General features: G+C 40.8%; 4 protein-coding genes across 9 annotated transcripts; 2 read left to right on the top strand and 2 right to left on the bottom strand.

The window, feature by feature from the left end:
- LOC109711682 lies at nucleotides 28,959-48,816 on the bottom strand. Its single transcript, XM_020234834.1, has 8 exons — nucleotides 48,787-48,816; nucleotides 48,135-48,325; nucleotides 47,825-48,006; nucleotides 47,560-47,734; nucleotides 46,973-47,175; nucleotides 41,922-42,047; nucleotides 41,728-41,831; nucleotides 28,959-29,403 (listed from the first exon to the last, which is right to left on the bottom strand). The coding sequence occupies exons 1-8, from the start codon at nucleotides 48,814-48,816 to the stop codon at nucleotides 29,272-29,274; spliced, it is 1,143 nt and encodes a 380-aa protein (XP_020090423.1). The 3' UTR covers nucleotides 28,959-29,271.
- LOC109711520 (molybdate-anion transporter) lies at nucleotides 54,192-89,918 on the top strand. Of its 6 annotated transcripts, none has more exons than XR_002216630.1 (9): nucleotides 54,192-54,494; nucleotides 54,993-55,167; nucleotides 68,294-68,462; nucleotides 70,858-71,113; nucleotides 72,318-72,406; nucleotides 87,791-87,973; nucleotides 88,096-88,126; nucleotides 88,863-88,947; nucleotides 89,045-89,060. XR_002216630.1 is itself a non-coding variant. In XM_020234617.1 (9 exons), exons 1-9 carry the CDS (start codon nucleotides 54,281-54,283, stop codon nucleotides 89,177-89,179), a joined length of 1,386 nt encoding a protein of 461 aa, XP_020090206.1. In that variant the 5' UTR covers nucleotides 54,198-54,280; the 3' UTR covers nucleotides 89,180-89,918. The 6 variants fall into 6 exon arrangements, 3 of the variants coding, with proteins under 3 accessions (XP_020090206.1, XP_020090205.1, XP_020090207.1); XR_002216629.1 differs by having other exon boundaries at nucleotides 54,193-54,494; nucleotides 88,096-88,132; nucleotides 89,045-89,099; XM_020234617.1 differs by having other exon boundaries at nucleotides 54,198-54,494; nucleotides 88,047-88,126; nucleotides 89,045-89,918.
- Nucleotides 110,989-112,380, top strand: LOC109711675. The gene is made up of 4 exons (XM_020234825.1): nucleotides 110,989-111,241; nucleotides 111,620-111,672; nucleotides 111,829-111,981; nucleotides 112,054-112,380. The coding sequence occupies exons 1-4, from the start codon at nucleotides 110,989-110,991 to the stop codon at nucleotides 112,378-112,380; spliced, it is 786 nt and encodes a 261-aa protein (XP_020090414.1).
- LOC109711674 lies at nucleotides 124,601-125,149 on the bottom strand. Its single transcript, XM_020234824.1, has one exon. The coding sequence runs from the start codon at nucleotides 125,147-125,149 to the stop codon at nucleotides 124,601-124,603; it is 549 nt and encodes a 182-aa protein (XP_020090413.1).

Genomic DNA, 126,871 nt, shown 5'->3' with positions numbered 1-126,871 from the left:
AGGTGAATGGCCCTACATCACTTGGCCCGGAACTAGCAGCTCTTTCCCCGTCTCTATTACTTCCTTTCTCTACAACACCTAGCTTCGTTTCCCTTCTCTGGACGTCAGCTCTGGTCACCAGTCGTCAGGAAATCCTCTGGGGGTTTCATAGGCTCCCCTGTCAGTCCTGTCAGCTCCCCAGCTCCAAGAAGCCGCGGGGCACCTCGTGGACTCGCAGCAGCTGGTGGCGCAACATAATAGACACCACCCGGAGTGCATGGCGGTGTCACAGGTGTCGCACCCCCGTCCACAAAAGAAACGCCGGTCCTCCCGGTGAAAACAAGTCTCACGGGCTCTCCAAGAAACGGACGTGGGAGACAATCTTTTAACGCATACCATTTTTGTGTCGCCTTTTTCTTTAGTTTGTTTTAACTAAAAACTTTTGAGAGCTCTAGGTTAAAGTTTTTGGTGCGTTAATCCTAGGGAGTACAAGAAATTCTAATTTCCTCTTTTCATTCTAGCTTAGAAATGGAAAAAGCAACTATCTAGAAGTTGAGTTAAACTACTAGCATCTTAGCCCAAGAGAACTTCGGCGTGTGCGCAGGCTGGAGATATCCATAGGTGTGCTCCAAGGACTAAACTAGCTACAGGAGTGGCCCCACGATCGAGGGAACGTTTTTCTTGCAGAAAGAACGATCTTATACCTTCTCTCTTCTCTATACTGCCGATCCCAAAAGATTTTTGAGGGTATATAATATATATCCTTATATTAGGATAAGGATTCTTATATTACTGTTAATTTCTATTCATATTTACATCTAAATTTAAATAGGAAAGGAATTGAGGTTTGACGCCTGGACCAATCTGAAAATCGCAGGCCGCAAACCTACCTTAAAGATACGAGCCTTGTCCTCATCATCTCGAACTACAAAAGGAACGCAGTGCAGTAATCGGGAGAACTCTCGCTCGTACTCTGCCACTGTCCTGTCCCCCTGCCTCAGGTTTCTCAGATCCCTTTCCATCTGTCTCTTTACACTCTGAGGAAAGTAAGTAGTCAATAACAATTCCTTGAATCTGTCCCACGTGGTAGCAGACAAATCAGCACGGGGATCCTCACGAATGTCCACCCACCACCTGTAAGCCTCACCATCAAGGTGGTGTGTCGCAAACCAAACTCGATACCGCTCCTCAACAAAGGTGTCATAGAATAACTTCTCCATGTGCATTAACCATTTCTCGACCACCCAATGATCTGCTTTCTCCCCGTCAAAGACACGAGGATTGCAGTGACGGAATTCATTCAGTCGTTCCATCATCCGCTCTCGCTCCTCAATCCCCACCATCTCGGGTAACACTGTCCCTGATGCTGCCATATGCATTGGTGGTGGTACCACTGTCTCCTGTCGGGTCTCTACCCTCGGGGCTACTGGGGGTATATCGGGTACCGGTGACGGTGCTCTCGCAGTCGTACCCCTCTCTGGTGCTATAGGTACAAAATCTGGAAGTACAGAATCTGGAATCTCTCTGTCAGTCGTCTGCCGCAGTAACAGATCCTCTAACCTCTTCATCCTGTCCTCCTGTCGACGCACAGCGTCCACCTGCTGTCGTGCTGCTGCAGCCTGCTGAGTAACCAAATCCGTCAACATCGCAAGCTGATCCTGTAACTCATGGATCCCACTAGATCCTGAAGTAACAGAAGTGCCTTCTTCCTCTGCATCCGCCGCCTCAGCTGCCCCGGCGGCTTGCGAACGAGTCAACGGCATCTTAAGCTGCAGCACAAAAACAAACATAGGTCAATAAACCCTATACAACTAAACCCTCATTGAGGATATAAACTAGCTAATTAAGCGAAAGTAATGAGATGTAACGCATACTAACTTCCGATGTCATGTTGTCGGCCGCCAACGTGACCCTCTGCAAAGTTAGTAATTGCATATCCCAATCAAACTCCTACTATTCGGAGTTTATAAGTACCCAATCAAAGTACTTTCGCTAACAACTACCTCGACTAGACATCGTCTCTCACGAGCCTATCCTTATAGTCCAACCAGCCTAAGGTTTGCTAGGTCTACTAAGACTCAACCCTAGGCTCTGATACCACTATAATCTGTCACGCCCGGGTACCAGCGAAAGCATATCCGGTACGTGCACAGACCCGCCATACACCTACAGTATATAAGGCGTCTACAAAGAAAGCAAGTCGATAGGAAGTAAAACAAAGAGAGTCCTATCCTGATATCAGAGCAATGTACAAGTCGATATACTATCAGTAAAAGAACAAAGAAAAATACAATCCAAAATCTCGACAGAAGAGAAGTATCACAACTGCAGTTCACGGTCCAAGTAGTACATATACATCACGAGTATACAAACATAGGATAGGTACAATGGTGGTTTCTCTATACAACGGGACATCACCCTCGGTCGTAGCCCGAGTAGCAAGGTGATCGACTAGCATGCTCCTAGCAATGTCTAGCTAGACGCGACTCCCTTGCCACGATCCCTAGCCTCTCCTGTAGATGGCTCTGTAAAAACAACCACCAAAAGGGCGTGAGAACTATTAACAATAGTTCCCAGTGGGTAAGCCGCCAGCCTCGGCGAATTACACCACTAGGCTCATGATGTACTGAAAGTAAGTAGAAGCGATAAATGCATGATATAGAAATATGCAGTGCTAACCGGTAACAGGCATGTATTCAACATGTAAACATGATTTCTGCAGTAATGAATCAACTGAATAATAGAAGTATCGCAACTACTATAAACATGAACATAAACATAATCATAGAAGTGTAAGTACTACTGTACACTACAACTGATACTCATTCATTACTATCATTATCATATTCCAACACTTTCATGTTTCATTCACTAGGACCTACGTCAAGGTAGTCCAGCTTGCGCCGCGCCTAATGCCCCGTTATAAACACTCCACGGCAATCACTTCCAACCCAATCCGCACAGGCGAGCAACTGTCGGCGTAGCCAACTCCGCAGAGTGACCGACTTGTAGGGACTAACCCTCACAAGCGTTGCGAATGACACGAATGGCAAAGCAACAAAGTACATTACCACATTCTCAATTTACATATTTTCATTGCAAAGTCAACACCCATCGATACTCCTCGAATCCTATCGAATGTCAAACACAAATAGTAACAAAAGCTATATCCACTAGATTGTAACATGTAGGGGTAAAGCCTAAATCAGCATAGCATTATAATCTTTCCAACTAGTATGCACTATCAACATAAGCTTCACTGAGCATGTCATAGTTTTACGTTAAGAGTCAGGAGAATGTCATTGTTCTCTACTTATAAATGCATCCTTACACTTGTTCTAAGCCCATTCAACTGATGAATAGAAAAAAATGACTTTCATTTATATGTATCTCTATATCATAGAAACATAATAAACTGATCTCCTGTTTTCTACTGAACTAAACAAGAATACTCTTAATTGGCTAAATAAGTACTTTTACATAACGCTCATTTCACATATGATAAACGTCATGATGACGAATTCCGAGCTTAACAATCACCATAGCATATAATTAAACCACGTCTTTAAATACATATAGAACATAGGGGACTTCACTTGCTCTGTAGGTCAAACCCACCTAGTCTACTATGCCTCCCAATCAGTCAAGGAGTCCTCAAGGTATCAGCTCCACTACGTCGCAATCCTGCTGGAACATGAAGCATAAATATTCGTATCAAAATTACGATCCGAAATGTCCGATTTTGCGCAATTGCACTTATACATCGTAATAGCTGAAATCCCTGTTTTGGCTCAATAAATACCTCAAGTTAAGCTTCCAAAAGCTCTCACTACAATGACTGAAAGTGATCCAAAGTCGATTGCACCGGAGCTGCCCACAACTCACTTAAACGACGTCAACGCGCATGTATACTAGTGAATTTAGCCGAATTCTTGCGAAATCAGTTTTAGAATGGAAATTCCTGCTTACCTCAGGTTAGAACACCCTCTAAATCAATCCCCAAGGTCACCAAATTAGCTCTAGATGGTTCGAAAACCTGCTGCGAAGGAATCATACGAAACTGCGTCAATAATCCGCGTATAGTTCCGATTAAGCTTCATAAATGGCTAATTCTCTCAATTAATCTTCAAAGAAGCTCATCCCTAGTCTAAGGAGCTTAATTCACAGCTGAATAATTCATTAATAATAGCTGAATTCTCAGTTTACATCGGTTAGAAGCAAAAACTCAAACTCAATACTCAAATCGACGAATAGAATGCCGATAACGGAAAAACATCGCGTCGTTACCTTCTCAAGCTTCCAACCAGCAACCCACTGGTTCAGAGTTGCAAAGAACCTTCCAAAATACTCTCTCACACGTCCACATAGGCTCTGCAACGCTTGCCACCCGCGAAGAACGCACGCGACGACGAAAACGAGCGAAATCGGCGAATTTAACGTAGAGAGAGAAAAACCCTAGAGAGAGAGAAAGAGAAAGATGGGAGAACACTTCTCTGGACTCCAGCAGGCTCCACTGAGTATCCCAGGTCGTGCTGGGTTCAAATAGATAGGATCAAAACGTGAAATGACCAAATTAGCCTTGCTGCCAGATTTCTGCCAGTCTGTACCGGTACAAGGTGATGGCTGTACCGGTACAACAAGCAGAAAAAGGCTGATTTCGCCTGTTTGATGCAATTTCTCACTTTTAACCCTCCAATCACTCTCTAACTTGTTCAAAAACTTGTCCAAGTCATTTAGAACATGTAGAATAGTTCCACACTTCTTTCCACACACTCGAACTCTACAATTTGCGAAAGTCCAGTGTATTACAGTTCTAAAAGTCCAGCTCTCGGGGTCCGGTCCCTGGAGGAGAGACCGGTCCCTGTGCGCGTAGCCAGCCAAAAATGTGAAAATTTGGCTAAGTCCTTAGAGTGGTGCTCTCGGGGACCGGTCCCTGCGGGGAGAGATCGGTCCCCGTATGCGAATTTTGCCCAGTTTGGGCTGATGTGAAAGATGGAAAGTCGGGGGGCTTATGGGCAATTATGGCATGAGTTGGGTGTATAGGTGAGAGGGATAGGTGTTAGGGCTCATTTCTCTCACACACCAACATAAGGCCTTTCCCTCTCTCTCCCTAAAACCTTCTCTTCTCTTTTCCTCTCTCTCTAGAACTAGGATCAAGGAAGGGATTTGGAGGAGCAAAGCTTGGAGAAGAAGCTCTCCAAGGTGAAGGCTAGATTGTGAAGAGCTTTTGAAGGAAAAGCTTGGACTCCAAGGTGAGTTTCCATGATTTTGAGTTACGGTTTTGGTATTTGCTTCTAGTATTTGCATCTAGGAGCTCTTATGGTGATTTTTCCCATGTTTCTTCATGTTAAGGACCAATATTGGGGAAGATGACATTATTGAGGGACCTATACTTAGGGTTTTTGGATTTTGAGGTTGAAGCTTGGGATTGATCTCATTCTAACCTAATTGATAGGTCAACGAACGCGTTGGTGCGCTAAGTTCGGCGGCACGACGAGCGTACGCGGATATATTAAGGAAATAGGCTAAATTGGTACAGATCGTCGCAGCTTGCGGCGTAGAGGTCTAAAAATCACGAAAACAGGACCACGGCATCCTGGCATACCCACAGGTGGTTATTTGGAATGTGTAAGAGTTGCGCGTGTCGAGTAATAACATGTGTGTTTCGTTTCAGGAGCTAATATCCCCGAGATGTTACACGCGTCGATCCGCTCCGGCATTGCCTGATGAAGTGCCCGAGCAAGTTGGATCTGATGAAGTCCGAAAGTTGCGGGCCCAAGTAGCGGCTTTGGCCGGGGCTATGCGACAGCAAGGGGAGCAGATAGGACGGCTTCATGAGTTGGTGGCCCGACAGGCGGCGGCGGCTGCACCTGTACCTCAGGACCCGCCTGCGCCTGTGGTACCTCCTCCTGCGATTGCGGCGGCACCGATGACGGCTATTCCTCCGACGGCTTCAGGTTCTTCAGCTCCTATCCCGGAGGTACTTGAGGCCGAGTAGGAGCGGTCGTTGGTGATGTTGATGGCCTTTAAGCGGTTCAACCCTCCGACGTTCCAGGGTGATGTGAAGGACCCTTGGTTAATGGAGGCGTGGCTTTCAGCGATGGAGGCATTGTTCGAGGATATCTACACCCTTGAGAAGGATAAAGTACGCCTGGCGGCTCATTGTTTAGAGGGGTCGGCTCGAGCATGGTAGACGCGAGTAAAGAATGGTCGGTCTTTGGATCCGGCTACTATGTCTTGGGAGACGTTCCGGGAGATCCTGTTAATGGAGTATTTTCCAGAAAGCGAGTCCCTGCGGGGAGAGACCGATCCCCGTATGCGAATTTTGCCCAGTTTGGGCTGATGTGAAAGATGGAAAGTCGGGGGCTTATGGGCAATTGTGGCATGAGTTGGGTATATAGGTGAGAGGGATGGGTGTTAGGGCTCATTTCTCTCACACACCAACATAAGACCTTTCCCTCTCTCGCTCTCTAAAACCTTCTCTTCTCTCTTCCTCTCTCTCTAGAACTAGGATCAAGGAAGGGATTTGGAGGAGCAAAGCTTGGAGAAGAAGCTCTCCAAGGTGAAGGCTAGATTGTGAAGAGCTTTTGAAGGAAAAGCTTGGACTCCAAGGTGAGTTTCCATGATTTTGAGTTAGGGTTTTGGTATTTGCTTCTAGTATTTGCATCTAGGCGCTCTTATGGTGATTTTCCCCATGTTTCTTCATGTTAAGGACAAATATTGGGAAAGATGACATTATTGAGGAACCTATATTTAGGGTTTTTGGATTTTGAGGTTGAAGCTTGGGATTGATCTCATTCTACCCTAATTGATAGGTTAACGAACGCGTTGGTGTGCTCGGTTTGGCGATACGACGAGCGTACGCGGATATATTAAGGAAATAGGCTAAATTGGTACAGATCGTCGCAGCTTGCGGCGTAGAGGTCTAAAAATTACGAAAACAGGACCACGGCATCCTAGCATACCCACAAGTGGGGGGTGCTGTCCGTAAACACCGGATTTCTCTCTATGTCTATGTTACCTTTGTTGAGCATATTGGCATTAGCATTCATGCATGTAGGGTAGTGTGATATGCGTTCTTGGTTGTAATGCATTTAGATACTTAAAGAATATGTGAATTGATAAAGAACCATGTGAACCATGTTTGAAAGAACCCTATGTGTATGTGAATGCGAGAACAGACCATGACAATAGTAAATAAGGGTGACATTGACTATAGTGACTTGATTGGTATTGGAAAATAAAGCGGCTAAATAAGGTTTAACCATTGTGGCATCAGGACTATTGTGACTCAGATATAGAGGTATACATGAGATGGTAGCAACCTATCATTGGCATTGATGTATTGTGGCATTGAGACAGGTATGGCAATTACTTCCTCAAATTGAGGATTGGATCGTACTCACAATAGCTTTAGCTTGAGGGAGATAGCTCCTCCTCAAGCGGTGTACTCCGGAGTGTAGACACCATGGGGAGAGACCCCGTCATCGTTCCCTCGGTTGGCAGTGCTAGTAGCCTCCCCCGGTAGACGAAAATTGTGGTTTGTGAGTTTGGGGTGAACTAGGAGTACCCCGGGATGATTGGGTAAAGGCCAAAGAGAATGAGACATGAACATGCATGCATAATTATCATGTATTGGATTATCTATCTATCTGCTGACAGCTTTTTTGCAGGCATTGTATTAGTAGTGCATTAGTTGGTTCGTTATCTACTTTCTTGAAATACATATGCCTGAATAGACCTAGTGGGCGAGTCGGTGCGGTCGGCGGCCAAACCCATTGGGAACTTCGTTTAGTTCTCACACCACCACTAACCCTGCAGATCCATGCGCGAGCGGGGCGGCGGAGGATCGAGGCAAGGGGCTAGCGCCATAGATAGCGGCCTCGAAGTTTATAGGCATACCCTATATGTACATTCAACTTTTGTATATTGAACTAGTAATGTAAAAAGATGTAAATCATGTATATTGGGTTAAAGGACAATGTGATGTAAATGAATGGAAAAGAATGAATGTAAATGATGGTTGCTTGTGTTTGATTCAAATGTAATCAAATGACATATATGTGGATAAATGCTTAGTTAGTTTCGATGCTTTCACATGTGAGTTGGTTGTTGTTTGCCCTCGTGCAAACCTAGTATAACTGTTTGTATTATACTTGTTGATTAGAGCCTTGGGCGGACAGGGGAGGTGTTGTCCGTTCGGCGTTTGTCGGCGAGCCCGAACCGACCAAATTAGCGGCCTCGGGGCGTGACAGCTTGAAAGGCGAGGGTAAGAAACTTAAACCTATTCGTTATGGACCTTTCAAGATCCTAAGCAGAATTGGTGAGAATGCTTATCAATTGGAGTTGCTCGCATACATGAAAATGTATTCGGTTGTCACTGTCGAAAACCTAAAGTCCTTTGAGCCATCAATGCTAGACGATGAGCTCGGAGAAGTACTACCATCCGTGGAAGATCTCGTGATAAAACGCGAATACTATCCTAGAACGCAAGGTCACGACGACACGCAAAGGTGAACGTAAATCCTTCCGTATTGGACAGAAAGGTCAAAAGCCAAGTGCCGCTAAGTGGTTCACAAGGGGAACTGGGAAAACTCAGTTTCCTCACTTGCAGTTCTAGATCCAGCAGGTGCTAGTTTCTCTCAAAAATTGGAAAGCCATGATCCGGGACGATCAAACCATTCGGATAAGTTTCAACCGTTACGGATAAGGCGGAGGTCGTTCCAACTCTTCAATTAGGTTAAGGATCGAGGTGGTTCCAAATATTTCGGTTAGGATAAGGATCCAGGTGGTTCCAACTACTTCGGTTAAAATAAAGATAAAGTTGTTATTTTCAAAATACTTTGTTTTTATCTTCTTGTAAGCCTGAAGGCTATAAATAGAGGCACTATTGGTTCTTGTAAAGTCACTCCAGTTTAGAGAGAATTAATATACAGACTCTTCCACATAAAAATATTGTGTTCTTTTCTTCTCTTTAATCTGATTTCATATATCCATCGGGGAGGCACTGCAATATTACTTCCTCCACCGACGGATCATGTCGGGGCGGTAGTTCAAGCTGAGACCCGGGAACGTGGAACGCCACGTGTAAAATTGTGTGACCGATAGTACACTGAGGGTGTAGTTATGACCCAACTCGAGGACTTGTAGCGGTTTGGGGACTTGGTTGCTCCTAGTTGGAGCGTGTGTGCGAAGCCCCAAGTGAGGACTTTGCCCAGTGATGATTGGGTTTACGCTTGCGAGTGAGAGATGTTGCACATTATCGAGACAGGTTTAGGTAGTAGGCCTACGTCGGAATTCTGGTCTGTGGACCATCTATGATAAACCAAGGTAAGCGATTTAGCCGATGGCTCTGATAATGTGCGAGTATTGATTGTGTATAGGAGAACTGAGAATAGTGACTATAGGAGCGGAGGCTCGGTCATACCACTCGCCTAATTGGATTCACGAACGAATTGTTCGTGTGAACTCATCGCGAGAACAACATGATAGTGACCGTGGCAGATGAAAGTAAAGTGAAGTGCTCTTTATGAGACAACGAGCTAGTGGAAAGCCACGTGAGGATTGAGGACTATGCTCTCAAGTGAACTGGAATTTGAGGGTGTCCCGAAGTGTGCCATCTCGCTACAGAGCTAAAAGTCCACGTGTGATTGGAGCACTCATGATCGAGCGATGCATTCGTGATATTGCTTCTAAGCAATGTCGGTGATCGAATCAGAGTGAGTTCCATAGTGAAAGGGTAAGTGTAAAGAAGAGTCGTACATGGTGACGTAGACTCTTGAATGGCCAGGATAGTATAGTGCTACTCTATGGACTCTTGTGTGAATCGAGGAGGTCTACCCGTATGCGATGCATGGGGGTGGTGGTGGATTATTTGACTAGTTGGTACATTCTTGTCCTGTAACGCACTGGACTTTTCCAAATTGCGAGGTTCGAGTGTTTGATCTGTATTTTGAGTTTTTTCAGATATTCTGGAGGGTCGTTGACAGTGTTCCGACCTATGACTCACATCCAAGAAGTGAGGGTTAAAACTTAGCACTAAAGTCTCCAAATTGCAGAATTTGGATTGCTCTCGGGTTTGCCTCTGCAGGGCAGAGTATTGGTACTGCATTGATTCCGTACCGGTACTGGAGCTGGTACCGGTACTGCATCGCGATGGTATCGGTACCCAGTGTATTTTCTCGCCAACCCGAGGCTTGGGTTTGCACGTGCTGTTGCCTGGTACCGGTACTCTTTCCCATGTCACCGGTACGCAGTGCAGTGCAGACTGCACGTTGTTGGAGGGCCTTTTTGAGATTGTTACATCTCTATTTAACCCCCCACAGCCCCTTGGATGGCCCTTTTGAGCCCTAATCCATGGAAAACTCATGTGAGGGCCTTCTCCCTTGGTTTTCTCCTATTTCTCATGGTTTTAGCTTGTTTTGATCTCTCTTTTCCTCTCCTCTTTGCTTCATGTTGGGTTTCCACCATTGGAGAAGCATTGGAGCTTTGTGTGGAGCTTGTTGGAGGGAAAAACTTCAACTCTAGCACCTTCCTAGCTAGGTTTGGAACATCAAGAGAGGTTAATAGCTATGATCTCTCTTTTGGATCATATTTTGGTAGAGTTTTTGTGTAGAAACCCTATAAATGAGAAATCTAGGATTTAATTGGGGATTTTTGATTTGTAGCTTTTGGAGCTCATTTGATTGGTTTAGAACCTTCCTCTAGATTGGTTTAGAAGTGCTCTAGCTTCCATTTGGGATTTGAGAGGGTTTTTCCAACATTTAGGTAAGCTTTGCCCTTTTCTTGGGTTGGTTAAAAATGAACTCGTGTAGTGTTCATTCATTTCGTTTAACCCTCTTAGAATTTTCTTTAGGGAGCTAGGAGACTTGTGGACACCTTCCTTCGCGCAAACGAAAGGGTTGTAAGGAGTTCTTGGTGGGTTTGACCTCACCGAAATGGGTGAACTCCCCCTATGTTATTTTTCTTGTTATAAAATAAAAATTCATACATATTCATGCTAGATAGAGCATATGTGAATTTTAGAATGCTTAAAATACATGTGTTATGTTTCATAAAAAATATCACCTCTATTTAGCAGAGAGATATGTGTTTTATAATCATGCATGTGAATAGCATTCTTTTATGTGGCTTTGAATCATGTTTCATGTAATGAAAATGATAAGAATAACATGCTCTTGGACATAGAACTCATGTTTGACATAGTGGACAAAAATGCCATAAAGAGGCATTCAACCTAGTAAATGGTTAAACTCCTACATGATGACATAGTGAAAGGTCATTGGGTCACTAGCTTTTATACCATGTTTTAGACATGATGAGATTGGACTTGAGACGGATGATTACGCTTGCTTGCCATTGTGTTCATTCGCACATGCTTGTGGGGGTCACTCCCTACAAGCCGGTACTCCGGAAATAGCCATCGCGACATAAGCTCGCCCGTGCGGGATTGGGCGCCGAAATGGGATGCCGTGGGAGAGGCTCATTCCTAGGGTGGGAATGTTGACTACCACGGGCCATTAGGCACGTCGCAAGCCGGACTACCTTATATAGGTCCTACATGATTGGAATAAACTTGAACTAAAATGCAAAGTGGTCATTGGACAATTTAGTAAATAATGACATTTTACTAGTTGTACTTGTGGATATCATGTTATTTATACATACGCATATTCATGTTAGAATGGCATTTATATTTGTGGAAATTCATGCTAAGTAGAGGCATAGTAGTTTAGCAAGTTTTATTCATGCTCAATATACATGTTGTTCATTCCATTTAAATGTTAGAACTTACTACTTATCCTCCATAGCCTAGTGGTGTATTTCGCTGAGGTCGGCGGCTTACCCACTGGGAACTATTGATTAATAGTTCTCACGATCTCTATTTGCTGTTTTTATTACAGAGCCATCCGCACCGGAAAAGGCTCGGGATCGCGGAAAGGGGATCGCATATAGCTAGATAGCGAGGAGTTTTTACGCTAGGTGGTCATCTCTCTATTTTTGTATTTATGGTATAGAGTGAGAGTTTTTTTTGTACCTATGTGTAGAGACCACCATTTTGTATTTCTAGCACTTGTATTTGAGATCTTATGATATTTCTACTTGTGGATTATGATAGTTGTTTAGCTCTTTTATATTCTACTTGTCATTAGAATTTAGTTGTAATCATCTCTGATATCTCTAGATGCCTATTATTATTGCTTTAATTATCGCTTTGTTGTAGACGCCTTATATGTTGTAGGCATATGGCGGGTCTGGACACGCACCGGGCGGGCTTCCACTGGGTCCCGGGGCGTGACAGATTATTTTGATATCAGAGCCTAGGGTTGAGTCTTAGTGGACTTAGCAAACCTTAGGCCGGTTGGACTATAGGAAATAGGCTCGTGAGAGACGGGGTCTATTTGACTTGTAAGCGAAAGTATCACGATTGGGTATTATATAAACTCTAAAATGTTGGAGTTGAATCGAAGTGTACAACTTCTAACTTCGCGGCGGGTTACGTTTGCGGCCGACAACATAACATCGGGAGTTAAAGGTGAAGGACACTCCCTTACTTTTGCATGATTTGGGGTATTATTTCCTTTGAGTTGGGTTACGATAGCGTGGGCTTTACTAACTTGCACTTTTATGTTGTTGTAGTGATCATGCTAACTACTCGCTCTAAATCTGTTGGGGCAGAGAATGCGGCAAACCTTGAGGAGGTGGAGACCTCCGCTACTTCCGGATCTAGCGAAGTCCGTGACTTGAGGACCCAGCTTGCGGTCCTCACTGATTTAGTGGCTCAGCAGGCGGCGACGGCTCAACGGCAGGCCGATGTGGCGCACCGACAGGAGACGCGGATGAAGCGATTGGAGGATTTGCTACTTCAGCAAGCGGCTGCTAGGGAGGCACAGGTTCCCACGCCACCCGCGCCAGCGGAGGATGTTGCATCGAGGGCACCGTCTCTCGCACCCGGCTCTTCGCGTGCGGCGCCCATGGTCGCGCCTTAGAAGGAGGTGGTCGCGGCACCACCTATGCAGGTGCCTCCGGCGGGGGCAGTTTTTCCCGTGATGGTTGAGGGAGCGGAGCGAGACCAACTTATGGATCGCCTCAATGAGTTCAGATGGTGCAATCCCCAGATCTTTGATGGAGAGAAGGCCGACCACTGGATCGTGGAGAAGTGGTTGATGCACATGGAAAAGCTTTTCTATGATACCTTCGTGGAGAAGAGGGACAGTGTTTGGCTCGCCACACATCACTTGGACGGCGAGGCCTATTGTTGGTGGTTGGACATCCGAGACAACCCCAACATTGATCTATCAGCTATTTCTTGGAAGAAGTTCAAAGAGCTTTTGTTGGAGTACTACTTCCTCAACAGTGTCAAGAGGCAAATGGAGGACTTGCGCGGCTTGCGCCAGGGCGACCGGACGATAGACGAGTACGAGAGGGAGTTCTCTCGGCTTCTACATTGCGTGCCTTTTGTCGTGCGGGATGATGAGGACATGGCCCGCATTTTTTAGAGTGGATTTCGACCGTCGATCTTCCGGTTTATGCAATCGTCAAATCTGTAGACTTACCGAGAAGTGGTGAACTGCGCTCTCATTGTGGAGATGGGCGAGGCGGGCATGCAAGAGCGGAGAGAGGGCTTGGACAAGGGTAAGGGCAAAAGGCCCACGGCAGAGGGTGCGAGTCAGGCGCACTCTAAGAGGCCGCCAAGTCCCCCTAGGAGCCAGTCGAGAGAATGTGGCTCATCTACGCAGTGCGGAGGATCTGATCGTCGCAGACCTCCCCAGTGCGTGATCTGCGGTGGTCCCCACATTCCACCGCAGTGCCCACAGCGGGGAAGCAGGTACTTCCTTTGTGGCCAGGAGGGCCACTTCCGGACTGAGTGCCTGAGGGGTTCATTGCCGGCACCGTCATCTGCATCAGCACCGGCATTACCAACTACTAGTCAGGGGACTCCATCGGCACACTACCAACCTGGGCGGCCACCCGTCCAGTGTCAGACTGAGGGGTCACGACAGGCCCCTAGCGGGTGCATGTATGCGGCCCAGACTGAGGAGGCGACAGCAGCCGAGGATGTGGTGGCAGGTATCATTTTATTAAATGGCATTAGAGTTCGAGCTTTATTTGATACCGGTGCATCGCATTCATTCCTAGATCAGCTGTTTGCCGAGTTGCATGGCATTCCACTAGTTTTCTTGTTGCATCCGAGACGTGCTGTTGTTCCCGACCACTCTTTGGACATTGGGGGAGTTTTGCTCCAGTTGCCCTGTTTAGGTAGGAGCTTGGATCATGCCCATGGATCTACTAGCATTACCTAAACTTGGAGAGTTTGATGTGGTTTTGGGCATCAATTGGTTGACAAAGTACTTCGTTACTATTTATTACAAGAATCGAACGGTCACCTTTAGAGAACCGGGGCAGAAGGAAGTGGTGTTCAAGGGATGTCGGAGTTTGTTGTTTGCGATGACGATCAGCTCGTCTTGAGCTAGACAGTTGATCAGCAGGGATTGTATAGCCTATTTGGCTAATGTGGTGCTGAGGGGTGATGATGATACCCCTAGGATTGAGGATATTCTAGTGGTACGGGAGTTTTGTGTTGTGTTTCCAGCAGAGCTACCAGGTATGCCACCTGATAGGGAGATTGAGTTTGTGGTAAATCTCGTCCCTGGGACTATCCCAATCTCAAAGGCACCCTATAGGATGGCACCGGCTGAATTGAAAGAGCTGAGGGCACAACTGCAGGATTTATTAGACAAAGGTTTCATTCGGCTAAGTGTTTCGCCTTGGGGAGCACCGATTTTATTTGTCAAGAAAAAGGACGGATCACTTCGCTTGTGGGTGGATTATCGTGAACTTAATAAAGTCACAATTAAGAACAAGTATCCGTTGCCGAGGATTGATGACTTGTTTGATCAGCTTCAAGGATCAAGTGTGTATTCTAAGATAAACTTGCAGTCAGGATACCACCACCTTAAGATCAAGCCTGAGGATGTATCAAAGACGGCTTTTACAACACGGTATGGACATTACGAGTTTACTGTTATGCCATTTGGGCTTACTAATGCCCCGGCAGCTTTTATAGAATTAATGAACTGTGTTTTCAAGCCTTATTTAGACAGGTTCGTCGTGGTGTTCATCGACGACATTTTGGTTTATTCCCGAAGTGATAAAGATCACAAGGAGCATTTAAGACTTGTACTTCAAATGCTTCGGGAAAAGAAACTCTTTGCCAAGTTGAAAAAGTGTGAATTTTGGCTTAGAAAGGTGGCATTTTTGGGACACTTGATTTCGGGTTCGGATATAGCCGTGGATCCTAAAAAGATTAAGGCAATCAAGGATTGGCCTAGACCGACAAGTGTCACGAAGATTCAGAGTTTCCTTGGTTTGGCCAGCTACTACGGGAGATTCGTTGAGGGATTTGCTAAGTTATCTACTCCCCTCACGAGGCTCACGCACAAAGGCACTAAGTTCGTTTGGAATGATGCGTGCGAGAAAAGCTTTCAAGAGTTGAAGAATCGGTTGACGACCGCCCCGATCTTGACCTTGCCAGTTACTGGAGCAGGATATGTGATTTATAGTGATGCATCTTTTAATGGATTGGGCTGCGTTTTGATACAGGATGAAAAGGTGATCGCGTATGCCTCTCGCCAATTGAAGGAATATGAAAGGAACTATCATACACATGATTTGGAGTTGACGGCCGTAATCTTTGCATTAAAGCTATGGCGTCACTATCTTTATGGCGAGCGGTGTGAAGTGTATATGGATCACAAGAGCTTAAAATATTTATTCACTCAGAAGGAGTTGAACTTGAGACAGCGCAAATGGGTAGAGCTCAAAGATTATGATCTGACGATTCTCTACCACCCGGACAAGGCTAACGTTGTGGCGGATGCACTAAGTAGAAAATCGACGAAAAACTTAGTGATACTTGTAGTCACTCAACCGCCGTTGATTGAGCAGATGAAGCGGTTAGAGTTGGAGGTGGTGGCTCCTGATACACCTTTGAGACTGATGGCATTGGTGGTGCAACCTACGTTATTAGAAAGGATTAAGGAAAGTAAGTTCACGATGTGGAGTTGCAAAAGATTCGAGCTAAAATGGTTGATAGTTACACCGGTGATTTTCTTGTAGATGATCGAGGGTTGTTGCGTTTCTGCGAGCGGATTTGCGTACCGGCGGAATCGACAATTAAAGAGGATATTCTCCAAGAAGCTCACCGACCCTATGCTCTGCATCCGGGAGGCACCAAGATGTACAAGGACTTGAAGTTACTTTATTAGTGGCCCGGAATGAAAAAAGATGTGGGCGAGTTTGTAGCTCGATGTTTAACTTGCCAACAAGTGAAAACTGAGCACCGACTACCGACGGAAAAACTTCAGAGTTTACTGATTCCCGTTTGGAAGTGGGAAAAGATCACCATAGATTTTGTTATGGGATTGCCTCGCTCTCAGGCCGGACATCATGCTATTTAGGTGATCGTGGATAGGTTGACGAAATTGGCGCATTTTATACCTATTCATACTACTTGGACAGGCGAGAAGCTCACACAGGTATACTTGGATGAGATTGTGCGACTTCACGGGGTACCTACTTCGATAGTCTCTGATCGAGACCCTCGATTTGTATCTCACTTTTGGAGGAGTCTACAGGATGCCTTGGGCACGCGTTTGGATTTTAGTACAGCTTTCTACCCTCAGAGTGATGGGCAATCTGAGCGCACTATACAGACTCTAGAGGATATGTTTTGAGCGTGTGTTATAAACATCAAGGGAGGATGGTCACAGCAGTTACCGATGGCGGAGTTTGCTTATAACAATAGTTATCAAGCAAGCATCAAGATGGCACCCTTCGAAGCACTCTATGGACGGAAATGTAGATCGCCACTTCATTGGAGTGAAGTTGGCGAGAGATTGGCTTTAGGCCCTGATGTGCTCCAGGAAGCAGAGGATAAAGTTTGCATTGCTTGTTGACGGCTCAGAGTAAATAGAGGAGCTATGCCGATAGGCATCGACGAGACTTGGAGTTCCAGATTTGAGATCATGTCTTCTTGAAAGTCTTGCCAACCAAAGGGATTAAAAGATTTGGCATCAGGGGTAAGTTGAGCCCCCGATTCATTAGACCTTANGTTAGCTTTCGGATTTTATTTCTCACTCTACGGGTGTCAGAAAAATATGAAACCTTAAATTTAGCCTCATAAAAATATTTCTGACATCTCTGCAAATTTTCATAATTTTCTGAGACTGTGCATTTTCTGCTAATTTATCTGTCCCGTTTCCAACAGAAAATTCTAAATCTTCTATTTTAATTCCGATTTCAGCACAGGTCATTCCCAACTTATATTTCACCTCTCTAAATTCAATAAAAATAGTATCTCATACTATTTTTATTTATTTCTATTTTTTATATTTAAATTCGGTATATTACATTACACCGCAACCTTACCGGAACCATTCAAATGGCTCTCCAACCAAATGGACACCGTAACCTCATGATTTTAGAAGTCCGGTACCTTACAGCTATACCATTAGAGCTGAAGGATGACTAAGCTTTGAAGAGCAACCGGTGAGGATTTTGGCTCGCGAGATGAAAAAGCTTCGGAATCGTGATATATCTTATGTGAAGGTTCTTTGGAGCAACCACGATTAACACGAGGCCACGTGGGAGTTGGAAAGCGCACTGCAGGAGCGCTATCCCCATTTTTTTCAGATAGAGTCTTGAGGTAACTTGCTTTTTAGTTTTGCGGACGAAACTCCTAGGGTGAATGTAACACACTGGACTTTTGCAAATTGCGATGTTCGAGTTTTGATCTGTGTTTTGAGTTTTTCAGATATTCTGGAGAGTCGTTGACAGTGTTCCGACCTATGACTCGCATCCTGAGAAGTGAGGATTAAAACTTAGCACTAAAGTCTCCAAATTGCAGAGTTTGGATTGCTCTCGGGTTTGCCTATGCAGGGCAGAGTATCGGTACTGCATTGATCCCGTACCGGTACTGCATCGCGATGGTACCGGTACCCAGTGTATTTTCTCGCCAACCCGAGGCTTGGGTTTGCGCGTGCTGTTGCCTGGTACCGGTACTCTTTCCCGTGTCACCGGTACGCAGTGCAGTGCAGACTGCACGTTGTTGGAGAGCCTTTTTGAGATTGTTACATCTCTATTTAACCCCCCACAGCCCCTTGGATGGCCCTTTTGAGCCCTAATCCATGGAGAACTCAGGTGAGGGCCTTCTCCCTTGGTTTTCTCCCATTTCTCATGGTTTTAGTTTGTTTTGATCTCTCTTTTCCTCTCCTCTTTGCTTCATGTTGGGTTTCCACTATTGGAGAAGCATTGGAGCTTTGTGTGGAGCTTGTTGGAGGGAAGAACTTCAACTCTAGCACCTTCNAAAGGCTACCCCGCACTTTGCCCGACTCACATCTCGACCTACTAGGTACAGGGCTACTCCACTCAAATCTCATAGGTGAACAACAACAACAACTATGGAAGCAAGTTATCATGAACAACAATAATGAATATGACTCAATAGGTACTCAAATCTCATAGGTGAAGGAATAGTATATCATGAAGGCATGAGCAATAAGTAAGCTACTATGAACACTAGTAAGCTACTATGAACAACAACAACAACTATGGAAGCAAGCTATCATGAACAACAATAATGAGTATGACTCAATAGGTAACCAAATCTCGTGGTGAACACAAGGTTCACAAGCAAGGCTCACATATCAATCTCCGAGGGATGCCTAGCTGGACTATCCCCGAGTACGCCTGCGGATAACAAGCGGCTATCCGAGCAGCAAGCAGGGCTGCCTCTCTAGTGACCAAACTCCGGAGCGCACAACTTGAGGGGAGCGACCCCACCAAGCGCAGACAGGCAATGTGAGCGTGATCATCTCACGAGCAACAGCAACCTACCCTCTAAGGGTAATCTCATCATGGAATCAAGGTGTTCTTGTACCCAATCTCATAGTGTTTCAACTACACTAAGGTTCTCATGTCAAGGTTATCAACAATCATATGCCACTCATCATAGTTTTCTAAACTAGATGCCACTCGACATTTAGACTCATTTCAACACTAGTTACATCATACTAGTTCTTTAGCAACATAAGCATTAATCACCTCACATAGGGTCTAGGTCTTTATCATAAAGTTTTCATCATATAATCATCATGCATACTAGATCATGGATCAATCATCAAGATGTATAGCTACTAGCATGCAAATATGAGCAATGACCACAATCATTTAGCATCTAAATGCAATAAATACAATATGCAACTTAATCGATTAATGCACTCAACAAAGTTTAATCCACATTAATCATGCCCTTATAGGGTTTCACCGCACTAAGTCCCAATCTCATGCATACTAGGTACAAGTATTAATCAAGTAACACTACACTCCCACTAGCATGCCATGACATGTAACAATTGCCAACTAGTACCCTATAATGCAATATCCCAATATGCAACTTGATCAATGTTAACTAGAGTTTCTAGTACAACAACCAATCCATTACTAGCTCAAGTCATATGTGTTTTTAGCACAATAAGTTCAATGCCACTTGTAAACTATGTCTTTAAACACAACACTAGGTTCTTCTCTCATTTAGCATCATAGGTTTACCAATGTCATCTCATAATCCTTATGTCCATTACATCATATATCCATATCATAATACTATATTGATCATAAACATCATATAAGGATTAGGAATGCATGTATTGTCATCCTATAATGCAAGGTATCGATATACAATATGCTACATGTTAATGGATAAGCACTAAGACATAGGAAGAAGCCCGATTGCTTCGGGATGGCACTCCCCCACCTTTTATCGCGTTCCGATTGCTTGTCGTCACTTGCAATCGGCCTCCCGCGGCGCACGCCGCTCGGCTTGACCCAATCCGCGCGCGACCACCAAACGACCTCCGATCCGCAATCCGAAAATTAAAGGTCTTCGGTTTCTTGGTACGATGCTTCAAATCCGTTTTCAGGATTTTACGACGTCGCCTCGGCCCTCCAGGCGGAAACGAAGCCTGAACGTCCGTTTCTTTAATAACTTTGCACCGGCTCGACGAATCGCTGAACCGTCTTCGCCAACGCGTTTCATTACCTAGCAATTAGGTTTACGAAGGGTCAAATGAGATCAAACCCTCATATTTTGAAAGTTAGCATTTTGAGCCCTAGGTTTACAACTATGCAAGAAATCATTAAATTGCTCTATGATTCAAACATTAACCATCTATTAGGCATCAATGGGTTCCACTAAAACCATTTCCAAAGCATTTAGACCTATCTTTAGAGATCTACCATTAAAGCCCTCATTTTGGAGCTCTATGTTGCAATAGGTAAAAACCCACCATTAGAACTTAGGATCTAAGCATATAAACTTACCAAGGCCATTCCAACGCCACATTACATTATATGGCCTAAGTTTATATTTTTATCTTTATTTATTTTTATCATACTCTATGATAAAAATAACTTAAATCTTTTCACTTTATATTCAACCCTTACTGGACACGACTTTAGCCTTAATTTTGTCTTCTAAATCTTAAAAGACAACCTTTGCCCCGTCTATTTAATCGTCTTTTACGTGTCAGAGTCTTTTAATACTTTTAACCGTCTCTACAGTCTTTATAAAAATACTCCGAGCTAAATTCCAAAGTATAAAAAGACTGTGGGCATCTCACTCTTTATTTTAGGCTTTCGATAGACTATTTCTAACGTCAAGCTATGTCAAAAGTCACTGGTTTGTCCCAGCTTTGACTTGGTCACTAGCAGTCGAACAATTCAATTCATTTTGGCTTGTACTGACAGTTCAAACTCGAGTTTGCCTATAAGTCCCTCGAGGCCGCTTTCAATAGTCTAAAATTCAACGGACCTACTTATCACAAACTCCCCATAATACTTCTTCGACCACGAAGAAGAAGAGGAAGCCGGCGTGTGGTGTGTGCTTGTGCGGTGTGTGTGTGTGTGCGTACCTTTCTCCCTCTTTCTCTTCGGAAGGTAAAAGAGAGAGATTTAGAGAGGGTTTTACCTACCTAAACCACCTCTTCATTCGAACCTTCAACTAGAAGTAGTTGAAGTAGAAAAAGGAGAGGTAACCTCGTACGAAACTTCCATTCGAAATTCTCGAAATTACCGTAAAGAGATAACGAACCCAAAATTCGAGATCTTTGCTTAATCATCGAAAGGATCTACGATTCATCTACTAANTCATTCCCAACTTATATTTCACCTCTCTAAATTCAATAAAAATAGTATCTCATACTATTTTTATTTATTTCTATTTTTTATATTTAAATTCGGTATATTACATTACACCGCAACCTTACCGGAACCATTCAAATGGCTCTCCAACCAAATGGACACCGTAACCTCATGATTTTAGAAGTCCGGTACCTTACAGCTATACCATTAGAGCTGAAGGATGACTAAGCTTTGAAGAGCAACCGGTGAGGATTTTGGCTCGCGAGATGAAAAAGCTTCGGAATCGTGATATATCTTATGTGAAGGTTCTTTGGAGCAACCACGATTAACACGAGGCCACGTGGGAGTTGGAAAGCGCACTGCAGGAGCGCTATCCCCATTTTTTTCAGATAGAGTCTTGAGGTAACTTGCTTTTTAGTTTTGCGGACGAAACTCCTAGGGTGAATGTAACACACTGGACTTTTGCAAATTGCGATGTTCGAGTTTTGATCTGTGTTTTGAGTTTTTCAGATATTCTGGAGAGTCGTTGACAGTGTTCCGACCTATGACTCGCATCCTGAGAAGTGAGGATTAAAACTTAGCACTAAAGTCTCCAAATTGCAGAGTTTGGATTGCTCTCGGGTTTGCCTATGCAGGGCAGAGTATCGGTACTGCATTGATCCCGTACCGGTACTGCATCGCGATGGTACCGGTACCCAGTGTATTTTCTCGCCAACCCGAGGCTTGGGTTTGCGCGTGCTGTTGCCTGGTACCGGTACTCTTTCCCGTGTCACCGGTACGCAGTGCAGTGCAGACTGCACGTTGTTGGAGAGCCTTTTTGAGATTGTTACATCTCTATTTAACCCCCCACAGCCCCTTGGATGGCCCTTTTGAGCCCTAATCCATGGAGAACTCAGGTGAGGGCCTTCTCCCTTGGTTTTCTCCCATTTCTCATGGTTTTAGTTTGTTTTGATCTCTCTTTTCCTCTCCTCTTTGCTTCATGTTGGGTTTCCACTATTGGAGAAGCATTGGAGCTTTGTGTGGAGCTTGTTGGAGGGAAGAACTTCAACTCTAGCACCTTCCTAGCTAGGTTTGGAACATCAAGAGAGGTTAATAGCTATGATCTCTCATTTGGATCATGTTTTGGTAGAATTTTTGTGTAGTAACCCTAGAAATGAGAAATCTAGGGTTTAATTGGGAATTTTTTATTTGTAGCTTTTGGAGCTCATTTGATTGGTTTAGAACCTTCCTCTAGGTTGGTTTAGAAGGGCTCTAGCTTTCATTTGGGATTTGAGAGGGTTTTTCTAACATATAGGTGAGCTTTGCCCTTTTCTTGGGTTGGTTAAAGATGAACTCGTGTAGTGTTCATTCATTTCGTTTAACCCTCTTAAAATTTTCTTTAGGAAGTTAGGAGACTTGTGGGCACATTCGTTCACGCAAATGAAAGGGTTGCAAGAAGTTCTTGGTGGATTTGACCTCACCGAAATGGGTGAACTCCCCCTATGTTATTTTTCTTGTTATAAAATAAAAATCCATGCATATTCATGCTAGATAGAGCATATGTGAATTTTAGAATGCTTAAAATACATGTATTTTGTTTCATAAAAAAAATCACCTCTATGTAGTAGAGAGATATGTGTTTTATAATCATGCATGTGAACAGCATTCTTTTATGTGGCTTGGAATCATGTTTCATATAATGAAAATGACAAGAATAACATGCTCTTGGACATAGAACTCATGTTTGACATAGTAGACAAAAATGCCATAAAGAGGCATTCAACCTAGTAAATGGCTAAACTCCTATATGATGACATAGTGATAGGCCATTGGGTCACTAGCTTTTATACCATGTTTTAGACATGATGACATTAGACTTGAGACGAATGATTACGCTTGCTTGCCATTGTGCTCATTCGCACATGCTTGTGAGGGTCGCTCCCCACAAGCCGGCACTCCGGAGATAGCCATCGCGATATAAGCTCGCCCGTGCGGCATTGGGCGCCGAAATGGGATGCCGTGGGGGAGGCTTATTCCTAGGGTGGGAATGTTGACTACCACGGGGCCATTAGGCACGGCGCAAGCCGGACTACCTTGTGTAGGTCCTACATGATTGGAATAAACTTGAACTAAAATGCAAAGTGGTCATTGGACAATTTAGTAAATAATAATATTTTACTAGTTGTACTTGTGGATATCATGTTATTTATACATACGCATATTCATGTTAGAATAGCATTTACACTTGTGGAAATTCATGCTAAGTAGAGGCATAGTAGTTTAGCAAGTTTTATTCATGCTCAATATACATGTTGTTCATTCTATTTAAATGTTAGAACTTACTACTTATGCCTCCATAGCCTAGTAGTGTATTTCGCTGAGGTCGACGGCTTACCCACTGGGAACTATTGATTAATAGTTCTCACGCCCTCTATTTGTTGTTTTTATTACAAAGCCATACGCACCAGGAGAGGCTCGGGATCGCGGAAAGGGAATCGCATCTAGCTAGATAGCGAGAAGTTTTTACGCTAGGTGGTCATCTCTCTATTTTTGTATTTATGGTAGAGAGTGAGAGTTTTTTTTGTACCTATGTGTAGAGACCACCATTTTGTATTTCTAGCACTTGTATTTGAGATCTTATGATGTTTCTACTTGTGGATTATGATAGTTGTTTAGCTCTTTTATATTCTACTTGTCATTAGAATTTAGTTGTAATCATGCTCTGATATCTCTAGATGCCTATTATTATTGCTTTAATTATTGCTTTGTTGTAGACGCCTTATATGTTGTAGGCATATGACTGGTCTGGACACGCACCGAGCGGGCTTCAGCTGGGTCCCGGGGCATGACATGTCCAATCCACACCACGAGGATGAATGCAAGCCTTAATCCACAAGCACCATTTGGCAAGGAAATTCATAGCACCAAAATCGAAAGAAGGTAGTCCCGATCTCGAAGAAAATAGTATCCAGTGGCACTAATGAGATTTGTCGTCTATTGATGACGGTTGGTGACAACACGGGCCCGATAAGCAAAGTATGTGGGCAATCGTTGGTTAGATAGGAATGTGTGCAGTAAGTGATTGCCATTCCTGAGAAATGCCACCCGAGATAGGGGTAAATGAATCGGCATACAAGGCAAGATAAGTGCTTCGTATGCCGGGCTATGAGTGGTGTTGGAGCGTGTAGAGTCGTTGAATATCGACTCGCGCTACCACCAAGACTTACGGGAATTCATAAAGTGTTTCATGTATCACGTACCACGAGCAAGTTTGTGCTTGGACCCACGTCCCTTTTTATGAGCCACTTGAGCAATCACAAAAAACGTGAAGCCGCTCAGGAGTGGGAGAATGTGTTGGTACTCTCATTTATACGACAAGTCGAATTGAGATGTAATTTGAGTTTTGCAGATGAAACTCTTTATAAAGGGTGGAGAATGTAATATACCAAATTTCTACAATTATGAAGTTTTGGTGATAACTAGCTTAAAAAGCTATTAAATAAGTTTTGACGAAGTTTGGAGAGCATTCGAGTATTTTCGGTGCAAACCGGGCGCGAAAACGGGCTCCAAAAGCTGAAACCTGCCTAAGTTGCAGATTTTGTATTAAGTACCGGTACTGGAATCTGAGTACCGGTACATAATACAAAATGAGAAATTCGAGCTCTTGAATTTTGAGGAATCAAACTTGAATACCAGAATCAAACTTGAATACCGGTACTGGATTTGTATTGGGTACCAGTACTGAAAATTGAGTATCAGTACGCAGTAGAAAATTGGAAATCCAACATTCGGGTATTGAGGTACTGGAAACTGGGTACTGGTACTGGATGCCCGAGTACCGGTACGCCAACCCGAGTACTGGTACGCAGTATTGTAGAATGCGATTTTTGAAGGGTATTTTGGTAAATTCATAGTAGGGCTTATACAAGGGGACCCTTTACCCCTTTCCCCTGTTAGCCCCACCCACACACGCACACATGAGGGAAAGAGAAAGAGAAAGGAGCTTTCATCCCTCTTCTTCGACATCTTCTTCTAGCCATGGGAGCTTGTGGAAATCAAGCTTGGAGATGGATTTTGGAGGTGAAGCAAGTCTCTTGGTGCTAGGTTGAGCTAGTGGAGCTCGGATTTGAGGTAAGCTCATGGGATTTGAGTTAGGGTTTGGGTTAAATCCCTACAATTGAGGTATTTGAGATCTTTGTATAATTCTAAACTAGATTGGTCTAGGATTTAACATGTATTTAGGGTGTTCTTGATAATACGAAAACCCTAGGATGAGAATTGGGGATTTTGTGGTTTTAGGGTTTTGAGTTAAATTGACCTTATAAATCTCTAATTGAAGGATAAATTGACGTATGGGGCAACTCAATTGAAGTTCCTACGAGGCTATGGCGTCCTATTGAGGAAAACGACCGATTTTCCTTCGTTAGCCTTGGGTCGAGCCAAAACGGCAACGGTAAATTGCGGGACTTGGTTTCTCGCTTCTTGACATCAATACAAGGTGGGTGGTGCTCTCCAGAATGGTTGGATTTCTCCCTATGTCTAATTCTCTTTGTTGAGCATATATATATGTATATTGATTATATGTGATAGGGTTCAAGTATTTTCTTGTTATAGAAACTTGCATGCCTCCTACGATGTATATATGAATAATTGTGGTGATAACTTGGAACTTAGTGACATATGAACCCTAGTGACATGTTGAACTAGTAGAGGAAAACTAGCGGATTGGACATAGAAAATATTGTGGACATTGAAATAAATGATACATTAGTTGTCATTGTAATATTGATTGTGAACCTTATGATGGAACTATGGATTGGGCATAATGTGTTGTGTTTGAGAGGGATATGGCATGAATTGAGAAAGCCTCAAGTATGAATAAGAAATTGGGTCATTACATCGTGGCATGATGTTGAGTTACCATATAATTATGAAGCATTGCATAGTTTCTTGTGTCCACATAGTGTGGTGTTTGTATAGCCTATCGATGCACGCTACACGAGTTGAGTAAACTCTCGAGTATATGTGGAAAAGATTGGGTCGGTGCATTTGTAGCGTTGCATCTAGTGTTACGATGTTATTGAGCATGCAAGGGATTGAAATAGATCCTCTGAACCACGTTAGGGATTAGTACATCCGAGTGTTATGGCATTCGTTGGCATGATATCCTCAAGGTTAGAGGATTGGATCATACTCACATATAGTCTGATTAGCTTGAGGGTGGTCGCTCCACCTCAAGCAGTGAACTTCGGAGTTGTCACATTTGGGCGGTAGCGGAACTCTCCGTAGCAGACGGTCCCAGCGGGTTGTAGCAGAATTCTCCCCGACTAAGGGATTTGGATTGGTGAGTTTGGCTTGACTTCGCGTGAACCGTTATGATTGGGTCAAAAAAAAAAAGAGATAGGTTGATTGACCATATTGTATCCTATACTATTTGCATTGTTGCATCTTATGTAGAGAGTGAGCATAGTGAGATCATATGCTATGTATGGGTCGATCATGATATTCTTGTGAGTTGGGCTTGGTCTTGTGAGAAGCCTCGATTGAGTCAAGAATGAATCGGGCCAAGTGTGTGTGAGGGACACTATTGATCATAATGGACCATGACATTCATTCCTTATTGTAAGGCATAGTAATAGTTATTATTGCATGTTGTATGTTTAGTAGTGGTAGACTACACATTTAGCTGCTTATATATCGTATTGCTATCTCCTTTTGTATTACTACGCCTTATTGGACCTAGTGGGAAAGTCGGCGAGGTCGGCGGCTGAACCCACTGGAAACTCCTTTTAGTTCTCACCCCCTATTGTTGCAGAGCCACCATTTGCGGAGCAGCACCGGGCCGAGGCGTGAGCGTTGCGCCCTAGTTAGCTGGGTCACTAAGTGTAGGTCACCCTATGCCCAAGCAAAAGAATGTAAGGGCATGTTTGGTTCACCTATTTTAGACTATGGAATCGGAATGGAATTCATTGATTCCGGTAGTTACCGTTTTACAGGAATCGGATTCCGATTCCCATTCCACTCCGGAATGGGAATGGCCAAATCCATTTATGATCCAATCCTGCTTTGAATCTCGGATTGGCTCATTCCAAAGTATACTATTCAAAATCCTATTTTATCAATACCTACCTCCTCTCCCTTCATCACTTTCCTCTCTCTTAATCAAAACCCTCTCTCAAAAATTTTAAATTTTCATTCCGATTTCCATTCCAATAATGAACCAAACATTTTTGAATGATTCGTCATTCTATTTTCCATTCCAATGCAATCAAATTCCATTTCCCATTCCTATTCCAATCATGAACGAAACATGCCCTAAATGTAAATCCTTTAGGCGATTGATTTGGATGAGAGGGAAAAAAAAGAGCATCAGGATGCAAGAATATATCACAATCTGAGCCTACACATTATTTCCAATAAATTTGCTACTTGGCAACATTGCCTTCATTGTTGTGTGTGGGCTCCAACTCGAACAGGTGGAAGTCCTCTACATGTTTTCCTCTTTCTTTGCTTCATTGTTCCTTATCAATATTGAAGGTGTAGATGGCAAGGCAGCATGTCACGATCTGAAACTTTGTTACTAAGGCAACATCACACAAAATTACTGCCAAGTGGAGTGTGCACTTTTCGGCACAACTGCTCATCATGTTTCAATCTTTCTCTTCCTCTGCTATTTTTTCCATCATCGTTTTCTCTTCCTTCGTCGTTATTTTCACTACTGGAATTGAAAGCATTTTCCAAATGAAATGGAAGGCATGATGGATCCTTCCCCTCATTACCCCTTCTTCCAAAGCATTTTTCGCTTCCTTCGTCGTTGTTTTCGATTCTGCATTAATCCACCATGGGCGAAGCGTTTTGCAGCGCCACTTCCTATACTCTCACGACTTTCCATTCAACTATATTATAACACCTCTAACATCCATTTTCACTGCATCTAATAATCCGATCCTTTTGCTATTTTGTTTGTACGATTGTTTAATAGGCGATAATGATCAATAACCCATAATTGTTTCTTATCAATATTAAAGGTTTATATGGCAGGACAGTTTGGTTGGCCACATAGGCAACGCAACCACTGCGGCTATCATCCCTTTAAGGTATTGATTTGGCTGAGGAAAAATGAGCCTCATGATACAAGAATATATGAGGATTCGAGCCTTTGTTTTACAATTTCATTCACATTAATCGTTTTAAATCTTTGTTTTCTATATAAATTCTCAAAAAGGGCATTTTATTTAAGTAAAAAAATAAGTTGCTAATATTTGTATTAATTTAATAGGCGATCATGATCAATAACCAATAATTGTTCATTATAAATATTTAAAGTTTATAACGTAGGCCAGCTTGGATGACCACATAGGCAACCGTTACAGTCATCAGCCCCTTAAGAATATATCAGGATCTGAACCTTTGTTTTATAATTTCATTCAAGTTCATTTTAGTTATAGTAACTTTGTACAAGTTGAATTGTAGTGTAAGTATGAACCCACGATTACTTTTAAATCTTATGTGAGCACATTATTTTAATACTTGATAGTTTAGGGGCATTCCACTTTCAAGTACTCTAATTTTTTTTTTTATTGCTTCTTCCCACTTTTGCCTGTAGCATGTGAGTTGATTTAGTACAGCTTCTCTATTTAGGCAATATATGCAATATTTGATTGTGCCACTTTTTTTTATCATAATATCTGCCCGTGGCATTACACGGCTAACTAAACTAGTTATCATTAGTTATAACGGACAAAGCATATGTTTATTTATATACATTGCTAGTCCTTCAAACTGCTGCTTTTATGATGTACTAGGATACACAATACGGAGGACTTTGATTGATAATTGACGACACCATCTAGGAGATTAACACATCAACAGTGCACAGGAGGTTCTTTATGGGGCACTCGATGCCTGTTCTTTATTTACATGAAAGACAAAAGATTGAACCCCAAAAATAAATAAGAAAGAAAAAAACTAACATGATTTAAGATTATTTACAACGATGAAAGTTCTAAGCCAGAATTCCAAACAAATTACTTCAGTCTAGAAAGTCTTGCGCACATCAGAATGTATTCATTGCCGGAACCTATCTCAATCCTTATAGTAGATGGGATGCACTCACCAGTTCACAATCATATCTAAGCAGCGCAGTAAAACGATCATAACACAAATACAAATGCCAACATCAAGGACTCCATCAAGGCCCAGATATCTGTATATAGTCTTTATAGAGATCTCCGATCCCCAGTACTGATAAAAAAGAAAAAAGAAAAAAGAAATGCATTAGAGTCTGTTGCGAATAGAAAATTTGCATGAAAGGACAAAGAATCACTCAAATACTAAAGGCAATCACCTAACGGCATCTAGTGATGCAGGAGAGAATGCAAAGCATTGCCTTGTAAAATCATCTCAACAGTTACTAGAATGTGGTCATACAAAATCACATATTCAAGAAAAGCACACCACTAGTACTAAACATGAGAAACTTTCCGATTTCCATTAACTGTGACTAGAAAATGATAATTACATTTCAAGAGAGGACTCTTTTAACCAAGCATGTTCATTCATTTGTTTGAAGATCGAAACTAACACATGTAATCAACTCTACATTACAAATACTGTATCATGCCAAAGTTCTTGGAGTTTCAAGTGCTTTCCGATCCCACAAATGGTTTATTAAATAAATAAATAAATAAATAAAAACTTAAAATTAGTTACCTGTATTCAGCCTTTACATGGAAATATCTACATTGTAGATCATTCTGATGCAAATTGACGATTACAGTGAGATAGTTGCGCAAGTAAAAAGTCAAACTATTTCAGTACATCAATTAGGACCTTAAATTGGCAATTATAAGTGAAGTTAACATTAGGTCTAGTGCACTTGGGTCAGCAGCTAATATAAGAATCGATGAAAGTAAAATATGATATAGAGAATAGCGATAGAAGAATTAGCAAATTTCGTGATTCTTGAACAAAAAGAAAAGGCCAATTCGTATATCAATAACTGCACAGAGAAGTTCTACAGAGAACAGAGTTGTTGCTTCCAAACGTCTGGCTACACTTATAGTATTCACCGGTAAAAGGAAACCGCTTGAACGTGCTTTATGCCCAATAGAGGAAAAATACCAGATCTTTTAATGACGCATTAAAAGTCTAGAGCTCAGATTGTTGTGCACTGATCATTAAAAGGAACCTGCATCACTGCTCTAGGTTGACTGTTCAGCAGGAAGACAGAGTCAACCTAATGGGATAACTAAATCATCGAGCACCAACCAGTTGACAGTCAACCAACATTCAGACTGCTAGTCCAGTTATCATTTTTTAATGTCAATTAGCTGTTAATTGTATGATAATCTACAGCCTTAGGTAAGGTGTTATAACCCTTAATATGACTTGGTTGAAGCTATAGGCTGTGATATAGTTAATCAGATATGTAAGTCATGTCCCATGAAAATATATGGGGAGTGCTTACTCACAGATCTTATCATTTTTTTATGTGCCTGGATATCCACATTATATCTAGAATCACTAGATTGGTTTATTGTGTACCATGCGAACTATAGATTGCATCAGCAATGGTCGTATTTCACAATTTCAACATACCAATTCACCTTTTTGGGTAGCAAAAGTTGTCCTCCGTTAAGAATTAACTTTGCTGATGGGACACAAATCTTCTAATTGTTTGGCATTTCAGTCTTTATTCTCAGCACTATTTATAAGCTGAAGTTATTACGGACAATCTTAGTACCAAAGAATCTCCAGATTTTGAACCTTCTAACCTTCGGAGGCTGATCAACTTCCCTACTGATCTACTAACCGGTGCAAGGCTCATGGGCAATGTCCCGTACTGCATCACGATGGAATTGGAGTTGAAGGATCACCTACAAGACAATTTGATTAAGGTTCTGCGATGTTCTTTCCAGAAAAGGATGGGTGCTTAAGACTTTGCCTCAATCATCAAGATTTGAACAAGGCCATGATGACTAACGAAAGTCTGTTATCCATGTTGTTGACCTGTTTGACCAACTTTAGGGCTCCGAGGGCATTTAAAATCTGGTTACCACCAGCTCAAGATCCAGGCCAACAATTGTGACACCCCAGTAATCCCACATCAAATAACATGAAGAGTATGAGAGCCTTATAGCACATTAAAATTGATAATTTGGACTAAAGAATTTTGGACTGATGGTTTAGGCCTAACAGTTTACTAGTACTAGTAGGTTTGAGTCGTTACAATTTGGTATCAAAGCAAGATTGGCAACCAAAAGTGTAGGTAGGTCTCACATCACTCGGTGATCTTGAATTGTGTGTGTGATTTGGCCTAACAAGAACATCGGAGCCTAAATGGGAAGAATTTGTTACACTTCAATAGTCCCATATTGGATAATATGGGAGAGTGAGAAAACCTTATTTTGAAAAGGAACAAAAATGGACCAAGCTACAAATGGATGTAACCACAATTAACATCACTATGGTTGGGCTATAGAACACGGGGGCAGAAGTGACTTACGAGTCCTACCAATTTATGAATTGAGGTGTCTAACAGATTAGTATTAATAATTTGGGCTTAAACATTCTAGGTCAGTAGTTTGGGCCTAACAAGTTGCTAGAACTAGTGGGCTAGATCGTTACAAGGGCACTCCTAAGACGGACCTTCGGACTCATTATAGGGCATATCCAATTCTTAGTGATGTTGTTCGGAGTGCTAGAATACTATTACCGTTGTTATGTACCTTATAAAATAGCCTTCAAACCTTGAATCAGTTCTGGTGGTTTTATTGATTAGGGTTTGGCGAGTCACTTGTTCCATACATGTGAGACCTCATTAGGGATGTCAACGGGTCGGGTTTGGGTCGGGTTTTTAAAAACCCGAACCCGAACCCGAATACCAAGTTCATACCCGAACCCGAACCCGAACCCGACGGATTTAAAAAATCCATACCCATATCCGACCCCGACCAAATACCCGAAAACCGAACCCGAACCCGAAAACCCGAACCCAGACATACGCACATCCAAACAAAGATTTAGGAAAAGATAAACAATCATCATAATCGAGAAAGAAGAAGCAAAAAAAATAAATAAATAAAAATAAAAGAAAACTAGAAAGGAAGGAAGAGGAAAAAGAGATCGAGGAGGAAGAGGAGAGGGAAGGGAGTCGTGAGATTCAGAGTACCGAGTACGAGAAATCGTAGAATAGTTCGACTTCGATCGGATCGAGACTGAGGACGGGCCGTGGGCTAGGCATCTGGGGAAGGGCCGCGGGCGTTGTCGGATTAGGACGGGCGGCGGGGCGGGGGAGACTGCGGACGGCAGATCGAAGGGGCGGCGAAATGGCGGATGGCCTTTGCCGAGTTAGGGCGAAATGGCGAATGGGGCGAACCGGCGAAGTAAGGAACCTATTAGGGTTTAGTGGTTTACTCTGGAGTCTGGCCGCTCATCGCCTCATCCCGACTCCCGAGGACCACATTGAAAGTAAGGGAAAATAGGAAATCAAAGATATGCCATTGGATTAGGATCTAATGTATAAATAAATATTATATATATATATATATATATAGAGTAAGTCTCCTATACTTTCGAAAGCACGGAGACCTCCGTGCTTGTAAGTTATTTTCGATGATAGGAAATCCGATTCGACGATCGGCGCCGTTAAATATAATCTATCCTATTGGAACTATTTAGAAACCAAATTTTATAATTTTTTTACATCATTTACCAAGCGATCAAAAGGTCTCAAAAATGACTATTTTAACGGCCGATGTGGCACGTTTTTAAGTTCAACGGTGTAGAAATATCCAAATTAGATGAAAATTTAATAGAAAATTCTACTTAACATCAATAACAAGACCAATACTTCCGATTTGAAATTTGAGTCATTTATCACTATTTTTTATGAGATTTTTATTTTCAGCCGTTCATTTTGAGGCCACTCGTTTACTAGACAAACGAAGTCAAAAGTTTATGAAATTTGGTTTCTAGGTAGTTCTAATAACGTAGATCATGTCTAACGAAACCGATCGCCGAATCGGATGTCCCATCATCGAAAACAATTTACAAGCACGGAGGCCTCCGTACTTTCGAAAGTATAGGAGCCTAGCTCTATATATATATATATATATATATATATAATATTCGGGTTCGGGTTCGGGTATATACAAAATCCATACCCGTACTCATATCCGTCGGATTTTTATTTGTTATACCCATATCCAAATCCATATCCGTTTAACTCGGGTAAACCCGCCCCGTTCGGGTTCGGGTATGGATAATATTTCGGATATCCATACCCATTGACATCCCTAGACCTCATGAAGATCCATCCCAAGTTCGCAAACCCTTCCCCCGACATTCCGGTGAAAATTTACTATATGATCAAGTTCTAAAGAATTGACAATCTTCCTCCTATAAGAGCAACATAGATATTCAATTGATATCAATAGTTCAAGATGGAGGCTTTGGACTTCATCACCACTTAGGTCTAAAGATCAAGTAACACAACACTGATTTAGTCCAAGAACGGAAGATGCAATAAAATAAATTTCATCTAGTAGTTATTTTAATTCATATGAATGGGAGATAAAATAAAATAAATTTATCTAATATTTATTTTAATTTCTATTAAGGAAGGTGTAACTCCTCTCTTTGGTGGGATGTGTTTCTTAAGTTTGAATAATGGTTTTTTCAGGAATAACAAAGTTCTAGTCAAGTTAAACTTTGATCCTCGAACTTCTAAGTTCAACATTTGATACCTTAACTTTTAAAATTAAATTGTTACACTTAAGCCCTTCCCTTAAGGGGAAAAAATCACAGCCTACACCTAGTTCATTTGCATGCCGATATCTTATGAATCCATCTTATAATTCTAACTCAATAGTTTGATTTGCAAAAATAAAGATGGTTGCAACTGAATGGGTGGGAAGATTGAAATATGAGATGGGAGATCGAAAATATATAGACACGTGCTTTGTGAATATAGAGATGTGTTGATAGTAATTAATTTTTAATAGGACATAAGTATAAGGACTAAAGTGAAACACTTTTAAGACTTTGGGATCTCGAATATCAAACTTTAAAAGTTCAAAGGACCAAAATTAAACCTGGCTAAAAGGCTCAAGGACCAGTGCTGCAATTTACCTGTTGTTAAGGATAAGATAGAATCTGTTCGAATAAGAGAATTATTTGCTTCCCTCGAGTGTGCTGAGAATCCCTGATAGATTTACTTACATTTCAATTTATAGTTGAATAATGATAATATATGGCTATTAAAATATTCCTCTTGTTTAAGGATAAGACAAAATCTCTTCTAGTAAGAGATTTGTTTAGTAATGGTTGTTTAGGGACAATATAGCACTATTTATGTTAAATAAGCTTATTAGGGCTACTGTAAATTGTTTCAAATGCAAAAACTCTTGGAGATTAGGCTTTACCTCATTACCTCCTCCCCCATTCCCGTCTTTGGCCTATATTGGTCGAGATCCTCTCTTTCCATCTCCTCTCTCTCTTAGGCTTGACTTTCTAAGCTTCCTATCTTCTCCCTTCATTCGTCTTCACTTTCATTTTATAGTTTGGAAGAAGCTTAAATACCTTTTGAACTTTGAGCTACCACAAATATCGTCCTGTTGATCTTGATGATCTTGCGGACAATATCCAACACAGTAAGAATAAATGATGGTTGTACGGATTAGCTTTTAAGTTTGACTACGCAACCTATAGTGGGTGGCAAGCAACTAACAAATTTATATCTAGAGTAATACCAATAGTATAAAATTTAAAAAATAAAAAAGTGCGCAACTAACTCTCGTGCCCCAATTTTGATGGGATAAGGTGCAATTGTTATAACAGCTATTGGTCCACCTGCTATTGGTCCGTCTTTGCTACAACAGTTAAATGTAATAGATGTGATAATTGCGGCGGTACTTGTAGGTTAGTCTAGCTAGCTCTTGAGTCTCCTAAAGTACAGCTCAAGCCTTTCAAGCCCCTTTAGTCTCATCTCAAACAAGCTTTGGTATTTTTTCATCAATATTGACTAGTCTAGTGCGTCCCATTGCATTATTGCATTTCTAATGCGACTTTGTTATAGAGATCAGCAACAGTTCTTTGGTCATGAACAGTTAGCACTTTTTTGGTCATCACATTAATTCTGGTAACCGGTCAATCTTGAACTCCAGAATTGTCGGAGCCTTTCAACCTTTTTCGATCATTTAATTCATTGCAAGTGTATAACATTTTGAACTATGTTGCACAGATACGGATACGAGGATACGGATACGACACAATATGGATACGGTGATACGGCACTTCCTAAAGCTTCTAGGACAGGATACGGGGGATATACTTGAATAAAATTATTATTTTATATATATTAAAATATATGTTGATTGTATGTTCTACATTTGTTCATAAAAAAGATAATCAAACGTATGAAATAATAGTTCAAAACGTATCAACCAATTATCATCCAACTTGATCAAATGATAACAATAAATATTTAGTCACACAAACTAGACACAGCCATTCAACATATATGTCTGTTTTATTAGGATCTATTATTAAAACAGTAGTAAAAGAAAATATGGTGCAATGTAATAGAAGAAGAAAAAACTTTCTCTATAGCCTTTGTTACTTAGTGCAAGGTTGACAAATTAGATGAAAGAGTAAAAGAGAAGCGGTAAAGTTCTGAACCATGGCTTAATACTGTGTGGAGATAGTACGAGAGGCAGCGCCTTCAACCATTCACGAGCAAAAAAATAGAAGAAATGACCAATTGAATAGAGATTGGCATTTTTCTCTCTTTTCCTTATTTCCAATAAGTTTGGATGTGGGCTTTTCGAAAAATTTTAAGTTATCATTTTAGACCAAAATAGAACCTGGTCGTATCCCGTCAGTATCCTGCAATATACCTCCCATATCCGAGCCGTATCCAATATTTTTTTATTTTTAAAAATGTCGGATACTTCATTCCTATATCAGACACGTATTGGGCGCGTATCGGATGTATATCAGTATCTGATACGTGTCCAATACAGGTACAGAATGAAATTTGAAGTATCCATGATTCATATCTTTTGAGCTCTTGCTTCAAGTTAAGGCTTTACAATCCCACAAAACATAGGAAACCAAAATAAGAATAGCCCTATTCCATTTAAGGCCATCTGAGGCCTCGGTCCTCTCACTACAATAAAGTAGACATTTAATGGCAATTTAATAGTGGCAATTATCGAATGGCCGTATTATTTATTATCAACTTAAATTTTAGTGGCAATTATTTTAAACTATATTTTTTGTCGTTTGAGTCTGTTGTAGTTTAGTTGGTCAATAAGGACTCCGTTTTAGGTCCAATTAAGTTTGTTAGTTATTTTATTTTATGTGCTTACCAGTTATAACTATGAGTATTTGAATCGGGATGGAGTTTAGGCCTTATTTGAGTTAGCGTTATGTTTTCTTAGAATCAATTTGATGCTAGTAGCTCTTTGAGTTTGGATTTGTTAGGAAATTTTGCGGCAGAAGTATTGAAATAGTAGAGGTAGGAAAAATTAGAAAAAAATGCAAAAAATATTTATAAGGATTTGTTAAGAGAAATGTTACACCAACCTTCTCTTCTAACACCAGAGTAGCTTAAACCCCAAGCTCTCTTTTTTAAATCTTTCTCGCTTTCTCCTCTCTCTCTACTACCTCTCTACTTGTGCGGTTCTCACTCCTCACTTGTGCACACACTAATTATTACACTTCGAATTAGTGCACACCTCTGCTAACTAAATACCACATAGAGCCTAATTAAGTATAAAATTTTACACGTGTATCCCAAAGAGAAGACAAAATCTAGTTCTCTTCTCCTCTCTATTCACTCCACCAGGGCCCACAATAATTAATTTGCTACTAATAAGTCAAAACTTCTATAATATATGTCTTCTCCACCAGGGTTTTAAGTGCCGCCCTGTACCGTACGGCAAGGGGCGGCACCTACCGTGCCCCCAAGGCAGAGGCATGGTACAAGGGGGATCTCGCAGGACCCCCCGGTGCCACAATACCCAGCAAGTACCACGCTAGACCCATGCCGCGATACCCCGCGGGTATCGCGCGAGACAGTGCAATACCCGCTAGGGTATCGCGGCACGTATCGTGCCGAGTTTTTTTTTTTCGAGGCACATCTAACAAAAGATTCTATTTTTGAACTTAGAAGATTAAAAATACTAATAAAATTAAAAGCTGAATTAAATCAATTGATACTTAAATTTATATAATTTATTTGTCATATTATTTATTTCTAAATTCTTATGGATATATCTAACAATTCTCCTTAAAAATATTAATACCAAAATAATTTTCTTCAAATGTTTAATAAGTATGTGGATCTTGCAAAGTTTTGAGGAAAAAAATATAAATTTCTATAATTTTATATTTTATAATTTTTTAAGTTCTAAAAAAATGATAAAACTAAAAAATTTTCAAAGTTGATAGATATGATTTTCTCATCATGATGTTCTTTTTCCTATTTTTTTGAATGAATTTTATGATAGTTGTCTTTATGTAAAAAAATTGTGTAGATCATGATGTCACCTAAGAGAACAAAAGATTTTGGTTGGTAGCACAGACAAATGGTTGGTGAGAATAGATTTCATCGGAAGTATAATTATTGTAATATAGTTGGAATGGGCAGAGGTGTCACCCGCCTAAAGAAACATATCGCTGAGATTTTTTCTTAAGTAGCGAAATGCCCTAAAGTTCCTTGGGAAATAAGACGCAATGAAAATTGAGTTAGAATCTACAAAGATAGCAAAAAGAAAGAGACAGACGACCGAGATAAACTAGATAAACGAGCGACTGAGTATCCCCCTGTTGACCCTATACGAAAGTACAGGTGATGAATTGATGCTGATACTAGAGCTGCCATGGAAGCATCTCTACAAGAAAGATGACAGCAAGATAAAGACCAACGACATAAAGCACTATTTGGGCCCTCTCAGTTTAATGCTGGTAGTGGGTATGGCTCTGGCTCTAGCTTTGCACTATCAGGTTTAGCTCGAAGTGGTTCTATTTGCCACATGTTCGACAGATTAAAAAAGGGCCAAAAGGAAAAGTGGAAAAGCTCCAAATATTATAGATATGGACCCAATGGCATTTCCTGGCCCAGATGCTCAACAACAATGCATAAATACAATGCTAAAAAAAGATTAAAAGGCATAATTGGTCGAACAATAGCGAAGTTTTTTCACTTCAGTCATATTCCTTCCCATGCAGCAAGTAATCAATATTATAGATCAATGATTACTGTCATACAAAAGGAGGGTCCAGGAGCTAAACCCCCAATGCCATATGAGATCGCTGGCAAATACCTTGATGCGGAGGTTAATGATATCCATGCATAGGTAAAAAACTTCAAACAATAGTGGGAGATGTATGAGGTTACCTTGATGTGTGATAGTTGGACTGGACAGACAAAAATAAGCATCATAATTCTTTTTAATTTATTGCAATGGTAAGGTGGTCTTCCACAAGTCAGTCATGCAACCGGTCGATTTGAAGATGCCGATTACATATATGCATTATTAGAGCAAGTTCTAGGTGAGGTTGGTGAGAAATATATGGTACAGATAGTATCGGACAATGGTGCAAACTTCAAGAAAGCTCGCAAACTACTGATGCAAAGGCATCCGCACTTTTTTTGGACTACTTGTGCTGCGCATTGCATCAAACTAATGATGTCTGACTTTGGTGAGATAAATCGGGTAAAAAAAATTGTAGATACTACACGTATCAAAGTATTGTATAATCATCTCTTGGTCTAGTTTTAATGGAGAAATTCATTGGATGAGAGCTCATACGTCCCAGTATCCTTCAAACAAAAAAAGGGTTTAAAGTCCTTGTTTGCATCAAATGAATGGCGAACATCCCGTTATGCCTCCACGGCTGATGCAAAATTCGATTGAGCAAATAATTCTTTTCACCAAATTTTGGGATTATGTAAAAGAGATAGTTGATATAGTAGAGCTGCTATACGTGGCCCTTCGATTAGTGGATAAGAAAAAAAATACCTCAAATGGGACATCTATTGTAATTTGAGGATGGCTAAAGACAATATCAAGAAAACCAATCCATTGCGGAGTCAATCTTATCTAAAAATTATCGACAAACTTTGGGATGTTCAGATGGGTCGGAATTTGTACCTAGCAGGTAAGTTGTAAATTATAACAAAATTGTTTGTTAGTGATTGTTCAATTGTATTCTTGCATTGCTGATGGAGTAATTTCTTTCTAAATGATAGGTTATTATCTTAATCTGTCGTACCACCATCGTTATAATCTTGGCCTTGTAGGAGCCGTTGAGATTGTGTATACTTGATAGGTCTGCTACCGATCCTTGCACATTTGCATATGACTATAGCTTGCAGCACAGTAATACTAAGACAGATGCTTTGGGTAGCACCTTTAGAGTCCTCTCCGAAGTAGGTAATTGTTATGCGGCGACCATAGCAATTGCATGCTTACGTGGTAATGAGCCATGGTGCCAAGCCCGGCCTTGTACGTAACGAAGTAATCGTTGCTGGAGTTTCCAACAATGCATTGTTGGCAAGCTTTGATCGGCTTCCCATGACCGACCAGTGGTTAGATTAGATACCGTTGAGCAGTTGGAGTACTTAGAGGCATTGATGCATGAGCATATTTTATTATTGTCATTATACCATTAGATGAGTTTTCTTTACTTATGGTTACTGTAGTATCATAGTGCAGTTGAATCCTTACAGTTTTCACTCATACTTTCCTATCTACTTTCAATATCTATCTATTTATGTTTTTGAGTGAACCGGTGGGTATAGTTCGTCCCTTGCGGCCTGTTGTCCCCACCAGGAAACTTGTTCAAAGGTCACATGTAGATATTACCCAGTTCGGGCTATAGATTCTACACATTTTGGAGTTACTGATGTAATAGCAACATTTTGGGAATTGTGCATGACAAAACATATGTGAATGACAAGTTTTTATAATAGGATAGTATAAGGTTTTGTTTATGTAATAGATGTTTCCGACTTGTCATTTGATGCTAGAATTGGAAAAAAAATTATAGTATTATCTAGGATGTTATGTTCTCTCTTGGCAGGTGCTCTATATTGACACTATACAGACAGGGGTTGCGGCCTTGGTGTCTATGGCGGACCTGGTCGAGTACCCAGTAAAAGCTTCCGCTATGACTCGGGCATGACATTGCACAAAACTAAAATGATAGTTGACTAGAAACATGATTAATAAGGTCGAATGGCCATCCTATAATCACAGATTTATCTTGCATTCAACTACTAAAGAACACCATACATTACCTTTAACTTTCCAAGTTTGTCAGTTATACAACACTCTTAAGGGCATGTTTGGTTCATGATTGGAATTGGAATGAGAAAACGAATTGGATTGCATTGGAATGAAAAATGGAATGACGAATCATGCAAAAAATGGTTCATTATTGGAATGGAAATTGGAATGGATATCTAGGATTTTGAGATAGGTTTTTGGTTAAGAGAGAGGAAAGTGATGAAGGGAGATGTGTCTGTGAGAGAGGGCTTGGAGTGGTTTACTTTGGAATGGGCCAATCCGAGATTCAAAGCTGGATATAAATGAATTGGACCATTTCTATTCTAGAGTGGAAGGGAGGAATCAAAATCAGATTCCTGTAAAACAAACAATAACTATCAAAAGTAATAAATCTCATTCCGATTCCATAGTCTAAAATAGGTAAGCCAAACAAGCTCTAAATGGTGACAATAAACCCCAATTGCTGCAATTATTTCCTAACTGTATAATCTGTCAGCACCCTAGTTTCATGCAAGAAAGGACAACAAAGTGAGAAGAATTTCCGCAATCGATTTTAGTTCCTTCAAAGACGCCATTCAATTGAAGACATCCTCAATTCCTTAAATAGGTATATTTACAAATTTAATCCTACTGTTCATATTAAGAATCTCTATTTCATTGGAAAATGCCAATAGCAATATTGAGGGATGTAAAATACAGCAGGCCTAAGTTCACTATTGAGCCTCGAAAAGAGAAATCCCCTTATGCAAAAGAAGAGATAGATTAGCCTATGATTTAGGGGCATAACCCTACAGTTGAATGACCTAGGACCTTAAAGCTCTTTGCATTCTACACCAATCCTCTTCATTCTTGCAAAATGCAATTTCTCAATTCACTAACTAATATGAAAAGGTCATATAAGAGTATAAGACACCGTTAATTTGAGCAAAATCAGCTATTACGAAATATATATATATATATATATATATATATATATATATATATATATATATATATATATATATGGAGTAAACTATATCCATGAAGGCACGACTTCGCAATATATCATCATTCATGCCACTGCCATGACAATAAAACAATAAATAGAACTCTAGCAAAGATAACAATGTTGCAAGATCACAATTCCTAAGATAATCAAGTAGGTAGTTAGCCATCTAAAAGAGAATTTATAAATAAAATAAAGGTGCTAATTTCATATAAAACTAACAACTGAGATACACTAAAGAGTATAAGTTACAACATACATTGAGGAAGAGAGAAAACTAACCTCTTTTAGAAAATTTTGTTTTGAAGGAAGATTCCTGTCAGCATGTTCGGCACAATAACGCAGCATGTCCAATATGGTTAACTCGGTGTCATAATCATTAACACCTGAAAAAGTAATTTGGTTTGTTCCAACTTCCAATTTAGATAAAACTTTCTCTGATGCCCAACAATATCACAAATTTTCTGAAATATCACCTGGGATGTCAAAAATCTGTGAAGTAGGAGGAATGCCGAGTACCTCTCCTAACTGAACGCGAACACGAGCACGTTCAAAGGTTGAGAGTCTATCCCCATGGGTGACCACAACAACAGGCTTGCTATCTGCAAACATATGGCCAGGAACAAATAGCTACAGTGGCTACTGATAGATGCCATTGCTGACCAATAACAAAGAACAAGGCAAAAGAAGCAACAACAAATGACAAAATACCTGGTAAAACAACCAGAACTGTACAATAGAGAAAATATATGCAGAAAAGAAGTGAATAGCGTTTAATGAATATGCTATTTATCAGATGGAACTTTAAAAACACATTAGCACCTAGTAGTCTGTAAGAATTGAAAGAATATACAAAATGAAGATGGCCAAAATTATCCCAACAAAACACTACTTTTACAAAAAAGTTAGCACAAAAAGTTGGTCATATAAAGGTAGGCTCATTTATTTAGCTACAGAACATATATATGAAGCAGACATAAGAAAGAAAGAACAAACTACATCAGAATGTTAGAATAAAAGATAAAAGAAAGGATGGATGCAACAGTGTGCTAAAAGGTGGAGAAAGACCCGGCTGCGATTCTTCCTACAATGAAAACAATTGTATAACAAAACAAGTGCAATCTGAGAAAAAATTAATCACTTAAAATTTAATGGTACAAAAAGTTGGTCATATAAAGGTAGGCTCATTTATTTAGTTAAAGAACATGTATATGAAGCAGACAAAATGTTTTTAAACACAACATAAAATGTTTCTGGATATACATAAGCTGAAAAACCAGAAATGTTCAAATATATGGTGGAATCCATGGCAAACTCGTCGAAGTTCCCAAATAAGGAACTTTAGACCTCTATGACAGAAAATGACGTTTCACGTTTATGTTTTACTTAAACTAGATAAAAGAGCCTCTTTATATGAATCTTAGGGCAAGAAATGATATAAGCAAAGCTATTCGAACATAGCTCACCCATAAGACAGGTGAATATACTTGGGAGGATTATACTGGACTCCACACACGGAATAGAAGGAAAACTTAAGACCAGCTAATTTGGGCCTCCGAACATGTGACCTTTTGTAGTAATCAAAGAGGGGTATGCTTTCTCTACACAGGAAACTTTATGTTGCACAAATAGGCGTACAAAATACAAATAAGATACAGAAACGATGACACAACACATGGCAAAAATTTTAGGCCATGATGTGCAGAGCATATAACATATATTATTAAATATTTATTAATATTAGTCAGATGATTAAAAAACATGAAGTAAAAAACCAAGTTACTTGAGTAAAAATATAAAAATGAAGGTAAGCTTTGTTCATCAATACTAAAAATTAATCAGACCAACATTAATCTTGACTTTCAACAACCATGAATTATCCATGATACACATTTAATCCAGATGCATTAGTGAGGTAACATAAATATACAAGGGCAAATGATTAAAAAGGAAAATCGGAATTGGAATAGCAATTTGTATGGAGTGGAATAGAAAAGGAATGGGAAATCCTTTAATGAGATCAGTTCAAACTAGAAATTGGAATTGGAATCATTGATTCCCACTATTATGTTTTTCGGCAAAGTGATTGACTGCATACAAGTTGTTGACATGAAAATTTTACTTTACAAAATTAAATTTAGAATTCAACAGTTTGATTTTAAATTTAAATTTTACAAAAGTTTGATTAAAATTTGAATTAAGTTTGAACTTGCATTAGAATTTAAATTCAAATAGACATTTGAATTCATAGTTCAAACTGAAATGTTAAATTGATTTCATAATTCTAATTCACATTCAAGTTTAAATTCAAACCTGAGATAAATTCAAAAATCAAGCTTACAGATGAATTAAAAATTGAACTAAAAAAAAAAAGATTAATTAAAAATTGGATTCACAATCTCATAGCTTCAATTAAAATTAGAATTTCAAACTGAACTTATATTTGAACTTAAAATTGGAATTTGAATCTAAATTTACAATTTGAACTCAAACATTTAAATGAACTCACAGTTTGTATTCAAGTTTGAGTTGAAGTTTAAAATTTAAATTAAGGTTAGAAATTAAACTTATACTTGAATTCAACATTGAATCAACAATTTCTAACTTATAATTTGATTTGAAATTTAAATTCAAATATGGTTTTACAAATTGAACTTAAAATTCAAATTCCAATTTAAAAATGCAATTTGAATTAGATTATTGTTGTTGATGATTGTCAAAGGTGTTCCTCCCTCACTTGCGCCACCCAAAATTAAGTTGATTCTTACCTCCATGTGTGACACCCCACTTCTCAAGGGATCACCCATCCTAAACTACTCTAGTTTTAGCACGTTTAACCCTTTTAACCTCTTAGGCGTAGCTACTACCCAACATGCTATAGCCGAGTTAAGAGGTTTAGCCCTATTATATCTCATATATAGGACTATTCCAAATCCTAGAGTGTCACATTCTCCCCCCCTTTAAACCTTGACGTCTTCGTTATGCTCAAGCACACTCACAAGTACCATGCGATGTGAGGCTCGTCTTGTTAGCCTTAGCCGACCTTATGGAGAGCCGTGCTCCACCTACAACGGTAGTCAGCCGAGGCACCCACTGTATGACGCTAGCTCAACTGAGACTCATCTCATACTTCCGACCGATGAATGGCACTGATACCAACAGCGACGGCCCACTTCCCAGGAGATCACCTATCCTAGAACTACTCTAGTTCTAGTACGCTTAACCCTCTTAACCTCTTGGGTCTAACCACCGCCCAACATACTATAGCCGGGTTAAAAGGTTTAGCCCTATTATATATCATCTATAGAATTATTCCAAATCCTGGGGTGTCACACCATGGTACAAATTATTTTGTAGATACTCAATTCCCAAAGCATAAAAAGAATCTTCAAATAAACAACAACAATGGGAGTCACTCATTTTGATTCATATTTAGGTCCTAAATACCTCAAACAAGCTCGAGTTATTTGGATATGGGCCAAGAATGATTCCAAACATGAAATGACAAATCAGACCAAAAAGAGATCATCGTATATCCCCCACTCTCGTATGTCCCTCACGTATCTAGCAAGTATGCCCTAAGTAGGCTTCTGTTTAAGCATAAGTTTTCTAATAGTTTCCTGTCATGTCTACTATGCGTGTCAAAACAGGTTTCTTGTCATGTCTACTACGCATGTCAAAATGACAAAAGATTCCTAAGAATTTCTGAGAATAATCTGCTATTTTATGAGAATGGAGTGAAAAACCTCAAACTAGGAGAACATTGCATAAATCCTAATAAGCCATTTATATTTGTTATTATTGCATTAGGGAGGTGATTTTTGATGTTCCTATAACATCTGTAAAAGATGATGATGAGAAACTATTAGCATAGTAATACATTTTCAAATAAGTTGGTCGTCATTATATATAGGGGAAGTTTCTATATATATTGACTTTAAAACAAGTTTAAAAAAGCCCTAACTTTCATCTTCCAATAAAATTTAGGAATATTCTGCTCAGTCTTTTCTTTTATCCTTCTAGTACAATTTTTTATCCTTTGAATTTGATATGCATACGAAATATATAAAGGGTTGTTTGGTTGCACGCTGTTACAACTGTATTGCAATTGTAACTATATGCAAATCCAAATCTAGTGTTTAATTTGATGCATTTGAATCCACCTGCTGCAATTGGAACTACATGAACAAGCCTAACTGCATCAGTTAGAGCGAGTAACTTAAAACAAAATGTAAGTTTACCTCCCTAATCACATTTTAAATAGAAAATATTTCTCTTTTCTACATCAAAGGTGATCTCACCACCAGATATAAAAAAATTATAAAATTTAAAAAATGTACTTCATAATTGTATATAACCAAACAAATTATTTATAGTTGCAGCGTTTTCTACGACATCCAACCAAACTAGATGCATGTCGTCATAACTACTGCATTTCCAACTGCAGGAATCTCCAACTATATTATATTTCTAATTGCATCCAACCAAAAGGCCTCTTAGCTAGCATTTGGTTCAGGGTTAAAGGGGGGGATAAGGGGGTTATCCCCCCCTCTTTAACCCCAAACACTATTTTTGGCGGGTGGGGTTAGCTATCCCCACCCCCTCTGGAATAGAGGTGGGATTATTTTTAAATTTAAATTTAATATTTAAATTTTAAATTTTATAATTTATAATTTGTTATCTTAAAATTAATATTTATATTTTTAAATTTTAAATTTTAAATTATTTTTAATTATTTAAATTTAAATTTGACATTTTATATTTGTAATTTTATATTTGTTAGATTTGATTTAAAATTTAAAATTTAAAATTTATAACTTTAAATTTTTAAATTTGAGATTTTAAAATATAGATTTTAATTTGGAATTTTTTAATTATATAAGTTATCTATTTAAATTTTAAATTTTAAATTTTAAATATAAAGTAAAAAAATTTAAATTTAAACATAATAATTGGGGCAAAATCATTATTTTCTATTTATAACTACTCACTATTCTTCTTATTTCATCTTATCTATCCAAACACTATTTTTCTTAATCCCGGGAACAACTCAATTATCATCCAAACGCAAAATTGGTCTATTTCAGGCTTAACCCTGAACTTAATCCTATCCCTAGAATAACTAGTTCTTACTTAACCCCGAACAAAACGAAGCCTAAGGGTATATTTATTTAGTGAGAGGTAAAATTACACTAAAGAATTGTGATATGTTGTTTAAAGGGTAAAATTGTGAAAAAGGCAACTAAAGTTAAAAGTGCTAACAGTATGTTATTAGATTCTCCAAAAGATACTTAATAGGGACCTCTAAATTCAGAAAATTGTATAAAAAGATGAAATTTTTGGGAAGGACATCAAAGGGAGCAGATTCAAATTTGAGCTTAAGTATCTGTAAACAAATGTGTGAAAGACAAGGACTGGCACTACAATCCACAAATAAAAATACACATGTTAACATGCAGAAATGAGCAATCATGAAAGAATATGTAACAATTACAATTTCAAAATAAAGAGAAATGAGCATGCACACCTTTAAATGACAAGAATGGATACTTAAAATTTTCGACGACCAAGTTGATGTACTGTGTATCCTCGCTATCAATTGAGTTGAGTATAGAGACTCCGTCAACAACAAAGATGACAAAATTCACAGTTCTCTTTTGGCAATGAAGAAATCCACCATGTCGTGCCATAATTTTAATGTTTTGCTTTGTAGCTACATCATCAGAATCCCTGTAATGAAAGAAAACACAACTCTCCCTGTAAGCAAACTATGTCTTATTATGTCGGACATTTTTTTTTTTGAGTCAATTTATACTTGACAGATTAATGTCCCACGAGAAAATTCCTGATTAACAGTGAAGGCAAATGCAGAAAAATAATAACCAGGAATTCTTGAAAGGCTTTACCTACTGACTACTAGGAACGTTTTCGTTCAAATGGATTATTCGTAACTTCACTAAAAGATCACTTAAATCAAGAATACTATAGTAGGAATAAGCACTGCTATGGGAAAAAAAAAAAAAAAAAGATTCAGGTTCTAGAGATTATCAACTCATAATGACAATTTCAAACTAGCCACACTGAAAATGCATCAAACGTCATAAATACTCATACCAAAAATCCATCGCCCCATGCCTCACTCCACGGGTCATCCACTGCTGCAGCAGCTTTAAGTTCTCAGATGGAATCGTCGACAAACCCCGAGTGTCGTAGACGCATAGAGACTTCGAATTCCTTGGGATCATGTACTCTTGCAAGAAGCAGGTCCCGGGGACCGCGGAAGCATTATCTACAGCAACAGTAGTACAGAACAGTGCATCCACCATTTCTACACGCCTAAATATCAAATTTCAAAACCTTCGGCGGGAAGAAAACTTACGGCAAACCTGAGCCCTAACCGGCGCAGACAGGTCGTCGTCAAAAACTCGAGTGATCCGATTCACGAGCGTGCTCTTGCCGGACCCTCTCGGGCCGATCAGAAGAAGCGTGGTGGTCTCCGGGATTTCGTAGTCGCTGGCTTTGGTGCCGCCGACCTCCTCAATCCAATCGCCGGGTCTATACCTACCGAAAATGCTCACGATTCGCTAAGCAGGGTTCAAACATAAATAAACCACAAAAAGTATATATATATATATATATATATATATATATATATATATATATATATATGCCTACTGCTGTTCGCTCACCTTCGGATCAAATCTTTGGCGTCTTGAATCGAACGGCCCCGCGCCGCGGCGGCAGAGGCGGCGTAGGTGTCGAGAACGGCGGCGTACGTCTCGGATTGCCGCAGCGAGGCCGAGGAGGCCGAGGATCGGTTTTGGACGAATTGGGAGTGGGAGTCGTCGCCGCTCGNTCGCGGGAAGGGAGTTGCTTCGAGCTAGCTTCCTTCGAGAACGAGTTGCTAGGTGGTCTACCTCTCGATATATATTTTATTTTTGCGAGAGGTTCAGGGTTTTACCAGTGTACTAGAGACCACCATTTTTGTACTTTTGAGACTGATAGTGTACTACTTATGGTTTCTTTTTTTGTCTAGCTTTATTTCTTTACTTTGGTATAGATGATAGAACTTTACTCGCTCTGATATCATTAGTTGCTAGTTATTTTACTTCTTTTTATTTGTTCTATCTCTTGCTTTACTTCCGCTTTTTATTGTAGACGCCTTATATGTGTAGACATATGGCGGGTCTGGGCACGCTACCGGGAGGGCCTCCGCCGGTCCCGGGGCGTGACACACATCTATTAAAAGTTTAAGCAATGCGCCGACTGACTCATTTGACCATCCAAAACGACACTTTATATTATAAAGATGCAATATAAAGGACAACTTAGAAAATTTACGACATCCTGGATATAATTCTTCGTCGGCATCTTTAGTAGCTCTTTAAACTTCTCCCATTCTGAAGAAAACTACTCTGCCGGTTGTTCTATACCAAAATCATCTATATTTGGCTCTGCAGAGTCCCCACAATCTATGTCTATATCTGCTGCTAGATTGTGTACTCCAAAAGCATCATGTAACATTCCTACCATGTCATCACTCTTATAGTTCTTTTGCTCTAAATGAACTCCATGTGAAGGACTTAACAATGATGTTGTTTCTCCGTGATAAAACCACGAATCATATCCTGGCATAATTCCATTGACCACAAAATGATCGAATGCGTCAGCCCGAATTTGGTGGTAGTAAAGCACACATTTTTGACAAGGGCACGGAATTTTTACATCGACGGAACTGTTTTCAAATGCAAAATTAAGAAAGGCCTCTACTCCATCCAAATATTCTTTACTTACTCTGCTATAGTCTACCCATCTCTTTGCCTTGTTACTATCCATATGAAAACACTGAAAAAGAGTATCAAAATAGCTAAATTAAACGCACACTATAAAAACATCCTACCAGAATATATACAGTTGCTCATAAACTGATGCTAAATTACAAATCACAGAAAGCCGGAAACTCTTAACCAGATATTCCAGATTTGTATGGGATTTCATTTGAAACAAATAACATAATTTTATTAGAGCATTATTCATTAGTATTAGCTGGAAATGTTATCCATAAACTGATGCAAGCAACCATATTAAGTTTATCCAGAAATAAAAAAACACATTTTAATGAAGTAAATCAGTTTACTAATTTATATAAACATATGTTTACTAATCAGTTTCTTAACAATGGATACAGTTTACTAAACTGATTCAGCTTAGTAAACTGAATCAGTTCATCTTATTTTCTTTTCGTCAGCTCCTCCGTTAAGTTTACTAAGCATGTGTTAATATAAATTAGTGTTTGGAGTAAGCTGAAACTGTTTCCATTTAAGAAATTGATTTGTTAACAACAATGGAAACAGCCCCAAATCCGTCAAATTGGACATAAACGCTAAAATACAAGCCCCAGATGTCAAATTGAAAATAAACACTAAAATACAAGCCCCAGATGTCAAATTGAAAATAAACACTAAAATACAAGCCTGCATTATAACTTCAAATTGCCATCTGAGATACTTACGAGTCTCTTAATTAACACATGTTTACTAAACTGTGTTAATGGCAATTTAGCTCCCTAAAATTTCATATGGCAATTTGAAGTTAATGGCAATTCATCATATGATAATATATAACAAAAACATAATAATAATGCGCAGAAAAAAGCCGTTGAGTAAAAAATATTTAGTCCCTGAAATTTCATCCAAGAGTTTCAGTTGTAGCAATTTAGCTCTTGATCTATGATTGGATTCTAATTTCATTCTCAGAGTTTCAAATTTGTAATCAAGCCAATAGCATAAAGAGAATATCATTGATTTGCTAATTCATTCACTAATTCCTCCTAATTAGTAACCACTATATATATACATGCACCACCTCTCATTCTATAGAATTAGGTCTCCTTTAACATTAATATATATGTATATATATATCCACCTCACCTCTTCTCCCAGCCCATTTGCTACAAATATATCTTAAGTGAGTGATTTGGAAAACTTGTTGGTGTGAGAGCTTGAAGCTGCCAGTATGATTTGGTTGAAGGCTAGCTAGCTACAAGATATGTTTGCAGATATATATATATATATAAAAGATTTTATGATCACTTGGTACTTGTTTGGGAGTATAAGGAATTAGTTCATATATGGTTGTTGTTTTAGATCCCACTATCTCTCAATTAACTAACTAAAAAAAATTAGGTTTGAAAAATAGAATGATTTAAATAAGCTTATCAAATCAACTTGAGAATATATAAAATTTGAAAAATAGATGGAATGATAAATAAGTCAATGTCTCTAATAATTATTTATATTCAAATTATGGATTCAAAATTAACTTCAAATTTTGAGTTTTATTCATAAATTTAAATCTGAATTCATTAATTTAAAATTTAGAATTACTTCAAATTTTTAAAATTTAGATACACAGTAAAAAAATTAAAGTTAGAAAAAAAATTAATTGATAAATAGATTTATACCACCAATAATTATTTAAATTTAAAATATAAATATAATTTNGGTGGAAGAGGATGAATTGTCGGTGGCGTCGACGACGGCTGTGCCCGACGGCAGGAGATGATGGGGAGGACGTCGGCCGCCTCCCATCGCTTCAGCAGTCGTCCCGCTGAGTTCTCTTGGAACCGCTTTTCTTGAGCGCTGCCGATCGCTGCGGTGAATATATAGGCCTCAATTGTCAACGAACTTAAAAAGCAGAGGAAGTACGACGATACGCAACCGTGCATACGCAAAGCAGTTTCTGGAAGTACGGGGATAACATATATCCCCCTTATTTCGCAAACGGAAATATTTTTTTTCGTTGGGATAAAATATTTCGAAAAAATTTAGTTATTTTTTATTATTTTAAAATAACTAGTTGAGCATATGTGAAAATTTACGCGTAATAATTATTTTAATAGTTATCTTAAATTAACATAAATTTTTATGGTCATATTTATTCAAAAATTTATAATTAACAAAAAAAAATTTTAAAATTTTAAAAAATATATTTATTTGCTATATTTTAATAAAAAATAACTGTTATATTCTAACTAAAATTTAAAAAATAGTTATTGCCAACACTAATTATAACTATACGAAATTTAAAATTTTTTTTCTACTAACGAATTAAGTATTTGTCAATTTTTTTTACCTAAATTTACCCTCTTATCAAATTTCACTCTTTAAATATGTACCCTATCTCCTAATAACCGCCCGCCACCTACATAATATCCCATCACGTAATATCTTCCGTATATATAATATTTAATCATATTTTTTTAAAGTAAATATATAAAAATTATCTCAATTTTATCTACTAATATTTAAAATATGAGATATTTTTTAATAAAATATAACATATGAATTTACAATTTAAAAATGTAAACTTTGTGATTCGCAAATTTATATTAATTTTAGATAATTATTAAAATAGTTGTTGAATATTTGCTGTAGCCCCATAAAAGAATATTCCATACTCATCAAAAATATAAAAATCTCTACGTAACACACATTGAAAATATTTAGTATACACTACCTCTCAATTAACTTACTAAAAAGAAATTAAGTTTGGAAAATAAAATAATTTAAATAAGCTTATCAAATCAACTTTAAATTTTAAATTTAGTTCATAATTTCAAATGTGAATTAATATTTTAATTCAAAATTTGAAATTAATTAAAATTTTAATATTTGGGTGTGTAAGCAGTATTTCAAATTGAAAATAATTTATTAACTTGAAAATATATAAAATTTGAAAAATAGATGGAATGATAAATAATCTCTAATAATTATTTATATTCAAATTATGGATTCAAAATTAACTTCAAATTTTGAGTTTTGTTCATAAATTTAAATCTAAATTCATTAATTTAAAATTTAGAATTACTTCCAAATTTTAAACTTTGGATACACAGTAAAAAAATTAAAGTTACAAAAAAATTAATTGATAAATAGATTTATACCACCAATAATTATTTAAATTTAAAATATAAATATAATTTTAATTTAATTAAATGTGACGTGCATCGCACATGCACTATAACTAGTACCTATAAAACTTGAATGAATGATATGGTTAATATATGATTGGAATTATATTAATAGAAAGTGGCATTTTGAAAAAGAAAAAAGTTTTAAAATCTCCTCTTTTATAAGTAGTATAGATCTTAGTTAGTTAATTCACGAATAATTCGTGAATTGTTTGTGAATTATTGAATAATCGAATAAAACGGTCTGTTTATATTTTTTTTTTCAAATATTTACAATAATACGTGAATTTGTGAGTTTATATGGCTATTATTCGTGAATAATTCACGATTGCTAAATTGTTTGACGAAAAAAAAGAGGTGTACACCCGTCTTGCACGTCCTGAAGGAAGGAAAAAAAATGCTAAGGTCGAAAAACTCTCACCTGTAAAAAAAAATCCCCCCGCTCAATAAACATGCCCTAGACTTTTCATCCGTGTCACTCTTGCCTCCTCCCCTACCCCCCGCCGCACGCCGCTCGTTGTTGAAACTCCCCACGAGGCCACGCGCCGCTCGCCATCAAAATTTCAGAACCCCCAATCATAATATGCAGATATTTTCACTAGTATAGGTATAGATTATTGATTATAGAAGATTGTAAATTACAGATTTGCATGAACTTGGCTTTAGAATGGATAGGAGGATAATCTGGGTTTGAACCCGACCTACAATCGAATCTGATCCACCTTCCCTCCCTTCTCCTTCTTCCTTTCTCACCCTTTCAGTACTTTAGCCCACCCCAAGCTAGGGCTGGCAATCCAGCTCGTCGTTCACGAGCCAGNAACGAAATCCCGCGAGCGAAAAAACGCCGACTTATGTAAGATTTAATGTCGTCCATTTTTTCCCCTCAAATATTTATCATCTCTTATTTCTTATTTTTTATGTCAGCATAAATTAAACTAAAAATCTTTACTTTTCTTTCCAGTCTTGATGATGCTCCCTCTACAGATGAAGACAAGATGTGAAGGATTACATTTAATATTGCATTTTACTCTTGCATTATGCTGAAAGACTATTTTTAATATTGTAGTACTCCTCCATTATATTATGTGTACTGAAGTTGTATTAGAACTTTCTACTATCAATTTATTAATGTTATAATTAACATAAATTTTGTCTTACTATTAGTTTATTTAAACTATTTACCGCAATATACCTATAAACACCGCAGCGAAGCGCGGGTCTACACTAGTTACACACATTACACACACACGCCCGCCTCTCTCTTTCTCTCTCTCTCTCTACGCCCGAAGACCCCTCGGCAGCGCTCTTCCGTCTTCACCGTTCGCACACTCCCGGCAGCGCATTCTTTGCCGTTCGCATATCTCGATGGAACTCCGGTAGCGGCGCTTTCAGCAGGTTCGTTTTTCGTCTTCCAAGATCTTCATCTTTCCTTTTTCTCTTTTTCTTATGGTTTTTTTTAGCAGAATATAAGGAATTTTTTTTCTTGAGCTTCTAATTAGAGTTTGATATGAATTTTCTTACAGAAATTTAGGTAGATCGTATCCTGCTCAACTTCCTACCCGTCGAGCAAAATATTTTTGTAAGGTAGCAATAATCGAGCCAACGGGCCAAAAACGAGCTAGTGCAAATAACTTGCGAGCCGATCACGAGCTGGACATTTGACGCTCATCACGAGCTCGAGCCGAAGACGAGCCGACCTTGAGCACTTTCGAGCCGATCTCGAGCTGGCTCTGGCTCGCTTGAGTTCGGCTCGTTGACAGCCGGCCCAAGCCCAACAAGTCGGGCAGTTCGGCACCACCACCCACCACGCACCAAGCGACGGCCGCAGGAGACGATGGGATAGGGCTAGGAGCCCGATTTGCAATGACAGTGGTGATTGAGAGGGAGGAGTGGGAGCTGAACCCCCTCGCCTACGTTTTCCTTTTCGTCTCCTGCTTTGCGTCCATCTTCCTCTGCCCATACTTTTCGAAGGGCTCAGCGAAAGGTGCCGCGTCCGCATATCCTTTCGATCTCGGCCCTTCTGCGCCATTCCTGCGGTTCCAACGAAGCTTCTTGCTAATCTACTCCATAGCTTCAGGTTTTCGCATCTGGGAACACCCCACCTGTCTTCACTTTAACATTTACGCCTTTTTGTTTTTTTTCCCTTTTCCGCTTGGTTGTGATTGTGGCCATGTTTGGATGCATAAATATCTTGTTCGACATATTTTTTTTTCTTGATTTACACAAAACGCCGTAGTATTTGGTGGGCGAGCAGCGAGATCAAATGTTATGAAATTGAATACCATATTCGGCCCTCAAATTTTATTCTTGGAATAAAATAAATTATCTCGAAGAGAAAATATGCTATCCTATCAAATCATGACCGTCAAGAACTTTCCATGAGCAAAAACTAAATCCTCAGCCTCCAATCACAAAAGTAAAATTCCATACTGAACAAGTTATATAACTTACTCCTAAATCCAAACAGGGCCTTTATGCTCTCGAATAAGACTTAGGTGCTGTATTGTGCTTTCCTTTGATACCCTTCTTGTAATTTTGACCGCCGCCTTTCCTCACTTCTTACATTGAAGTTTAGTTTTATTTGGAGCTTCCTCATATTTTCCAGTGATTGAAGTACTTCAAACAATATCGGGGGAGTACGAATACATGCAGTATGGGCTAGGTAGGGAGCAGATGGCATTGGTTCTTGCAGCTGGAGCTGCTGGTGGTCTGTTTCTTGGTACATTCTCTGGAATTCTTTTCGACATGATGTAAGTCAAGAGTTGTTTTTTACATCTGCATCCTTAATATGTTCTCATTTGTTCCTATTTCTTGATTAGAGTAATGCTTTTAAGGGTGTTACTTATTTGAGGTAGTGATGAGGTAACTTGTTATTTGCCCTTGTGGATAAACCCAATGTTGATTTCTAAAGATGAGTTGAAGAGAGAAACCATTATCTTTATCTGGATGTTGTTAAAGATGATGCATTTGTCATTAAATGTAAAGCATGCTCTTTCATATTAATTGTTGATGCTACACACCATGTGGAAGTTTGTGACATTGGGAAAATTTATAACCTCTTTACATTAATTTTCTCAGACAAGAAACATAGCTGTAAGCATTATTTACTTCAAACAAGTCATTTCATTAGACCTGTTGATACTACTTGAACTTCTATTTTCATTTCCTCCTGCAGTTAGTTCATATCAAAGCAATATTTTGTCATTGCAACTTTGCTTTGAAATGTTTAAATTTAGGGCAAAGTCCCAAGTTATGCTATCATTGCCTTTCTTCAAGGACGAAAGGCTTGATATTTCCGATCCAACATATGCTTCTTGTCTTAACATGTTAATCCAAATTACCAGTTAAGTTTTTCACATGTAATTATGTCGTGCCCCAGGGCCCTTTGGGAAAGTATTTTTTTTTGGAAATCCTTCCGTTTTAAAGATAAGAGTTTGCGAAAAAACGTATAATTTTTTTTTTTAAAATCTTGCGCGAGACGCACATAGACCCGCCACGTGCCAGAGTTTTCTCTATCCACACGGACAGAGTCTCCTCTATACATGCACGACATAGAAGTACAGACAATACAACCACAATTATAACAAACAACCTAAACAGGGAGGAATCATTATAACAACTATAACAATTAATTGATCCACAAATCTCAAACAAGAAATCGAAAATCTCAAGAATAGGTAAACCCAACAACAAATCTAAATTCAAGACTATGAGGCTAAGGTATATAATCTTAACATGATAAAGATAATAATAACAGGAAAGTAAATCAGGATCTAGTAATGCGAGTCCAAGGCACGAGCTATTTAGACGCTAACTAACCACGTCCTTACGCAACGCTCCGACCCACACTGTTGGCAGCACTTTTAAAAACAGTAGGGTGAGAAATATATAAATATGTTTCCTAATGGGGGAAACCAGCCACTGAAGGCAAGCTGTAGTCACTAGTCGACAAAGAGTACGACAAAAAGATAACTGCAAGGATAAGAAGATAATTGATATAATCAATTGAGATATAAGCGTACTCAACTACATTAGCACGAGCATAAGGAAGAATCACAAAATGAAATACAATCTACCGCCGCTACTGTAAAAGAGAGTCAATTATATAAATGCGATAGAGATGCCAACTACAGTAGCAAGATAGTATATAATCAAATGTGATGAATAAACTATTTGAAAGATGCTGCTTTGTAATTGCAACAACCAACAGAAAATCATGTATAACTCAAACAGAGATACTATGCACCGACCAGACATATAGATCGTTCAAAATCAATCCTATCATGATGGCTTGCCATAAAGACAACTTAGAACAAACTTGCCTACTATGCACCGAACAGACTTGCCTACTAGGTCGCGAGGACCAATAACCAAGTTCTATTTCGGAGGGACACAACATGCGGCACCCAAGGTCGCGAACCCTGTCTAAAAGTGGTGTACATCAAATCTAAGAGTGAAGTACTCCGGATGACGAACTTTGTCTAAGAGCTACACCTCCCAGTGGGCTGGCAAACTAAAAGCATTCAAGGTCGTGAACCCTATCTAACAGCAATAGCGCCATCTCAAGTTATAGTCACATACGTATGCTCAAGCCTCCAACAACTCAGACTCAACAGTCTAATCTATGCTTGAGGCAACAATAAAGAACCAACATATACTCTCCAAAGGTGTCATTAAAATCAACTAGGTCCATGATCACAAACTCACAAATCTCAAGATCAACTAGCATGCTATAACTGACCGTCCCTAGTGCAAGTGGCAAAGGGCTTGGTGGTTGGTACCCGTGGTCCCAAGTTCGAATCCTAGTTGATTCACATTTCTAGCTAAGTTTATTTCTAAATAAAATAAACGAAGCGGGTAGCATGCTACCTATCTCTCAAAAAAATAAAATAAAACTAGCATGCTATACTACGCAAGTATCAAAGGGGATGATGTCAAATGCAAGGGGTCAAGATGAAGCATGTTGTAATCTCAATCATGAACAAGATACGTCAACCGACCTCTAGGGTCAATATCATAAAGGAAGTACCGACCTACTAGGTCAAATCTAATGAAATAAATCTACCAACCTCAAGGTCAAATCACATATAAGAGAATAGTCAACCGATGAGGTCTAATCACATGGGAGTGAATCAGCTGACCAACAGGGTTAAAACTCAACAAACTGAGTAACACTGACCTACCAGGTCATATCATAGTTAGATGGCTATGCAACTAGAACGAATCCTACTCTACATGTAATACATCATCAGTAGATGGAACACAATCATAGTAATCATAAGCAGTATGTAACCAATACGATAAAGCAACAAACATGTAGAGTACCAACTCATGATAAGTTGTAGTACTTGACAACTGTAATGGAATAGAAGGATCATAGAGGAAAACCAAGTAAGATACAACTTTATCGACTTTGAATTGAAACACCCGCCTCACTAAGTATCTGAGTTCTCGACTCGATCGTTGTTTCTAGGTGTCACTCGAACCTAAACAACGCAACCAAGTGCCATCATTAGCTCCTACAACTTATACGTCTAAACCACACCACCATGCACTACGACACAAAAAGAACATCAGTTCCACAAACCTACTTCTAAAACTAGGCCAACAAGTAACCGCCTCAACAGAGAGTTACAACAACACGTTCGCTATCCCGAGACGCACCACTTCTGGTGTTGGGACAACTGCATGCCAAGTGCTCGACAAAATGAACAGTGATTGCGGAACTAGGCCACGAGGGAATCAAAGGCACTGATTCGATATTCCGGACATTACTTCAGTGTCGGATTACACACACAATAAGTGTTCAGCTCTAAGATGTTCTCAATACCACATCATTACTAAATTGTGACAAAGTCACCCACAACTCATAATCGCTTGATCGGAACATTGGACCTACTTACCGATTTTCAGAATCCGCCGATTTTCGCATAAACTCACCGGGATGCTACTTCTGCCCACGAAGTATCTCGAGTAATGCTATAGGCCTACAAATCTCATCCGCTGTCCCAAGCTCCACTTTGGGTGTTAGGATGGTTAGACACAAAGTGCGCAAAAACGGGAGCCACGACTCCTAAAGGAAGTCAATCGGGTATCCAAAATACTTGTTTTGGTATCAAGACCAACCCATGGCGCACTCCGCGAGGGACTCAAATAGCAAGGCTAGGCCAGCCAACAGGGCTCGACAATTATTCCAGACAGCAATTGAAAAAAAGGCAAAAGAGCATAGCCCTCTAGGGTTTTATTGATGATAATAAATAGTATACAAATCAACCTATTATAGTAATATTACAACCAAAGATACCATATAGTCCTACACTATAAAAGGCAATGGATAATACAATATTAAATATATCCTAGCATACTAAAATATATTGTAACATTCCCCCACAAGCTAACCATCCACTGGTCGGATGCGAAGATTGGTTCGCAGCATGGAGAACTGAGAAGGGGACAAGGGTTTGGTGAATATGTCAGCAAGTTGCTTATCAAAAGATATATGAACTAAGTCCAAATCACTGGATTGGACTTAGTCCCGCAAGAACTGATGATCAAGCTCAATATACTTCGTACAAGCGCGAAGAATAGGATTGGTAGCAAGATTTGTGGTGCTAAGGTTATTATAGCAGATGCAAATAGAACGCCATTATAGCAGATGCAAATAGAACGCCATAAGGAAACACCAAGATCACGAAGTAGACAACTGATCCAAATTGTCTCAGCAAGCGTGTAAGCCACAGCGTGATACCTCGCCTCAGAACTAGAACGAGAAATAGTAGGTTGTTTCTTAACAGACCACGAAATAAGATTAGGCCCAATAAATATGCAATATACGGAAGTAGACAGGCGTGTATCCGGACAATCGGCCCAATCTGCATCTTGAAAGGCGACAAGTGAAGGATTGACACAGCGAGGATAGAAATGTCATATGACAGTGTGCCCTGAATATAATGGAGAAGACGTTTAATTGCTTGCATGTGAGGCTCACCAGGCGCATAAAGATATTGAGCAACCGAATTGACAGCGTACAAAATATCTAGTCGTCAGGTCGTGTAAAGGTAAGGTATTGTAAAACACCAACCATCGGACGATAGGTGTAGGGATCTTCAAGAAGACGCCCTTCATGAGCCAAAAGACGAGTGGTTGGAGACAGGAGTGGAGACAAGTTTATTGTCAAGAAACCCACGATGCACAAGCAGTTGATGTGCATAATTTTGTTGAGCCAGATGAAGACCAGAAGTAGAGCAGGTAACTTAAATACCCAAAAAATAATATATTGGACCTAAGTCTTTCATGGCAAATTCCCGTTGCAAGGTGCTTGTAAGAGACTCCAAGTGCGAAGATGAGCTTCCGGTGACAATAATATCACCAACATATAAAAGAAGAACAAGAGGAGGAGTGACAAATAAACATCGAGGGATCAATGGTGTTGCCAATAAAACCTAGTTCAGAGAGAAAGAAAGTAAAACGCTAAAACCAAGCCCGAGGCGCCTGCTAAAGTCCATAGATCGCTTTATGTAATCGGCAAACATGATTAAGAAAAAGGCGTTCTTCACATCAAGTTGCTGCAGTGGCTACCCAGACGAGATTGCAGTAGAAAGAACTGTACAAAATAGTAGTTGGCTTGACAACCGGGGAAAAAGTCTCATCAAAATCAATACCGTGTTGTTGTTTGTAGCCCTGAGCCACAAGACGAGTTTTGAGATGCTCAAGAAAACTATTCGCCCTCTGCTTGACTTTGTACACCCATTTGCAGCTGATAAGGTTGATAGATGAGAGAGGAGGAACAAGGTCCCAAGTAGAGTTAGCCAATAAAGCATCAAACTCAGCCATAGCGGCACACCAACCTACATCTTGAGAAGCCTTAGCAAAAGAGTTAGGCTCGCTAGGAAGACTAGAGCTCTTAGAAGCCAAGAAGGTGGTAGACTAAGACAAACTCTTTGCCATGGATTGGGTGGATCATAGAGTGGGTACGGGAAGGGAACAAAGAGACAATAGGTAAAGTAGCAGAGGGCACAATAGCTAGGGCAGCGTCAGGTGGGGGGAAAGGTAGAGGTTCAGAATGTGAGGGTGCCATATCAGTAGGAGAAGTGGGTTCACATATTCCGTCTGGTATAGACCAGGAGTCTAGGTTGATCAGCAACAGAAGTGTCATTCTCAAGGTGAACCTGTATGGCAGTATCAGTTAAAGCGGTAGGAAAGTGAGATAATAACTCAGACGGTGAAACAGACTGAGAAATAATATTGGTAGATGGAGTACTAAGACCATTAACAGTTGAGAAGTGAATGAAATAGATCCCAGAGATGGCATGAATAGTAGACGGACTAGCACCCAATAAATGAGGATTAGAAATTTCTTTTTGAAACATATGAAAATTTGAAATAATAGAATGCGGTGCTGAAGAGGTGGAAAATTTTGAAAGACAGGAATAAGGAAACACTATTTCAACAAAGGTAACATGTTGGGAAATGCAGTGCTCGGATAAAGGCAACGAAAGCCTTTATGCTGAGCGCAGAGTCCCAAGAAAACTCAAGGATGCGATCGCGGGGAGAGTTTGTGAGCAACAATGTCCTGTAGATCAGGATAACACAAACATCTAGACACTCGAACAAGTTGCAAGTCGGAAGGCACGCAACCATGCAAAACAGTGTATGGCGTGAAATAACTGTTGTACTCTAAAAGCTTAAGTTGTTAGAGTATGGTGTTTATATATTTTTATATTTAACAACAACAATACTGCTTCCGTGAAAATGAAACCGAAACACACGATAACGATCCTATTTTGCCTTAACTAGTGTCATTTTGCACCAAATCAATTATGAAAGGTTTTCAGACCTCGAACAACTAGTCCAAATGTCAAACAATGTTAACTGACACCGCTCAGCACCTCCCATGACGTGAAAAGTATTGAAAAGCCGAATTCGCACCATAATCATATAAAGCATTTACTATGGTAACGAAAAAGGCTTTTTGAATATTTTACCGAACATCCACAAGGTGGAAGCCAACCGATGGTGCAAGGGGGAGTTGATGATGTGTTGCTAGTTGCAGCTAGGGGTGGAAACGAGCCGAGCTCGAGCGAGCTTATCTCGGCTCAAATTCGGCTTGAAATTAATTTCGAGCCTAAATTTAAGCTCAAGCTTGGATTGAAATTAATTCGAGCCGAGCTCGAGCGAGCCTAATTTCAAGTCGAGCGAGCTCGAGCCCCTAAACGAGCCCTTGAAATTTTCAACATTATACGATCAATAGTTTAATTTGTATAAAACATTATCTATAATTTGATACAAATATGTCTAATAGTTCAAAGTACAAAATAATTTTATGAAATATAGTATTATAATATGAAAAAAAATATTTATGAGTTGAATATCTAATTTTTTCAGCCTACATTTTTTTCTTCCCTCTTCAATCTCTATATATTTCATCTTTCATTTATGCAGTCAAAAATAAATAAATTATATAGATAAATATTGATTAAACGAATCCAATCATATATAACTAAAATTAAAATTTTATATGAATAATAATTTTTTACTTTAAAAATATTCTGTATATTTTCTCAAGCATACAATTAATAACAAGGTAGGCAACGGCGGGCATATGATGTTACTTGGTAACTTAGAGGGCTTCCGGCTTGGTCACTTAGGGTGAAAGACAGAAAAAGAGAAAGAGAGAAACATATTGAAAATTTAGAGCTCTATGAAAGAAAGAAAGAAAGAAAGAAAGAAAGGAAAAATATATAAATTTAGTAAAATTTTGCTCTTTTATTTGTCTATTAGGTTTGTCTTTATGGGCTAATATTGACCCAATTTTAACTAGACTCAGATTATTCACTCAGCCTATATATAATTAAAATATATTATATTTATATATTTTTTAATATATATATATATATATATATAGTGTAGAACTACTATGCTATCGAAAATATAGAGGATTTGATGTTTTCGAATTTTTAATCCTTTGATTAAGAATTGTATGATTGGGATGATTGCGGTCCCCCCCCCAGGATTAAATAATATCCCTAGTATTAATTCAAAGAAATTATTAAAGGGCTTGATCTAAGAATCAAAAAATCGAAAGCACCATATCCTCTATACATTCGATAGCATAGTAGCTCTACTATATATATATATATATATATATATATATATATATACTCGAGCTTTTCGAGCCTAATTCGAACGAGCCGAGTAATACTCAAGCTCGGCTTGAAATAAATTTCGAGCCTTTTTTTTTGTTCAAGCTCAGCTCATTTAATTTCGAGTCGAGCTCGAGCGAGCCAAATATCGAGTCGAACGCGAGTCGAACGCGAGCCGGCTCGCTCATTTGCCAGCCCTAGATGTGGCACAGCCAATAAACATGGCTCTTACTTTGACAGCAAATAGACTACTTTGGCTACACCACATCCCTCTCTCTCTCTCTCTCTCTCTCTCTCTCTCTCGTGTAGGACGGTGGACCAACAAGCAAATAGACTACTTTGACAGCCCAAATAAATTACAAAGTGTCGCAACTAGCTAGTCCATGCCTAAGCTACTTTGACAGCAAATAGACTAACTTTGGCTACACCAGATCGGGAGCGAGAAAAGGCTGCACGAAGTGGGTTCCGGGTTTACAACGAGTGCATACTGCCACGAATCGTCCGGATCGCACCAGCGAGGTATGCATGGCGTAGAAGAAAGCCAATGGATTGTCGTGCTTCCAAGAACAGTGATCTCCGTCGACTGGGTTGATTGTATGCATTTCTTCGAGTACCGGGTGGGCAGTGTTGAAACCAGCCATTCGAGCCCATTATTACCTGCAACTCAGTGGAGCACGGGCATGTACAAGTATGAAGGAAAGCTGTGTTCGTCGGAGGCGGCTGCCTGCCGGAACTGAGATCTTGGCCACAAGTAAGGCCTATAGGAGCAACAACAGCACTAGCAACCTTGGGAAGTTGTTGGACAGTCCAGGAGGGTAGGGGAAGGTTGACTGGAGGGTGGAGAGTTCCACGGACGCGGCTGCTAATGGTGACAGCGGCGGCGGCGACGGCTTGTGCCTGAGAAGGAAACAAAATGACAAAGGGTGGCCACACCGAGGAAGTCTAAACCCTGGGCCTCAGCCTTGGGTCGAGGAGGGTCAGCCGGTGGTGGAGGGATGTCGGGGAGGAGCTCCGGCTGGTGGCGGCAGCGCTCGAGGGCGATAGTAGCCACAAGCGAGAGGGAGATCTAGAGAGAGAGAGAGCTCGTGGAGGAGAGGAAGAGAGGGATTAGGTTTAGGGTTTTGAACTCCTATTTTTATCATTATTTTGTTGTAACATTTGCATACAAGTCCCTGAATAGTCTCCCTCTTGCTTATAGCTCCATAGCGCACTTTGCGCTGGAATGCCTTCAATAGTGAAATTGTAGTTTCACGCATAAAATGTTGCAATTTTCAATAGAAAACTCCAAACAATTTTAAACTCTCAATCTTCATATTTGAGCCATTATGCATAGAAATTTTCGAATTTTATGAAACTTGAATCCACGCGTCCCTTTCATAAGAGTCGCTCTCCAAAACTTCAGAATTTCTCACATGAAATGATAACTTTTTTCGCGTCGCCCCTTTTCATTTGTAAAAATTGCACTTTAACCCCTCTAGTTCACAATGTCTTACTCAAAATCCATCCACAGCTGTGTTTTGCTCATAAGTTTCTCCACCTCTGAAATCATGCAATTTGACACATGAAATATCGTGATCTTTTGAATAAAATTTTGTTTTAACATTTCACTCTCGCCCGATTTTATCTGTGAAACATCACTTTGAAATTACACTGAGGCAAGGATGTAAGTGCCGTGGCATGAGGTAGTGTTGGAAACTTGCCGGCACGGTGCGTGCCGGGCCATGCCGATGCATGTCAGTCACAAAAAATATGTGTGCCAACACGTAATGGCATGAAATATTTATTTTCTTTAGCAACAAAATATGCCAATTATTTATTACGTATTTTTATCAAATCTTTTGAACTTTATTGAGAAATTTACTTACTAATTTCAAGAATAGAGGGTTTTGAGTTGTGCCATCGACACAGGAGCTGTATCGTGCTGATATCTTGTTAGCACGATACGGCACGGTAGATACGGCCCGTGCCGATGGGCACTTTAATCCTTGCACTAAGGTCCCTCTTATAACTTACAGCACTAATAGATGTTGAGGCGACAATTTTGTTTTGTTGGAAAATAGTTGCATTACGTGTTTAGGAAAATTACTGTAAAAATCTTGGGTTCTACAAATTATGATGACGCAAGAAATTTCTAAACTTTTTTTTCCGAACCCTTGGTAACTTTGAGTTGTCATATTGCATAATAAATGCACCGATGTATTACACGAGTGATATAACAAGGTTGCTCTTCCAGCTAGTGACGGCAAAATTCTCCACTTCATCCAGTTACTTTCTAAAGCCTTATGAGCCTATGCTCTCGAAGTCTTGTCTTTCAGTCTTTTCCTTGCCAATAGTCTGGTGGGTTGTGGAAACATGCCCTATGTTAATAAGTTCATGTTGATATGGTGTAGTTAACCTGGCAGGCCAAAAACCTTTATCGAAATTGTATATATAGTGCCCCATGTTAATAAGTTCATCTGTTCATGTTGATATGATACAGTCAACCTGATAGGCCAAAAACCTTTATTGGAAATGTTTATATACACTTTTTTCATACAATCACATATTGTTTAAAAAACATTTCACTAAAACTTGTAAGCTTTTTCATCAATTGAGTTACTAAAGAATATACAAAATCGCATCAAAGACATTTCGAGTTGACTTTTCTGACAAAATGTTAGGCAATGTTTGCTTCGGGAGCAAGGGGGGAATAAGCCTTTCTTCGCCCTTTTGTTCCCAAACGAGAATTTTCGTACTCGAGAACAATAGTTCTTGGTCTGGGAATAAGCTGGTATAACTCGGTATAAGGCTGGTAGGGGTGGAAACGAGCCGAGCTCGACCAAGCTTACCTCAGCTCAAGCTTGGCTTGAAATTAATTTCGAGCCTAAATTTAGGCTCAAGCTTGGCTTGAATTAATTCGAGCCGAGCTCGAGCGACCCTAATTTTGAGTCGAGCAAGCTCGAGTCCTAAACGATCTGGTTGAAATTCTTAACATAGTGCAATCTATAGTTTAATTTTTATAAAACATTATCTAAAATTTGATATAAAAAATATTTAATAGTTTAATATACAAAATGAATGCATGAAATACGATATTATAATATTAAAAAATTAAGAAAAACGACTCTGCAAAGAAGTGAAAAAGAGAGAAAGAGAGCAATTAGAGTAGGATATTTTGCTGGTTTGGTTTTGTGGACCCAATAATCTAAATTCTATATACATATAATTAAAATACATAATGTATATTATTTTATATAATTAAAATATATATTATATATAATTATATATATAGAGTTTGGTTACTACATATACTTTTATGTGAATAAACCTCTTTATACTCATAAGTTTTCGACCGTTAGATCTATCTTTTTGACCATTTCCATCCGTTAAATCATACTATTCAACGAACCACCTACCCAATCTTAGGGGACCACTATCATTCTAATCGCACATCCAACGACTGAAAATTTATAAATATAAAGGGGTTTATACTTATAAGAATATAGTAGTTCGAGGCGCCTATATATATAGTTAGGCTACTATATATACTATTGATAGTACAAACCGCTTGCTATTAGGTTTTCGGTCCTTGGATGAAGGGATGTGCGGTCAGAATGATACTAGCTCCTTAGGGTTGAGTGGATGACTAGTTGAATAGTATGATCTAACGGATGAAAATGGCCAAAGGAATAGATCTAATAGCAGAAAACTCGATAGCACCAAATGCTTGGTATTATCGATAGTATAATAGCCGGACTCTATATATATATAGACAGATCTAACGGCAGAAAACTCAATAGTACAAAGCGCTTAATATTATCGATAGTATAGATAGTATAGTAGCTGGACTATATATAGAGAGAGTTCGGCTACTATATAATCTATAGTACCAAATGCTTGGTGCTATCAAATTTTGTGCCGTTAGATCTATCTTTTTGACCATTTTCACCTGTTAGATCATATTATTTGACTAACCACCCACTCAACCCTAGGGGATCACTATTATTCTAACTGCACATCCCTTTATCTAAAGGCTGAAAACCTAATAGCAAGTGTTTGGTACTATTAATAGTATAGTAAACAAATTATATATATATATATATATATATATATATATATATATATATATATATATATATATNATTTCGAGCTTTTCGAGCTTAATTCGAGCGAGCCGAGTAATACTTAAGCTCGGCTTGAAATTAATTTCGAGCCTAAATTTAGGCTCAAGCTTGCTTGAAATTAATTCGAGCCGAGCTCGAGCGAGCCGAATATCGAGCTGAACACGAGTCAAACACGAGCCCTAAAGGCTGGAACTGTTGTTCCACCATTTTTCTAGAACAAGTTTGTTCCCAAGTGGGAACAAGGTTAATTAAAGCCTAAATTTAATTGTAATTATGGTATTAAATCATTCATTAATTTAATTAATATATCTAAACCATTATCCATTGCTTAAATAATAAAGTAATTAATTAGTTTATTACTTATAATTAATTACCTAATTAATTATTAATAATTTAATATGTTTATCTATAAACTAATATTTATATTGAGCAACCATTAATATTTTTATTAATCTAATTTATTTATTTTTTACTAGTTATCTAACTAAAATAATTTAGTAACTAATCAAAAAGTTAAATTATTTTTTATATTTAATTAATTAATTAATATATTTTTAATATCTTATACAATATTCGTAGCTAATAATTTTTTTAATTTATTAAATTAATTTTAAGTAATATTTTGATGTTAATTAATTAGATAAAATAATTTTAATTTAACATTATAACTCTTATTCCTCTTGTTTCAATCTACCTATCCAAACACTATTTACCTTATTCCTAAAACATCCCAATTTTCATCCAAACGCAAAATTAGTCTAGTTCCTGCTTATACCTGAACTTGTGCCTATCCCTGGAATAAGCAATTCTTACTTTTACCCGAACCAAACATAGCCTTAGAAAACATGCTAAGATTCAATGGCACAAAACTAGCATGCTAGCAGCACATTTATGTCCTTGCGGATGAGAGCAGCATTTTCCTGTGACACCAAATATCCTTCCTTTATCGGTTTATCCCTTTGATGTGCAAAAGGAATTAATTTAACAACTGGCTTTTGTAATTGTACCTTTTTCTTTCTTTTTTTCTGATATTATTGACTTTCATTATTTTTCTTCTCTCTTGCCTTAAGTTGTCTAATGATTGCATGTAACATAAATTTGAGTAGGATTGTATAAGATAATAAGAAAGCGGTCACTTTATAACTTAGCAAATTATGACATCAAGAAACATCTCTTTATTATTTATTTTCTCAGGGACTTGCATTTTTGAAGACGAATTGTATATGTATGTACTCCTGTACATATTATTTGATCGATTAATTATACTTTAATTATATAGTTAGTCTAGTAAACATATATGATAGCACAGAGTAGTCCAACATAATTTCTATTTCTCCATGCTTGATTATCCAACATATTATGGATCTGTCCACGTGGTTATTTTAAAGTTGATTGTTATTAATGCAGTCCATTAGTATCACTGTGACTGATTAAATCAATGGGGTTTCAACGAAAAACTAAATATTAGATGTTATCAAACATCAACCACTGCGGCATGTGTTTACTTTTTTTGTATCTTTTGCTTTTGAAAGATGATCATGCATTTTGCATTGCTACTTTTATTACTAAGTTCACCTTCTCTATTGGTTTGTTGTGATTTGTTAGAATGATTAATATAATTGTATTGTTAGAGGACCACGGAATGCTTGTATGCTGTATTGCGTACTTCATCTTCTTGTGGGTCTTTTGAAGACTGTAAGATGGCTTCGAAGCATGTGGGTTGAAAGCATATGCCTGGCGCTAGCTTCTTCTGTTTTCCACTTCTGTTTTGAGACATGGATGGTAACGGAGCATGAGAAGGTTTGCTTTTGTCTTATGCTTTACATATATGCGGGAAGTTTTCATATATATAACCCTTCAAAATCATTAGTTACTACGTAGATCTTGCAATCATTAGCTTATATATATGTGTGTGTACGCACACACACACACACACACACACACACACACACACACACACACACACACATATATATAGAGTTTAGCTACTATATTCTTATGAGTATGATCACCTTTGTACTCATATGTCGTTTTTGATGATAGAGCTTTCGAATTGACGATCCATACCGTTAAACATAATTTAGAGCATTTGAAAACTTCTAGAAACCAAGTTTCACAATTTTTCGATATCATTTACCATACGGTTAAAAGATATCAAAATTGATAATTTTTAACGGCCGGTATCAGATGCTTGCTAGTATAACGGTGCAAAAGAATCAGAATCAACTGAATTTTTGATAGAAAATTTTATTCACTATTTAGATAAAGATCAATAACTCCCATCTTAAATTGAAGCATCCGATTCTCTATTTTTTCGTTTGATTTTGACCGTTCATTTTATGCCCGCTTGATGGACTCTATTGTAATTTTGAAAAATTTTGAAATTCGTTTTCTACTAAGTTTTAAATGCTTTACATCATGTTTAACGGTACGGAACGTTGATTCGGAAGCTAATATCATCAAAAACGATTTATGAGTACGAAGGCCTCAGTATTGATAAGAGTATAATAGTTCTACTCTCTCTCTCTCTCTCTCTCTCTCTCTCTCTCTCTATATATATATATATATATATATATATGTAGCCCTATAAAATCTCTGTTTTTCTTATGCCCCTCCAAAATGCAGTTTCCTACAAAAATACCCATATGAAGTCATCAAATTTATTGGGTGAGTTGGTTTTTTGTTAAGGTATTTTTTAAGGAGGTACTATTTTGTGCGTACTAATATATATACATACATACATACATATATATGTCCTTAACGAGGAAAGTAAATGAAGTATGAATGCTCCGTTCGTGCTTGGTATGCCAAATCCTATCAACCTTAGATGTAACCTTGCGTTCAGAGTCAAATGACAAGACTAAGAATGTCTCGTGATATTTGCATTTGCTTAGAAAAAGCATTTGCCCAACCTTTGAAAAAGGGGTAATGCGACTACATCGAATATTGCTATAGTTGATGAAACAACTGTAGTTCAAGGCTAGTTAGGCACCAGGGGAATAAGGATAGGTTCCACTAGGCTAGATCATGAGCTATATGCTTATAAAATCCGATCGAGGACCAATCATGGTCATAGCTTGAGGGTTGCGGTCAACCTTTTCTGTTTAGTGCAGCGCTTGTAGACAAAAACTCACGATTGGTGAAGCCCCCCTTAGGTCAAAAGTCATCCCAGCCCAGGTGAATTGGGTCTTTGCAGTCACTCAAAAAAGGCAACTCGTTGACTCGTTGACGGACAAATTTATCCTTCACCGGTTCTTTCGAAAGCTAAGCTAATTCGTTTCTTGTTCTATAGATAGAGCTGGTAATAATCAATAACCATGGCGAGGCAGGCGAAGGGGTGGAGTACTGCACCCTAGATGGCTAGAGTCCAGTAGCCGAAAGCATCACTAGCTTATGCTTTGACTTGAGTAGTTGATATAGACAATTGAAAGTAATTAAGTCTAATTAAGTACAACATATATATGTTTATTTTTATATATATATTTATGAGAGAGAGAGAGACTTGCTACTATACCATTATGAGTACGATCGCATTTGTACTCATAAGTTGTTTTCAATGATGGAGCTTCTGAATTGACAATTAATATTGTTAAATATAATTTACAGTATTTAAACATTTTAAAGATCGAATTTCATAAATTTTTGACATCATATATATATATATAAATACATATATATATATATATTTTTAAATTCAAGATCGAAGTTATTGATCTTCATATATATATATATGAGAATTTACAAGGATTTAAGTGCCGTGGTACGGGGTCGTGCCGGAAACTTGCCGACACGGTACGGCACGATGCGTGCCGAGCCGTGCCGATGCGTGCCGGTCAAAAAAATTCTTGTGTGCCAACACATAATAGCATGAAATATTTATTTTCTTTAGCAACAAAATATTCTAACTATTTATTATGTCTTTTTATCACATCTTTTGAACTTTATTGAAGAAATTACTTACTAATTTAAAGAATAGAAGGTTTTGGCTGTGCCATCGGCACGGGGTCTATATCGTGCCGGTATCTTGTTGGCACGGTACGGCACGGTGGATACGGCCCGTGCCGACGGGCACTTAAAACCTTGATGAGAAATCATCATTTTGACGCACATATGAGAGAGAGAGAGATCATGATTTTGACTCGCATTTATGTGTCTTTGATGAAAGTTGATTAATGTCTTTCTTCTACTTTGGCAGCATGGTCACAAGCAAGATCTTCTGAATGACACCTTTTGGCTAATGACATTTTATGAGTCTGCATCCCTAGTTGGAAGCCAAGGAGTTGCAAACATATTGGTTAAGGATCTTCACAAAAAATTTTCTCGGCTCGGTGCTTTCGCTGCTTTATTTGCAATTATAACAATTCTTTATATTAGGAAAGCATGGAAAGGAAACCAGGATGTATCAATTATTGGAAGTTATAGAAAGTCATTTTCTGCTCATGTTCTTAGAGGTAATAGTGCAAAGAACTTAGAATGCTTATTGTATTTTCTATGAAAATGTTACACTTTAAAACTTGATCTCAATGGTCATCTTTATTTGATGTTCATTTTCCGTCCTGTATTCAACATAGTTAAACTATGGATATTTTAAAAGGCTTGAATGAACGTTTTGAAACTTTGATGGACAAACACAATACACCAATACGTTGCGTATTGGAATGGAAGTTAAATTGAGATTGAGCTATTGAAGTTCACATACTCTCTAAAGCTTAAACCAAATCTGATGGACTAATATTGAATTTTTATTCTTGATTATAAATAATTAAGATATTTGTTGTTTGGATATAGCGTGAAAGTTCTTTTCTCAGTATATTTAATTGGTGATAGCTTCTCTGTGTTTTACATTGACTTCTTTGCGTCTTTTGGTTGCCTTAGGTCTCATATATTAGTTTTTAAATTATGAGAAGTAATCTCTACTTATTTAAGTCATTGGAATCTTAAAACACATATCCCGTTCTATTTACATGTTTTTGTGCTTTTCCTTTCAGGACACCCTTCTTTACCATACATCGGATATTAAGCCTTCTATATTTCATTGGAAAATTTGAGCTCACTAATAGCTGTATAAGTACTCAAAAACACATAATTTAATTTCCCTCTAAGAACCTAGAAATTCAATTCAATCCAGAATGTGATTGGGTCTAGTCAATTGAAAGATTTCCATCAATTTGTTAGTGATTAATATACAAAGTTTGGTGTTGTTATTTTTGTATCCCTTCTGCATGGAAGTAATGTGCTGCATATTTAGCATTTCTGCAGAAGTTACAATGGTTTCTAGGCCCTCTATAAGTTCATTCATTTCAAGGCAAAAAAGCAAATGCACCACATATAGCTTACAATATTTCTTTTATAACTTCCCTTCGTTGTAGTCCTCACTAGATATCTTTATTCCATTTACCATGCTGTTGGTCAACTGTCTTGGCTGTGTCACAATTCTTATTAGTTTGAACTTAAGTGTTCTTTTAACAACGAAAGAAGCATCTTGCTTACTTTGGTTGCTCTTTCTGTATGGGATTTGATCTCTTATGTTTTATGTTCAATCCTGTACTAGGTATGTATTGTATGTATACTTCTGTAGTCTTGCGCTAATCTTGTAGCATGCTTCGACATATGGGCTTTATTTATTTATTGGTCATTATTTTTATTTTGTTTCAGACAAGAAAATATGGATCTTGGTATGGGCTCAAGCAAGCATTCATTTCTCCGTCGTGGTATTTTGGTTTCTCTGGGCACCAACTATAGTGGTATGTCTTATAAGTTCCTCTTCCATAAAAATTAGTAAATTTCCTTATCATTTTGAGTTCCATAAAGAATTTTGACTGTATTATGCAGATTTTGTTTTGTCTAAGTGCTATTCTTAGAAACTACTTAGAGCTGTCCATCATATCTCATTGTGCATTTTTTTATGTACCTCATGAATCCTGTGTCTTCAGTTGTATGTATTCCTACCACAGTCTGAATATCCGATTTATACTCTTCTCTCCACTTTCATAGCAAGGAGAGTTTGCACAAGCACTCTTGATAAAGGGTGTATTTCATTTGTTCCTCTCAAGAATGTAAGTCATGAATGTGGGTGCATACTGCAGAAAAAACACTCTAAAGCTGGTATTAAACATTGACATTGATAGTCAAAACTGTAACTGCCTAAAAGTTAATATTCACTTTTTTAGATGATTATAGGCAAGTAATATGTTTTGATTCTATGTATGCAAAAAGCATATAAATGAAAGTATTTTACTTTTAGCACTTCTTTCAAAGAAGCTCTGATCCTTGCCTCTTGCCCATTGGCTGGAGAACCGTGTTTTTTAATATTTATATTCTCCTCACGGTTGGGCTTAAGACTTTTGATAGGCCCAAGAGGCGGACTTGAATTAAATAGGACAAAATTAATTATGCTAGGAGCTTGGTGGCAAGGAATTACGTGCCGCCCTGTGTTGTACGGCATGGGGCGTGCCATATCGTGCCCCCAAGAAGTGGGCATGATATAGGGAGGGTATCGCACCCCCCCCCAAGTCTCGTGGCACGTTGGTGCATGCCGCGAGAGACAAAGCGGCACGCTGGTTCGTGCCACTCCTTTTTTTTTTCCTTTTTGGCTTTTTGGCCTTTTCTCTTTTTCTTTTGTTCTCTGGGGCACCAAGCCCCTCCCTCCCCGGGCCACCAAGCCCCTCCCTCCCCGGGCCACCTATATTGTCCTTTTTTTTCACTTTGCTGTCTTTTTTTAAACTTTTTTTTTTGCTTTTTGGCTGATGCCTTCTTTTGTTTTCTTGTTTGTTGATTTTTCCCGTACGCTTTTTTCTTTTGCTTGTCTTGTCACTTTTTTTTTTCTTGACTTCCTGCCTTCCCTCAATCGCTTCTCCCCTCGCGTAGGTACGCCTCACCTTCCTTTCTTTTTCCTTTATATTTTGTTCTTCCCCCTCCCTTTGTCCCGTGCCTGCTACTTCTCATCCCTCTTCTTTTTTTTCGTCGCTTAAAAAGGAGGCAAAATATCGCAAATTGCAGATTTATTTGTTAGGTAAGTCGAAAAAATTTATAATATAACTTCTTATTCATTAATATAGGAGCAAATTTTTAATTGACATATCCGGTCCATATCGCGGGGGGCTTCGCCCCCCTACAACCCCCTCGGATGTCGGTGGTGGGCTATGAGCTCGGGTCTATCGGCCCGAGCCCTCCGCTTCCACCACAGACATCTATTTTTTCTTCACAAAATATTGTCAAAATTTGTCGCATCACGAAGCTCTCGGTGAATCAAGGGAACAAAAATCGATCTCCTAAACAAATTTTGATCAAATATTTTTGAAAAGAATAAATGAGAAAAAAATATGGATGTAATTGCGGTCCTATTCTGGTTGTTTTAGTCATTATATGCTTCCTAATCGAATCAATATATAGATCTTGAAAAGTTTTAGAAAAAATAAAATTTTCTATCATTTTATCTGTTATAATTTTTTTAATTGTAAAAAAAATAAAAACAACAGAATTTCCAAAGTTAATAGATATGATTCTTTTTTTTCATCATGTCGTTCTCTTTCTTATTTTTCTGGAATAGATTTTATTTTATTTGTATGTCACGCCCTGGGTCCCCTTTTTGATTTAAGAATCAATACGGAAGTGCCCAAATTTTTTTCATCGTACTTTATTTTTTTGAAAACCTGGACCCTAGAGTATGTCAGATCCGCCGCAAATATAGGGAATTCACTGTTCACACGGACAGAGTCTCCCCTGTATTTGCACGGCGTCGCACAAGTACAAGATACAACCACATACATATGAGCATCCACATACATTCACCATTCATTCCTTCACAGATATTCATTCATAAATCCATAACTATCAGTTTAAAATGTTTCCTTATCGGAAACTCATTTTGAAACAATAAGAGTCATGAAAAACCACGAAAAACTTTTTTAAAATCGTTTCCCACACGGAAACCTTTTTCTTTTAAAACACGCTACCACGAGGGGTAGAAAATTATTTTCATTTCATAAGAAATTCATAAATACTTATTACATTCACGAAATTCCATTTATCCAGATAAACGAAAACCATCTGAACCATAAATACTAAGTCGATTATTTTGAGAAAGTCAGGATAAGAATTAAACCAAACTGATGGGTCGATAGCTCTATCAATCGCTAAACTGCGCGCCTCACGAACCGTCTCCCCTCGGACCTGCGACGTCACCTTAAAGGGGGTGGGGGTGAGAACATGTACGCATGACTTCCCTCCCAGTGGGTACCGCAAGCCAACAAGGGCGAGGGGTACTCACCAGTCAAAGAGGATAAACAAAAGTACAGATAATGGTAATAATACAGTAGCAATGATAAACAAGGAAACGAGATATATATATGAATTACTACCGCTACTGTATGTATGTATCAACCGAACGACAAATCCGAAAGTAACCCAATCAGAAACTTGCCATGTTGGTTCGCAGACCTCAGGCTTGTGCCATAACTGCTCAAACCTATAAATGACCCCAGCATAAGCTCTTGGGTCTGAAAGGCATATGACCCCAGCATAAGCTCTTGGGTCTGAAAGGCATATGACTCTAGCATAAACTCTTGGGCTCATGGGCAGGCATTCCCAACCACTTTTTCGGAGAAGAACACCCCGATGCGGTGGATCAGATCGCTGGTGTTCGTGAAATGCATACGAGCAGTGGCGATCGATGCTGGTATGCTCAATAGCCAACCGTCGGCAATTAACTGACAATCCTGCCCCTCAGGGTGTATCGACCGTATAGGTCACCAAGTAGTCCAATCGACCAAGTAGGTCATAATGCTTGATGCAATAAGCCGACCGAATAGGTCTAGTACGAGATACAAGAACCGGCCGTGTCACGCCCCGAGACCGCTACCAATTCGGTTCGGTTCGGGCGCATCGAACAGACGCCGGACGGACAGCACCTCCCCTGTCCGCCCAAGGCTAAGCAAACGATCATGTACAAGAATTTACCCAGGAATCAATTCATAAGTACACAATCACAAGAGCACAACAAGTGCTAACAAATAAGAGCAAGGCACAAGTATACTATACAAGTGAAATAAGGAGAGATACATTTATCTATTACATCCACAAGGCATTCAACATTTAGATCCTTGATTACATTTACATTTCCAAAATGAACATTCATGATAATCTCCCAAATACACAAGCAACCTCCCAAAGTACATCATATGTCACGGGGTACACGAGGGTACACTAATGCAAGTGGAAGCTGCTAACTATACCTAGGGCGCGATGCCCTTACCACGATCCTCTGCCGGTGCTCTCTCGCTAGGCCTTGCAACAAAGTGGGGTGAGAACTATATAAATATAGTTCCCAGTGGGTTCGGCCGCCGACTCCGCCGATCTCCCCATTAGGTCTAAGCAGGCATAAGCAGATAGGTAGATAGATAGATATCTTAAGCTATAAATGATTCATATAGAAAGAATTGCAAGATTCTACTATGCCTTTAAAACAAGAGTAAACCACATAGCCATGTAATCTCTAACATGCTATCATAACTCTATCAAGTATACCTGCAACTCTACTATGCTCAACATGCTTAACATGCTCGATATGCCCAATATGCTCAACTTGCATAATCCTCTTGAGTTTATTACCCAATCATCTGGCTGGCCCATAGGCGCGCCCTCGACTCACAACTCAAATCCGTCTATGAAGGGGGACTCGAACCACCCGAGGGATTGTCTGCGGGACCCCACATAGGCTATCCCTTGGGACCCCAAATAGGCTATCCCAATCGTTTCACGTGCCAAAACTCCGAAGCTCGCACTACTTGTGCAGGGCGACCGCCACAAGCGCCGAACAGACTGTGTGAGTATGATCAAATCCGTTTCCAACGAAGGTACCCGGTCATATGACCAACATGCACAAGTGTTCTTTTAACACTTAAGTTATAATGCCACTCGTCAAGTTGTTTACTTGGTTCACATGTCACTTGCTATAATGCAATTGTCCCGACTATACTAGTCATATGTCATCCATGCAAGATCAAGTTATTGTTTAACTTATCTCTATAGGGTTTTATGTCACAAACTCATTCTCATGCACCCTAAGTTCACATGCCAAGCTTACTATGCCGCAATATAAGGGAGCATGCAAGAATAGTAAAAGTAACATCTAAATACCCTAACATGCATGATACTATATATGTAGTATGTTCAACATAGAAATACTTAGATATAGGGAGAAGCCCAGTTGCTTCGGGATGACACCTCCCACCTTTTATCGCTATCACGAGGTTAGGGTTCCGATTTCGTGATTTTTGGAAGCTTTCGCCGCGAGCTGCGGCAATCTGTACCTTAACGGCTTCGTTCTTTAATATCTTCACGTAGCCTCGTCGTATCGCCGAACCGACTTCGCCAACGCGTCAGAAAACCTAGCAATTAGGTTTATACATGATCAATTTAGATCAAAACCCTCACAAGCAAAACCTCTTTTGATGCCCTAAGATGCAACCATGCAAGATTCATCATTTGATCTCTAAATTCGAGCATCAACCATCTATTTAGCATCTAGGAGTTTCACTAAACCCCATTTCTAAGCATACAAATCATTACTTACAATCTACCATTGTTGCTATCAAAGCTTACCTCTCAAACCCAAGCTCTCTTCAAGCCAATGGTGAAGAAAAAGAAAGCTTCACCTCTAAGCAAGCTTTTCCTCTACCAAACTCCACACTTTGGAGCAAATCCTAGAGAGAGGAGACGGAAGAGAGAGAGAGAGAGAGAGATTTCTCTTATGTTGGCTCAAGTAGAGAGGAATGAGGGAAATGACATAACACCCTTATATATATAATATTAGGAGGAAACTTCACCTCCAAGTAAACTTCCCCAAAACAGTATTCACTTCAGCAGTTTAAAACTGACATTTTTCGCCGAGCCCTTCTGAACGTCCGTTTGCGCCTAAATTTGACAAGCAGGCTCGGTTTTACTTAATAAGTCCAAAGAAATTTTAATGTTCAGTTTCAACCATGTTGGTCACCGAAAGCTGTACCAAGGTTTGAAGGTGCCGCCCGTGCCGTACGCACGGGGCGTGCCGTACGTGCCCCCAAGAAGGGGCACGGTACAGGGGGTCTCGGACCCCCCTGGGTGCCGCGGCACAAGCCGCGTGCCGCTCGAGACAAAGCGGCACGCGCCATGTGCCGCGGCACTGTGCCGCGTGCCGGCTTTTTTTTTTTTATAGTTTTTTGGCTTTTTTTTTTTGGTTTTGTCTCTTTTTTTTGTTCTCTGGGATACAAGCCTTCGCCCGGCCATCTATATTGCCTTTTGTTCACTTTTCTTTTATTTTTTGACATTGTGTTGTCTTTTTGTCAACTTTTTTTTTTCTTTTGGCTGATGCCTTTTTTTTTTTTGCCTTTTGGCTTTTTCTTTTGACTTTTTTTTTTCTTTTGTTAAATTAAAAATTATAATTTAACTTCTTATTTAACAATATAAAAGCAAATTTTTAGTTGATAAATCCCGATCCACCACAGACATCCATTTTTTCTTCGCAAATTATTTGTGTCAAAATTTGTCGCACCGCGAAGTTTCGATGAATCAGGGAAAAAAAATTGATCTCCTAAACAAATTTTGATTAGATATTTTTAAAAGAATAAAAAAAAATATGGATGTAATTGCGGTACTATTCTAGTTGTTCTAGTTATTATATACTTTTTTTTATAGTTTTTTTGGCTTTTTTTTTTTTGGTTTTGTCTCTTTTTTTTGTCTCTGGGATACAAGACCTTCGCCCGCCATCTATATTGCCTTTTGTTCACTTTTCTTTTATTTTTTGACATTGTGTTGTCTTTTTGTCAACTTTTTTTTTTCTTTTGGCTGATGCCTTTTTTTTTTTTGCCTTTTGGCTTTTTCTTTTGACTTTTTTTTTTCTTTTGTTAAATTAAAAATTATAATTTAACTTCTTATTTAACAATATAAAAGCAAATTTTTAGTTGATAAATCCCGATCCACCACAGACATCCATTTTTTCTTCGCAAATTATTTGTGTCAAAATTTGTCGCACCGCGAAGTTTCGATGAATCAGGGGAAAAAAAATTGATCTCCTAAACAAATTTTGATTAGATATTTTTAAAAGAATAAAAAAAAATATGGATGTAATTGCGGTACTATTCTAGTTGTTCTAGTTATTATATACTTTCTAATCGAATCAATATATAGATTTTGAAACGTTTTTAGAAAAAATAAAATTTTCTATCATTTTATCTGTTATAATTTTTTAAATTATAAAAAAATTAAAAACAAAAGAATTTTCAATTGTTACAGCAAGTATAGTTGTACTTTTCAAATAAAAAAAAATAAAAATAAAAGAATTTTAATTTATATTCTACATCAGGTATAGTTGTACTTTATATACAAAATGCTTACATGCATGTTAATTGATGAGTATAATAAGCTATACATAGCAAAAATTAATAATAACTTGCCTAAATCTTTCAAAATAACATTATAAAAGCTTACTGGAACCAAAAAAACTTAAATAAATTCGTGCCAAAGCGTGCCAGTAGGAGGTCGTGCGTATCTGTCGGCACGCAAGCGTGCCACGTGTCGGCACACAAGCGTGCCCGTGCCGTACCGTGCCAAGGACGTAGCGGCACGCCCCCGTGCCACGGCACTTTAAACCTTGGCTGTACCGAACTGTAATCTTTATCAGATAGCAGTCGGATTTTATTTTCTACTTTCCGGGCGTCAGAATGGTATGAAACTTTAAATCTAGCCTCATAAAAATAATTCTGACATATCCTCCAGTTTTCATAATTTTCTGACACTGCATTTTCTGCTAATTTATCTGTTCCGTTTGACACAGAAAATTCTAAATCTTCTGTTTTTGCTCCGATTTCAACACGGGTCATTCCAGGCTTATATTTTACTTCTATAAGTCCAATAAAAATAGTATCTCACACTATTTTTATTTATATTTATTTTTATAATAAATTCCGACATCCTATATCCTACCGTAACTTCTTACTTTCAGGAGTTCGGTATCTTACAGGCCGACTAGGTTACAAATCTCACATGCAATCATAAACCTGCTCTCTATTTCTACTCATGATGCTAGATATGTAAACAAACCAAGTAGATCAATAAAGAGGTAATAAAGGTGCAAGGCTCAACGTATAAAATGCAAAATAATAGTAAATGGGTGGAAAGGATGTCACCGAGCGTGCACCACTGTTCCGACTTCGGATCGAAGTACCCACTTGTACGTACGTAGCACCTGTCTCCCGACTGCGGAAGAACGTCAACTGGACCTACAGAGGGTCTACCAGGTTAGAATCCAACCCACTTATATAAAACACAAACTTTCCTACCTGTAAACCGACGGGAATCGGTTTCCCCTACACCGATTATCGTAACTTGGCGGAAGTCCTGAAAATCGAACCGGGACTTCGCCGGGACCTACGTACTGTCTTGAAACTCACCGACTCGTGCCACGAGTCACCCGCTGCCACCAAACACAATAATTTGTGTGACCTGGCAGCAAACACATATCCTCACATCGAAACGATTATCGTAGGATTATAGTCCCGATCCGGGTTCCCGGAAGTGTCAATTTCGACACCGGAACCCACCGTCACTTACCCGCCGTTTTGGAATCCTCGAAACGATGAGGATGACCAGCCAACAAGGCTCAGCGACAACATAATTTACCGTGAGGCATCGTCGGATGAATAACGAACCTAAATCGCGTTCCGTCGGCGGATTTTGCCGAAAGACGCATTGTAAATCAACATTCGATTTCTGAAAAGGCCTGGGGCATTGGACAACCAGTCCAGAGGTCACCCGCTGCCCGCACACACTGCTCGCAGTAGCCGTGAAGCGTAAATTTGCATATAAGCCCTGCGATCGCATAAAATCACATCATTTTATGTGATTTTTGGGGTTTTACGGCCCGACAGCGCAAACTGAGAGCTTCCGAGGCTGGCTGAGACACACTGACAGGTCTCGAAGTGCCGGAGGCCGTGCTCACGATTCAGAGCATGGCCGTCCACTATAGAGAGCGCGGGAGTGACACAAAAATCTGCGAACAACGCGCACAATGCCTCAACAGCCCTTATCTCGCAAACCGGGGCTTCGCTGACCCCAAAGGAGGTGAGCATGATGATCGGCACAGATCAGGGATCGTCGTGCTTACTTTCAGGAGCGTCAGGGTGCCCTCGGATTGCCGGAATAGTGACCCGAACTCGAGACAGTGCGCAAAAACCGTAAACTGGACTCACCGAAGCTAGGTTGAGCATGGGATGGCCGGCGGCGGCCAGATGGCGGGCGCGCTGGCAGGAGGCGGGGGCACCGGTCGGAGGGGGGCCCAGGCACGCGTTGGCCGACCGCGGGAGGCGGCTGGTGGCGCGTTGGAGAGGCACGAGCCCGCGCGGCTCGGCTCGGGCTCATGGGTCAACGGCGGCCAGGCGGCTGTCGGGGGCGCACCGGGGCGACGGCGACGCAACCGACCTTGGGCGGCGGCGGTGCGCAGGGACAGATGACCCTGGCTCGGCCCGAACTTGTCCTGGGCAGCCGTGGGGAGCTAGGGTGGCGGCCGACGGCCCGCGGGGACGGCGGGGGAGGCGTGCGAGAGGTCACCAGAGGTCTCGCCAGAGGTCTAGGAGGGCGGTGCGGCCGATCTAGGGCGGCGGTGGCTTGCGGGCCACGAGCTCAGCTGAGCTCGGCCTGAGCTGGCCGCGGGTCGCTCAAGCGGTGACGGCGGGGGCCGGCGAGGACGGCGCCGGAGGTCGGACCTCGACCGAGGGAGGGGGCTTGACGCGTGTGGTTTACTCCTTGAGGTCGACGGCTAGGAAGATGGCAACTTGGTGGAGGATGGTGGACGAGAGGCAATGCCGGCTTTTTCGGCGGCCGAAGTCGCTCACCGGCGGTTGGGGTGCATGCGCGGCTAGGGCAGGAGGGTGCTGGTGACGGCTAGCGCGCAGCTGGAGGAGCTGATCGGCATGAAACCCTAACACCTACATATATATATGTGTAGTTTTGCAGAAAAGTCCTCCAAAGCTGAATATTTTCAGCCCTGTCCCTCACAGCGCGTGCAATTCGCGGGTATGCACCTCGACGTTCGAAATTGCGCAAAATGGTACATAAATTATAGGACTTTTTGCAAATTTTTCATGTTTGCCAATTTCGACCCCTGAGCGAACATTATGCGATTTGCGGAGATCCGTCCAGCGGATTTTAAATTGGATTGCGCCAGCGCGTTCGGCACGATCGGGGCATCGAACTCCCGATTTTGTTTTGCCCGATATGGTCAGCGATTTGCGATGAAACCCATCCACTCCAATTTTCCAAAACTACACCTAAATATGTGTAAATCCAATAAATCTCCTTTTTCTCAAAAATCGTGCATCAAAACCTAAATCCGTCGGTGCCATTGGGTCCAGAATAGTTGAACCATCGAAAACGAGCTATTGGATCACTATGAACGGAGTTCAATACGCACCAGAAGCCATATCCACTGATTGGCCTTTCCGGAAAACCGGAGTTACTATTCACTTTATGTGATTAGTAAAGGTCGCGTAATTTCTCCATCCTAACTCGTTTTCTCCTGAAACTTGATGAGTGTTTATGTAATTAAATTACACACAAAAACATCGTCAACAGAGAGTTTTAGCTACACTGTCAAATCTCAGTCCTTATATTGTATGTCAATAATTGTAGATCATCTTTCTTACCTCCTTTCTTTCTTCCTTATTCTTTCTCCCCCCGACTCCCGCGCTCTATCTTTCTTTCCTTCTTATTATTTAAAATATTGATAAAATCAATATTTTTGCATTAGAAGATATTAAATATTGATAAAATCAAAAGCTAAATTAAATCAATTGATATTTAAGTTATTTTAATTTAGTTGTCATTTAATTTATTGCTATTTTTCTGATGATCTAACAATGTTTCAAAAAAATTTAAAAATAATAATTTTAAAAATTATATTTTTGTATCTTATAAAAGAAAGACAGTAATACAATCAAAAGAAAGAAAGAAAAAAAGATGTTTTTATATTTTGAAAATTATAACCTACAATAATTTTAAAAAATAATATAAATAATTTTTAAATAATTTAAAAAAATTATAATTTTTAGAAAACTATTTCTCTAACTTTGTATTTTGTAAAATATTTTTTAAAAGAATAAAAAAGAAAAAATTATGAATGTAATTGCGGTCCTATTTTGGTTTTTCTAGTCATTATATGCTTCCTAATTGAATCAATATACAGATTTTGAAAAGTTTTTAGAAAAAATAAATTTTTTTATAATTTTATCTGTTATAATTTTTTAAAATTTATCAAAAAATAAAAACAAAAGAATTTTCAAAGTTGATAGATATGATTCTTTTTTTTCATCATGTTGTTTTTTTCCTTATTTTTCTGGAATAGATTTTATTTTATTTATCTGTATGTTAATAATTATAGATCATAATGCTATCTAAAAGAATAGAAGATTGTAGTTGGCAACATGAACAATTGATTGATGAAAATAGATTTTATTGGAAGTGCAATTATTGTAATATGGTCGGAATGGGCGGAGGTGTCACTCGCCTAAAGAAACATATCGCTGGGGGTTTTTCTGAAGTAGCGAATGAATACCCTTCGTAAAAACTTCCACAAATTCAGGAGCCTATGTCACACCCCAAACCCAAGAAGTAACAAACGCTGCATACTTGCTAGAATAACAAATATTCAAGGCTACAGAACCTAACAAAGAATTAGACATAATGGTAGTCATAAAAATTCACTAAATACCACAATATGGAGAAAGAACAAAATAAAATAAGTAAAATCAAATGATAATTCACGAAAACCAACTTAACATCTACCTAACTGCATGGACAAAATAACAAAATAAAGCAACCTAAACAACAAATTATGATTAGCGTTCATTCGGTCTCGCTCCCGCCCGGCAAAAGAGTCTCGAACCCTGGGTAAGCAACCATACACCATATTAGTTGGATTAAGCCATTAAGCATATGGAACAAAAATTTTTGTAAATAATGAGATATAAATTTTCATACTGAAATATAATAGTAATGACTGAGTTTCACAATTTTTTACAAATTATGTTTTAGAATTTGGAGTCTTAAACACATATTTTACAAAATATTAAAAGAAATAGAATTTTGATAAAAGTATTCTTATTTCGAAAATTAGATTCAAAACGAACGTCTCCAGTAACTAGAGATCCGTTGGCTAAGATCCTAAAGGCATCAGAGACACCGAAGGCACGATCATAAAGCAAAAGCATTCGGAGATGAATCTAAATAGCACCCATAGGTGCATAAAAAAATTGCACCCAAAGGCGCATCACAAAATTGCAACCGAAGGTGCGTCACAAGATTGCACTTGAAGGCGCGTCACAAGATTGCACCTGAAGGCGCGTCACAAGATTGCACCCGAAGGCGCGTCACAAGATTGCACTCAGAGGCGCGTGATAAAATTGCACTCAGAGGTGCGCCACAAAGTTGCACTCAAAGGTGCGTCACAAAATTGCACTCAGAGGTGCGTCACAAAATTGCACCCAAAGGTGCATGTGTCACAAAATTGCACTCGGAGGTTCGTCACAAAATCGAAGCTAGCTTCTATCATAAAATTCATGTCGACATGGCCAACATCATTGTAGTAATATTACCAAAAGACACTATGACTTCAAAATTATTTATCCAGTCAACAATTAAAAAGGAAAGAAAAGTAACAAATTATTAAATACTGAAATTTTATCAATTAAGCACAATTTCTAAAGCACATATTTTTCTAAAAACTGCACAACAGTCAAATCAAAACTTTTTAGAAATTTTTTCTTTCAACGATTTGTAATTTATATAAGAAAAATTGCACAACAGTCAAATCAAAACTTTTTAGAAATTTTTTCTTTCAACGATTTGTAATTTATATAAGCATGCTTAACCTTTATTTTGAAAAACTATACAAAAAGAAATTTTTGTTGCCGTAACATATTTTTATAATTCGTTTAATAAAAAATAAACTAACAGACATTAGGTCCCTTACCTCTAAATAATCTGAATATTATTTGGTCAAACGTAGGGCAATAAATTAATCAATGAAACTTTTTCGATGACGATGAATGAAACGACTATGAGCGAGATGTCTTTAACGATCCAACGATGCCGGCCATGAACAAAAGATGCCAACGAAGAGCAAGGAGCGCGGCGGTGACGGCGGTGTCACAAGGACAAGATTGCGAATCATGCGAGAAAGAGAGAGATCACGTGTGTGTGCGAAAGGCGTGTGCCGATGAGGTTGAACGAGTGAAGAAGAAAGAACCGGTTGGGGAGAAAAAAAAAGAGATTAGGAGTTTTTTTATTAATTAGGGTTGCATAATTGCACATAAACCCTTAGACTTTTTAAGGTGAGCAAAATAATCCTCCTCTATCAAATAAATAAAAGTAAAAAAATATGGGGTATCAAAATGACGGTTGCATCAAAATGACGGTTTTTTGCTCTGATGGTCTTGAAGTTTGCTGTTTTCGGCATCAAAATCCACCATGACTCTCTTGTTATCTGCAAAGAGACAAAAACAATGAAGGTCAGTGTAACGTCCCAATAATCCCACATTGGATAGGATACTGATTCCGATCAGTTTATATGAGACCTCGCACGCTAGTAATAATAACTGGGCTTAAGCATTTTGGGCCGGTGGGTTGGGCCTAACGATTTATTATTGCTAGCGGGCCGGGTCGTTATAATTGGTATCAGAGCCGAATACCAGCCGGAAGTGTGAGAGCTAAGTGCTATGCGGGACAAAGTGCTACATCAACGGATTTGTTGGGAGCCACCTTTAGAACCCGTAGGAGCCACCTCTAGAATCTCACATCGCCTGGTAATTCTGGTCCTGGTTTGTCTGTCTATGATTTGGTTTGGACTCGACGAGGACGTCAGGGTCTAAACATGGGGAGTTTGTAACGCCCTAATAGTCCCTCATCAGATGGGATACTGATTCCGATCAGTTTATCTGAGACCTCACGCCAGTAATAATAACTGGGCTTAAGCATTTTGGGCCAGTTGTTGAAATTCAAACCAAACTGCATATTATAGTCAATTTTGGCGATTTACGTGTCTAAAGACTTATTTGAGCTCCCGAACGGTTTTCGAACATAGGACAATTAGTCCAAGGTTCAAACACAACCAACTACTGCTGTCCAAAATAGCTCGCGACATATGATTGCGCAAACAATATAATTCCAATTAATCATATTATTATAATATAAATTGGAGTTTAAGCCATTTGTTGATGCTTCCATGGTTTGGAAGCTATCCAATAGCAGCGGAGGGTTGGTAGCGAGGCTTTGGACATGGTGCTCGCGATTCGAAGGGTCGACAATTGCAAATGACGAAGTTGGAGCAGTTTTTCTTTGAAACGGAAAGTCCCTGGGAGCGCGCAATCCATACCAATTCCTTGCAACAAGTACGACCGACACAAAGGTGAGCATAGGTACCAGGGAGGTCAAGAGAGTACTGTGCTCACTCATCGGAGTTGCACTAGCGTCTGGAGTGGCCGGAATAGGAGAGCTCGACCAGGAAGAGCTTCAGCTAGCAGAGAGCAACATAGAGGGATCTCGCTCCCATGCGACTAGGGGTGGCCAGCGCTGGCCGGAGGAGGTCGAGTTCGGTGGAGGGGATGCTGGAAAGGCGATGGCCGGTTACCGGAAGCTGCGGCAACACCGGATCTACCAAATTTGGCTGAGAGTATCAGTTCTCGAGCTTCGGCTAGATCTGGGCTTGAGAAGGGCTAGGAACGGTGGGGGCGGTGTCGGAAAGGTCGTCGGTGGTCTGGGGGTGATGATGGCGGCAGCTCATGCTTGGAACTTCAACAACACAGAGAGAGGGAGAAAAATAGTGAGAGGTCGAGGGAGAAGCTCGAGGAGGGAGCTCGGCTCGGCCTTTTCGGTCGCTTGCGAGGTTGCCGATGGTGGCCCAGGTAGGCTCGAGCTAGAGCCCGGAGATGGGAGGTGGGAGCAGAGGTATGGGAGAGGGAGAGGGGGAGAGAAAATGGTTAAGAAAACTCAAACCTTTATTTACAAAAATTTGTAACAATTGCAGTTTCGTCCCTCTATTTTTGAGTTTCTTGCTTAAAACTCCTCAGCTGGTGTATTTCCTATAATTTACTTACATTAAATGTCGCACCAAGAAAACCCCCGGACAGATTTGGCACTCTCGATCTTCATTTTTGTGCCATTTTGCACAGAAATCCGCGAATGTGTTGAAATTGGTATCCGCGCGTCCCTCTCTGAGTTTACTTTCATATGAGCCCCCCTGCCCGTCAAAATTCTAAAATTTCTCACATGAAATGATAAGTTTTTTGTGTATTGCCCTTTTTTTCTCATTTTGTATAAATTATAGTTTAGCCACCTTAGATTCACATTTTCTTATTCAAAACTCACTCACAGGTGTGTTTTGCTCATAAATTCTTCTACATAAAAAATCACACATTTGACACATGAAATATCGCGCATTTTGAATAAAAACCCTCATTTCATTTTATCTCCGATTTATTGTGTGAAATTGCATTAAGGTCCCTCACATGACTTACAGTACTGACAAACCTCGAAAGTGACAATTTTTGTTTCGTTGGAAAATAGTCCAAATTGCGTGATTATCCTCCTCCTCTAGAAAAATTACCTTAAAAATGTTGGGTTCTACAGCAGTCTGAGAGAACTAATCATATGTTTTTTTCCTACAAAAATCTGATGTGAATAGTTTTAACATATTAGAGGTATACCCATTGTCTTAAATGTAAATACTTTGACACATTGTCCATTGCACTACTGGTGCTAACGTTTTTAGTTTCTAAAAGAACTAGAGAACTTTTTGATACAGCGTTTTTCCTTTTGGTTGGAATTCAGCACAAATGGCTAATCGAGTAATATGTGATGTATATCTTCTTTGGGAGATCAAACCTGGCACTGTACATTTTTGTAATTTATTGAAATGACTGTGTATGCAGATCTGTAATATTTAGGCAACCTGTTTTACATGTTAATTCACTGCAGTTGTATCACTAGTGAAATATAAGTTAGATGATTTGTTAAATGGATTTCATGCATATTATATCTAAAATGTCTATTATCATCCAAGATTAAAAAAGTTTGCCGTGTAACATTACTTGTTAATACAGGCAGATGGGAGGGAAGTTCATCTATCACGAATATACCCTTGTTTTATTGGTTCAAGAATGCTTGGGAGTACAGCCTTCCCATTGTTTTCAGGAATTGCATCTTCGTTGCACACTGAGGATAGCTTGACAGCATCTTTTGTTATTGCTGCTGCGGCTTTGTCGATTGTCGTTTATGATTATCAGGTAAGGCAAGAAATTGTTTGGAATTTGGATTGGGCCTCATAATTTCAGGCATCATAGAGATTACCTATGACAGGAAATTGGCTTGTTGGTGATTTTGTTCTGCATCTTCCATGCTTGTGTAGGCTTTATCTTACCTTCTCTTGCAAAACTAAGGTCCATGTAAGTTGCAACTTATTGTAACCGTTGACTAGTCTTTCTTATAAAGAATTTTACATGGCCCTCTTGTGATAGAGCGCAGGTTCACTTTATCTCTGGTTATTCAGATTAGAAATTTACTGCCCTACTGTTGCATCTCTCCTATAACTGCTGTAAAAGTTGAACATGAGACAACCCTGCAATTTAATAGAAATATGAAATATAAGGTTTCAACTGCTTAAGCTTATTGATCATTTTTTTTACTTAGGCCCTGTTTTGATGCTGGCTTATTCAGCATGATGTTTTTCATGTGCGATTGAAGACAAAAAGCTTGATTTTTTTCCTTCCTGAAAGGTCTTATTGTTTATGATATGATAGGATAGTATATTTCCCCTACAAGATGATTCATCTTCTTCCAAAAAATAAACTAGAAAGTGAAATGTGTTATTCTCTTCTAGACGTTAGATCACATTGCTCATCTACCAAATACTACAACTTTTTAAGTAAAACAAAGGTATATTCGGAATAGTATATTCATGCATCCACGGGGCCTTAGTGGGATTATGAGCTATGTGACTGTCTCATGGTTAATTTTATTAGCAACGGCTAATATGCGACTAGAAGGGCAATCTTAGGATAGTATAGTAGACTCGACAGCAGGATATTAAAAGAAACCGGCTACATCACAAGGGGTTGTTGTGAAATTTACTGTTTCTGTTAGCTTGATCTATTTCTCATACTCATGTTCTTATAGGTACTTACCGAATGAATTGCGTGGAGGCATGATTACTTTGTCTCTAGCTCCCGCAAATGCTGTCATCTTGCTTGTTCTAATTAATGTACGCCCCTTCACTCTAAACCTACATTTTTTATTTTGTGTCCGCCTTCTCGTGTAATACTAACGATTCACTGAATAAATTATTCTATTCTCTGTAGCGTGCATATAATCGAAGCATTGAGAATTCTACAATCATGGCACTTGCTGCTTGTGGGTTATTAACAGCAGGCGCTTGTATCCACATCCTGAGACGGTGGAGAAAGCACCCTCGCCAAAACTGGCGCAACTTGTAAGGATAACAAAAGATTTGAGCCACCAAGCTGTGAAATTGAGCTTTCAGATTATCTTTTTCTTCCGCTCGACATCAATTGCATGCATGAGATTTTGACATTGAGAGATATTTAGAACCTCAGGTGACATGTATTTTGAGATTTACTCAACATGGAAAAGGAAAACGAGGAAGTGCAGTTTTGGGTGAGAAGTTTTTATAGGTAATGCTACATATGTTGGTGTCCATGTGGTGCAAATGGCAGATGATGATAGGAATATGGTAGCATGTATTGATATAGCAATCTACTTTGTTGATGTCACGGAGACAGTGCATTTGAAAGAGCTGCTTTGCCATAGAAGCTTCTCAGGAAGCTTGAGTTGGTGTAACCAAAATTTTCAGGGACCTATTTGGTAGATTGAATAGCCATTCATTTGCTGGCTGTTGAACCAGTATAGCGTGCAAATAATATAGGGATGAAAAGTATTTTTGGTTAATTTTTTGTTGGTTATCTCAGCTGTTTTGTGAGCGGATGTTTTTTTTTTTTGCCCCCCTGAAAATTGATATCTTCAATTTATGGGTTGCTGTAGTTATTTGGGATGCCTTCTTCCTCTATATTGGTCTAATCATAGTTTGTGCCGAATCAGTAAATTTTGGTTCTGTATGAACCTCATTTAGTTTCAGAAAGATTTAGTAAGCAGAGATAAAAAGGTTTTGCCTTCATTCTTGGCAATGGTGAGTAATTCAATAGTTATTTAACTGTACGAAATTTGCTTCAATCCTTGTTCTTATTTTTTATTTATGTAGCGTTTTTGGATGTTTGGCAGAAAGGTCTTTGTTCTACACTGCGTGCGTTCGAATTTATTCCGACCATTTCACTAATTTTTTACTTTATTGTGGATTTTCGCTGTGAAACAGGATGCGTTGTGGTAAAGTTACATGATAGATAATAGGCATATTTCACAGAGCTAGCTAAGAAGCTTCTATTAGTAAATGTAGTAGTTCATTTCATATGGGCGATTAGCGCGCGCTAACGTGAACTTGGGCATTTGATGAACTTTCTACAGAACATGTTTTATGCTATTTTCAAAATCATTTATATAGTAGTCTGAAAATTGATAATTTTTAAAAGGGTTGTTATATAGGATGTGATTTTGATACCACTGGGATCACTAGATAAATAATATCGTAAAATTATAAAATTAATATCGTAAAATTATAAAATTTAATTTATAAAGCGTGCAAATCTGTAGTATATATAAATCCTTAGTTTTGGGATAGGTGGCGGCGAGCGTGGAGGCGCTGGCAGGGGTGAGCGCGGGCGCGCGGGGCGCGGGTAGGCGGGCGCGCGGGGCAGACAGTGCTGAGGCGCGGGCGCGCTGTGGCGGGCAGCGCCGAGGCGCGGGCTGGCTGGCACGCGTGACTCTCTCTCTCTCTCTCTGCTCTCTCTCCATCTTCCTCCTCTCTCTCTCCCCTCTCGAGTGCCCCCTCCTCTCTCTCTCGTTTCCTCGAGCGCGCCTCTCTCTCTTTCTCTTCTCCCTCTTTCTCTCACAGTGTAAATTTAAAATGAATTTAAGTTTAAAAAACTTTACATTTCAAATCTAAATTTAAAATTAAATATTTTAATTTTAAATTTTTTATTATTTAAAATTAAATTTAAATTTAAAATATAAATTTTTGAAGTTAAAATTTAAATCTTAAAATTTGAAATTGAAATTTTAATATTTGAAATTTAATATTGAATTTTTAATTCAATTTATAATTTAATATTTAAATATTAAAATTTGAAATTTAAAAGTTAAACAACTTAAAATTTAAAAAAATTTTATATTTTACTTAATTACTAAAACTAAATTTTAAAATATTCAAAATTTAAGATTTAAAATTTTTAAATTCAATTTATAATTTAATATTTAAAATATTGCAATTTGAAATTTAATTTAAAACTTACAATTAAAATTTATTTTTTATCTTAATTACTAAAACTAAAATTTTCAATTTTACATATTTTAACTTTAAATTTCAGTTCTAAATTTAAATTTGTACATTCTATATTCAAATTTTGAATTTTAAAATTTAAAATATAAAATCTAATATTTGAAACCTAAAATTTTAAATTTGATATTTGATATTTAAAAGTTAAAAATAATATTTAAAATCTATGTCTGAAAGATGTTTATTTGAAATTCATCAATTTAGAATTTTAAATCTGAATGATAGTTTAAAATTCTACTATAAAATCAAAATTTAAATTTAAATTTTAAATCGAAAATCAAACTGAGATTTTAGGTTGCCGATGTTGATCCGCCGCGAAGCGTAGGCCCTAAACTAGTATTGTAATGATTATTAGGAATTTTTTTTTATAAATAAGCTTACTTAAAATTTTTTTATAAAAATTGTCCGATAAATTTTATTGCAAAAATAAGCCTCAACTAGGCCAGGTCAACGGGGTTGCGTAAAATCTTTTATATGCAGTGAATCATTCATCGCATTTGTAGGACTCTGGCAGCCCTTGGAAAAGTGCGTGAAAATTTAAAAATGCGGTAAATAGTTTACTGCGTTCTCTTAAAGACGGTAAACTATTTAAAGATGGTGAAATATTCACCGTCTTTAAATGCGGTAAACCGTTTACCGTTTTTATATGCGGTGAATGGTTTACCGCGTTTAAGGGCAATGAACTATTCACCGCCTTTAATTAGAATACATAACCCTGCCCGAACCCTTTCTCTCTGACTCCTCTCCCCGAGCTCCTCTTTGTCTCCCTCACTCCTCTCCCTCACTCTGCCCAAACCCCACGACTCCAACGCTGCCGTCGCTGCAGCCGTCGCCGGCGCCGAAGCCTCTGCTGCTGCTACCACCACCAAGGCTGCCGCCGCGCCTTTCTCTAATGATTTTTAAAGTAGAGTTGATTGTTTATAGATTATTATGTTTTCTCAATATAATTTGTTGTATTTGTCTATATTTGGTAGCATACACACTTTAGATCACATTTTAAACCCTATTTGCATCATTGTTTGATGAAATTTGAAAGATGAGTGTAGTAAATACATGTATACTAAAAATTGATAAATTTATACTGAAAATTGATAAATTTTTTTCGGTGTAGTGAACACATGTCATTTGCAAATTGATATTTTAAATTAGTCAAAAATTGCTATGATTATGTGTGTTTACAAATATTATCTTTTGTAAAAGTTAGGATGACGGGTAGTAATGTGGCTATTATTGTTCATTAGAATGGAGAACTATTTACGCAAGATAACAATCCACAGTACGTTGGCGGTCGGAAGAAATTAAATGTCATGCCCCGGGACCGGCAGGGGCCTTCCCGGTAGCGTGCCCAGACCCGCCATATGTCAACACATATAAGGCGTCTATAGTAACAGCGGAAGTAAAAACAAGAAATAATACAAATAGAATAGTAACAACTAGTGATATCAGAGCGAGTAAAAATTCCATCATCTACACCAAAGTGAAGAAATAAAGTTAGACAATAAAAGAAACCATAAGTAGTACAATAACTGTCTCTGGTACAAAAATGGTGGTCTCTAGTACACTGGTAAAACCCTCAACCTCTCGCAAAAATAAAATAAGACATCGAGAGGTAGACCACCTAGCAACTCGTCCTCCAAGGAAGCTAGCTCGTAGCAACTCCCTTCTCGCGATCCCTGGCCTCACCCTGCGTGGAAGGCTCTGAAAAAAAATCGAGATAAAGAGGGCGTGAGAACTATAATTTATAGTTCCCAGTGGGCAATTACTGACCTCAGCTCAAAGCACCACTAGGCCCCAAAAGGAAAGGGTAAGAACAATAACAATAGCAATAATGACTGNTTTGGCCGCCGACTCCGCCGATCTTCCCACTAGGTCCAAGTGGGCAAAAGTAACAACTCGATAAATAGATAGATATCCAAAACAGTAAATGACATAATAGGAAAACTATGCTACTATACCCATAATCACAAGTAATGAATGCATGCATCGTTTAGTAAAGGTTTACCATCATGCTACTATGTTCAATCATGTCCAATAAGCGATGTTCAATGACAATGCTATTCTTTCATTTACCCAATCCTTGGCGAATCCCTTAGGTTCGCCCTCGCCTTACATATCCATCCCGTAGGATGCGGAGACTCAACTCGCTCTCGAACCCGGGACTGTCTGCGAACATCAACTCTGTCCCAATCGCCCGACACTCCGGAGTACTCGACGACATGGATGGCTATACCACCCCGGATGGCTATACCACCCCAATAACAGACCATGAGCTTGATCTATCCTCTCCATGTGAGGACACCCTACGAACTAGGGCCAACAACTCTCTCGGAACTTACCTATTCCGACAATCATGCATATGTGCTTAGCTATACTAAATTCTTGTTCACGAGTCGTTTACAGGGAATCCACCTATCCCTAAGCCTCTGTTTGGTTCGGGGTTAAGGAAAAAGTAGCTATTCCAGGGATAGAGTTAAGTTCAGGGTTAAAGTGGGATTAAAGTTTTTTTGTGTTTGGTTGGAGGTTGGAGTTAGTCTAAAATAATGAAAAATAGTGTTTGGTTGGAGTAGGTGGGATAAGAAGATTGTAATATACCGAAAATTCGGAAAATAAATATCGAACTTTAGTCAAATTGACCAAAGTGCGAGGACGGTACACTTTGGAAAGTCCGAAGGTGTTAAAATGATCAAAAGTAAGTTACGGAAGGTTTTCGAGAGCTAAAGAATCAAATTCTGCAAACTGCAGCTTTTGAGCTCTCGGGGACCGGTCCCTGGTGGGAGAGACCGGTCCCCGAACGCGTATGAAATGTGACAGCCGAAAAATCGGCTAAGTCCTGGAAGGACAGCTCTCGGGAACCGGTCTCTGTCTGAGAGACCGGTCCCCCAGAGACCGGTCCCCCAAGGAGGGACGGGATGCATTGCGCGTGGCAGCTCTGGCTGCGCAGGGTAGACCTTCGGGGACCGGTCCCTGCTCGGGGAGACCGGTCTCTGCCTGCGCGGAATGCCGAGTTCGGGCAGTGTATTAAAGTGAAAGTTGAGGGGTTTAGCTGCAATTTTGCAACCCAATAGCTATGTATTGAGGGTTAATGAGATTTTCTCTCATTCTCACCCTCTCAAACACTCTCTTCTCTCCCTCTCTCTCTAGAAGGCAAAGGAGAAGAAGAAGAAGGAAAGAAATGAAGGAAAAGAAGGAGAAGAAGGTGAAGAAGAAGCTTTTGGAGCAAAGAGGCTTCATCTTCTTCCTCTCTAGTGCAAGAAAGGAGAGCTTACAAGGTAAGCTTTGAACCTTAATGTAGTAAAACCCTAGAAATGGGTTTGGACTAAGCTAAAAATGGTTTTAATGGAATGATTAAAGAGTTTTGAAGCTTTCTTTTGCTTCTAAAGAGATCAAAACCTAGTTTTGCTATATGGGTGAGCTTGGACCACCTCTAATGGTGAAATCCAAACTAGGGTTTCGGAAAAGCTAAGAATGGTTCTAATGGACTATTTAGAGTATAATGAAGCTACTTTTGCTTCTCTTAGAGATCAAACCCTAGATTTTGATATACATTGGAGCTAGGGCACCCAAATTGGGGCTTTTGCTCATGAGAGTTTCTAAGTGCAATTGACCATCTAGAAACCTAACTGGGGGTATTTCCGACGCGTTGGTGCGCTCGGATTTACGTTACGAAAAGCCGATCAAAAGTTATGGGCAAAATGGCCTAATAAGGGTTCGTTATGCCGCAGGTAAAGAAAGAAAGGTCTAAAAGTTCCAAGAAAATCATCGGAGCACCTTTGAAAGCCTACGAGGTGGGTGGTGGTTTTCAAACTCATTGAAATTCTCTCTATGCCTAATGTGTCATTCTTTGAGCATATGTTCTATATATTGTTGCATGCATTTTAGGGTAAAGTAATGAGGAAATGTGATGATTGCATGATTGTGAGCACAACTTGCATAATGAGATGGTTGAGAACCTAATAATGTCAAAACCCTAGATGTATGCATGAGAGAAAATGTGAGTACCCAAAGTGAGCAAAAGAACAGAGTGGCACAATGACATAGATCGAGTGGCATTTGAAAATGTAAAGTAACGAGACACTAGAGATAGTGTGAGGTAAAGAACCAATGTAATGTAAAGAATGCTGAAAATGATAATGCTTAAAGTTAACGCAATATGGAAAGTAAAGAACGTGAAATGCTAGAGGTAGCCAAAAGTAAAGAATGTAAAGAAACTAATTCTTAGAAGTTAGCAATAGTCATTAGACAATTTAAAGAATGTAAGCATGAGTTTTGCAAAAACATAAAGGATGTAAAGAACATAGAGAGTTACAAGTCAAGTTATTGAACTTAAAATTCCTTTGAGTATAGGATATGATCATAAAATTGCTATATTCCGTGCTCGGGCGCTCGCTGCCCCCTCGGGCGATGCCTCACGAGTTAATGCATCCCGGTGGAGTTAGATCCCGTAAGGACGGTCCCTAGCTGGTGAGTTCCTGCGATGACGGACTTAATCGGAGCAAGTAATGCTGCGAGAACCCCAGGGTTAGCCTCAACTATTAAAGAGCAAAGAGTAAAGAACAAAGAAGCAAAGAACAATAGTGTAAGGTTGTAAAGAACAAACATGCATAACCTTGCATTTATTTATATGGATGCCATATTCTTGCTATTGTTCAAATGGCATATTAGCATCATGTTACTAATTGATTACTGATAGCAGCTATTCTCTCTACATGCCTGAGTTAGTCTTAGTGGGAAAGTGGTGTATTTGAGGCGGGCGAACCCACTGGGAAGTTTGTTGTAGTTCCACTCCACTAATTTCCACAAGCCGGGACCGAGCGAGACCCGGCGAGTCGATCCGGGTAAAGATCGCCGCCTAGTGCCAGAGCCGACCAACAGTTGTGTTCATCCTTTGTAGTAAACTACCCTATTTCATTTTTGTATATGAATGTATGAGTTAAAGAAAACGGTAAGTAATCGTGCATTTTGAGTAAATGTATGTAAAAAAGAAATGCATGTACATGAAGTAAGAATGTCGAATAAATTACTAGAAAAGCAATTATACTATCTAAAAGAATCATATTACTTGTAATGTTTAAGTTTCATTTTATCTTTCACTTATGGCTGTTTTGCTTACTCGTGTAACCGTTTGTATATTTCCTTAGTTGCTTTTCTCTATTGATAAAATGTCATGTGATAGCCCTTGGCGATAGGGAAAACTCTGTCCCGTTCTCGTCTGTTTTACGTGCTCGGTCGGCCAATTGGCAATCGGTTCGTGGGGCGTGACAAACAATTATGCATTCAGTTCTGTCATGGCAGCCATAGTAATGCTGTTTAATGTCAAGAGACACACAAGTGTAACTATATGTCTCGACCCTATCCAACAAGCATAAAATATCATTCAACTATTAAACATATCTAGTAATGATTAACCTATCTCACCCGTGTCGATTCCATTTCCAGCTCTTAAGGACCTACCACAGGTAGTCCATCTTGTGCCTAAGTGCCTGTTGGAGGCGCAATACATCGCTACTTTGGAAATGTTCTATCCCCTCGACCGTAGGCTTCTCAATAGCGCGACGAGCAACATAGGTCGCTAGGCTACTCCGGAGTCCGGCTTTTAGACAGACCTCACAAGTAGGTGCGAATGATGCACAAATGGCAAGCAAGCATAGTCCAAGTTCAAGTATACCAATCCTCATGACTCTAAACAGGATGTACGTCCTAGATGCCGAAAATCTAGTTCAAAGTCGCATGGAAGTTTCAAACCCGTTTTGCTGACGCCTAGTGCCCATTGATGACACTAGGGCAATTTGGTGTTCAACATTATCCCAAATCCCTCACTGCCTATTCCACTAGGTTCTCAAATGTCCTGAGATCATGCCGTTGATTGACATTAGCTTCCAGTTCACATAATCCTTAGAAGGACAATCTGTCAACTTTCATAGTCTCATTAAACTTAGTTTAAATGCATGAATCCAATTCTCACATTTGACACTATAGGACATGAAACACGTCTCATATAGAAGCTAAATGCAAACTATGGCCTACCAAGCTACTCTCACTACTAAGGTCCAAAAAGTTCATTATATATAACAAAGCTTTAGCATTCTTAAAAAATTCACAATAAATACATATAACAAGAAATGCATGCTTTTTCGTTTAACGATACTTAATTAGCACAAATTAAAACTCTCAATTGTGTGGCGTAGGTCAAACGCACCGAACACGTCGCGTGCTCCTTCGATGCCGAACAGAGTTGTCCACAATCATCAAAAGTACCCTAAAAAGTGATCAGCGAGAGATAACGAGGGCAATCTACGAACCAATAAGATCAAATCATAACTAGAAGCAAAAAGGACCAAAACTCACCTCAAGAGAAAAGATCTTTCCAAAGGCTCAAAAGAGGCTAGACCTTCCAATCCAAGCCCAAGGAAGGTTCGTAAACAATTAATCTGCCTCAAAAGCCGCTAATCAAAAAGCCCCAAAATACACACCTAAATCTCATCTTCTAGGGTTCCATCTACAAGAAATATCAAAACATAGAATCTAGAGGAGGGAAATGAGCAACAAACCTCCTTAGAAGCTCCAATCCTAGCTCCAAGGGTGAAGATCTCCTCCTATGCAAACTCCAAGTCCAAGCCTTCAAGCATCAACAAAGTGGGAAGAGGAAAAGAGGCAAAGAAATGCTCCAAGTCCACCAAAACCCTCTCCTTCTCTTTCTTCTCCTCCTTCTTCTTCTCTTTCTCCTTCTCTCTCTAGCAAGGGTGTGGGGAGAGTGTGAGAAGGGAAATGAGAAGAAGAGAGAGGGGATGGGTCATATAGACCCTCTATTGTAACAAAATCCAGCTGGGTCCCTCAAAAATCCAAAATTGCATCAGCCCGAACTGGGCAGTTTTCGCCCAGAGGGACCGGTCTCTCCCCAGCAGGGAGCGGTCTCTCGCTGCGAACCCAAAAAAAACAACGTTCGGGAACCGGTCTCTCCCTGCGCGGGACCGGTCTCTCACTGTGTAGACGCGCTCGGGGACCGGTCTCGCCCGTAAGGGACGGGTTGCCTCAAGGCTGCCGCAGCACTGCTCACTGGGGGACCGGTCTCTCCTTCCAGGGACCGGTCCCCGAGAGTAAAAACTCTCAGGTCTTGTCCAGAATTCCAGTTTTCGAATTTTTCAGGTCGGAAAATATTCTACAACCCTCCACCAAGTGTGGACAAGCTCGAAATACATCCAAACACTCGAACATCGCAATTTGCAAAGGTCCAGTGCGTCACATTCACCCCTCCTAAAAAGGAGTTTCGTCCGCGAAACTCGAAAGCAAACGCCGTACCTCAAGACTCCATCTGAAAGAGATGGGGATAGCGCTCCTGGAGCGCGCTCTCCAACTCCCAAGTGGCCTCGCGCTCGTCGTGGTTGCTCCAAAGCACCTTCACGTAGGGAATATCCCGGTTCCGCAATCTTTTTACCTCGTGAGCCAAAATCCTCAAGGGTTGCTCTTCAAAGCTCAAATCATCCCTCAGCTGCAAAGACGTAGCATCCAACACGTGAGCCGGGTCGTGGATGTACTTCCGAAGGACCGATACATGGAATACATTGTGTATACCCGATAGGTTTGGCGGTAGAGCGAGTCGATACGCTAGCGGGCCTACACGCTCCAAAACCTCATACGGTCCGATGTATCGGGGGTTCAACTTGCCCCGGATTCCAAATCGTCTGATTCCTCGAGTCGGCGAGACTTTCAAGAAGACGTGATCTCCAATCTGAAACTCCAAGTCTCGTCGCCGCCTGTTAGCGTAACTCCTCTGCCTACTCTGGGCCGTCAACAATCGCTCCCGAGCAATATGAATCTTGTCCTCTGCTTCCTGGAGCACATCTGGGCCTAAGGCCAATCTCTCGCCAACTTCACTCCAATGAAGCGGCGACCTACACTTCCGTCCATAGAGTGCCTCGAATGGTGCCATCTTGATGCTTGCTTGATAACTGTTGTTATAAGCAAACTCGGCCATCGGTAGATGCTGCGACCATCCTCCCTGGAAGTCAATCACGCAGGCTCGAAGCATATCCTCGAGAGTCTGTATCGTACGCTCCGACTGCCCATCACTCTGGGGGTGGAAGGCAGTACTGAAATCCAAGCGCGTACCCAAAGCGTCCTGTAAGCTCCGCCAAAAGTGGGATACAAAGCGGGGGTCTCGGTCCGATACTATAGAAGTAGGTACCCCGTGCAATCGCACAATCTCATCCAAATAAACCTGTGCGAGTCTTTCACCCGTCCAAGTAGTGTGGATAGGTATGAAATGTGCCGACTTCGTCAACCTATCCACGATCACCCAAACAGCATCATGCCCGGCCTGTGAGCGAGGCAGTCCCATCACGAAGTCCATGGTGATCTTTTCCCACTTCCACACTGGAATCGGTAGGCTCTGCAATTTCCCCGCAGGAAGTCGGTGCTCAGCCTTCATGTCACGCCCCGAGACCGCTACCAATTTGGTCCGGCCCGGGCGCGTTGAACAGACGCCGAACGGACAGGACCTCCCCTGTCCGCCCAAGGCAACCAACAGATCATGTATAAGAATTTACCCAGGAATTCAATTCATAAATACACGATCAAGAAGCACCACCAGTGCGACAAACAAGAGCAAGATACAAGTATAGAACATATACCAGTACATAAAGAGAGAAGAGCTATCTATTACATTCATTTGACTTAATACATTCAATTACATCTTTTACATTCTTCCAAAATATAAATACAATCACTCAAACCTCACCCTATACATCATCTACTCTCAAATATAAAAGGGTGACGGCTAGTGCAAAACGAAGGTAGCTAATGCTACTAAAGCGCCGGGCCCTTACCGCGATCCTCACGCNGGCGTCTACGAAGATAGCAAGTCGATAGGAAGTAAAACAAAGAGAGTCCTATCCTGATATCAGAGCAATGTACAAGTCAATTTACAATCAGTAAAAGAACAGAGAGTACACAATCCAAAATCTCAACAAAAGGAGAAGAAGTAAGAACTATAACATCTGGATCTACAACCTATATACAATGTAGGGTATACAAAAACATCTGTACAAAGGTAGTCACTCTATACAATGGACATCACCCTCGGCCGTAGCCCGAGTAGCAAGGTGATCGACTAGCACGCTCCTAGCAAAGTCTAGCTAGACGCGACTCCCTTGCCACAATCCCTAGCCTCTCCTGTAGATAGCTCTGTAAAAACAACCATAAAAAGGGCGTGAGAACTATTAACAATAGTTCCCAGTGGATAAGCCGCCAGCCTCGGCGAATTACACCACTAGGCTCATGATGTACTAAATGAAGGCGAAAACAGTAATTGCATGATATAGAATTACGCAATGCTAACAGGTAATAAGCATGTAAGCAACATGTAATCATGACTTCAACAGTAATGAATCAACTGAATAATAGAACATAGCAACTATAATAAGCATGAATGTGTAAGTAACTACTGTACATTGTGACCGGTAATCATTCATTACTGTCCAAATTTCTAAGCACTTTTCTTTCATTCACAGGGACCTACCCAAGGTAGTCCAGCTTGCGCCGCGCCTAATGGCCCCGTGGTAGTATACACTCCCCACGGCAATCCACTTCGGCACCCAATCCCGCATGGGCGAGCAACTGTCGCGTAGGCCAACTCCGGAGTGCCGGCTTGTAGGGAGCGACCCTCACAAGCGTGTGCGAATGAGCACGATGGCAAGCAAGCATATTTCACAGTCCACAGGTCTCAATTAGCATATTTTCATTTGCATTGTTCTTACCCTCGATCCTCAGATCGGAATTTCAATACACAAATAGTAACAAGAACTAGTATCCACTAGATTGTAAACATGTAAGGGTAATGCTAAATCACATGGCATTATAATCTTTCCACTATTATGACATTATCAACATAGTCATAGTTCTCTACTTTAGAGTCAAGAGCATGTCATTGTTCTCTATTGTTCATAAGTCATTCAACTGAATTAAATAGGAATATAAGTACTTTCATGCATATATGTTCTCTATTTTATAGAGATTTCATTCTACTTAATCATCAAATATCACAATGATATGTTTCCAATTCTCTCTCAGTCACATATGGACTCAATGCACCTATGCGATTATTCTATTTTGTAAATACATATAGAACATAGGGGAGCTCCACTTGCTCTGGTTAGGTCCGACCCACCTCGTGGTAAACTCAAATCAGTCCAAAGGAATCCTCAGGATCAGCTCCACTAGGTCTCAATCCTGCTGAACACGAAGCATAAATATCGTATCAAAACTTCAATCGAAATGTCCAATTTCGGCGCAATTGCACTTAGTACATAGGAATAGCTTAAATCCCTGTTTTTGCTCAATAAATACCTCAAGAAGAGTCTCCAAGAGCTCTCCCAAGTCAACTAACACGATCCAAGGCTCAATCGCACTCTCGCTGCGAACAACATCGAAACGGCGTCAAAATACTTGTATACGAGCTTATATAGTTCAATTCTTGCGAAATTGACTTTCTAACGGAATTTCCTGCTTACCCTTGATTAGAGCAGCTTCCAAATCAGCTTCTAAGGGTACGAGTTCAGCTCAGCGAAGCTCGAAGACCTGCTGCGAAGAAAAATCCCCAATTTGCATCAATTCGCTCAAACAATTGCATTTTGTTCCAATTTAGCTTCATAAATGGCTAAATATTCCAATTAAGCTTCAAAGTAGCTTATCCCTGATCTAAGAAGGTTAATTCACAGCTAATTAACTCATTTTTACATGCTGAAAACTCAGGTTAAAACAGTTGGAAGCAAAATTCTGAAATCGATATTCAAATCGACTAATAGAGCGCCGATAACGGAAAAATCGAGTTGTATACCTTCTCAAGCTTGCAACCAGGGAGTTACTGGTCCAGGGCTGCGAAAAGCTCTCCAAAACACCCCCTCACATGTCCACCAAGGCTCAGCGACACTTGCGGACAGCGAAGAACCAACGTTGCGACGAAAACGAGCGAAATCGGCGAGTTCTTTGTAGAGAGAGAAAAACCCTAGAGAGAGAGAAAGAGAAAGATGGGAGAACACTTCTCTGGACTCCAGCAGGCTCCACTGAGTATCCCAGGTCGTGCTGGGTTCAAATAGATAGGATCAAAACGTGAAATGACCAAATTAGCCTTGCTGCCAGATTTCTGCCAGTCTGTACCGGTACAAGGTGATGGCTGTACCGGTACAACAAGCAGAAAAAGGCTGATTTCGCCTGTTTGATGCAATTTCTCACTTTTAACCCTCCAATCACTCTCTAACTTGTTCAAAAACTTGTCCAAGTCATTTAGAACATGTAGGATAGTTCCACACTTCCTTCCACACACTCGAACTCTGCAATTTGCGAAAGTCCAGTGTATTACACGGTCCCCGAGAGTAAAAACTCTCAGGTCTTGTCCAGAATTCCAGTTTTCGAACTTTTCAGGTCGGAAAACATTCTACAACCCTCCACCAAGTGTGGACAAGCTCGAAATACATCCAAACACTCGAACCTCGCAATTTGCAAAGGTCTAGTGCGTCACATTAAATGTTATCCCAGTGGATATTCCATTTACAGAATTCGAGAGAAACATATATAGATTGACCGATACTCCACGAGATGAGTATCGCCTAATTATCAAAGTTTGATATTCGACAGGGATGAATCAATTCGATGTGGTTGAAGTTACGGACGATGACTCATTGTGTGGTGCAATGACATTGTCAGGGAACCCTCTGTGTTTGATAATCTTCATTGAAAAATAGATGGTTTTATCTCAGGGGTGTTATTCTAGAATATTAAATAGTGACTTTAATGTGGATGTATTATCCCCTGGGCCCGAAAGAAAACCTTTTCGTGCTGATATTGGAGGATGAGCAAATGCACCTAGATAAGTATTGCAAAATATGAATTTTGTATAATTATTTTAATATAACAATTGTTTAGATTGCCTTCTCCCATTAATTGTAGTGAGTACGAACTTTCAAATGTAGTTGTTGGTGGTCCTCCTCCTCTCCCACGTACTATTCATCATGCCACAGCTTCTAGCTCTCATGCCCCACTGGGTAGAGAGTAAGGCATCTCATGTGAAGAAGGGTTAAAATATGCTACAATTAATTTAATCATTCACCGTTTTATTTAGTTAGAAAGTGATTAATTATGAAATAATTGCAGATTTCATATCTCTCATAATGTGCATGACTTTGGATCGTATCCATTGGGAATCGAGAATGACAGTATAGGAAATCGGGCGGAAGTGCAATAAGAAGTAGCTAAAGATGGTTACGCTACTGATCAGAAGGGTGTTGAACATGAACCTTTGAATTTGGTCTTAAATGAGAATATTATGGTGGAAGGTCATCACTATGATGTAGATCATGATGGTGGACTGGGAGTCCTCGCAGATATCATATATACTGAGCTTGATGATCCAATCGTCAATAATGAATATGTTGATGATCCAGAAGAATGTGTAGAGTTCATAAATAATCCAGAGCAGTTTGTAAAGGATGACGATTAGATGGACCAGTATGTGGTCGATAATGGTGAATTTGATCGTTCGCAGATTGAATAGCCCTTTCCTACAATTGATGACTTATGGGTTTGTCGGGTATTTCGTGATAAATCAAGTTTATTGCACACTTTTGGGGAATGTCATATTGCTCACAACGTGCAAATGAAAGTAATAAAGTCGACGACAAAAACATATACAGTTAAATGCATGGTAGATTCATGTACTTGGAGATTATATGCATTGGTACCAAAGGATTTGGGTTATTTTAGAGTTAGAACATATGCCAGATAACATAAATGTTTAGTTCCGGTGCTTAACACTGCACATCAAAATTGTACTTCATCTCTTATATGTCGACATATTCTCCGATCATTGAGGGTAAAGCTTACTTTGACACCGACGAAAATTAAAAAAAAGATGCATAATGAATTGCATGTAGACATACCATATTCGAAAGCGTGGCAGGTTAGAAGTAAAGCACTACAGATCATTTATGGTGGTTGGGAGGAATCATACACTGATCTTGTTCTCTTCCTATCTATACTACAGCGCATGAATCCCTAGACTCAATGGCGTCTTGATCCTAAAATCCTGCCAAATGACGTTAGGCAGTTTGGACGAGCATTTTGGGCATTCGGGCCATCAATTAATGTGTTTTCTTATTGTCGACCATTGTTGAGTATTTATGGAACTCATATGTATGGAAAGTATCAAGGGCATGCGTTGATTGCGACGGGTGTAGATGCCAATAATGGGTTATACTCATTGGCATTTGCTATTTGTGAGGGAGAAAATGCGGCTAGCTAGTTGGCGTTGGTTTTTATGACATTTAAAAGTTGACACGTGATCAATCTATTTGTTTAATTTCAGACCGCTTTCCTAGGTTAAAGGAGATTGTTGTGGAGGAATTTTCGAGAAGCGAGAGACATACTCACCGTTGGTGCCTCCGCCATATGAAGGCTAACATAGAAAAAGTCGGTTTCAAAAAAAAAATGTGCTCAATAAATTTTATATGGGCATAGGATGTGCTGCAACTGGAAGGGAATATTATGAGCATAAGGATCAGTTAAAAGAAATGGATCCGGCGGCATGGCTTTGGGTGCACAAGCTCCAAGGGGAAAGGGAATATTGCGCGAGAGCATTTGATGGAGGACAACATTTTGGGACAATGACGACAAATCGGTCGGAGAGTTTAAATGGAGGCTCAAAGGTGTACGTGGTTTACCTATTGCGACATTTGTGGCCGCTACATTTTATAAGGTGAACAATTTTTTTGTTAAGCGTCGTGATAAAGGTAAGATATACTCTACAGTGTTGGCAACAGAACAGGAGGCGCTAATTAAGAGTTGTATGATAATCGCAAGAGGACACCGTGTGCATCGCTTCAGAGTATAGTGTACCAGATTTTTAATATAAAAGTAAGTTTAAATAAAAATAGTATGAGATACTATTTTTATTTGACTTAAAGAAGTAAAATATAAGTCGGAAGTGACTTATACTGAAATTGGAATGAAAACAAAAGATTTATAATTTTCTATAAGGAACGGGGCTGATATTTTAGCAAAAATTCACAGTGTTAGAAGATTATGAAAACTTGGGAATACGTTGGAATTATTTTTATGAGGCTAGATTTAAAGTTTCATGTCATTATGACACCCAAAAAGTGAAAAATAAAATCTGACTGTTATCTACTAGAGATTTTTGTTCGGTAGAGTTTTCGGTGACCAAAAGTGGTTCAAACTGGAAAGTTAAGATATCTTTCTTTTTATTAGCTTAAACCGAGCTTGACTGTCAAATTTGAGCACAAACGGACATTCAGAAGGGCTTCGGCGAAAAGGAACAAATTTTGAGCTGCAAAACTGAAAGTTGTAATAGTGTTATGTGGAAGGTGTTGGGTGCAATTGTGCACATTTGAGGGTGTTATTTGCAATTGTGTGTAAATGAGAGTGTATAGAAGTGGGTTTTGGCTCATTCTTCTTCTCTCCCTCACACTTGCTACCAAAGAACACTCCCTCTCTCTCTCTAAGCTCATTCTCTTTCTCTCTCTCTACAAGGAAGGAGTCAAGGAGGGGATTTGGTGGAGAAGGAAGCTTGAGAGTGGATCATCTTCTTCTTCATCTTCTTCCTCACCATTGGAGGAGCTTGTTGAGGTAAGCTCTTGGTAGCTTTAATGGTAGAACTCTAGGGTTTAAGTTTTAAGCTCTAGAAATGGTTTTAATGGAACCCCTAGATGTTAAGTAGATGGTTAATGCTTGAATTGTGAAGTAATATGATAGATTGTTGCATTGGTTCAATGTTAGGGTTCCAATGGGGTTTTTGTGAAATGATAGGGTTTGATCTAAATTGAACCCATATAAACCTAATTGCTAGGTATTCTAATGTGTTGGTGAAGTCGGTTCGGCGATCCGTCGAGTCCGCGCAAAGATATCGAGGAAAAGGACGGTTGTAGCTTCGTTTCCGCCTAGAGGGCCGAGGCGACGTCCTAAAATCACGAAGTTTGGAGTCTAGGGTCGCAACATTGCTAAAAGGTGGGTGGTGTCATCCCGAAGCAGTTGAGCTCCTTTCTATGTCTTAGTTGCATTGTCGACCATGCATCTCGTGTGTTATTGTGCATTGTAGGGTTGTGCTAGTTGTATTTCCTTTCCTTAGTTGCTTCCATAATAATAATAGCATTATGAGTTGGCATATTAGCTAATGGACGCAATGGGTATAAGAGGATTGGTTCGTGGTTTGGAATCCTATAGTGTAAACATAACGAGTGGCAAGTAACAATGTGGATGATAAAATGAGTGGCATTTAAACGATATGTGATAACCTAGATGAGTGGCATGTGAATATAGTGTAGAGGAAACACTTTGGATGTGACGAACTTAGGGATAGGTGAATTTCCCTAGCTATGACATGTGGCATGTGAATCTAGTGTAGTGTGACACTTGAACTTAAACAAATGGATAGTTGAGTTCCCGAGCTATTGTTAGCTCTAGTGGATAGGGTATCCTCAGTTGGCGAGGATTGGACCATACTCACAGAGTCTGTTTTCGCTTTGGGTGGTCGCTCCACACAAGCAGTGAGCTCCGGAGTCTTCACGTGATGGACTAACGTACTTGTCCGGCAGAAGGTCTCGGATTTGCGAGCAAGGAGGGTCTCCTTACCTATGAGATGACATGGTGAGTTGAGGGCAAACCTTCGGGTTAGCCAAGTGATTGGGTGAACAAATGAATGGCATCACTTTTCAGACATAGTAGCATGATAGCTGGTTTCTTTGCTATGTAGTTCAGGCATCCATTACATTTGATTGAGGCATAGTAGTATACTTGTAGATTTCCTTACTATGTCGCAGTTATTTCATATCTATCTATCTATCTATCTATCTGCTTGTGCCTGCTTAGACCTAGTGGGGAGATCGGTGGAGTCGGCAGCCGAACCCACTGGGAACTATGGACAATAGTTCTCAACCCACTTTGTTGTAGGGCCGAGTTCGAGCGCTCGGGGCGAGGATCGCGGTAAGGGCATAGCGCCCTAGTAGTAGTGGCTTTCCTTTTGCATTAGAAACACCCTATGTACATGAGTGTTAGATGATGTATAGGTGGTGAGATGTTTTTGGATAGTTGTTGATGATCTTGTAGAACTTTATGTATACATTTTGGAAGTTGGAAATGTAATTCAATTATGTAAATGGTTGAATGTGATGTAATAGCTAGAACTCTCTCTCTCTCTTGTTGCTTGTGTAGTTCACTCGCTTGTATCATTACTTGCTAGATCGGGTATGTTGTTAAGTTTTTTCTTGGCAACTTGTTTGTACATGATCTTGTTGTTTCAGCCTTGGGCGGATAAGGGAGGTGCTGTCTGTTCGGCACCTGTTCGACGTACCCGAACAGACCAAATTGGCGGTTGCGGGGCGTGACAGATAAAGTGGTATCAGAGCAAGTATAAGAGCAAGTAAAGAGAGAGTCTAGGATTGACCTAGTAGACCCTAGGATGGTAACCTTAAGGCTATAGGTGCGTGACAGAGACGTGAACCTATGCCGGTGACGGAAGTTGATTGATTGGGTCGAAGTTGATGGTATGTCTCTAGTAGTCGCTAGAGACGGATTCAAGTGGTATTATTTCTCGACTCGAAGTGGTTGTGTTGGCGGCCGACAACATGACCCTAAGAGTCTAAAATGAGTACACTTGTGTGCTTCCGCCTGATTTGCGATGTTGAGTCGCGTTGTCTTGTAATTGCGATGAAGTTAACGGGTTAAGGTAATTAACCAAGTTGTTGCGTTTCAGGAGCTAATGGCACCAAGGAAACGCTACGTGCGTAGATTCGTTCCGGTACCACCTCCCGAGGTGCCATAGCAAGCTGGGTCAAGCGAGGTGGAGGAGTTGCAAGCGCAGGTGATGCAACACCAAGAGAACCGGATCGAGCGGCCCCAGGAGCTTATGGAGCGGCAAGTAGCGGCGGCGGCTGCGACGACAACTGAAGGCCGTGATCCGCCCGCGCCCTCGGCTCGCGCGCCCAATGCTGCTGAGGGTGAGGGCATTGCAGCGTCTCCGGTGGCGGCGCATCCCCCGCCGGCTAGTGTTCCTTCGGTGGCTTTGGGTTCTTCGACACTTGATACGGCGGCCGAGGAGGCGGAGCGGGAGCGCGGTTATACGGCTCTCACGAAGTTTATGAAGTTCCACCCTCCGACATTCGATGGCGAGGTGATAGACCCTTGGACCGTGGAGACTTGGTTAGCCATGATGGAGACGTTGTTCGAGGACATCTACACCCAAGAGCAAGACAAAGTGCACTTGGCTACTCATTGCTTTGATAAGAGGGTTCGAGTGTGGTGGAGGAGGGTGAAGCAGGATCGATCGCCAGATCTTCCCCCGATCGATTGTGAGGAGTTCCGGGGGTTGATGTTCATGAAATATTTTCCCAACAGCGATAATAGGAAGATGCGGGAGGATTTCCGGAAGCTCAAGCAAGGCAACCGTATAGTTCGGGAGTATGAGTACTCATCTCCTAAATTGCGTCCCGGATGTAGCGAAGGCCGAGCAAGATCGGGCGGAGTGCTTTGTACGGGGACTCCGGCCCGAGATATTTCGAATGGTGCATGCTTTTAAGTTCCGCACCTTTGCGGAGGTGTTGGATCGTGCTCTATGGGTTGCGCGAGTGTCCGGGAGGGGCTTCACCTGCGCCGTCTGTTGCATCGGCTCCGGCGACTCTGGCACACTACGGAGGGGCTCCACCTACTGTCGCATCTACTGGACGTGCGATGGCGCCACGCTAGCCCTAGTTGACGCGATCGGCTCCAAGCAGACTGGTATTCGCCGCTCAAGCCGAGGAACCTGCCGAGGTCGAGGAGCGCAACGTGGTGGCAGATATGGTTTTAATTAACGGAGTTTGCTCCAGGGCTATGTTTGATACAGGTGCTACATATTCGTTTATTAGTCGACCTTTTGCTGAGATGCATGGTATAGTGGTCTAGTTGAGTGAAAGCACTTGGCGAGTAGAGGGCCCCGTGCGTGCATTTGTTATTAGGAAGGAGTGTTTGGCTTGTCCGGTGCAAGTGGGCAATTAGATAATGCCGATCCGCATGTTGGTGCTCAAGCGGCTGAAGGAGTTTGACGTCATATTGGGCATGGACTGGCTCTCGAAGTACTATGTGTCTATCGACTGCAAGAGCAAGGTGATAGCATTTCGTGAGCCAGGACAGGTGGAGTTCACATATCGAGCATGTAAGAGCTCATGCTTCGCCGTGACGGTGTCAACGACAAGGGCAAGGAAGTTGGTTAGCAGCGGTTGCGCGGCTTATTTGGCGACCGTTGTGGAGGTTGATAGGGTGACTCCGGCACTTGAGAGTATGTCCGTGGTTCGGGAGTTTCCGAATGTATTTCCCGCGGAGTTACCGGGGATACCGCCGGATCGGGAGATCGAGTTCGTTATAGACTTGATTCCTGGGACCGTGCCGATCTCGAAGGCTCCGTACCGAATGGCACTGGCAGAGTTGAAGGAGTTGAGGGCTCAGCTGCAAGATCTCCTCGACAAAGAATTCATCAGGCCTAGTGTATCACTGTGGGGAGCCCCGGTTCTTTTCGTGAGAAAGAAGGATGGATCATTTCGATTCTCCGTGGATTACCACGAGTTGAACAAGGTCACGATCAAGAACAAGTACCCGTTGCCCCGAATCGACGACTTGTTTGATCAGTTGCAGGAGTCGCGGGTGTACTCAAAGATAGACCTCCAGTTGGGCTACCATCGGTTGAAGATACAGCCGGAGGATGAGCAGAAGACCGTGTTTCGCACGCGGTATGGACACTACGAATTCACGGTTATGCCGTTCGGGCTCACAAATGCCCCGGCAGCGTTCATGGACTTAATGAACCTTGTCTTCAGGGCGTATTTGGACCGATTTGTCGTGGTTTTCATTGACGACATTTTGGTCTATTTGTGTAGCGACGAGGAGCATGCAGAGCATTTGAGAGTGGTGCTTCAAGTCCTTCGGGAGGAGAAGCTATATGCGAAGCTAAAGAAATGTGACTTTTGGCTCCGAGAAGTTGCATTTCTAGGGCATGTTATCTCCTAGGGTGGTGTTTCTGTTGACCCGAGGAAAGTGGAGGCGATCAAGGATTGGCCTCGCCCGACGAATGTCACGGAGGTCCGAAGCTTTGTGGGCTTAGCGGGCTATTACAGACGGTTCGTGGAGGGTTTCTCAAAGATAGTTATTCCACTTACCCGTCTGACTTAGAAGGGCACCAAGTTTATTTGGAGCGATGAGTGCGACCAAAGTTTCAAAGAGTTGAAGGAAAGATTGACTTCGACTCCGGTGCTCGCCTTACCAGTGCAGGGTGAAGACTTTGTGGTATATAGCGACGTGTCCTATTTGGGTTTGGGGTGTGTTCTGATGCAAGGCGGGAAGGTGATCGCGTATGCGTTCCGTCAGTTGAAGAGCTACGAGAAGAACTACCCTATCCATGACTTGGAATTAGCCGCGGTGGTATTTGCTCTCAAGTTGTGAAGGCATTACTTGTACGGCGTGCGTTGCGAGGTATATACTAACCACAAAAGTCTAAAGTATTTGTTTACACAGAAGGAGTTTAATATGCGGCAGCGGCGGTAGTTAGAGTTACTAAAGGATTTTGATGTCACTATCCTCTACCACCCCGGGAAGGCAAATATAGTTGCAGATGCACTTAGCAGAAAGTTGGCGGAGAACCTCGCATTGTGGGTCACAAATCAAGTGCTCCTGTGGAAAGAAATGGGGCGAATGGATCTTGAGGTTGTAGCTCTAGAGATTCCGACTATATTATCGGTTCTCGTTGTCCAACCGATCTTGTTGGAAAGAATCAGAAGTCTGCAGTCCGCGGTCCCGAGTCTCCAAAAGATGGGGCATGACATCGAGAGTGGACGTGGCAGCGATTTCAGTATAAACGCCGGTGGTGCGCTTCGGTTTCGAAACCGGTGGTGCGTGCTGGAAAACGAAGAGGTTGGAAAGTTGATTTTGCAAGAAGCGCATTGGTCTCCTTATAGTGTCCACCCGGGCGTCACCAAGATGTACCAAGATTTGAAGATGCACTATTGGTGGCTGGGAATGAAAGCAGATGTTGGATGCTATGTGGCGCAATGCCTGTCAGCAGGTTAAGGCAGAGCGCCGATTTAAGGCGAAGCGCCGATTTCCAGCGAAAAAGCTTCAGAGCCTACCTATCCCCGTTTGGAAATGGGAGGATGTATTATGGACTTCGTGGTCGGATTGCCTCGTTCGTCGGGTGGCCACGATGCGATTTGGGTGGTAGTGGATCGATTGACGAAGTCGGCACATTTTCTACCGATCCACACTACATGGTCAGGTGATAGATTGGCGCAGGTGTATCTTGATAAGGTAGTGATGTTGCACTGGGTTCCGAAGTCAATTGTATCGGATCAAGACCCCCGGTTTACTTCGCACTTTTGGAAAAGCCTGCAGGAAGCACTTGGCACATGACTCGATTTCAGCACAGCGTTTCATCCTCAAACAGATGGGCAATCGGAGAGGACTATTCAGATTTTGGAGGATATATTGCGGGCGTGTGTCCTTGACTATAAGGGCAGTTAGAGTAATCACTTGCCGATGGCCGAGTTCGTCTACAACAACAGTTACCAAGCTTGTATAGGGATGGCACCGTTTGAGGCTCTCTACGGGGGAAAGTGCTGATCTCCTATACAGTGGAGTGACGTGGGCGAACAGGCGGTGTTGGGTCCCGATGTTTTGCGAGAGGTGGAAGAGAAGGTCCACCTCGCTCGCCAAAGATTGCTCACGGCGCAATCTAAACAAAAGAGTTACGCGAATAAGCACCGTAGAGACTTGGAGTTCGCGGTGGGCGACCGCGTCTTCTTGAAGGTACTGCCCATGAGGGGTGTGAAGCGGTTCGGAGTGCGGGGAAAGTTGAGTCCCCGGTATATTGGGCCGTAGTTGAAGCTGATTGGTGCGGTGGCTTACCGGCTTGCATTGCTGCCCAAGCTCGCGAATGTTCACAATGTATTTCACGTCTCCAACCTTCGCAAGTATATCCATGACCCCGAGCACACCTTGCTGTATGAGCCACCGGAATTGCAAGAAGACATGAGCTACGAAGAGTTTCCGGTGTCGATCATTGCTCGAGAGGTGCGAAAATTGAGAAATCGCGAGATTCCCTACGTCAAGGTTTGGTGGAGCAATCACGACGATCGCGAAGCCACGTGGGAACTCGAGGACGTGATGAAGGAGCACCATCCTCATCTCTTTGAGGAGTCGAGTTGAGGTATGAGTTTATGTTTAAGTGAGTTAGTTTCGAGGACGAAACTTCTTTTAAGGGGGAAGGGATGTAGTGTACTGGATTTTTAATATAAAAGCAAGTGTAAATAATAATAGTATGATTTACTATTTTTATTTGACTTAAAGAAGTAAAATATAAGTCGGAAGTGACTTGTACTGAAATTGGAATGAAAATAGAACATTTAGAATTTTTTGTAAGGAACGGGGCTGATATTTTAGCAGAAAATTCACAGTGTAAGAAGATTATGAAAACTTGGAAATATGTCGAAATTATTTTTATGAGGCTAGATTTAAAGTTTCATGTCATTATAACACCCAGAAAGTGAAAAATAAAATCTGACTGCTATCTGCTAGAGATTTTTGTTCGGTAGAGCTTTCGGTGACCAAAAGTGGTCCAAACTAGGAAGTTAAGATATCATTTTTTTTATTAGCTTAAACCGAGCCTGACTGTCAAATTTGAATACAAACGGACATTCAGAAGGGCTCTGGCGAAAAGGAACAGATTTTGAGCTGCAGAACTGAAAGTTGTAATAGTGTTATGTGGAAGGTGTTGGGTGCAATTGTGCACATATGAGGGTGTTATTTGCAATTGTGTGTAAATGAGAGTGTATAGAAGTGGGTTTTGGCTCATTCTTCTTCTCTCCCTCACACTTGCTACCAAAGAACACTCCCTCTCTCTCTCTAAGCTCATTCATTTTCTCTCTCTCTACAAGGAAGGAGTCAAGGAGGGGATTTGGTGCAGAAGGAAGCTTGAGAGTGGATCATCTTCATCTTCATCGTCTTCCTCACCATTGGAGGAGCTTGTTGAGGTAAGCTCTTGGTAGCTTTAATGGTAGAACTCTAGGGTTTAAGTTTTAAGCTCTTGAAATGGTTTTAATGGAACCCCTAGATGTTAAGTAGATGGTTAATGCTTGAATTGTGAAGTAATATGATAGATTGTTGCATTGGTTCAATGTTAGGGTTCCAATGGGGTTTTTGTGAAATGATAGGGTTTGATCTAAATTGAACCTATATAAACCTAATTGCTAGGTATTCTAATGCGTTGGTGAAGTCAGTTCGGTGATCCGTCGAGTCCGCGCAAAGATATCGACGAAAAGGACGATTGTAGCTTCGTTTCCGCCTAGAGGGCCGAGGCGACGTCATAAAATCACGAAGTTTGGAGTCTAGGGTCGCGACATTGCTAAAAGGTGGGTGGTGTCATCCCGAAGCAGTTGAGCTCCTTTCTATGTCTTAGTTGCATTGTCGACCATGCATCTCGTGTGTTATTGTGCATTGTAGGGTTGTGCTAGTTGTATTTCCTTTCCTTAATTGCTTCCATGATAATATTAGCATTACGAGTTGGCATATGAGCTAATGGACGCAATAGGTATATGAGGATTGGGTCGTGGTTTGGAATCCTATAGTGTAAACATAACGGGTGGCATGTAACAATGTAGACGATAAAATGAGTGGCATTTAAACGATATGTGATAACCTAGATGAGTGGCATGTGAATATAGTGTAGAGGAAACACTTTGGATGTGACGAACTTAGGGATAGGTGAATTTCCCTAGCTATGACATGTGGCATGTGAATCTAGTGTAGTGTGACACTTGAACTTAAACAAATGGATAGTTGAGTTCCCGAGCTATTGTTAGCTCTAGTGGATAGGGTATCCTCAGTTGGCGAGGATTGGACCATACTCACAGAGTCTGTTTTCGCTTTGGGTGGTCGCTCCACACAAGCAGTGAGCTCCGGAGTCTTCACGTGATGGACTAACGTACTTGTCCGGCAGAAGGTCTCGGATTTGCGAGCAAGGAGGGTCTCCTTACCTATGAGATGACATGGTGAGTTGAGGGCAAACCTTCGGGTTAGCCAAGTGATTGGGTGAACAAATGAATGGCATCACTTTTCAGACATAGTAGCATGATAGCTGGTTTCTTTGCTATGTAGTTCAGGCATCCATTACATTTGATTGAGGCATAGTAGTATACTTGTAGATTTCCTTACTATGTCGCAGTTATTTCATATCTATCTATCTATCTATCTATCTGCTTGTGCCTGCTTAGACCTAGTGGGGAGATCGGTGGAGTCGGCAGCCGAACCCACTGGGAACTATGGATAATAGTTCTCAACCCACTTTGTTGTAGGGCCGAGTTCGAGCGCTCGGGGCGAGGATCGCGGTAAGGGCATAGCGCCCTAGTAGTAGTGGCTTTCCTTTTGCATTAGAAACACCCTATGTACATGAGTGTTAGATGATGTATAGGTGGTGAGATGTTTTTGGATAGTTGTTGATGATCTTGTAGAACTTTATGTATACATTTTGGAAGTTGGAAATGTAATTCAATTATGTAAATGGTTGAATGTGATGTAATAGCTAGAACTCTCTCTCTCTCTTGTTGCTTGTGTAGTTCACTCGCTTGTATCATTACTTGCTAGATCGGGTATGTTGTTAAGTTTTTTCTTGGCAACTTGTTTGTACATGATCTTGTTGTTTCAGCCTTGGGCGGATAAGGGAGGTGCTGTCTGTTCGGCACCTGTTCGACGTACCCGAACAGACCAAATTGGCGGTTGCGGGGCGTGACAGATAAAGTGGTATCAGAGCAAGTATAAGAGCAAGTAAAGAGAGAGTCTAGGATTGACCTAGTAGACCCTAGGATGGTAACCTTAAGGCTATAGGTGCGTGACAGAGACGTGAACCTATGCCGGTGGCGGCAGTTGATTGATTGGGTCGAAGTTGATGGTATGTCTCTAGTAGTCGCTAGAGACGGATTCAAGTGGTATTATTTCTCGACTCGAAGTGGTTGTGTTGGCGGCCGGCAACATGACCCTAAGAGTCTAGAATGAGTACACTTGTGTGCTTCCGCCTGATTTGCGATGTTGAGTCGCGTTGTCTTGTAATTGCGATGAAGTTAACGGGTTAAGGTAATTAACCAAGTTGTTGCGTTTCAGGAGATAATGGCACCAAGGAGACGCTATGTGCGTAGATCCGTTCCGGTATCACCTCCCGAGGTGCCAGAGCAAGCTGGGTCAATCGAGGTGGAGTTGCAAGCGCAGGTGACTGCGCTAGTTGGTGTGATGCAATGCCAAGAGAACCGGATCGAGCGGCTCCAGGAGCTTATGGAGCGACATACTGTATTTTTCTACGTCTCCCGCCTCAGATAAGTACAGCTTGATCAGGCTCTGTCAGGGGCGTTGATAGAGCTATGGAGGCGTGAGACACAGACATTCCACCTAAATCATGGAGAGATGACAGTTACTATCAGAGCGAGTTAAGAGCAAGCAAAGAGAGAGTCTAGGGCCGACCTAGGAGACTGTAGGACGGTGAACCTTAAGGATATAGGTGCGTGAGTGCGACGTGAACTTATAGCGGTGGCGGAAGTTGATCGATTGGGTCGAAGTTGATGTTATGTCTTTAGTAGTTGCTAGAGATGGATTCAAGTAGTACTAGTTCTTGGCTCGAAGAGGTTGTGTTGGCGGCCGACAACACGACGCCGAGGGTCAAGAATGAGTGCGCTTTTGTGCTTCCGTCCGATTCTGTCGTTGAGCCGTGTTATTTCGTAATTGTTGCGACGTTAATGGGTTAAGTAATTAACCAAATGTTTGTGTTTCAGGAGCTATGGCACCGAGGAGATGCTATGTTCGTAGGTCTGTTCCGGCACGCCCTCCCGAGATGCCAGAGCAGGCTAGCCCTCCTGTGGCACTAGAGTCAGCTGGGCCTAGTGAGGTGCAGGAGTTACGAGCGCAAGTGCGTTAACTGGTCGGTTCGATCGGCTCCAGGAGCTATTGGAGCGGCAAGTGGCGGCAGCGGTCGTGACGGCAACGAAAGGCCGTGATCTGCCCGATCCTTCGGCTCGCACCCCAAATGCAGCTGAGGGTGAGGGCATCGCAGCGGTACCAGTGGCGGCGCATCCCCCGCCGGCGAGTGTTCCTCCTGTGGCTTCGGGTTCTATTTCGCTCGATGCGGCGACTGAGGAGGCGGAGCGGGAGCGTGGTTACACGACTCTCACGAGGTTTATGAAGTTCCACCCTCCCACGTTCGACGGTGAAGTGATTGATCCCTGGACAGTAGAGACACAGTTGGCCGCAATGGAAACTCTGTTCGAGGACATCTACACCTGGGAACAAGATAAGGTGCAGTTGGCCGCGCACTGCTTCGATAAGCGGGCCAGAGTGTGGTGGACGAGGGTGAAGCAGGACCGATCTCCGGATCTTCCCCTAATCAATTGGGAGGAGTTCNAAGAGGAGGGAGAGCGTGGTTACACGACTCTCATGAGGTTTATGAAGTTCCACCCTCCCACGTTCGACGGTGAAGTGATTGATCCTTGGACAGTAGAGACATGGTTGGCCGCAATGGAAACCCTGTTCGAGGACATCTACACCCGGGAACAAGATAAGGTACAGTTCGCCGCGCATTGTTTCGATAAGCGGGCCAGAGTGTGGTGGAGGAGGGTGAAGCAAGATCGACCTTCGGATCTTCCCCTGGTAGATTGGGAGGAGTTCCGAAGACTGATGTTTGCGGAGTACTTTCCCGATAGTGACAAGAGGAAGATGCGGGAAGACTTCAGGAAGCTCAAGCAGGGTAATCGCACGGTTCGGGAATATGAGCGGGAGTTCACTCATCTCCTAAATTGCGTCCCAGACGTGGTGAGGACTGAGTAAGACCGGGCAGAGTGCTTTGTGCGGGGACTTCGACTCGGAGTATTTCGATTGGTGCACGCCTTCAAGTTTCGCACCTTTGCGAAAGTGTTGGACCGTGCCTTGTGGGTTGAGCACGGGAATGCTTGCGAACGCGAGGAGCGAGATGCGTTCGATAAAGAAAAAGGGAAGAAACGACAAGGCAGTGGTTCGGAGGGACAGTCTAGTTCCAAGAGGCCCCCGAAGCATCCGCGGACGCAGTCGTGGGGTCGCGGGCCGCAACGGTGCATCTTTTGTGGCGGAAACCATCGCGCTGGGGTGTGCGAGCGACGTCGTGGGAGGTGCTTCAAGTGTGGGCAAGCGGGACACCTTATACGCAAATGTCCCACCGGAGGGGCTTCACCTGCCCCGTCTATTGCATCGGCTCCAGCGATTCCGGCCCATTATGGATCTCCACCGGCTGCGACATCTGCTCGACACACTATGGCGCTGCGTCAGCCAGAGGCAACTCGATTGGCTCCGAGCGGACGGGTGTTTACCGCTCAAGTCGAGGAACCTGCTGGAGTGGAGGAGCATGAGACCGTGGCAAGTATGATTTTAATTAACGGAGTTCGCTCCAGGGTTATGTTTGATACAGGTGCCACACATTTATTCATTAGTAGATCGTTTGCACGGATGCATGAAATAGAGATTCGGGCGAGTGATGGCATGTGGCGAGTAGAGGGCCCTAGGCCGGCACTTCATATTTACACGGAGTGCTTGACGTGTCCCATTCAGATTGGCGACTGGATAATGCCGATCCGGTTGTTGGTGCTTAAGAAGTTGAAGGACTTCGACGTTATATTGGGCATGGGCTGGCTCTCGAAGTATTATGTGTCCATCAACTGCAAGAGCAAGGTGATCACATTTCGGGAGCCAGGATAGGACGAGATTACATACCGAGCTTGTAAGAGCTCATGCTTCACCGCGATGGTGTCGACGACAAGAGCGAGGAAGTTGGTCAACAGCGGTTGCGCGGCTTATTTGGCAACCGTTGTGGAGGTTGATCGGGTGGCTCCGACTCTTGAGAAGTTGTCGGTGGTGTGGGAGTTTCCGGATGTATTTCCCGCGGAGTTACCGGGGATGCCGCCGGACCGGGATATCGAGTTCGTGATAGACTTGGTTCTCGGGACCGCGCCAATCTCGAAGGCTCCGTACGCATGGCGTCGGCAGAGTTCAGGGAGTTGAGAGATCAACTGGAGGATCTTCTCGACAAGGAGTTCATTAGGCCGAGCGTATCGTTGTGCGGAGCCCCGGTGCTATTTGTGCGCAAGAAGGATGAATCTTTTCGACTCTGCGTGGACTATCGCGAGTTGAACAAGGTTACTATCAAGAATAAGTACCCGTTACCCCGAATTGATGACTTGTTCGACCAATTACAAGGGTCACGAGTGTACTCGAAGATAGACCTTCAGTCCGGCTATCATCAGTTGAAGATAAAGCCGAAGGATGTGCAAAAGATCGCGTTTTGCACGCGGTATGGACATTATGAATTCACGGTTATGCCGTTCGGGCTCACCAATGCCCCGGCAGCCTTCATGGACTTAATGAACCGTGTCTTCAGGGCGCACTTGGACCGATTTGTCGTAGTCTTCATTGATGACATTTTGGTCTATTCACGCAGTGATGAGGAGCATGCGGAGCATTTGCGGACAGTGCTTCAAATCCTTCGGGAGGAGAAGCTATACGCAAAGTTGAAGAAATGTGACTTCTGGCTCCGAGAGGTTGCTTTTCTTGGGCATGTTATTTTCGAGTGTGGTGTTTCTGTTGAATCGAGAAAAGTAGAGGCAATCAAGGATTGGTCGCACCCAACGAATGTCGCAGAGGTCCGAAGTTTTGTGGGCTTAGCGAGCTACTATCGACGGTTTGTGGAGGGTTTCTCTAAGATCGTGATTCCACTTACCCGTCTGACGCAGAAGGGCACCGAATTCATTTGGAGTGACGAGTGTGACCGGAGTTTCAAAGAGTTGAAGGAGAGATTAACTTCGACTCCGGTACTCGCCCTACCGGTGCAAGGCGAAGACTATATGGTCTATAGTGATGCATCCTATCTGGGTTTAGGGTGTGTTCTAATGCAGGGCGGGAAGGTAATCGCATATTCGTCCCGTCAGCTGAAGAGCTATGAAAAGAACTATCCCATCCACGACTTAGAGTTGGCGGCAGTGATCTTTGCTTTGAAACTATGGAGGCACTATTTATATGGTGCGCATTGCGAGATCTACACCGACCATAATAGCTTGAAATACTTGTTTACCCAGAAGGAGCTGAATATGCGGCAGCGGCGGTGGTTGGAACTGCTAAAGGATTATGATGTTGACATCCTTTACCACCCCGGCAAGGTGAATGTAGTCGCTGATGCGCTCAGTAGGAAGTCGACGGAGAACCTCGCAGTATGGGTTACAAATCAAACGCCCCTGTGGAAGGAAATGGCGCGAATGGATCTCGAGGTTGTAGCTCCGGAGGTTCCGGCTAAATTGTCGATGCTTGTTGTCCAACTGACCTTATTGGAGAGGATCAAGAGTTTGCAACCTGCGGACCTCAGTTTCCGAAAGGTGCAGCGCAACGTCGAGGAGGGACGTGGCGGAGATTTCAGTATAGACGCCGGTGGTGCACTTCGGTTTCGAAACCGGTGGTGTGTACCCGAGAACGAGGAGCTTTGCAAGCTAATTCTACAAGAAGCACATTGGTCTCCCTATAGTCTTCACTCGGGCGGCACCAAGATGTACCATGACCTAAAGATGCAGTATTGGTGGTGGGGAATGAAGGCTGATATTGGGCGCTTCGTGGCGAAGTGCTCAGTATGCCAACAGGTGAAAGTGGAGCGTCGATTTCCAGCGGGAAAGCTTCAAAGTTTACCTATCCCCGTTTGGAAATGGGAGGATATATCGATGGATTTCGTGGTCGGCTTGCCTCATTCGACAGGTGTCCACGACGCAATTTTGGTGATTGTGGATCGTTTGACGAAGTCGGCACACTTTTTGACGATCCACACCACTTGGACAGGTGATAAGCTATCGCAGGTATACCTTGACAAGGTAGTGAGATTACACGGGGTGCCGAAATTGATTGTGTCGGATCGATACCCCCGGTTTACTTCACACTTTTGGAAGAGCCTGCAGGAAGCTTTGGGCACACGGCTCGATTTCAGCACTGCATTTCATCCTTAGACAGATGGGCAAACAGAGAGGACCATTCAAACTCTGGAGGATATGTTGCGAGTGTGTGTCATCGATTACAAGGGGAGTTGGTGTAAGCACCAACTAATGTTCGAGTTCGCCTACAATAACAGTTATCATGCTAGCGTAGGGATGGCACCATTCGAGGCTCTTTATGGGTTGAAGTGTCGATCTCCCATTCATTGGAGCGATGTGGGCGCTCTCCAAAATACATCATGGCTATAAACATGCACACGAGAGTGCTCTAGTATAAATAGGAAACTCTACTAGCTAGCTAGGGCGCTATGCCCTTACCGCAATCCTCCCCCGGAACGCTTGCATTCGGCCCTACAACAAAGTGGGGTGAGAATTATATAAATATAGTTCCCAGTGGTTTCGGCCACCGACTCCGCCGATCTTCCCATTATGTCTAAGCAGGCACAGATAGATAGATAGATAGATAGATAAATATGAAATTGCAACGACACTCTACTATGCCTTCAAATGCAAGCAATGCATGGAATATCATCTAGCAACTAGTCTACTATCATGCTAGTATGCTTCAACAATGTCATGAATACATTATGTGAACATAGTTATGCAATCCACTACATACACTATGTCTAATCATGGTATGAATGCAAATCCACTTATGCTATTCATGTCATTACCCAATCCACTAGGCTAACCCGCCTAACATCTCAAATTACATAGGTGAAGAGCTACCCCACTCTTGTCTCACCCGTCTCACAACTCAGATGTCCTAAATGAAGAGAGCTACCCCGCCCTTCGCCCCGACTAAAATCCCAAAACTCATAGGTATTCACACCCAGTTCTAGTAGGTGAAGAGCTACCCCGCTCTTCGCCACGGCTAAAATCTCAAATCTTAAATGTAAAGAGCTACCCCGCTCCATTGTCACAGGTAAAGAGCTACTCCGCTCAAATCTCACAGGTGAAGAGCTACCCTGCTCAAATCTCATAGGTGAAGAGCTACCCTACTCAAATCTCACAGGTGAAGAGCTACCCCGCCCTTCACCCGACTCACTTCCCAATCCTATGGGTGAGGAGCCACCCCGCTCGCATCCCACCCGGTGAGTGTCACGCCCGGGTACCAACGGAAGCATATCCAGCACGTGTACAGACCCGCCATACACTTGCAGTATATAAGGCGTCTACAAAGAGAACATGTCGATAGGAGAAAAACATAGAAGAATCCTCTCCCGATATCAGAGCAAAGTATAAGTCAATAATACTATCAACAGAAAAACAAAGAGTACACAACCCAAAATCTCACATCGTAGAGAAATATAAAAGTATAATCCCCGATTAAACTATTCATATACATCACAGGCTACTCAAAATACATGTACAATGGTAGTCTCTCTATACACGGGTACATCACCCTCGGTCGTGGCACGAGTAGCAAGGTGATCACCTAGTAAAACCGCAAGCTAGGTCTAGCTAGACGCGACTCCCTTGCCGCGATCCCTAGCCTCTCTTGTAGGTGGCTCTGTAAAAACAACAATAACAAGGGCGTGAGAACTATTAAACAATAGTTCCCAGTGGGTAATCCGCCAGCCTCGGCGAATTACACCACTAGGCTCATGATGTACTAAATGAAAGTAAAAGCAGTAATTGCATGATATATTTACAATGCTAATAGGTAATGAACATGTAATCAACATGTAATCATACTTTCTACAGTAATGAATTAACTGAATAATAAAAGCATAGCAATTACTGTAAGCATGAACGTGTAAGTAAATACTGTACACTATAACTGGTAATCAATCATTACTATCATCTGTCATTTAGAACTTTAATTTCATTCATAAAGACCTACACAAGGTAGTCCAGCTTGCGCCGTGCCTAATGGCCCCGTGGTAGTATGCACTCCCCACGGCAATCCACTTCGGCACCCAATCCCGCACGGGCGAGCATCTGTCGCGTAGGCCAACGCCGGAGTGCCGGCTTGTAGGGAGCGACCCTCACAAGCGTGTGCGAATGAGCACGATGGCAAGCAAGCAAAATCCATAGCCCAATATGTCTCAATCATCATGTTGCACCACCAATGACATAAGTCGCCAAGGCGTGTCAGGAGCTACAACTTCCAAATTCATCTGTTCCATTTCCTTTACCAACAGTGGTTGCATAGTTATCGACATTGCCAAATTTTCCGTCGATTTCCGACTTAAAGCATCCGCTACAACATTAGCTTTTTCCGGGTGATATAGAATAGTCAAATCATAGTCCTTGAGCAACTCCAACCATCTACGTTGTCTCAAGTTTAATTCCTTCTGAGTAAACAGATACTTTAAGCTTTTATGATCAGTGTAAACCTCACAACGCTCGCCGTAGAGGTAGTGGCGCCAAAGCTTTAAAGCAAATACCACAGCTGCCAATTCCAGATCATGTGTAGGGTAGTTCTTTTCATAATTCTTTAATTAGTGAGATGCATCAGCAATTACTCTGCCATTCTGCATTAGAACACACCCCAGCCCAATCAGCGACGCATCGCTGTAAATCACATAATCCACTCCAGGAACAGGTAGTGCTAGAATCGGGGTGGTGGTCAACCATTTTTTCAGCTCCTGAAAGCTTCTTTCGCAAGCTTCATTCCAAAGAAACTTAGCTCCTTTATGTGTGAGTCGAGTTCTTAAAAGTATCTTTCATTCCCCTTTTTTAAATAAAAATAAAATGGAGAGGCGTAGACATTTTCGCAAATCCTTCCACAAATCTTCGGTAGTATCCGGCCAAACCAAGGAAACTTCGAATCTCTGTAACATTGGTCGGCCTGGGCCAATCTTTAATCGCTTCAATTTTCTTTGGATCTACAGCAATCCCAACCTTTGAAATTATGTCCCAGAAATGCCACTTCTCGAAGCCAAAATTCGCATTTTTTTAACTTTGCAAACAGTTTCTTTTCTCGAAATACTTGCAACACCACTCTTAAATGGTTTTCATGCTCCTCATCACTTCGAGAATAGATCAAGATACCGTCGACGAATACGACCACAAACTTATCCAATTATGGCTTAAAGACACGGTTCATTAAATCCATAAAGGCTGCCGGGGCATTTATCAATCCAAACGGCATAACGGTAAATTCATAATGCCTATATCGTGTCCTAAAAGCGGTCTTGGAAACATCCTCAGGCTTGATCTTAAGCTAATGATAACCTGATTGCAAATCAATCTTGGAATACACTTTCGATCCTTGCAGCTGATCAAACAAGTCATCGATTCTAGGTAATGGATATTTATTCTTGATTGTGACTTTGTTGATTTCTCGATAATCCACACACAATCGAAGAGATCCATCCTTCTTTTTAACAAACAATATCGGTGCTCCCCAAGGTGAAACACTCGGTCGAATGAAACCCTTATCCAATAAATCTTGTAATTGTGCCTTCAGCTCTTTCAATTCAGCGGGTGCCATTCTATAGGATGCTCTTGAGATAAGGGTAGTCCCAGGGACAAAGTCTATAACGAACTCAACTTCCCTATCAGGTAGCATGTCGAAACACATCCCCGAATTCCCGCACAACAACAATATCATCAATCTTGGGAAGTTCTCTACTTTCCACATAGACACTAGCTAAGAAAGCGACATAACCTCTTCGAATCAACTGTCATGCCCGCGAAGAACTAATTGTCATTGCGAACAACGAACTCTGACATCCCTTATAAACAAACTCTTGCTGGCCCGGTTCCCTAAAGGTCACCGTTTTGTTCGTGCAATCAATGGTGGCATAATACTGTGTCAACTAATCCATACCCAATACTACATCAAACTCCCCTAGTTTGTGTAGTGCCAATAAGTCCACTGGCATAATCCAATCGCCTACCCGAACGGGGCAGCGAAGGCAAAACTCATGAACACCTAAGGTATGGTTGGGCACGATCACTGGTCCCGAATGCAAAGTAGGTACTAACTGAATGCTATGCAACTCGGCAAACTGTCGATCAATAAAAGAATGCGAAGCACCAGTATCAAATAATGCACGAACACGAACATCATAAATCATAATAATACCTGCTACGACCTCCTCCGCTGCTACGGCAACCTCAGTCTGGGCGGCATACATACGCCCACTCGAACCCTGCCGAGAACTCTCAGACTGCCGCTGTCCCGGTGGTCGTCTGTACTGATAGGGTGTTGTCGGGGCCCTCTGGCTCGGAGTTGAAGATGCAGGTGCTGATGCTGATGAGGGTGCAGGTGAAGGACCTCTCGAGCACTCTAAGCGAAAGTGGCCCTCCTGGTCGCAGATAAAGCACTTGCCCCCACGTTGTGGACGATGTGGCGGAAAGTGAGGCCCACCACAAATGACACAACGTTGCTGTCGATGACGCTCGAGTACTCCACGGGGTACTGAAGAACCTCGAACCCTCGACTAGACCGGCTGTCCCCGCGGATACTTTGGCGGTCTCCTGAAGGATTGCTGACCACTACTCTCAGCCGGTGGTCTCTTCCCTTTACTTCGATCCACAATATCTCTTTCCTTCATAATTTCTGCCTCTTTTTCCACAATCAAGACCCGATTCACCACTTCCCTGTAAGTAGAAAGGTTTGACGTCTGGACCAATCTGAAAATCGCAGGCCGCAAACCTACCTCAAAAATACGGGCCTTGTCTTCATCATCCCTGACCACAAAAGGAACGCAATGCAGTAATCGGGAGAACTCTCGTTCATACTCAACTACTGTCCTGTCCCCCTTCCTCAGATTTCTTAGGTCCCTTTCCATTTGTCTCTTTACACTTTGCGGGAAATAGGTTGTCAACAATAATTCCTTGAATCTTTTCCAAGTGATCGATGACAAATCCACACAAGGGTCTTCACGAATATCAAGCCACCACTTGTAAGCCTCGCCATCAAGGCAGTGTGTTGCAAACCAAACCCGGTATCGCTCCTCAACAAAAGTATCATAGAATAGCTTCTCCATGTGCATCAGACATTTCTCGACCACCTAATGATCGGCTTTCTCCCCATCAAAAATACGAGGGTTGCAATGACGGAATTCATTCAATCGTTCCATCATCTGCTCTCGCTCCTCAGCCCCCACCATCTCAGGCAACACTGTCCCTGTCGTAGCCACATGCACTGGTGGTGGTACTACTGCCTCCTGTAGGGTCTCTACCCTCGGAGCTACTGGTGAGGTATCTGGTACCGGTGACTGTGCTTTCACTGTCGTATCCCTATCTGGTACTGTAGGTATAGAATCAGGAATCTCTCTGTCCGTCGTCTGCCACAGTAATAGATCCTCTAACCATTTCATCCTTTCCTCTTGTCGGCGCGCAGCATCCATCTGTTGTTACGCTGCCGCAGCCTGCTGTGTCACCAGATCTGTCAGCATCGCAAGCTGATCCTGCAACTCACGAATCCCACTAGATCCAGAAGTAACGGAGGTCCCCACTTCCTCCGCATCAGCCGCCTCAGCCGCCCCGGCGGTCCTCAAACGGGTCAAAGGCATCTTAAGTTGCAGCACAAAAACAAACATGGATTAATAGAAACTTATACTAGTGGACCCTCACTTCTAGTATAAACCAGCTAATCAGGCGAAAGTAATGAAATGTAACATATGCTAACTTCCGATGTCACGTTGTCGGACGCCAACGTGGCCCTCTGCAAAGTTAGTAATTGTACATTCCGATCAAACTCCTACCATTCGGAGTTTATAAGGTACCCAATTAAAGTACTTTCGCTGACAACAAACTCGACTAGACCTCGTCTCTCACGAGCCTATTTTTATAGTCCAACCAGCCTAAGGTTTGCTAGGTCCATTAAGACTCAACCCTAGGCTCTGATACCACTATAATCTGTCACGCCCGGGTACCAACGAAAGCATATCCGGCACGTGTACAGACCCGCCATACACCTGCAGCATATAAGGCGTCTACAAAGAGAACATGTCGATAGGAGAAAAACATAGAAGAATCCTATCCCGATATCAGAGCAAAGTATACGTCAATAATACTATCAACAGAAAAACAAAAAGTACACAACCCAAAATCTCACATCGTAGAGAAATATAAAAGTATAATCCCCAATTCAACTATTCATATACATCACAGGCTACTCAAAATACATGTACAACGGTAGTCTCTCTATACATGGGTACATCACCCTCGGCCGTGGCACGAGTAGCAAGGTGATCACCTAGTAAAACCGCAAGCTAGGTCTAGCTAGACGCGACTCTCTTGCCGCGATCCCTAGCCTCTCCTGTAGGAGGCTCTGTAAAAACAACAATAACAAGGGCGTGAGAACTATTAAATAATAGTTCCCAGTGGGTAATCCGCCAGCCTCGGCGAATTACACCACAAGGCTCATGATGTACTAAATGAAAGTAAAAGCAGTAATTGCATGATATATCTACAATGCTAACAGGTAATGAACATGTAATCAACATGTAATCATACTTTCTACAATAATGAATCAACTGAATAATAAAAGTATAGCAATTACTGTAAGCATGAACGTGTAAGTAAATACTGTACACTATAACTGGTAATCAATCATTGCTATCATCTGTCATTTAGAACTTTAATTTCATTCATAAGGACCTACACAAGGTAGTCCAGCTTGCGCCGCGCCTAATGGCCCCGTGGTAGTATGCACTCCCCACGGCAATCCACTTCGGCACCTAATCCAGCACGGGCGAGCATCT

Source organism: Ananas comosus, linkage group 6 (genome assembly GCF_001540865.1).
Source record: "Ananas comosus cultivar F153 linkage group 6, ASM154086v1, whole genome shotgun sequence".
Taxonomy (NCBI): domain Eukaryota; kingdom Viridiplantae; phylum Streptophyta; class Magnoliopsida; order Poales; family Bromeliaceae; genus Ananas; species Ananas comosus.
This window is presented reverse-complemented; position numbering and strand designations above follow the sequence as displayed.

Coding starts and splice junctions, on each gene's coding strand:
- LOC109711520 (XM_020234616.1), top strand. CDS start 54,281: ATGACAGTGGTGATTGAGAGGGAGGAGTGGGAGCTGAACCCCCTCGCC. Junction 71,114..72,317: donor TTCTGCTCATGTTCTTAGAG/GTAATAGTGCAA, acceptor ATTTTGTTTCAG/ACAAGAAAATATGGATCTTG. Junction 88,133..88,862: donor CTTGCAAAACTAAGGTCCAT/GTAAGTTGCAAC, acceptor ATGTTCTTATAG/GTACTTACCGAATGAATTGC.
- LOC109711675 (XM_020234825.1), top strand. CDS start 110,989: ATGGGGCATGACATCGAGAGTGGACGTGGCAGCGATTTCAGTATAAAC. Junction 111,242..111,619: donor GGCGCAATGCCTGTCAGCAG/GTTAAGGCAGAG, acceptor ATCCTCAAACAG/ATGGGCAATCGGAGAGGACT. Junction 111,982..112,053: donor GCGACCGCGTCTTCTTGAAG/GTACTGCCCATG, acceptor ATTGGGCCGTAG/TTGAAGCTGATTGGTGCGGT.
- LOC109711674 (XM_020234824.1), bottom strand. CDS start 125,149: ATGGAGAAGCTATTCTATGATACTTTTGTTGAGGAGCGATACCGGGTT.